Source organism: Syngnathus typhle, linkage group LG8, assembly GCF_033458585.1.
Source record: "Syngnathus typhle isolate RoL2023-S1 ecotype Sweden linkage group LG8, RoL_Styp_1.0, whole genome shotgun sequence".
NCBI classification, from domain to species: domain Eukaryota; kingdom Metazoa; phylum Chordata; class Actinopteri; order Syngnathiformes; family Syngnathidae; genus Syngnathus; species Syngnathus typhle.
This window is the reverse complement of record NC_083745.1, coordinates 12,430,054-12,555,332: the sequence shown is the minus strand read 5'-3', so window position 1 is coordinate 12,555,332 and position 125,279 is coordinate 12,430,054. Positions and strand designations below refer to the sequence as shown.

The 125,279-nt window shown below is 43.1% G+C and overlaps 4 protein-coding genes and 1 long non-coding RNA gene across 10 annotated transcripts; 2 read left to right on the top strand and 3 right to left on the bottom strand.

Moving 5' to 3' along the window:
* The first annotated feature begins 23,369 nt into the window (after positions 1-23,369).
* LOC133158301 (uncharacterized) lies at positions 23,370-54,985 on the top strand. Of its 4 annotated transcripts, none has more exons than XM_061285405.1 (3): positions 23,370-23,511; positions 27,907-27,936; positions 51,777-54,985. In XM_061285405.1, exon 3 carries the CDS (start codon positions 52,777-52,779, stop codon positions 53,947-53,949), a length of 1,173 nt encoding a protein of 390 aa, XP_061141389.1. In that variant the 5' UTR covers positions 23,370-23,511; positions 27,907-27,936; positions 51,777-52,776; the 3' UTR covers positions 53,950-54,985. The 4 variants fall into 4 exon arrangements, 3 of the variants coding, with proteins under 3 accessions (XP_061141389.1, XP_061141390.1, XP_061141388.1); XM_061285404.1 differs by lacking the exon at positions 23,370-23,511 and adding an exon at positions 23,572-23,700; XM_061285406.1 differs by lacking the exon at positions 27,907-27,936 and having other exon boundaries at positions 23,384-23,511.
* Positions 37,752-38,306, bottom strand: LOC133158416 (DNA (cytosine-5)-methyltransferase 3C-like). The gene is given in 2 exon segments (XM_061285642.1): positions 37,752-37,830; positions 37,832-38,306. Coding segments are annotated over 2 exon segments (375 nt in total). The 5' UTR covers positions 38,128-38,306.
* A 2,052-nt stretch (positions 54,986-57,037) lies between the features above and the next one.
* LOC133158303 (uncharacterized) lies at positions 57,038-58,107 on the bottom strand. The gene is made up of 3 exons (XM_061285410.1): positions 58,050-58,107; positions 57,363-57,904; positions 57,038-57,300 (listed from the first exon to the last, which is right to left on the bottom strand). Exons 2-3 carry the CDS (start codon positions 57,738-57,740, stop codon positions 57,073-57,075), a joined length of 606 nt encoding a protein of 201 aa, XP_061141394.1. The 5' UTR covers positions 57,741-57,904; positions 58,050-58,107; the 3' UTR covers positions 57,038-57,072.
* A 10,133-nt stretch (positions 58,108-68,240) lies between these two features.
* On the bottom strand, positions 68,241-74,994 carry LOC133158302 (uncharacterized). Of its 3 annotated transcripts, none has more exons than XM_061285407.1 (7): positions 74,860-74,994; positions 72,201-72,609; positions 71,425-71,496; positions 71,213-71,359; positions 70,481-70,661; positions 69,239-69,345; positions 68,241-69,122 (listed from the first exon to the last, which is right to left on the bottom strand). In XM_061285407.1, exons 2-6 carry the CDS (start codon positions 72,606-72,608, stop codon positions 69,275-69,277), a joined length of 879 nt encoding a protein of 292 aa, XP_061141391.1. In that variant the 5' UTR covers position 72,609; positions 74,860-74,994; the 3' UTR covers positions 68,241-69,122; positions 69,239-69,274. The 3 variants fall into 3 exon arrangements, with proteins under 3 accessions (XP_061141391.1, XP_061141392.1, XP_061141393.1); XM_061285408.1 differs by having other exon boundaries at positions 74,767-74,953; XM_061285409.1 differs by lacking the exons at positions 72,201-72,609; positions 74,860-74,994 and adding an exon at positions 71,832-72,171.
* Positions 74,995-82,835: 7,841 nt separating this feature from the next.
* On the top strand, positions 82,836-84,057 carry LOC133158306 (uncharacterized). The gene is made up of 2 exons (XR_009715192.1): positions 82,836-83,098; positions 83,718-84,057. It is a non-coding gene; the product is annotated as an uncharacterized LOC133158306 (long non-coding RNA).
* Positions 84,058-125,279: the final 41,222 nt, after the last annotated feature.

The window sequence follows — 125,279 nt, the reverse complement described above, 5'->3', positions numbered from 1 at the left end:
CCATTCTTGTTTGATGAACCGCTTCAGTTGTTCAACAGTCTGGGGTCTTCCCTGTCGTATCTTACGCTTCACATTTTCAATGGGAGACAGGTCTGGACTGCAAGCGGGCCAGGGGAGAACCTGGACTCTTTTACTTCGAAACCACGCTGTTGTAACACGTGCAGATTGCGGCTTCGCATTATCTTTCTGAAATAAGCAGCGGCATCCATGAAGAAAGATGTCGCTTGGACGGCAGCATATGTTGCTCCAAAATCTGTATGTACTTTTCAGCATTTATGTTGCCTTCACAGAAATGTAAGTCACCTATGCCATGGGAACTAATGCACCCCCACACCATCACAGATGTTGGCTTTTGAACTTTGCGTTGATAACAGTCCGGATGGTCCGCGTCCTCTTTGGTCCAGAGCACACAACGTCCAGTGTTTCCAAAAACAATTTGAAAAGTGGACTCAGACCACAAAACACTTTTTCATTGTTCATCAGTCCATTTTAGATGAGCTCGGGCCCAGAGAACCCGGCGGCCTTTCTGGATGTTGTGCATAACCGCCTTTTGCTTTCCATGGTAGAGTTTTAACCCGCACTTACTGATGTAGAGATGAACTGCATTTATTAACAGTGGTTTTCTTAAGTTTTCCTGAGCTTATTTGGTGATATCCTTTACGCACTCATGTCGGTTTTTAAGGCAGTGCAGTCTGAGAGATCGAAGGGCACGGTCATTCAGTCTTGGTTTCCGGCCGTGGCGCCTATGTGCATTTTAAATCATTGTATTTTCGTTTTATTTACATTTGACACAATTTCTCAACTTCAACCGAATCCGGTTTGTACAAACGAGGAGCTGAGAACGGGCCTGATGTAACATTAACAGGTATTCAAATAACTATAACATAAATACTACGTTTATCAAACCATCTGTGTCACTTCAAATCATTGAATCCGATCAAATTCGTCGTCCTTTATGTAAAGTACGCTGCGTGTGCGGCGTGCCTCTGACATTGGACTCTGCGTCAGTTGCAGTTCAAATTATTCCACAGGCCCATATAACAATATATAAACTATATATCAAATAACAATAATATATTTCACAAAACAATAACTCATCCTATGTAATTTAACATAAGTCGCTCCTGAGTATAAGACTGGACACAGAAAGCTTTTTTAAAGTTTTAATACCGTACCTTAACATTTCTTTCCAAACATTGCCTGTGACGCGGCAGTAATACCGCAGCAACACAGCACTAATATAGTTTGATTAAATAAATAAAAAATTATGTTTATGTGTATTGAATCAGTAAAACATTTGATGTCTTGATGGTTTATTGTGGAGTCGGAAAAAAGTGAATTGACTTTGTTTCCTACTTTTGGATTTTATTCACATTGCTGTGATTGTTTACGGCAATGGGTCCCATTTTATTCGTGTTTGGTATGACCTGGCTGGGTTTTGATCTCACAACTTTCCAGTTTCAGGGTGGACACTACCACTAGGCCACTGAGCTGGAGCTTTTGTGTTGTTTCTAGTTCATATAAACTTTTAGCTTTTTATATTTTAACCTATTTTAGCAGATGCACTGATCGTTTGGCATTTTTAATTTTGTTGTACATGTGACAATGACAATAAAGATCTATTTACCCATCTGTGTAACCAATAAAGTTGTGACGCTATGCCCAAACAGCTTTTTTTTTTACTCCACCACGCATAAAAGCGAGTGGAGACGCCAAGCTGCCCTTGTTACAGCAAACCTGAAGACAGAGGTAAGTGGTTTCTCAGGTATCTAAGATAAGATAAGAGGAACTTTATTAATCTCACGTGTGAGAAACTGCATGTAACAACAGCCCGATTTACAGGAAGGTACAAGTAGGGGGAAAAGGTGCAAAAAAGAGACTTCTGGACCGTAGTCCTCCGGCACAAAAAAAATAGAATACAATATAAAAGAAAAATATGGAAAAATAACAACAATTGTAGTAAAACTAAAAATATAAGCTATGAATATTTACAAAAAGAGGATAAAAATGTAGTGGTAAAGTGTCGTAAAGTGTATGAAGTGTATGAGTTAAGTAATGCTAATAAAAGAAATAAAATAAATAGTGCACTCCAACTCCCCTCCAACTTCAAATTTATAATAATAATAATAAATTATTATACTGATAAATTATTCAAGCGACCACCTGCCAGTGTTTGCAGTGATCCAGGACTGTACAAAGAAAAAAAAGGATGCTATAACTTTTAAAATGTGTAGAATGAACTCTGGTAATTCATTTAACTCATTCAAAAATGACCTTTTAACTGACTTTTTGACTGGTAAAAGGTATGTGGGTGATGTAAATGAAGCCTACAACACATTCATGGCCATTATATCCGAACTTTATGACAAAAATTGTCCTCTTGTAAAGAAAGCAGTTAAACTAAATTCAGTGGAAAAACCATGGCTGACAAAGGGAATCTTAAGTGCTTGCAAGAAGAAAAACTTATTATACAAAGATTTATTAAAGATAAGAACAAAGGAAGCTGAATTAAAATATAAGATCTATAAAATCAAATTGATTAAAATAATGAGAATCAGTAAAAGGGACTACTATAGCAAGATACTGGAGGAAAACAAGGAGTAATACAATAATATAATGGAAAGTGTTAAATGAGGTTATTAAAAACAGAACTGGAAAGCCAGGATATCCTTCTTACTACATAACTATGAATGAGCTTACTAGGATTGCAGAGGAGTTCAATGATTACTATGTTGGTATTGGGCCTACTTTGGCAGAGGAAGTAGCAAAAAAAGGGAGTGCAAGTGACCTACTTAAGGATGTACCCATAGCCGAACGTATGGTTCTAATGGGAACGAATGAGAAGGAAATAATAGAAATTGTTAGAGAATTAAGGTAAAAAGTCAACCGACTGTAACGGGATAGATGTCACTTGTTAAAAGTATCATTGAATGTGTAGTGAAACCCCTTACACATATCTGCAACCAATCTGTGACAAATGGTGTTTTTCCAAGTGAAATGAAAAACTGCTAAAATTAACCCGATATATAAAGCTGGGTACAAATTATAGGCCAATATCTCTACTCCCACAATTCTCTAAAATATTAGAAAAAATATTTTATAAAAGGCTTGATGATTTTATTACAAAACAAAATATTCTGTGTGACCAACAGTATGGATTTCGGAAAAATAGGACCACCACACTAGCTTTGTTAGATTTTGTAGCTTAAATAACAACAGCTATTGAAAATAGACTATGTTGTAGGCGTTTTCTTGGAGCTTAAGAAAGCTTTTGATACTGTAAATTATTAAATACTGTTAACAAAACTTGAAAGATATGGGATACAAGGTATGTCACTCACTTGGTTAAACAGTTATTTATCAAACAGGACTCAATATGTGCAATTTATGGACTGTAAATCAAAACTAAAACAGGTAAAGTGTGGTGTTTCTCAGGGCTCGATATTAGACCCCTTGTTATTTATTTTGTATGTCAATGATATATGCAAGGTCTCCAGGTTACTCAAGGCTGTACTTTTTGCAGATGACACAAACCTGCTTTGCAGTGGGGAGGACCTGGATCAACTATTGGATACTGTGGGTATTGAAATGGAAAAATTACAGAGTTGGTTTGACACAGAAACTAACACTAAATTTAAGCAAAAAAAGTATTATATTTGGAAACCGTCCGACCAACAGACAAAATTCTTACAATAAAAAATATAGAAATAGAAAGAGTAAATGAAGTAAAATTTCTTGGAGTGCTTATAGATAATAAATTAAGTTGGAAACCACGTATAATGTATATCAAATCAAACATTTCAAAATCACTAGCAGTATTATATATATATATATATATATATATATATATATATATATATATATATATATATATATATATATATATATATATATATATATATATATATATATATATATATATATATATATATATATATATATATATATATATATATATATATATATAAGCTAGTGTGGTGGTCCTATATATATATATATATATATATATATATATATATATATATATATATATATATATATATATCATCTGCTGAGTGTCGCTGAGGCGCGACATTCGGGCCAGAGCGTGGAAGTCGACCTGTGAAATGGATGGGCATTATGAAAACGTAACTGTTGCCCTCTGTGATGGTAAGACCCCTTTAAAGATGACTCTTTTCAGTCATCTGGCTAGCCGAGTCACGGAGGGCAACAGTTACGTTTTCGCCCATTTCATGGCGGAGGCAATAAAATCCCAACATGCTGCTATGTCAAAAGAGCAGCAGAATATACGTGGGGGCGGTGGTGCAGTGCAGCGATGCCTTGAGGGCTGAGGCACTCCACCTCATTGTGCCCCCCCCGTCGTTGCCAATGTCCCTCAGCGAGGTGATCAGAAACCCTCCTGAGGGGCTGGTTAACGTTGAGGGACAGGTTTAATTCACGCGCACATGCATGTTAAATTTCTATTTAGAACTACTAAAAATACAAACATTTGTTTTCTTGCATTAAACATTGCAGGATAACGCAATGGTATGTCTGTTTGTTCCAAATTAGAAACAGCCAAGCAGAATAGTGTCTGTGCGCGGGGCTCGGTTGGTGCCAGTGAGCATCGTGTTCCTAAAACAAGTAACCTGTCGCTTTACTGTTATTGCACTTCACGCATGCATACTGAAGTAATATTTGGTTTTAAACTATTGCAGAACGAAGCGGTCCTAAGAGTGGCCGTGTGGAGGGAGGCGACCTTGACCCCGATCAAGGTTGGGGCCTTCTACACGTTCTCGCACCTTAGTGCCGTGACAAATGATTTCGGCTTGTCCTTCAATACGACCCAGTATTCAAAGATATCGGTGAGTAAAGAAAAGGCTGTAAAACGGAAAAGGAATGTCATCAGTTTAGGTTGTTTTGAATGAACGCGTAGAATACTACAAATGCCGGCTTTCCATACAATCTCGTTCAAATTTTACAACTTTACAACAAAGGCTGTTGAATTGTGACCAGCGTGTCTACAAACAACCCCCCCTGGTGGGGACAAAACGGTACAGATAATGGAAGGATTTTATGAATTAGTAATTACATGTGATGTGACTGTGATGAATTGACCTTTAACTTTATGGAATTATTTGTGACCTTTGAGTTATATAATTGTTCTCAATTTTCACCTGAGTAAACCTAATTGTGTTTTTATTCCCTAGGGCTACAATACAACTGTAAGCTTGGTGGCTATTGGGCTAATGATTGAGGAGGAGGAGGTCAAGTTGGTGGATGGGGAGGTGGTCGAAACCACAATTGCCTTGAGTGTATCGACCAAGACTTTTGTTGAGCCACCAAAATTACCAGAAGATGGACTCCAATTGAAACTTTTATGAATTAGTAATTGAGTAAACCCAATTTTGTTTTTATTCCCTAGGGCTACAATACAACTGTAAGCTTGGTGGCTATTGGGCTAATGATTGAGGAGGAGGAGGTCAAGTTGGTGGATGGGGAGGGGGTCGAAACCACAATTGACTTGAGTGTATGGACCAAGACTTTTGTTGAGCCACCAAAATTACCAGAAGATGGACTCCAATTGAAACTTTTATGAATTAGTAATTGCATGTGATGTGACTGATGAATTGACCTTTAACTTTATGGAATTATTTGTGACTTTTGAGTTATATAATTGTTCTCAGTTTTCACCTGAGTAAACCTAATTTTGTTTTTATTCCCTAGGGCTACAATACAACTGTAAGCTTGGTGGCTATTGGGCTAATGACTGAGGAGGAGGAGGTCAAGTTGGTGGATGGGGAGGGGGTCGAAACCACAATTGCCTTGAGTGTATGGACCAAGACTTTTGTTGAGCCACCAAAATTACCAGAAGATGGACTCCAATTGAAACTCATTTATTCGGAGGGTGAAGTGGTGGAAATTTGCAAATAAAATGTTATTTTACCAATGCTGTCCATTTGCCTACATTGTTTTCTGTCACAGTTAGGGGTTCGATGTGGTGCAGGTGTAACCCGAGCCAGTTTCCTGTAGTGGGTTTGATTCCCACATTGGGCGTCGTAAATGATTTTACGCTTTATTCTTCCCACTTATCATTTGTAACTTTTGTCATTTGCATTCAACATTCGTTACATTAAGCAATTTCCACCACTTTGCTTACGCATTCGCATTCAACAAACACATTCATTACATTAACCAAATTCAACCACCTTGAAGGAAGGAACATGATTAGCTCAGTCGGTCGGGAGCACAAGCGTTTCAGCACACGAGCCGTGTATCAAAACCCGCATGGGTTCTTCATGAGACAAATTCATGTCATTTATTTCCTTTATTTCTGACGCTTATCAATTTTTAACGCTTATCATTTGTAACTTTTTTGTAACATTTCATTTTTAACGCTTATCATTTGTAACTTTTTTGTAACATTTTCCCATTTATTTCACAATAATTTATTTCCCTTTTTATTCTTCCCGCTTATCATTTTTAACGCTTAGCATTTGTAACTTTTTTGTAACATGTATTCGTAACATTTCATTTTTAACGCTTATCATTTGTAACTTTTTTGTAACATGTATTTGTAACATTGTCCTATTTATTTCACAATTATTTATTTCCCTTTTTATTCGTCCCGCTTATCATTTTTAACGCTTAGCATTTGTGACTTTTGTAACATGTACTTGTAACATTTTCCCATTTATTTCACAATAATTTATTTCCCTTTTTATTCTTCCCGCTTATCATTTGTAACATTTCATTTTTAACGCTTAGCATTTGTAACTTTTTTGTAACATGTATTTGTAACATTTCATTTTTAACGCTTATAATTTGTAACTTTTTTGTAACATGTATTTGTAACATTTTCCCATTTATTTCACAATAATTTATTTCCCTTTTTATTCTTTCCGCTTATCATTTTTAACGCTCAGCATTTGTGACTTTTTTGTAACATGTATTTGCAACATTTTCCCATTTATTTCACAATAATTTATTTCCCTTTTTATTCTTCCCGCTTATCATTTTTAACGCTTAGCATTTGTGACTTTTTTGTAACATGTATTTGTAACATTTTCCCATTTATTTCACAATAATTTATTTCCCTTTTTATTCTTCCCGCTTATCATTTGTAACTTTTTTGTAACATGTATTTGTAACATTTTCCCATTTATTTCACAATAATTTATTTCCCTTTTTATCCTTCCCGCTTATCATTTGTAACTTTTTTAACATCTAATTGTAACATTTCATTTTTAACGCTTATCATTTGTAACTTTTTTGTAACATGTATTTGTAACATTTTCCCATTTATTTCACAATATTTTTTTCCCTTTTTGTATTCTTCCCGCTTATCATTTTTAACGCTTAACATTTGTAACTTAACATTAGCCTTCGCCTTCACACGCAATTTCTCCAGAAATTGCAATTCTAGTTAGTGTGAAGGTGCAGACCTTCACACTATTGTTATTCTTGTTAGTGTGACATTGTTATACTTGTCCTTTATTATTAGTGTGAAGGTCGTCACCTTCTTAAATTAAATTAAAACTAGTGTACTCACAGGGTGAAGTGGTTGACATATGTAAGTAAACATTTTATTTTGCCAATACTGTCCATTTGCCGACATTGATTTCTGCCAGAGTTTGGGGTTGGATGGGGTGCAGTTGCACTTTTCATTGGGAAGAGTTTAATTTTTTTGTTTGAAAGCATAGCTCTTCGTGCCACTTAAATATTTGACTGCATTATTTTGTCAGAAGTATCAACAATGCAATAAAGCCCAACTTTTAGGACAAATTTGCGGCAATGTGTAAAATGAATCTCTGGAAGGTCCAATTCAGAATAATGAGGTAGGTAGTATATGCTGAATGAGCGATGCAAAGGGTGAATTAGATTCTTTGAGAGGCTCTCATTGCCTGTGATAAACAATGTATATATGTAATCATTCAAGGAATTATCTATATGCATGATAAGGTCATTCAATTTACCTGAGGACATAGTTTCAATATTCCCACAGCAATATATGTATATTTTCACCAGCATAATTCACATTTTGACAGAATCCAAATGAATTCCCCACTCATATGCAAGTTTGGGTTCGGGATGTGACGTGTTTTTATGATCTATTTTTTTCTAAATTTCTATCAAGATCAATGACATCAGAAAAAACTCAAATGAAGGAACAATACTGTCATGAAATTTTGCCAATAATGTTAAGACTAAAGGAACTTATGACATTGTAAAGGCTTCCAAAAGCAGACAAAAAGGCTGGTCAATTGGCCATTGTTAAAATGGAATGGCCTGTAACTGAGTTGCCTGTGTGAATGCGTGTGCGGCTCTTTACGGAGAAGTAAGAGCAAAGAGAAGCATTTATATTCTAGATGAGCATAGGGAACCACTGTCTGCCATAAAAGCAATCGCTGCAGCACGTCCGCCGTTAACCTGTTCTTTTTTCTACTATTGAAGATTTCCACACAATTGCTGGAAATAGGTGTCCCTAATGAGCATACGACATCTCAAGACATGAATCACAACTTCTTTACACATTTTTCTGAAATGCTTCAGGTCTTAAAATTCATTTTGGCACCATTAGGCTTGAATGCTTTATTGTGTTAAGAAAGTGTTCCCTGACACAAAGTACTACATACTGACACAAAGTACTACATACGAACACCAGCACAAACACACCCAAACAAATATGGTGACCGATTGACTCTGCAACACAATTCGCATGACACAAACAGCCAGCCTGAATGCAGAGTCCTTTCTAAATAGGAGGTTCAATTAGTGCACCTGGTGGCACATCTGAAACCAATCACTGATGAAGCCACTCCCCCCTGCACTGATGAGCTGGCTGGGTATGAGGGGCACCAATCAGGGATCACCACCAATCAGATCATACACTGCCTCAAAATATGGTCGTAACAGAGGATAGGTTTACAAAATATTGTACTGTAACAACTTTGTGTTGTACTACTTTGTGCAAAAAAAAAAAAGCTCTTGGCAAACAACCCAAAACAGTAGGATACAAACAATTCTATTAAAGAATTCAAGTTTCAACATGGAAATTAAAGTGCAAACATTGTTTGCTCAATAGGTAAGAAATCTGCAGATAAAACAGCATTCAAAACACCTCAGTGGGACAGATTTGCATGATCACTGGCAGCTAGGGTCTTAAATAAGACACACTGCCCTCGTAGAACTCAAAATAACTCATAATAATCTCTTTTCAAAGCCGTTTTGTTCATCTAAAGAAATACGATGTAACAGACAGATGACGAAAAACACAAGATATTATGTACACCAGCTTAACTACGGAAATTAATTAATATAGCCACAGTATTTGAACACTTAAACAGCGACATGAAGACAGAGAGCAGTTCAGTCTAACTGCATAGCATATCAACATAGGCATTCGTGTGATTACCCAATCCTCAGAGGAGGCTAGACAGGACGTTGGCTCCTCCGAGCAAATCGTCTTTGGTTTTAAAATAACTGTTGGAATAATTTAAGTAAAGCCTTGTCATTTATGAGTTTATGGCTTTCCTTTCATCTAGGTTCTTTCTCTTTAGTGACAGGGAAGTCTTTTGATCTCTGTCAGCCATATGTGTCCTTCCTGTCCTTATGTTATCTGTGTGTTTTTGTTCCTGTAAGAGGTAAACACAGTTTGAAGTGGTTGCGTACAAGTTATCCCATATTTACTCAAGTCTTGTTCAAGGGTTTCGGACAAGTCACTCATTGTTATTGAGTGTTAATTTACTAAGTAGATAAAGTCTAGCCAAGGTTTAGTTGCATTGTTCCACAGGAAAAGCGGCAATTCAAGTTATCTGACCACACTCGCGGACGACTCGGCCAACAACTGGAGAACAGATGGACAAACCCTGCGCGGGTCACGGGCCGACAATGAAGTGCTAATTCACACCACACTACATTCCTTAGCTAATCAGCATTGCTACAGACACAATCTCCCCTCCCTTTAGTGTAGCAACGCCTCTGTAACCAGGGTAACCAAAACATTAAATAGAGGAGCACGTGGAGGGAGAACTCAGAATTGATGGAGATTGTAACCGAGTTTCCTCTCTCTATCGTTCTCCTCGCGAGAAAAGACTTAATATTCTGTTTCACTTGTGGTTTGTTTGCTGTTGCTCTTCTCTTAATAGTTATTCAGTCATTGAAATAAACCTGACAGAAATTGGGGGCTCGTCCGGGATCTCGACACGCCTTGAACGGTTCCAGCGGGCTCTTCGACGCAGGTGACAATCCTCGGCCGAGGTAAACAAAAACCCTTTGACGGGACTGTCTCGATCAGTCCGGCTGGACACCGGGAGGGTTGACGAGATCTTCCAAGGAAGAGAATCAGCAGACCGTGAGTAGGAATATTAGTTCTACTAAATAGAAACAGTTAAATTCCGCAGGGGCGGATGTGGAGCCCCCTAGCTTTCAAGCTAGTTAAATTCTGCAGCAGGAGGGGCGGACTCCTCTGTTATTAAAAAAACAAAACAAAAAAACCTTGAGAATTCTAGACCCAACAAGTACAACTAGAAACAGTTAAATTCTGCAGGGGCGGATGTGGAGCCCCCTAACGTTTTATGTTAGTTAAATTCCGCAGCAGGAGGGGCAGACTCCTCTGTTCTTAAAAAAAAAAAACGCGCGTGATATGCTTGTGAACGGTTTGACTGAGAGTGATCTCATTTGAGCGCTCCTCTTAAATAGTAAGCGAAAGTCCCTACCCCGACATGAACTAAAATGCAAAGATTGGAAAATAATTGAAAGGCAGGATCCCAACCGATTAAAAAAAAATATTTCGATAAATGGGTTAAAAAATATAAATTTGAGGGACAACCAAATTATTAGGACTTAGAGGTGCCATAAACGAAACAACATAAATAAATCTTAAAGAAATTAAAGAAGGCATCTGATGATGTAGTGTTTTGGAAGAGAGAAAGAGAGAGAGAAAGAGAGAGAGAGAAAGAGAGAGGGAAAGAGAGAGCTCAGAAAGCACTGTATTGCAGGTAGGAAGATGATGAGACTGGGCCTAACAGTAGGCAGGCAAGAGAAAAACAAAATTTACAGAGTTAGAGAAGAAGGGAGAAGTCTAGAGAAAGTAGAGAAAACACATGCTACAAATTCAAAACTAAAGATCATAGCGGGAGGAATACATAAATCATGCCCTCCATGCGGAAAAAGTAGTAATAGACAAACAAAAACGAAAACAAATGAAAGCTTCAAAACACACTTTTCTGGTAGACCAGGATAGTGACACTTTTTACCAAAATGCAGGCAGAGGACAGAAAGGCCAGAGAGGGCGAGCTATGTCTAAAGGAGGCTTTAGAGGCCGAGGAAGAGGAGTTGTGCAACCTCCAATAAAATGCTGGAATTGCGGAGAAAACGGTCACATGGCACGTGACTGCACAAATTAACAGAAACACTATGACTAGGCCAAAATCAAATCAGATCAGGTTTCCATGTAATAGTTTAGTTTAGTTTAGTTTTTAGTTTATTGTTTAGCACATATTATTATATCAATAACTGTGCAAGGAGGGAGACGAAGCCTAGGGCTTGTAAAGAGCTCCACTCCTTCTAACCCCCAATTCCAACCCTTAATGCTGAGTGCCAAGCAGGGAGGTAATGGGTCCCATTTTTACAGTCTTTGATATGACCCGGCCAGGGTTTGAACCCACAACCTTCCAGTCTCAGGGCGGACACTCTTACCACTTGGCCACTGAGCTGGTAATGAAGTGGGAACCTGGCTGCCAAAATTAAGGAGAAAATTAGCTTAAATAAAGCGATATTTATGTTAAAAGGATAAAGTAAGATAAAGAAACATTGAAGTTAAAATTTGCTAAATAAATAGAAAAGAATTACACATAGTTTCTAAAAGTGAAATAGAGAATAAATCAGACAAGTAATACGAGCAAAAAGATGTTCTTAGTGCTTCTATGTGTTCTTATATGTTGTGCGTCATCCTTTTGTGCTGGTGTGTGTGTGCGTGTGCGCGCGGAGGATCCTCATGAATGGGTGTGTGTATGAGTGCGAGTGAGATGTGTGTTCTATGGAAGAAATCAGTAATGGAGAATGTTCTGGAGGCTGTTGAGCAATAATAGGGAAATTGAGAAGTGGACGATGATGTGTTTAAGTTTGTTGGAGAAACTAAGATGAGCAGTGTGTGGCAGTAGAGAAAATAAGACGTGTGTGGCAGACAGTGACTAGAATGGTGGCTTGATAGGACGAGAATGAGACAGCAAATGTTGTGTAGAAGACTGAAAGATGTTGAAGGTGAACATGATAGGGGAGGGCAACAGCAGAGTTGGCCTGCCCTTTGAGAAGGTGAAACTGATAAGCGTGCCTGCGCTCGCGCGTGGTCGCGGGGCGGGGCTGTTTGCGTGGGCCTTTGCTATGCTCGTGTGGGCGGTGGGCCGGCATCATGGTTGTTGCAGGAAATGGCCAGCCTGTGACCAATCAACATTGATGCTGCGCCCCCCCCCCCCTCGCACGAGGGGTGCTGTGGCTGCAGGCGAAGCAGGGACAGTGTGATTTTCTCAGAGAGTGATGCCTAAGGAAGATGTGACAATATTTGCATGAAGGATAAAAGGCACTGATGAGAAAACCAAAACGTCAAAACAGAGGATGACGTTTGCGCAGCGTTGTTTGTTTGTATTGTTTGTGAGCTGTGTCTCTGCTGTAAGTTTTTGTGTTGTCTGTGTGCTGTCAGTGTTATGTGTTAAAATTGGCTAATGTAGGTGCACAAAAGAATTTGCTAGATTGTAGTCTGCACCGCAAAACAAAAGCAATTTTGTGAAAATAAGAAGAAAGGAAAGGCAAGCAATTTTTTGTGGGCAGGAACTGGTCCACACTGCATTAATGCCTATCCCTGATGAAACCAAATTTGAGAGATGGAAAGAACTTGCTTTCTGGAATTGGATGAAGCAAAATTATTAAATAACATTACAAAGCTAAATTTAGAAGAAATAGTCGATTGGTTGTGTCAAGACTACACAAGTTTTTACATTTGGGAATAAGAGAGTGATTGAGTTAGTTAAAGTTAAGAAACAACAACAATTGTCTATTATATTAATTTACTGGTGGTTATTTTGTTAGTTTTTATCTTTATCTTGATTGGTTTGACACCTGGGGGGAGGAAAGATTAGGATGTGGAACACGGGTTGAGACAACCAGTTACACACGCAAAGCATGTGTGCACCGGGACACTGAGAAGCATTTTGAAAGGTGTGTCAAAATTAAATGAAGATGAAATCATATGTAGTAATACAACGCTTTACTACATATGGATTCTCTAAATCGTACAATTGAGTAAAATAAAACATACTTTTTGACTTTTGTTCAAATTACTAAGATTCTTGTGATAAACGATGAGAAACTGATTGAAAAGAAACTACAAGAAACTACAACTAAGCTAGTTGTGGAAGCAGTCCAATTGCCACGACAAATAGCTATGTGCACGTGTGCAGGGCACGCACGAGACTGATAAGGTGTCAAGAGGTAACAAGCTTGCAGACGGAACCGCATAGCTGCAGTGCAAAAGACGCTTTAAATTTTATACACACAAGAAGCGGATTGAATTACTGAAACATTTTTAAAGGTGTGCAGCGACAAAGTCCATAGATTGAAATTCAATCGTGGACAAAGAGAGGGGCAAGAGTAGAGAATGGCATCTATAAATGACTAGAAGACTGACCTATCCTCCAAAAAACCTATACAAGCGGGCAGCAATATTGAGCCATGGTTGTGTGTCGCATGGCTCAAGAGGAGGGATAATGGGGCAGTTCAGTCAGCTTTATACATCATGTGAATTTGATTCATATTCAAAACAGTTAAACAGTTATAAAAAAAAAATTTTTGAAGAGCTTGTTTAACGTGCTTAACGCAATCCACAGGGTTATAATGCCTGGTCATAATAGATGCATTCTCAAAATTGATTGAATTGGCTTCAAAATAAACACTGAATGCCTTAACAGTGGCAAAAACGTTATGTAAAGAAATAATAGTTTGTCAACAACTGCTGTAGATGTTAAAGAATGGAATCAATATCTCGAAAATGAATGTGGATAGTTTGTTTACTGATTGTGAAATGTGCGACAGAGTGTTCTATATAATATCCGTTGAATGGAAGAAAAAGAAAAGAAACCATTGCTTTTAGAGAATGTAGTCAACCAAAATTGTATATGTACCGACGTGCCAAGATCTGGGAAAAAGCTGGAAAAAACAAAAACATAATGTCTTTAAATTTGAGAGGCGACGATGATCTGACTGAAATTGATGCAATTAGAGTCCCCAGAGGAGTTCCTGATTAATAAGAATTAATTGACCAAATTGAAGCGGGATGGGAGTCCTCCATTTGCTACTGGTGGACGATGAACAAGAACGTTGACAGGATAAATTACATCCATTGCAACATGCAGAAATTGGGTAAACGGACACAAGCGGGACTTGAGGCAGTGCACGAACAGCTAGCCATGCCTTCCCTAATGTCAATCCAGAACCGCAATGCTCTTGTTATGTTGTTGTCTGGGAAAGGAAGGATCTGCGCAATGTTCAGGGAACAATGCTGCACCTTCATCCAGAATGACACCGCCCCTGATGGGAGCCTGACGAAGATGATTGCAAACTTGCAATCCCTCAACACGAGGATGAAAGAGCACAACAAGTGGATGACTGCTTTTGGGAAGTATAAAGCCCTTGTGTCCTCAATTACTGCTATACTCACCTTGTGTGGATGTTGTTGTATTCCATGTCTCCGTGCTCTGTTTAATCGGCTTATCACTACAGCAATCTCGCCCATGGACGACGAGGTGGCCCGGGTATGCCTAATGTCTGAACGGCAGCATGTTGATGATAACGGTGATGATGATGCAGTTTTTGCACTTGAGTTTACAGACTTCTTCCCAGATCTGTGTGTTTCCGAATGATAGTATCGCAACATTTGTCCTTTTTTGGTGTAAACTTATTTGTGCTCATACTTGTGATCCGACAACCGAAAATCGAGAGAAGTGGTTGTTTTTGGTGATGTAAATATTGAGCAAATATGTGATAAACAGGAGGGAAATGTTGGAATAGTTTAAGTAAAGCCTTGTCATTTATGAGTTTATGGCTTTCCTTTCATCTAGGTTCTTTCTCTTTAGTGACAGGGAAGTCTTTTGATCTCTGTCAGCCATATGTGTCCTTCCTGTCCTTATGTTATCTGTGTGTTTTTGTTCCTGTAAGAGGTAAACACAGTTTGAAGTGGTTGCGTACAAGTTATCCCATATTTACTCAAGTCTTGTTCAAGGGTTTCGGACAAGTCACTCATTGTTATTGAGTGTTAATTTACTAAGTAGATAAAGTCTAGCCAAGGTTTAGTTGCATTGTTCCACAGGAAAAGCGGCAATTCAAGTTATCTGATCACACTCGCGGACGACTCGGCCAACAACTGGAAAACAGATGGACAAACCCTGCGCGGGTCACGGGCCGACAATGAAGTGCTAATTCACACCACACTACATTCCTTAGCTAATCAGCGTTGCTACAGACACAATCTCCCCTCCCTTTAGTGTAGCAACGCCTCTGTAACCAGGGCAACCAAAACATTAAATAGAGGAGCACGTGGAGGGAGAACTCAGAATTGATGGAGATTGTAACCGAGTTTCCTCTCTCTATCGTTCTCCTCGCGAGAAAAGACTTAATATTCTGTCTCACTTGTGGTTTGTTTGCTGTTGCTCTTCTCTTAATAGTTATTCAGTCATTGAAATAAACCTGACAATAACTATAGAAATTTAGCGATGTTGGTTAAAAATTAAACAAAACTATTGAAATTAAAAGGAAAATGACTATAAGAAGAACAATTGAATTTGTTTTTTCCCTTTTCATGATGCCAGGGGAGGCATAGCCTCCCTTGCCACCTCTGACCGCACGTCCCTGGTCCACACATCTTAAAAGACACGATTTTCAAATATCCCAATTTTCAACCCATGTTCTATAACTTTAAATTAAACATAAAGGGAACAATACCCCTTAAAACCTGAGCAGAAAGCAGTGAAATTTAGCTAAATGACTTCAAATCGGGTAGCACATTGGTCAACTGGTTAGCACATCCGCCTCACAGTGCAGAGCTTGCAGATTCAATTCCGGCTCTGGCATTCACATTTCTTTAAGATAGTGTTGGATTTTTGGTCCACAATTTGGGAAGCGGGCCATCCGCGCCTCACGGCAAAAGCCATAGCCAATCACCTGTTATCCAATTTACTCACTGTGTGCTCGTTTTATTTCTTCAGTTTTAGGAAAAGGCTAAGACACCGAAACAAAATTTAGACTGACACAGGTTGGTTGAGTTCAATCACAATTCTTGTTAAGAAAGCTCTGTTTTCAGGAAAGTACAATACAGCGCTGGACCTTTCGTGCGACCATGCTCAAGAGCAGAAAGTCTCCATTAAGGAAAGGCAACGTTCAAGGTTTTTTCTTTGCTCAGCTTATATTCAGTCACATATGCCAGTGTGGGCCGAGTTTGATGGGTGATGAGTCAGGGGTGTGGCAAGTTCGCAGGAGAGTTTGACTCCATGGGAGTAGGTGCTGATTTGGTGAGAGCTGGTCCCGTGGGGTTGGGTGCTGATTATGGGCGATTCGATGTGTATGGGGGCCTTTCCGTCTTTCAGCCTTGACGATCATCTTTGGCCGGGTTCTTGGCTGTCTCCCTCTGGCACCTCTACCGTTTTTTATCTCCAAGTGTCCTTCCTGTAAACCATTCCTGCACATACATCCACTGCCGTACACCGCCCATTCATCATTCTATCAATTTTGTCATTTTGTACGTAATTACGTGAGCTTTTGGCTGTGAGATAATCAATTTACTAATGTTCCCTGACTATGTTTGTTTGTTATTTTGATACTCCATGTACTTGCTTACATCATCATATTCTTAGTTTAATCATGCTTCCAACCATATCTTTTCTTTGTTAGGCAAAATATTTCCCTCTGTCCAGAGCGTTCAGTAGTAATCGAAAACTGGCATTAGTCAAAACATAAGATATAATCAAGTACTGAACATTTTTAGACGACTTTGGCAGTGTCCGTGATTTAGAAAATCATCAGGCATGCATATATACAGTTCCTTAAGGGTCATTTAAGCTATTCAGGCAATATATCAAAAAACATTTGTTATTTCAAAGTGCTCAGAAATACATGTCAAAGTCAGCTTTATTGTCAATCTCTTCACATGTCAAGACACACAAAGAAACCGAAATTACGTTTTCTCTATCCCACGGTGACGAGACATATTACACGATAGACATACAAGTAAACGACACAATATAAAAACAAGAAGGCACAAACAATAAATAATAAGAATGATGAATAAATAATAAATAAAAAGATAACACAATAGGCGGCTCGGTGGCGCACTTGGGTAGCACGTCCGCCTCACAGTTAGGAGGGTGCGGGTTCGATTCCACCTCCGGCCCTCCCTGTGTGGAGTTTGCATGTTCTCCCCGGGCCCGCGTGGGTTTTCTCCGGGCACTCCGGTTTCCTCCCACATCCCAAAAACATGCTTGGTAGGCCGATTGAACACTCCAAATTGTCCCTAGGTGTGAGTGCGAGTGCGAGTGCAAATGGTTGTTCGTCTCTGTGTGCCCTGCGATCGGCTGGCAACCGGTTCAGGGTGTCCCCCGCCTACTGCCCGATGACGGCTGGGATAGGCTCCGGCACGCCCGCGACCCCAGTGGGGACTAAGCGGTACAGAAAATGGATGGATGGAAGATAACACAATAAATAAGAGGAGCAAAACGGACCCAGTGTGCATACAGCAGACAGTAAGCGTAGCGCCAAAGTACAGGACGCTACGCAGAAAGGGGAAGCGAGTTCAGGATCCTAACACCCTGGAGTATGAAGCTGTTGTTGAGTCTGGTGGTGCGGGAGCGCAGGCTCCTATACCTCTTCCCAGAGGGCAGAAGCTCAAACAAACTCACATCACTCACAATCGTGGTCGCCTTGCGGGTGAGATGGGAGATGTAAATGTCTTTCAAGGAGGGGAGTGAAGCACCAATAATCTTACCAGCCGTGTTCACTATGCGCAGATCATAAAGTTATAAAAACCTTTGTCATTACCCCCTATAAAAAATGTCTAGTTATGTCTTCTTTATTGATTTGGTGTGTAGGTATAATTACATGCGTAAAATGTTTATTTTATTGATTTAATATGTGAATATACTTGTCTGCTTATGTACTTTATTCAATGAGGTTTGGGGGTCATGAATGGAGCGTCCACGTCGCGGCCCCGGGAGTATTGACGAGATCAACTAGATCGACTAGATACTGCTAATCGTTTCACCACTACAAGCAAAAGTTACAAGCTACAACGCAGCTACAAGCTACGCTACAAGCTACGCCGAAAACTGCAAGCTACAAGCCACAAAGCTACAGAAATGAAAACCTGCCTGGAGTTAGACACAAAGGTCGACCTTGGAAACGAGGAACCTCCTCACGACCAGCATTGACTGTCCTATCTGTGAACATCGAAGGGTTCTCCTCTGCAAAACGAACACTCTTAGCCAATCTATGCAGCAGACAACACTGTGACGTGCTCTGCTTGCAAGAGACGCACAGAGGGAGTGAAAATAATCACCCCAACATACCAGGAATGGTTCTGGCCATTGAACGACCTCACAGGCAGTACGGCAGTGCCATATTTGTAAAAACAGGTTTAGCTATAGAAGACACAGACATGTCAGATGACCATGATATCGAAGTCCTATCTGTCAAGCTAAGCAGTGCTGTAGTAACATCTTGTCATGCTGTCGTGTTTTGTGGGTCGCCGAGCCTGAGCTCTGTGTTTTTGTTTAGTTAGTTTTTTTGCCATAGTATTTCCTTCATTTTGAGGCGCCTTTTTGTTTGCTGTCTCCAGCCTTTTTCCCTCGTTTTGAGGCGCTTTTGGTTTTTGCCTTTTGTCCGTCATCTTGAGGCGCTTTTGTTTTTTGTGCTGTCTTCCGCTTGAGAGGATAGAACACCTTTTGTTGGACCTCTGCATTCGAGTCCTCTCCCTGCTCCAAGCCTGACACATCTGTCTATAAACCACCACCTGTAGACTTCATATTCCCCCAGCCAATCCCCAAAATACACAATAAACCACAGATCATTATTGGTGATTTCAACAGCCACAGTATCCAGTGTGGCTACCCTGAAATGAACAAGGATGGAGAAGCGGTTGAAGAATGGATAGAGGCCAACAAACTAAGTCTTATCCATGACCCCAAGCTACCACACTCGTTCCTTAGTGCTCGCTGGAAACGGGGCTATAATCCAGATCTCACCATGATCACAAATAACATCGCTGGACTGTGTAAAAAGACTGTGCTGGACCCTATTCCATCAAGCCAACACCGTCCCATCGCGGCTGTAGTCCCAACCATCGTGCCCTTCAAAAGGCGCTACAACTACAAGAAAGCAGACTGGGAAGGATTCACCAATGAGCTGGAAGAGAAGATCAAGAATATAATACCGGTTAGCACAAATTATGACCATTTTGCTAACCTGGTGCTGACAACTGCTCGGAAACTTATCCCCCGTGGCTGTAGAGTTGCATACGTCTCTCAAAGTACTGTGCAGGACTCTATGACAATTATATCAGCGTGTTTGAATTAGATCCCCTCTCAGAGGAGACAACTGCCCAAGGTGAGAAGGTGATGAAAAGCAATGCCCAAGAGTGAAGCAAGACTTGGAATGCTCTTATTGAGTTCACAGACATGTCAAAAAACAGCAAGAAAGCATGGACACTTATTCAGAAGCTACGGGGTGACACTAAAGCAGCTCCTCAGCGCCCAAAAGTCACTGCCAACCAAGTTGCCAACCAATTGCTTGAAAATGGAAAGAGCGCGAAAAAGATCAAACTGAACCACAAGAAATACATCGAGGACCCTGCATTTGCAAGACAGCTCACCGTGGAAGAGCTGGAAGGGGGAATCACTACCCTCAAACCAGGAAAAGCCATTGGACTGGATAACATCGCAACCGAACAGATCAAGCATTTCGGTTTCCAGGCCAAGACATGGCTTCTACAACTCTACAATGAGTGCCTGACAACACACAAGCTCCCTAACATCTGGAAGAAGGCCCACATTATAGCACTGCTGAAACCTGGGAAAGACCCATCCATCCGCTCCCAAGAACTTTAGAGCAATCTCACTTCTGAGTCACACCTACAAGCTCTCCGAACGTCTAATCCTCAACAGAATTGGCTCCTTTGTTGACAAACACCTCATCCCTGAACAAGCATGTTTCCGCCCTGGCAAGTTGACAACTAGCCAAGTACTCAACCTCACCCAGTACATCGAAGATGGTTATGAGGAAGGGATGGTAACTGGTGTGGTGTTTGTTGACCTCTCAGCTGCCTATGATACAGTCAACCACAGACGTCTCCTCAGCAAGATCCTGGAGACCACAAGAGACATCCGTCTGACAGAGCTGATTGAAAGCATGCTTGAAAACAGGCGGTTTTTTGTTGAACTTGGAGGAATGAAAAGCAGGTGGCGAAGACTCAAGAATGGCATCCCACAGGGAAGTGTGCTTGCACCACTTCTCTTCAACATCTACATCAACTACCAACCAAAAAGTGCAGACACATGTCACTTCATATATGCAGACAATCTTGGCATAGGTGCACAAGCCACTGATTTCAAAATCGTGGAAGACAGACTCTCCAATGCTCTGACAGAGCTAACACCCTACTATGAAGAAAACCACTTACGTGCAAACCCATCTAAGACAAGGATGTGTGCCTTCCACCTGCGCAATCGTGAAGCTAAGCGCCAACTGAAGGTCAGCTGGTCAAGAACCCCCGTTGAACACTGTGAGCACCCAGTCTACCTAGGGGTAACCCTGGATAGATGCCTCTCCTTTAAGACCCACATTGAGAAGACTACCGTTTTTTTCCATGTATAATGCGCCCCCATGTATAATACGCACCCTAAAAATGGCATGTTGATGCTGGAAAAAAGCCTGTACCCATGTATAATACGCACCCAATTTTTTTTTTTTTTTTAAGTCCCAATGATCGTCACACACGCATCTGGGTGTGGTGAAATTTGTCCTCTGCATTTGACCCATCCCTGTGTGATTTTGATCCATCCCCTGGGGGAGAGGGGAGCAGTGAGTAGCAGCGGCGCCGCGCTCGGAAATAATTTGGTGATCTAACCCCCCAATTCCAATCCTTAATGCTGAGTGCCAAAGGCACCACCGCGATCAGTTTAAAATGAAAAGAGAGGAAAGTGACGTGCGGACATGTGAAAAAGACGGCTCTGTATGGGAGAGCAGTTGAAGAGGAATAAAAACACCCTTAGAAACCAAAAACTTGCCCCTCGTCGTGACTCGGAGCCGCAACAAATGTTTCGGATTTGTGTAGGGTACATCGTGACAAAAAACGAGCAGGTGATCGAGCAAGCGTCTGATACGAGAGCATTGCGTTCGTATGGAGCGTGTTTGAAGTGAACAGCAGAGACGAAAGGAACAAGGCAAAGTGTTGTGAGACAAAATATTACCTGTAATACGCATTTTGTTATTTGCTGATTGTATTAAATAGTTGACGTGTCTTGCCCATCCGTTCTGCGCATCGGATCCATAGTGCGCATGCGCAGTGATACTGCCTCCGTCCAGTCCGCGATGGAAATTAAAAACCAAACAATATTTGACAATAACACAGGTTTCTGTTCCTGTCTTTGGTAATGTCACCCTCTCTTTTTGTTCCACATCTTTGTCGGTCAGTCCTGTTGTTGGTTTTGTTAGAGAGTTATGTTAGTTTACCAAGTCTGTGTTTTGAGTTCCTCCAATGAACCCTGGTCCAAGATGCACTTAGTCGCCCTGCTCCTTTCCACACTCCATCCGTGACAAGATTTCCTTCAAAAATTGTTGTACCATGATTTTCTTTAAAATGAAAAAATAAAAAAATATATATATATATTTTTAAATTGTACCCATGTATAATGCGCACCCCAGATTTTAGGACAATAAATTAGTTACCGTATTTTCCGCCCTATAAGGCGCACCTAAAAACCTAAATTTTTATCAAAAGTCAACAGTGCGCCTTATAGGCCGGTGCGCCTTTTATATGGATCAATACAGTAAGCAGCCGCTGGCCGATTTCATTTTCCCCCGTAGAAGAAGAAGCGCGCGGTAGAAGAAGAAGCGCGCGGTAGAAGAAGAAGCGCGGTAGAAGAAGAAGCGCGCGGTAGATTCAAATTCCATTTGTTTACGTGCAGACCCCAAAATGGCTCCTACTAAGAGACACGCCTACGACGCAGAATTCAAACTCAAGGCGATCAGTCACGCAGTAGAACATGGGAATAGAGTAGCAGCCAGGGAATTTAACATTAATGAATCAATGGTGCGGAAGTGGAGGAAGCAAGAAGACGACCTGCGCCAAGTAAAGAAAACTAATCTGAGTTTCCGAGGGTGCAAGGCGAGATGGCTAACGTTGGAGGACAAACTCGAACAGTGGGTTGTTGAACAGAGAGCAGCAAGTAGAAGTGTCAGTACAATCACTATTCGAATGAAGGCAACAGCGCTAGCAAGCGAACTTAACATTAACAATTTTAAAGGCGGTCTTTCTTGGTGCTTTCGTTTCATGAAAAGACGTAATCTCTCCATCCGCGCACGGACTACTGTTTCACAGCAACTGCCGAAAGACTACCAAGAAAAGCTGGCCACTTTCCGCGCATATTGCAAAAACAACATTACTGGAAAAAAAACATCCGGCCAGAGCACATAACCAACATGGACGAGGTTCCACTCACCTTCGATATTCCTGTGAACCGCACTGTGGATAAAACGGGAGCACGCACGGTAAACGTTCGCACCACAGGGAATGAGAAGTCCTCCTTCACTGTGGTTCTCGCTTGCCAGGCTAATGGCATAAAACTTCCACCCATGGTCATTTTCAAGAGGAAGACCTTGCCAAAAGAAAACTTTCCAGCCGGCGTCGTCATCAAAGCTAACTCGAAGGGATGGATGGATGAAGAAAAGATGAGCAAATGGTTAAAAGAAATTTACGTGAAGAGGCCGGGTGGCTTTTTTCACACAGCTCCGTCCCTATTGGTCTACGACTCCATGCGCTCCCACGTCACAGTTGGTGTCAAAAAACAAGTGAAGCACACCAATTCGATACTCGCCGTCATTCCGGGTGGATTGACAAAAGAACTCCAGCCGCTAGATATTGGTGTCAACAGGGCATTCAAAGCTAGACTGCGAACTGCGTGGGAACAGTGGATGACAGAAGGCGAACACACGTTCACCAAGACAGGGAGACAGCGCCGGACGACATACGCCAATATGTGCCAGTGGATTGTAAATGCCTGGGCTGATATATCAGTCTCAACTGTGGTCCGAGCTTTCAGGAAGGCAGGAATATTCACTGAACTGCTAGACAACAGCAGCGACAGTGACTCGATTAGTGACGACGCCGACGAGACGGAGCAGGGCATATTGGATCCCGTAATCGCCCCACTGTTTCATTCGGACACCGAAGATGAAGAATTCGAGGGATTCACGGATGTGGAATAACTTTATAAAGTGAGCTTTACACGTTTATTTTGCGTGCTGTGTTGTGTGACGTTTGACGTTAACGTTTGAACAACGTTGAGTTATTTATATATTGTTATTGCGTTGCACTATTTCGAGTGTTACTATATTGTCATAGCGCTAACGTTTGATTTACCTTAACAATTTGAGGGATTCCTGGATGAGGAATAACTTTATAAAGTGAGTTTTACACGTTTATTTTGTGTGCTGTGTTGTGTGAAGTTTGACGTTAACGTTTGAACAAAGTTGAGTTATTTATATATTGTTATTGCTTTGCACTGTTTCGAGTGTTACTATATTGTGATAGCGCTAACGTTTGATTTACCTTAAGAATTCGAGGGATTCACGGATGAGGAATAACTTTATAAAGTGAGCTTTATACGTTTATTTTGTGTGCTGTGTTGTGTGACGTTTGACGTTAACGTTTGAACAACGTTGTTATTTATATATTGTTATTGCTTTGCACTATTTCGTGTTACTATATTGTAATAGCGCTAAGGTTTGATTCACCTTAACAGTATCAGACTGTTTCTTACGTGTTTATTAAATCCAAGAAAAGTTCCCCTCCATTATGTGATATAAATGTTGCACTACATGTTATACCCTGCTGTTGTTAATCTATAAATAAAGTTTAACTGACCTATCTGCCTGTTTTGTTGACATTCCCTGTAGCGTAGCTCCTTCTAATGAATGCATAACGTAACCCCAGCCTCTACTGTAGCCTCTATTTTATGCGCCTTATAGGCCGGTGCGCCTTATATATGGATGAAGTTTTAAAATTAGCCATTCATTGAAGGTGTGCCTTATACCCCGGTGCGCCTTATAGGGCGGAAAATACGGTAAATTTTGCGCATTATACATGGAAAAAAACGGTAAGTGCAAAGTAGCTGCGAGGAACAACATTGTCCGCAAGCTCACTGGCACAACATAATAATAATAATAATAATTGATTAGATTTGTATAGCGCTTTTCAAGAACCCAAAGACGCTTACAGGGAACAATGCAAAGACATACATGAGGGGGGGGGGGGGGGGTGGGGGGGCGGAGGAAACAATCGGATAAACTTAAGAGGAGGAAACCAGTTATGGGTAGGGGAGGTCATAAGCTTGGGAGAAGAGGTACGTTTTTAGACGGGACTTAAATATGGGGAGTGTGGGTGAGTCACAGACAGACTGGGGGAGAGAGTTCCAGAGTCGGGGTGATGTGCAGGAGAAGGCTCTGTCACCGAAGGATTTGAGTTTGTATTTTGGGACTGTCGGACGTGAAGTATTGGAGGATCGGAGGGGACGGTTGGGGCAGTAGGGGACAAGAAGGTCGGATAGGTAAGTGGGAGCCAGGTGGTGAAGGGCTTTGAAGGTGAGGAGGAGTATCTTGAAGATGATACGCTCCTTCATGGGGAGCCAGTGAAGAGAGTGGAGAACAGGAGTGATGTGTTCACGGGACCGGGTGTGGGTAAGGAGGCGGGCAGCAGAGTTTTGGACTAGTCGAAGTCTATGGAGTGAGTGAGCAGTGATTCCAGTGAGAAGGGAGTTGCAGTAGTCAAGCCGGGATGAGATGAAGGCGTGGATGAGAGATTCAGCGGCAGGGAGAGAAAGGCAGTGCCGGATTTTAGCGATGCGTCGGAGGTGGAAGTAGGAGGTCTTGACAACTGAGCTAACATGAGGTTGAAAGGACAGTGTGGGGTCAAAAATAACGCCAAGATTGCATGCCAGAGGGGAAGGAGTGATGTTTGAGGAGTCAATGGTGAGTGTGATGGATCCAGTTTTATTAAGGGAGGATTTAGTGCCTATGAGGAGTTGCTCTGTTTTGTCACTGTTGAGTTTGAGAAAGTTGTGGGTCAGCCATGATTTTATTGTAGAGATGCAGGATTCAAAATGGGTGAGGGAAGGGTTACGGGTTGGTGTCGTACGTAAATAGATCTGGGTGTCATCAGCGTAGCAGTGGAAGTCCCGATTGAGTTTGCGGATGACAGTACCAAGGGGAAAGAGGTAACAGATGAATAGGAGGGGGCCAAGAACTGAGCCTTGGGGGACCCCTTGTGTAACTGGGGAGAGGATGGATGTGTGACCGGAGAGAGAGATGAACTGGTTTCTGTTGGTGAGGTAGGAGGTGAGCCAGTCGAGTGCAGTGCCCTCAACACCTAGTTGGCGCAGCCTTTGGAGGAGGATGGAATGGTTCACAGTGTCAAAGGCTGCGCTAAGGTCAAGTAGTAGTAGGATGTTGAGGGCACCAGTCTGCAGAAATGAGGAGATCGTTGGTGACTTTAACTAGAGCTGTTTCAGTGCTGTGAAGTGGGCGGAATCCGGACTGGAAGGGTTCATAGAGGTTGTTGGACTGGATATGGGTGTGGAGTTGGGCGGAGACAATGCGTTCAAGGGTTTTGGAAAGGAATGAGAGGTTGGAGATGGGAGTGGGTCCAAGGTGGGCTTTTTGAGAATGAGAATACGACCGGCGAGCTCGCAGCGAGCGGGTGCTCCCCTCGAGGACGCCGGCCAAGTGGCCAGCAAGTTGGGTTGGAGCCGCTTGCCGAGCCAAGAGCAAGCAGCTACAGGATCAGAGCCGGGAGGTAGGAGGGTCCGGTGGTGGGTTGGCTAGCTGGCTAGCGTAGCTCGTAGTCAGAGGGAGCGGGATCGGAGAGGTGCGAGCAGAGCTCCAGAGATACGCGGTGGGCAGGAGAGAAGGCGAGAAAAATAAAAGAAAACAAGAAATGGGCACACTTAAAATGGGAAAACACAAAACAGACGGGGGACAAACAGATAGCGGACACGGTTTTACAAAACCTTAACATGGGATGCTAATCCACGGACTCTCAAAACAACTGCACTTGCTCTCTGCTACTCAGCTGCGGAGTAGGCTTGCCCAGTATGGGAGCGAGCTGCCCATGCCAAGAAGCTGGACCCCGCCCTAAATGCTACCTGCCGTCTTATCACTGGCTGTCTAAAACCAACGCCTACAGAGCGCCTCTACATCCTGGCAGGAATAGCCCCACCAGAGATATGTAGACAAGCAGCAAACAAGGAAGAGCGGCAACAACAGTCCACTGACCAAAGACATCCTCTCTTCAGCCATGTACCAGCCAAAAGCCGCCTTAAGTCCAGGAAAAGTTTTCTGAAAAGTGTCCCACCCCTCAGAACACCGAGCATAGGCAGTGAAAGAGTCACTCGGTGGGAAGAAAGACTTGACAATCTTCCACCAGAAACTACAATGGAGCTTAAGGCAAGCGAGGCAATGCCCCAGGAGCAGCCACCAACTATGCAACGTGGAAATGCCTAAATAGACTAAGATCTGGTGTTGGACGTGCAAAAGTCACTCTCGCCAAATGGGGACATCTGGATGATTGGAACACTGAGTGTGACTGTGGCACTGAACCACAGACCATGCAACACCTCCTCATATGCCCCCTACTGGAACATCCCTGCACAGCATCAGATTTAGCAGAGTTTAACGAGAAGGGACAGAAATGTGTTCAGCTGTGGCTGAACCACATCTAGCCAAGCCTGTAACTAACTGCCTTGTAGCCACGATAAGAAGAAGAATGAGGTTTGAGCATATCTGTTTTTGTAGCTAGGCAGGACCTTTTGTATTTCAACCCCATTCCTTCACTAGCTAGCTCACATGCCCTTTTGTGGTCCACATTAGCTATGTGTACTTCATGTAAACTTTTGGGTTGAAGTAACTCACATATGCTGTGCTGTCAACAAAAAAGTCTTTCCAATTTTGTCTCATCTCAAGTCTTTGGGATCATTGGATCTGCGTAGTTATTGGAAAGTTCCACCAACATTTTAATAACAGTCTTTCATGGTCTGCCTGGGTGTCCTGGCTGAAGATCCTAGGGAAAAGACTCTAAACAAGCAACTGCATATTGGCCATAATATAGCATTGAGGCAGCTGCAACCCCGTTAGACCAAGACAAATTTACATACACACAAGCCAGGGTTCAAAGAACCAATCAGATGGTCCGAATCCATTCACGGTGGATGACAGCCGTGATATTTGAAAAGTGAAATGAAGTTTATAGGATTTGCAGACAGTGTGCAATCATTATTTAAACAAAAGTAGGCAGGTGCATATATTTGGGGACACCAAACGAATAGTGACATGAATATTTAGTAGATCCTCCGTTTGCAGAAATAACCGCCTCTAGACCAGTGGTTCTTCACCTGCGTTCGGTCGAACCCGAGGGGTTCGGTTAGTCGGTCTCAGGGGTTCGGCAGAGCTTCCGCTGCGGAGGTCAAAAGCCACACCCTTTCGTTGTCATCATATCTGTCACCTGCTCCCTCTTGTTATCTGATGTATTTAAACCCTGACCGTGTGTTTCTCTGTGTCGGTGTCTGCCGTTGTCTCCCGTCTGTGGCCGCGCCTCGTGTTCCTGTCCTGCTCGTCCAGCTGCACCTCGGTCTTGTCTGGAGGCTCACGGTCAGAATCTGTTCCATATCCGACTGGACTTCTGTATATCTGTTCGCTGGCCGAGAGTCTCTATCTCGTCTGTGTCTTCGTTTCCCCACCTACCTCCCTCCAACTCCCTTTCCCTTCAATAAACCCTGGTTCAAGCTGCATTTGGTCGCCCGGCTCCAATCATTCCTGACAGCATGCAGTCGTTCACGATGCATACAGTTTTTTTCCGTGTATAATGCGCCCCCATGTATAATACGCACCCTAAAAATGGCATGCTGATGCTGGAAAAAAGCCTGTACCCATGTATAATACGCACCCAATTTTTATGATTTTTTTATTTTTTTATTTTTTTAAGTCCCAATGATCGTCACACACGCAGGGAGGCAATGGGTCCCATTTTTATAGTCTTTGGTATGGTCTTAAATAGGCGTGATGTATTTTTTTTGTTGGCGTTGATTTCTCCGACTGCCCATAAACGCACCACCGCGCCCCGTGCGCGCATGTGAAAAAGGCGTGCGGACGTGAAAAAGGCGGCTCTGTATGGGAGAGACGTATAAGAGGAATAAAAACACCCTTGGAAACCAAAACTTGCCCCTCGTCGTGACTCGGAGCCGTAACAAATGTTTCGGATTTGTGTAGGGTACATTGTGACAGACAGCAAACGAGCAGGTGATCGAGCAAGCGTCTGACACGAGAGCATTGCGGTCGTGTGGAGCGTGTTTGAAGTGAACAGCAGAGACGAAAGGAACAAGGCAAAGTGTTGTGAAATAAAATATTCCATGTAATACACATTTTGTTATTTGCTGATTGAAACTGCTAATTAAACTGTGAATTGAAACTAATAGGAAGAAAACAACTCTCGCTCTTTATATAGCTGACGTGTCTTGCGCATCCGTTCTGCGCATCTGTAATGGCGGCCTCCGTATGACGTCCGGTCCGCGATGGAGATTAAAAAACAAACAATATTTGACAATAACACACCATCAAGGATTGCACCATCGCATCAAACGATGTGTCGTCAATTATGAATTTTACTAAGTGTGTTGGGCAGGATGGCTGAATGCGATGCGCAATTGACAACAAACAAGAAGAAAGGTGATTTCAAGTTTTATTTCGGGGGAGATTTGTCATGTCTCGTCCCCAGTTTTGCTATGTGCCATAGTTTCTGTTCGCGTCGCCCCTCTCTTCCTGTGTCACCTCAATCGATGTAACGTGTTTTGTATTTATGTCCTGCCTGCCCCTCGCTCACCGTCGGATCATTGCATGTGTTACTGTCTTGATGTGGTTTCTGTTCCTGTCTTTGGTAATGTCACCCTGTCTTTTTGTTCCACGACTTTGTCGGTCAGTCCTGTTGTTGGTTTTGTTGTACCATGACTTTCTTTAAAAAAAAAATAAAAAAAAAAACAATTAAAAAATGTTTGTACCCATGTATAATGCGCACCCCAGATTTTAGGCCAATAAATTAGTTAGATTTTGCGCACTATACACGGGAAAAACGGTATGTTTTTTTCACAAATTTTTGCTTGATCATTAACGCATCACTCACTTACAGGTATAGTTGACCATTTCACATGTTATTTTTAGTATAGTTGATCACTTCACATGCTTTGATATCTTTATCTTGAACATATTCAAAACATGAAAAATAGAGAGAAAAAATCAAATAAAGTAATTAACACTTTAAAGTGCCATATCCTCTGGACATGTCCTCTGTCACCAGGATGACATAAAGGAGGAGAAATTTGATCGATGGATTTAAGGATTTGGAGTGACACGAATGGTTTGATAATATTGTTGTTTATGTGATAGTTATTTAAAATATAGTTTATATATCGTTGTATGGGCCTGTGGAATAATTTGAACTGCGGCGCGGCACACGGCATTGTTGACAAAGGACGATCGATAAAAGACGAGAAATTTGATCGATAGATTTAATGATTTGGAGTGACACAAATGGTTTGATAATATTGTTTTTTATGTGATAGTTATTTAAAATATAGTTTATATATCGTTGTATGGGCCTGTGGAATAATAATAATTCATTCAATTTATATATATATATAATTCATATTATAAAAATGTATAATTTTTTCAATGACCCAAAGACGGTTTACAGGGAATAAAAAAGGGGGGGGAGGAGAGACAATAGGTTATAGTTAACAATATCGGTCAGCAGTGCGAAGGAAATGGATGGAGGAGCAGGAGGGGCGGGAGCGGAGGTTGTTGAAGTTGCCAGTACGGGAGGTGGGGGTGACGGGGGGTTGGTAGTCCAAAAAGAGGAGATGGGTGAGCCATCGGGGAAATGCCAGTCCAAATGTAGCGGCGACGGCGAAGGATCCCAGCCTCATGTGGAAGCAGCAGTGGACCAGGTGGTGATGCCGGTCAACCTCGACTGCACCAGCTCGAACGGCAGGCCCCAACGCACCACGGTGGCCGCCACAGGCTCCGAGTCGGGAAGCAGGAGGGTCTGGTGGTGGTTTTGGCTAGTTGGCTGTTGGCTAGCTGGCTAACGTAGCTGGTAGTCCGAGGGAGAGGAAACAGACAGGTGAGAGCGGAGCTGCGGGGATGCAAGGTGGACGGAAGACAACACGAGAAAAATAAAAGAAGAGACGGGTGCACTGAAAACGGGAAAACGAAAAACCAGTAACGGACACGGTCCGGGACAGAAGCTGCAGTCAACCAATCTGACGCCAGCGTGCTCGAACCTGGAAGACAACAGACGGTGGGGTAGGAGGTTTGAATTGCGGCGCGGCACACGGCATTGTTGACAAAGGACGATCGATGGATTTAATGAATTGGAGTGACACAGATGGTTTTATAAACGTGTTATTTATGTAATAGTTTTTTTTAAATAACTGAATGTTACGTCAGGCCCGTTCTCAGCTCCTCGTTTTTGTTTGTCACGTTAGCATATCGTTTAGCCTGCTGTTGCTCGTTCATGTCTGTTCTTGGTGTTGGATTTTGTCGAATAAATTGCCCCCCAAAATGCGACTTATACATGTTTTTTTCACATTTCTGGGCATTTTAAGGCTGGTGCGATTTATACTCCGGAGCGACTTATACTCCGAAAATTACGGAATTCAAAAATTAATGTTGATTTTCACTTGCATTTATTCATTGATGACTTACTTGGCTATCACGAAAGTAATTGAAAATATAATATTGTCATGTCCTGACTCACCTTGGACTGCCTGCACTGTCAAACTGAATATAAAAAAAATGAAATTTGAACTTGTAATTCCTCCTTTTACCAAAGGGTGGCAGCACCACCCCTCGCCGCTCATTCCTCCCATGGCGACTGCAAAGAAAACGAGGACAGTTGACATCGAGGAACGTCGCTTTCAAGAGAAATGGGAATTACAATAATTCTTCGCTGAAAATCAAGGCCTAAAATCAAAACTATTGGCCCCCGGGCCCCTTCACTTTATTAAATCTGGCCCCAGGAATTTTAACCGTCTGGGAGCTAAGTGATCGGGTGTCTCCTTTCGCAACAATGTTCAATCGTATCTGTGTTTTCGCCACAATCACACAGCTAAAATTTCTATCCTCCATTGGACCAGGCCATTGTACAAGGGGGGAAATCTCGTGGAGGTAGAATTTGCGTCTACATCCGTGACGAATGGTGCCGGGACTCTGTAGTGGTATGCAACCACTGCTCGCCACTGGCGGAGTTCGTGATCATTAAGTGCCGTCCTTTTTACCTGCCAAGGGAATTTACCGCGATCCTGCTCGTCGCGGTTTACATCCCGCCTTCCAACATCGAAGGCGACAGGATCGCGGCTATTAGTGAACTGTACCAGGCTGTCAGTGAACAAGAGACAGCGCACCCTGACGGTTTCACCATCTTCGCTGAGGATTTTAATCATGCTAACCTGAAGTCTGGTTTTCCGAGGCTTCACGAGCATGTTAATTTTCCTACGCGTGGCGACAGCTTCCTGGACCTGGTCTACTCTTCGCATAAAGGAGCTTTAAAAGCCGCCCCCCTCCCCCATCTTGGACTTTCTGACCATATCACTGTTATGCTTTTGCCCGCATACAGACAAATGGTGAGAGCGTCCAGGCCAGTTCGCAAGCAGGTACGGGTGTGGCCTGAGGGTGCCTCTGATGCACTGCGTGACTGCTTTGGCTCTACTGACTGGGACATGTTTAAGAGGGCTGCCACTTGCGACGATCGGACAGACATTGAGGAGTATACTGACTCTGTTTCCTTCTACATCAGGAAGTGCATTGATGATGTGACTCACTCAAAATCCATCGTCACTCGGGCTAATCGGAAGCCATGGCTGACGGGGGCTGTCTTCAGGCTGCTGAGGGCCAGGGACAAAGCCTTTAGAGCGGGGGATGAGGCTGGCTTGAGGACTGCGAGGGCTGACCTGTCCCGGGGCATCAAAGATGCAAAGAGGGCGTTCTCGTGCAAAATTACCGCCCACTTCAAGCACAGCAGGGACGCACGGAGCCTTTGGCAGGGCATTCAGACCATCACGGATTACAAGTCCGTCTGCTCAATGACCTCAACCGCTTCTTTGCTCGCTTCGATGCTCAGAACAGCACTTGCCCGCTGAAGGCCACTCCCCCTTCACACGAGCTGCCCCTGTGCCTCTCCGCCGACAGCGTGAGGAGGGCACTTGCCGCTATCAACATCCACAAGGCGGCGGGCCCTGACAACATCCCGGGTCGTGCGCTGAAGGACTGCGCTGGTGAGCTGACGGATGTCTTCACAGACATCTTTAACACTTCCCTGCAGCAGGCCATCGTCCCGTCATGTTTCAAAGCTGCCACCATCGTACCTGTGCCGAAGAAACCCGCTCCGTCCTGCTTCAATGACTACCGCCCCGTGGCACTTAAGCCCATCATCATGCTTTGAGCGGCTTGTCATGGAGCACATCCGATCCGTTCTCCCCCCCACCATTGACCCTTTCCAGTTTGCGTACCGAGCCAAACGGAACTCTGAGGATGCCATCTGCTCTGCCCTCCACTCGGCCCTCACCCACCTGGAGAGAAGGGACTCGTATGTGAGATTGCTGTTTGTGGACTTCAGTTCTGCCTTCAACACCATTGTGCCACAACGCCTCATCAGCAAACTTGACACGCTGGGCCTCAGTACCTACCTCTGCAACTGGCTACTGGACTTCCTCTGTCAGAGGCCACAGGTAGTACGTGTTGGCGACAAAATCTCCGCCAGCATCACGCTGAGCACGGGGGCCCCCCAAGGCTGTGTGCTCAGTCCGCTGCTCTTCACCCTCCTGACGCATGACTGCACTGCAACCTACAGCGACAACCGTATAGTGAAGTTTGCTGACGACATGACTCTGGTGGGTCTGATCACCAAGGGAGACGAGACTCAATACAGGCTGGAGGTTGCCCTTCTGACCACGTAGTGCAGGGACAACAACCTCCTGCTGAACGTCGACAAGACCAAGGAGATTGTTGTGGACTTCCGGAAGGGTCACACCCAACACCTGCCGCTGACCATCGACGGTGCTGTGGTGGAGAGAGTGAGCAGCGCCAAGTTCCTGGGGGTGCACATCAGTGAGGATGTCTCTTGGTCCACCAACACCGCATCACTGACAAAGAAAGCCCAGCGCCGCCTGTACTTCCTGCGGAAACTCAGGCGAGCGAGCGCCCCTCCGGCCGTTATGACTACATTTTACCGCGGCACCATTGAGAGCGTCCTCTCCAGCTGTATTGCTGTTTTGGGTGGCTGCTGCACTGACTACAACTTGAAGGCCCTGCAGCGCATAGTGAACACGGCTGGTAAGAGGGAGGCTACCCTCTCGTTCACCGGGGTGAACCCCAATGTGCAGGCGCCCAGCCGGGGGGCAATAAGTATACCCACACCTGCTCGACGCCTCTCACCGTGGGCAACTCCAGAGTGGAAGAGAGTCCAGCCCCTCTCGAGAGGGCTTGAACCGGAACCCAAACTGTGCGTGGAGGCAAGTCCGACTATATCTAGTCTGAACTTTTCTGCCTCGCACACCAGCTCGGGCTCCTTTCCAGCCAGAGAGGTGACATTCCATGTCCCTAGAGCCAGCTTCTGCAGCCGGGGATCAGACCGCCAAGGTCCCTGCCTTTGGCCGCCGCCCAGCTCGCACTGCACCCGACCCCCTTGGCCCCTCCCACAGGTGGTGAGCCCATGGGAAGGGCCTGAGTGACTTATATTTGGTTATTTTGTCATATGAAAAATAAAGACAATTGTGACAATGAAATTTGTTTTAAAACAGTGTGTATTTGCATGACATTTTTGTAGTTAAAAAATGTCCGAAAAAACTATTGGCCCCCGGGCCCCTTCACTTGATCAAATCTGGCCCTCCTTGCAAAAAGTTTGGACACCCCTGTTCTAAATTGAGGCATTGTGGCACGAAAGTTGGTCACACCAGAATACGGCAGGAGTGCCAACACTATTGCAGTACATACACTTGTACCTTTTTATAAAAAAAAAGGTTGTGATAATAATAAGAGTTCTATAAACATTGTACCTTGTTATAAAAATTGTTATGATAATAAAATTGTTCTAAAACATATTTACAGTATGTACACTTGTACCTTGTTATAAAAAGTTGTTATTATAATAAAAGAGTTCTAAAACACATTTATACTATGTATACTTTAGCTACATCTACACATGTTACGCACAAAAACGGCAGTGGCTCTACACACACACAGGGCTTTCCAATACACATCGAAACCAAATGGTCAGGTGACGCTTTCTTGCCTTTTCCGGAGAGTATAAAACATTCATTCCTGGAGATGGGGGATGCTGTTACATCTGCTATGGTGCCATGTGTACTGGCCGCCATTAAAGAAACCAATAAAGAACTAACTGTTACTCCACATCTTAGTTTTCCTGACCCAACAACAGACATCATCAACAACACGCAACAGCCTTAACCTCTTGGCCACCTCATCTTGTGTTGAAATGTCCTGTTATGTACGTTGTGCCAAAATACTTTGGATGTGAAGATAATGAAAATTTGACGAGGTTGTGATATGTAATGATGAGTGGACACTTCAAACACGCTCCATGCGACCGCAATGCTCTCGTATCAGACAAGGCTTGCTCGATCACCTGCTCGTTTGCTGTCTCACAATGTACCCTACACAAATCCGAAACATTTGTTGCGGCTCCGAGTCACGACGAGGGGCAAGTTTTGGTTTCCAAGGGTGTTTTTATTCCTCTTCAACGTCTCTCCCATACAGAGCCGCCTCTTTCCCGTGCGCGGTGGTGCGTTTACGGGCAGTCGGAGAAATCAACGCCAACAAAAAAAATTACATCCAGCCTAGTTAAGACCATACCAAAGACTATAAAAATGGGACCCATTGCCTCCCTGCGTGTGTGACGATCATTGGGACTTAAAAAAAAAAAAAAAAAAAAAAAAAATTTTTTTTTAAAAATTAAAAAAAAAATTTGTACCCATGTATAATGTGCACCCCAGATTTTAGGACAATAAATTAGTTAAATTTTGCGCACTATACACGGAAAAAAACGGTAGTCAGCTTTATTGTCAATCTCTCCACATGTCACAACACACAAAGAGACCGAAATTACGTTTTTCTCTATCCCACGGTGACGAGACACATAACACGATAGACATACAAGTACGCGACACAATATAAAAACAAGAAGGCAAAAATTCAAACAATCAATAGTAAGAGTGATGAATAAATAATAAATAAACAGATAACACAATAAATAAGAGGAGCAAAACGGAGCCAGCAAGCATAGCGCAAAAGTAAAAAACATCAAAAACAAAAAGGCACAAACAATAAATAATAAGAGTAATTATAAATAATAAATAAACAGATAACACAACAAATAAGAGCCAGTGTGCATACAGACAGTACAGACAGTAAAAGTACAGGACGCTACGCAGAACGGGGGAGCGAGTTCAGGATCCTAACAGCCTGTGAATTATGCTGGTGAAAACATACATATATTGCTGTGGGAATATTGAAACTATGTCCCTAGGTAAATTTGAAGGACCTCATCATGCATACAGATCATTCCTTGAATGATTACATATACATTGTTCATCACAGGCAATGAGAGCCTCTCAAAGAATCTAATTCACCCTTTGCATCGATCATTCAGCATATACTACCTACCTCTTTATTCTGAATTGGACCTTCTAGAGATTCACTTTACACAGTGCCGCAAATTTGTCCTAAAAGTTGGGCTTTATTGCATTGTTGATACTTCTGACAAAATAATGCAGTCAAATGTTTAAGTGGCACGAAGAGCTATGCTTTCAAACCGAAAATTTAAACTCTTCCCAATGAAAAGTGCAACTGCACCCCATCCAACCCCAAACTCTGGCAGAAATCAATGTGCAAATGGACAGCATTGGCAAAATAAAATGTTTATTTACATATGTCAACCACTTCACCCTGTGAATACACTAGTTTTAATTTGAGTCCATCACGTGGTATAGTTGGCGGCTCAGCGAAGGTCTTGCTCCACACACACACTCAACTGAATACTTTTTTTCTTCCCCCTCCCCATCTGCCAACTTGACCTCCTCTTCTTTGATCATCAGTCCAATCGCCAGCAATTTTAGCGTTGACTCGCAGACCTAGTTAATAAAAACACAATTAAGTTTGCTGAGGTGAAAACTGAGAACAACCATATAACTCAAAAGGTCACAAATAAGTCTATAAAGTTAAAGGTCAATTCATCACAGTCACACCACATTGAATTACTAATTCACAGGGTGTCCATTCAGTCCTTTCATTATCTGTACCGTTTTGTCCCCACCAGGGGGGGTTGTTCGCAGACGCGCTGGTCACAATTCAACAGCCTTTCTCGTGAAGTTGTAAAATTTTAACGAGATTGTATGGAAAGCCGCCATTCATTGTATTATACTCATTCATTTAAAACAACTTAAGTGATGACATTCCTTTTCCGTTTTACAGCCTTTTCTTTACTCACCGATACGTTTTGAATATTGGGTCATGTTGAGAGACAGGCAAAATTCATTGGTCACGGCATTAAGGTGAGTGAAGGTGTAGAATGCCCCAACCTTGGGTCAAGTTCGCCTCCCTCCACACCGCCACTCTTACGACGGCTTCGTTCTGCAATAGTTTAAAATCAAATATTACTTCAGTATGCATGCGTGAAGCGCAATAACAGAAAGTCGACAGGTTGCTTACTTGTTTTATGTATACGATGCTCAATGGCACCAACCGAGACCCACGTACCGACACCATTCTGCTTGGCTGTTTCTAAGTTGGAACAAACAGACATACGATTGTGTTATCCTGCAATGTTTAATGCAACAAAACACATTTGTATTTTTAGTAGTTCTAAATAGATATTTAACATGCATGTGCAAGTGAAGTAAACTTACATTTTTGACGTGTCCCTCAATGTTTACCAGCCGCTCAGGAGGTTTTTTTTTTAAATCACCTCGCTGAGAGACATTTGCAACGACAGGGGGAAAATGAGGTTGAGTGCCTTAGCCCTTAAGGCATCGCTGCAGTCCACCTCCGCCCCCATGTAGATTTTGCTGCTGTTCTGACACCGGAGCAGGTTGGGGTTTCCCGCCTCCGCCATGAAATGGGCGAAAACGTAAATGTTGCCCTCTGTGACTTGGCTAGACAGATTACTGAAAAGAGTCATCTTGAAAGAGGTCGTACCATCACAGAGGGCAACAGTTACATTCTCATAGCATACATTTCACAGCTCGAAGCACCCGACTTCCACCCTTTGGCCCGAATGTCTCTCCGCATCCCCACCACTTGCGCTTTAATAACTTTTCTGTTCATTCTGAAAGAGAAAGTGCCAAATGATAATGATCAGGAATTTTTCAAATAATTTTTTTTGTATACACATTTCCATTTCATTCCAAAATGTGGTGGAATTCAAGGAAGAACCTTCCGGTGCAATCAAACAAACCTTTCCGTATGGGATTGACCATGAAGGTCGTTGCAAGGACTTCCTCCAATCAGCAGGTCAAAAGGGCCCCATTCAGCGAGGTGTTTCCTTGTGATGGTGCAGACGTCGCTGACGTATTCAATCTTGCCAGCGTGCTTGATCATACCCACCGCGATGGAATCCTCACAAATCTCTGACGGAATGTAGCGTTCCACCTTGAAGCCAAGGTCCTTGAGCCCCAGGTATCCTGTTGTAATACCGTCAAAGAGCGACAGAACCTTCAAGGGCTTGTGTCTATCTGCAGCAATGGCCGGGTAATCTGTAAGAGGCTCAAACTCCATGGCGCTGTCATTGGCAAAGTCTTGGACCTTGACGCTCCAGTCTGGCCTGAGTTTTCAGCTTACCCTCGCACTGTGTTGGCTGGTAAATGTAGCAGCTCAATATCTTTCACATTGGTAACACCTGGATTTTATTAAGAACATTTGTCAAACAGAAATAGTAAAAGCAGTACTTCCTGTGTAGCATCCTTCAAAATAAAACGTATGTATAAAACATATACATTGTTCATCACAGGCAATGAGAGCCTCTCAAAGAATCTAATTCACCCTTTGCATCGATCATTCAGCATATACTACCTACCTCATTATAGTGAATTGGACCTTCTAGAGATTCACTTTACACTGTGCCGCAAATTTGTCCTAAAAGTTGGGCTTTATTGCATTGTTGACACTTCTGACAAAAGCTCACAAAAGGTTACCGTCGCCGCTACATCCACCGTAGCTCCGGACTATCTTTTAAACGACATTTCCCTGATGGCTCACCCATCCCCTCTTTCTGGACTAACTCTCGCCCCCCCGTCACCCCCACCTTCCGTACTGTGAACTTCAACAATCTCCGCTCCCCCACCCCCGCTCCTTCATCCATCTCCCTTGCACTGCTGAACTGTCGCTCCCTCTCCAACAAATCACTAGTTATTTTCGAACTAATATTGGACAATAATTTGGATCTGCTCCTTCTCTGTGAAACATGGCAACAGCCTCTGGACTATTTTTCTCTCAACCAAGCCACTCCGTCTAACTACAGCTACATCGCCAAACCCCGCCTCTCTGGGCGAGGAGGTGGTATCGCTGTCTTCCATAAGCGGTCCCTATCAATCACTGAATTGGACCTCAACCTCCCATCTATTTCATCCTTTGAATATCTCGCTTTTTCCCTCCCCAACTCTACTACTGCCGTTCTTATCTACCGCCCCCCCAAGTCACATCCGTCTTTTCTCTCTGAACTCTCTGAACTTCTCACCATCGTATCCTCAGTCTCCTACCGCCTCCTACTAATCGGTGATTTCAACATCCACATCGACCAGCCAACTGCTCCACTGACATCTGACTTCATCTCCGTTCTGGAATGCTTTCATCTCACCCAGCACATCACCTTCCCCACCCACACCAAAGGGCACACCCTGGATATAGTATGCTCCTCCTTTCCACTCACATCCAGCCCCCGTCCTCTCACCTTTCCACTGTCAGATCATATCTGCATCCTCTTCTCCGCCCCTCTACCCTCGCCTCATAAATCCACAAAGCGCACCATCTCCTACCGCAACATCAAGACTGTAAACCCAATCACGCTTTGCCAGCTCTTATCCTCTGCTCTTCCCTCCGACCCCACTTCTTCCTCCCCTGATGACCTTGCCACCACGCTCAACAACATCCTTTCTGACTCCCTTGATTCCCTAGCCCCCTGGAAAACTTCCTCTGTTACATTCACTAACTCTGCCCCTTGGTACACACCGGAACTCCGCACCATGAAACAAACTGGCCGTCAACTGGAACGCCTCTACAAAAAAACCCGCCTCACCGTCCATGCCGAAACCTTTGAACAACACATCTCCTCCTACCGTGACGCTCTTCTTGCTGCCAAATCTGCTTACTTCTCATCTCTCATTAATAACACCAACCGAAACCCCCGCATACTCTTCTCCACCATCAACAAATTGCTCCAGCCACCGGTCACCAAGCCACCCTCCTCACCCGCCCTCTGTAACTCCTTCCTTGTCAACTTCAACAACAAAATCGCCCAAATCAACAGTTCTCTCACCGACATCATCAATAACTCCTCCTCCCCTGCCGTCCTGCCCCCACTTCCTGACCGCCCGCCCTTTCCCTCTCTCACTGCCTTCTCCCTTGTTGACTCCTCCACTATCCTAGACATCATTACCTCATCCAAGACAACCACCTGCTCTCTTGACCCTCTTCCAACGACCTTAACTAAGGCCTGCCTCCCTGTCCTCCTCCCCCACCTCACCACCCTTTTTAATCAGTCTTTATCCCTTGGTCACTTTCCCGCTGTCTATAAACTTGCAGCCATCACCCCCATTCTCAAAAAGCCCACCTTGGACCCACTCAACCTCTCCAACTACCGTCCCATCTCCAACCTTCCATTCCTTTCCAAAACCCTTGAACGCATTGTCTCCGCCCAACTCCACACCCATCTCCAGTCCAACAACCTCTATGAACCCTTCCAGTCCGGATTCCGCCCACTTCACAGCACTGAAACAGCTCTAGTTAAAGTCACCAACGATCTCCTCATTTCTGCAGACTCTGGTGCCCTCAACATCCTACTACTACTTGACCTTAGCGCAGCCTTTGACACGGTGAACCATTCCATCCTCCTCCAAAGGCTGCGCCAACTAGGTGTTGAGGGCACTGCACTCGACTGGCTCACCTCCTACCTCACCAACAGAAACCATTTCATCTCTCTCTCCGGTCACACATCCATCCTCTCCCCAGTTACACAAGGGGTCCCCCAAGGCTCAGTTCTTGGCCCCCTCCTATTCATCTGCTACCTCTTTCCCCTTGGTACCGTCATCCGCAAACTCAATCTGGACTTCCACTGCTACGCTGATGACACCCAGATCTATATACGTACGACACCAACCCGTAACCCTTCCCTCACTCATTTTGAAACCTGCATCTCTACAATAAAAGCATGGCTGACCCACAACTTTCTCAAACTCAACAGTGACAAAACAGAGCTCCTCCTCATAGGCACTAAATCCTCCCTTAATAAAACTGGATCCATCACACTCACCATTGACTCCTCAAACATCACTCCTTCCCCTCTGGCACGCAATCTTGGCATTATTTTTGACCCCACACTGTCCTTTCAACCTCATGTTAGCTCAGTTGTCAAGACCTCCTACTTCCACCTCCGACGCATCGCTAAAATCCGGCACTGCCTTTCTCTCCCTGCCGCTGAATCTCTCATCCACGCCTTCATCTCATCCCGGCTTGACTACTGCAACTCCCTTCTCACTGGAATCACTGCTCACTCACTCCATAGACTTCAACTAGTCCAAAACTCTGCTGCCCGCCTCCTTACCCACACCCGGTCCCGTGAACACATCACTCCTGTTCTCCACTCTCTTCACTGGCTCCCCATGAAGGAGCGTATCATCTTCAAGATACTCCTCCTCACCTTCAAAGCCCTTCACCACCTGGCTCCCACTTACCTATCCGACCTCCTTGTCCCCTACTGCCCCAACCGTCCCCTCCGATCCTCCAATACTTCACGTTTGACAGTCCCAAAATCCAAACTCAAATCCTTCGGTGACAGAGCCTTCTCCTGCACATCACCCCGACTCTGGAACTCTCTCCCCCAGTCTGTCTGTGACTCACCCACACTTCCCATATTTAAGTCCCGTCTAAAAACATACCTCTTCTCCCAAGCTTATGACCTCCCCTACCCATAACTGCTTTCCTCCTCTTAAGTTTATCCGATTGTTTCCTCCTCCCCCCCCCCCCCCCATGTATGTCTTTGCATTGTTCCCTGTAAGCGTCTTTGGGTTCTTGAAAAGCGCTATACAAATATAATGAATTATTATTATTATTATTATTATTATTACCTCTCCCACTAGGATCTCCACGCACTCCTTACAGAAACATGACCTCTGACTCGCCACAGCACACGGTGCAGTACGACTGGTAGCCATCTTCATCGTAGCGATGCAGTGTTTCTGTGAAGTCTTTCTTGCATTAGAAACAATGACCACCTTCAAAGAATGGGTGCTGCAACAACCAACCACATCAGGCCAAACAACAATCTTCGATTTTTGTGCCTTTGTCTCGAAGCCTCTCAATTAAAGTGTCTTTTGTGTAAGTGTAGTTGCAGGAGCTTGCTCAACTCTTAAAAGCATGTTTTCTTTTCACAGGCGGCTGGTAGTCAGTGTTAGCAGAGTTATTTAAATAAAATGAGTCATACTGTGGAGACAGAGAAAACGACGACTCACTTTGGTTTGCCAGTGCCCAATTAACACATTGGTAACACCTGGATTTTATTAAGAACATTTGTCAAACAGAAATAGTAAAAGCAGTACTTCCTGTGTAGCATCCTTCAAAATAAAACTCTCAAAATACAGAGGACATAGTAACACCCCCACTTGCTCTTAGTATATTGGTAAATACATGCAAACTAGAAATACAATGATTTTTCTCAAGGTAATGCATACACATTTCATAAACATGTAAATACCACCAAATTCATCATATGATAGAAACACATTCCATAAACAAATTTCTACTCTCCAAACATAAATGCCACAAAATTCATCAACTTAGACTTTGTTGGAGGTTTTATCATGAGATCAACCACCATATATTCTGTTGGACGGTAGTCCAGCATTAGTTTGCCATCGTTAACAGTTGATCTTACAAGGTGGTACTTTCTGTCAACATGTTTACATTGTTGACTTTGTCCAGGATTTTTAGCTAAGGCTATGGCTCCTTGATTCTCTTCATAAACCTTTGGCTGCTTGTAATGATACCCATCAACACCATCTAACAGTTGTACTAAATACAGACATTCTTGTACAGTTGAAGCCAAGGCCATGTATTCAGCTTCACACGTTGAAAGAGCTACTGTTGCTTGTCTTTTGGTTTTCCATGAAATTAAGGGACCAAATTGGCTCAAGCTAACACAATAACCTGACGTACTACGTCTGTCAGTATCATGTTCAGCCCAGTTTGCATTACTGAATGCTTCCAACCCAAGTGGTTCGCCATCACTCTTTTTGTAACACAACATCTTTTCCTTTGTGCCCTCAGTACATGTTTTATTGTAGCCCATTGTTCTATAGTTGGTTTGGAAAGGTATTGGGAAGGTTTGCTCACTACAAAGCTTAGATCTGGTTGATAAATAGATTAAGCTGCCAACAGCCTCTCTATATTTCTTCAGATCACTCAGGGTTTCTGTGTTTTCAGAATAGTTAAGCTTAGGTTCACGTGGTGTTGCTCATGGCTTACAATCTTGCATATCAAATCTGTCAAGTATTTTGTCAACATATCTTTTCTGTGACATTGTTATACAGTGATCAGTTTGATGAAAATCAATACCCAGAAAGTTGTTCACTTTACCCAAGTCTGAATTTAGCTGTGAGCATTTCTTTTACATTCTTTATCAAATTGTCATCACTGGCAACAATAATCAGGTCATCCACCCATATCACAATGACCATCTTTTTGATTTTCTGTTTCTTTAGTGTACACACAATGATCAGCTGGATTCTGAATAAACAGATTGTCACACAAGAAATCATGTAATATTTTGTTCCAGTTTCTACCTTTTTGTTTTAAGACATAGTGATTTTCCCAGCTTACACACCACCATTTCACCTTTGTCAGATGTGACTTCATAACCTTCTCCTTGTGTCATATAAATCTCAAACTCAATTGGAGCATGAAGGTAAGCGGTTTTGACATCCATCTGATGTAAAATCAGGTTTTCTTGTGCCGCTTCTTGCATTAACACTCGTACACTTGTCAGATTGGCGGTGAGTGAAAAAGTCTCATAATAATCTTTACCCTGCTTTTGACTGTATCCTTTGGCTACATAACGTGCCTTAAATTTGCTGGACCCATCTGCATTGGTTTAAACCCATCTACCCCCCACTGCTTTCTTACACTCTGGCAATGTAGTCAAGGTAAATGTGTTGTTGTCATTAAGTGATTCCATTTCTTCACTCATGGCACGAGACCATTCTTTTAAATAAGGTGACGTTACAGATTCACTAAATGAGAAAGGTACATTAGACACCAATCGGTAGCAGTAATCTACTGTCAACATGCCTCAGTTACACGGTCACCAAAGTAGTCTGAACTCTAGAACAGGGGTCTCAAACTCCAGTCCTCGGGGGCCGCATTTCTACATGTTTTCCAAGTTTCCCTCGTTAAACACACTTGATTCAATTATCAGGCTCCTGCAGAACGTGAGGATGAACTGATCATTTGAATCAGGCGTGTTTAACAAGGGAAACTTGGAAAACATGTAGGAATGGGGCCCCCGAGGACTGGTGTTTGAGACCCCTGCTCTAGAAGGGTAACGTCTCAAGATTCAAGAGTTTTTATTCGCCATGTTTGAGCGTGCCAAACAAGGAATTTGACTTCGGTAAAAACACACCCTCTATTCAACATTTAGGTGACTAACAACATTCAGGACATGTGAATAATGGCAAAAACAGTGTAGACAAATTCAAAAAGCCAGCTCAGTGGACTAGTCGTAGAGTGTCCGCCCTGAGACTGGAAGGTTGTGGGTTCAAACCCCGGCCGGGTCATACCAAAGACTATAAAAATGGGACCCATTGCCTCCCTGCTTGGCACTCAGCATTAAGGGTTGGAATTGGGGGGTTAGATCACCAACTGATTCCCGAGTGCGGCACCGCTGCTGCTCACTGCTCCCGTCTCCCCCAGGGGATGGATTAAAATCACACGGGGATGAGTTAAATGCAGAGGACAAATTTCACCACACCCAGATGTGTGTGTGACGATCATTGGGACTTTAACTTTAACTTTAAAAAGGTGTGAAGAGCAGGATGTTATTTTACAGTAATGTCTCTGAGACTCTATGAGTGGTGTGAGTTCATCAGAGCAACAGCCTGGGGGAAGAAGCTGGTTCTGTGTCTGCTGGTTTTGGCGTACCGAGCTCTATAACGCCGTCCGGAGGGGAGTAGTTCAAACAGACTGCAACCTGGGTGAGAAGGGTCTGTAGAGATGTTCCTTGCCCTCTACCTGGTCCTGGACAGGTACAAGTCTTGGATAGATGGGAGGTTGATTCCAATGATCTTTTCTGCAGTTCTGATTGTTCGTTGTAGTCTGTGCTTGTCTTGTTTGGAGGCCGATCCAAACCAGACAGTGATGGAGGTGCAGAGGACAGACTGGATGATGTCAGTGTAGAAGGTCTTCAGAAGCTCTCGCGGCAGGTTGAACTTCTTGAGCTGTCTCAAGAAGTATAGCCTCTGCTGGGCCTTCTTCCGGATAGAGTCTATGTGGCCGGTCCATTTCAGGTCCCGAGAGATTGTGGTTCCCAGGAACTTGAAGGTGTCTGTGGAGAGAATAGTATTACTGCGGATAGTGAGGGGTAAAAGTGGTGAAGGGTCTCGCCTGAAATCCACTGTCATCTCCACGGTCTTGAGCGGGTTCAGCTCCAGATGGTTTTGACTGCACCAGTGGACCAGCCGCTCCACTTCCTGTCTGTACGCAGTCTTATCACCGTCCTGGATCAGTCCGATGAGTGGTGTCGTCTGCATACTTCAGGAGCTTCACAGGAGAGTCACCTGAGGAGAAATCATTGGTGTAGAGAGAGAAGAGCAGTGGGGACAGGATGCACCCCTGAGGGGCTCCAGTGTTGGTGGTCCGGGTGTCAGATGTGATGCCCCCCAGCCTCACACGCTGTCTCCTGTTGGTCAGGAAGCTGGTGATCCACTGACAGGTGGAGGCAGGCACCGCAAGCTGGATGAGCTTCTGTTGGAGGATGTCAGGGGCGATGGTGTTGAACGCCGAGCTGAAGTCCACGAACAGGATCCTGGCGTACGTTCCTGGGGTGTCCAGTAGTAGTAGTAGATGTAGTGCAGTCCCATGTTGACCGCATCATCCACTGACCTGTTTGCCCGGTAGGCAAACGGGATCATGTCCTGAACGGCTTCCGGCGGGACTTCTCGACGCAGGAAAAATCCTTGGCCAAGGTAAACAAAAGCCCTTTGACGGGACTGTCTCGAGCGGTCCGGCTGGACACCGGGAAGGCTGCCGAGATCACCCGAGGAAAAGAAACAGCGGACTGTGAGTAGGAATATTGATTCTACTAAAAGGAATGAATGAGCGGTGACAAGAGGTCACTTTAAGTGAACAAGTGACGAGAGGTCACTAAAACCTTGGGAATTCTAGACCCTGTCAAGTAAAATAGGAACAGTTAAATTCCGCGTGGCGGTGTGGAGCCCCCTAACTAATTGTTAGTTTAAACTTAGTGATTAATTGTTAGTTAAATTCCGCAAGGAGGTGCGGACTCCTCTGTTATTCCTAAAAGTGGTGAAAAGCGCGCGTGGTGTGTTTGTGTACGGTTTGACTGAGAGTGATCTCATTTGAGCTCTCCTCTATATAAAAACACAGTGGCTTTGTGTGGGTCCAGAGGCCAAGAATTCTCCGCTCCCCCCCAGGGGAGGTGAAAGGAGACTTACCACACATCGAATATTTAACCACTGTCCTGTGAATAAAGTTGGCTTTAGGACACTGTAGGTGCCATTCGAACCGCCAACTCCGAAATTTAGAAAATAATAAACCATGGGAAATTTAAACGGCAAACAAAACTCTTTACCCCGATATAAATTAAAATGCAAAGATTGGAAATTAATGGAATGGGTCGACCCTAAAAATGTGAAATATCTCGATAAATGGATAACAAATTACAACTTTGATGGTCAATTGAGCGCAAAATCATTAAACGATCTCAAACAATCGATTACTGCCAAACATGGTGCGAATAAAAAGAATAAAGACGGGTATCATTTAATAGTGAAATGGGAATTGGAAGCAGAAAAAAGAAAATGTGGACAAATAAAAGAAAAATTGAAGAACAAAGGGAGCGAAGAAAAATCCGTCTCCAAAGAGAGCCTGCTGTTGCACAGACAGGAAGATGATGAAACCTCAGCGGCGCGGCCTCGCTTGAGAGCCGTGGCTGAGGAGGGGGTGGATTCAGATGAAAAAGATGAACAAATTGTTAGGAGAGGTGTTGTGGAGCGCAAAGCCTTGTACCCACAGTTGCCAAACGCAGATGATCCTCCAAAATATAGTGATTCTGCTCATGTCATGGTCACGCGGAGCCGCGTAAAAACGGAAGCTCCCTCTCCTTCGGCTCCCGCGGTAGGCTGCAGCCCGAGTTACATGGGCGCAGGAATAACCGACGCCTACCCAATGATTCAAGTGGCAAACCCTCATGATGACGGGGGGCCCACTATTTTAGTTTACAGAACGTGGACACAAGCTGATGTAAAATCAGCCACTGAGGGAATAGCATTACCTTCTGAAGATGTTGAGCAATATTGCACCGACATGATACAACTCATTGCTTCTTATAACTTAAGAGGAGATGAGGTGCAACAAGTTTTTATGGCAACCTTGACCAAAGATTGGGCCAGTGTCAAGGGCGATTGGAATCCTTTTGATTTAAATGGCCGTCCATTGGCATATAATGGACTGGCATTAAAAGATCAGATTGACCAACTTTTGGGTAGAATAAAAACAAAATTTCAACGTAGGACAAATTATACAGATATTGGCCGAACCAAACAAAAAGAGGATGAGTTGTTTGAAGATTATAGACACAGATTGGAAAAAGTGTTCAAAGCCAATAGCGGCTTGGATCCTGGAACTGAAGTTTACACATGATCACTTTCCCAACTTCCACACTGCCACAATTTATTGACCATGCTATGCATGCTGAGAAAGTTGTCAATTTAGAAAAGGGAAAAGAAAAGGGGAAGGTTGCCACCATCTTTTTTGCGAATAACGAATCACATGATGCATTTTATCAAAACAAAACTTTTGAACCTTACCAGATGAGACGCGGTCGTGGAAACTTCCGTGGCAAAGGCAGAGGAGGCTATCGGCATGGTGCTCTCGGTCATGGCCCAAACGGCCTGCCCGGCCTTGGCCAACCAAAACAATCTAGCACTCAACCTCCTATCTGCTGGGCGTGTGGCAAAGAGGGCCACATAGCAAAATACTGTCCGGACCCCCATAAGGGCCGGGCTGACCCTCCCTTGTGACTAACCGACAGTCAGCAGAAGACTGAAGGAGCTGTTTTGACGACAGCTCCCCCTGTTGATGTAGATTTGAACATTCAGGACTTGTTGATGAACAATGTAGAGAAACCTGTAATAACTCTGTTTGTGAATGGAACTCCCATAACCTTTTTGTGCGACTCAGGAGCGTGCGTTACTACCTGTCGCGACATTCCTGCGGATGTGCGGGAAGGTGGGAGATCCTTCTGGGTGAGAGCAGCAAATGGAATGACAACCCCAGTTCCTCAGTCTCATCCAGTCTGGATACGGGACCCTGAAGGAGGAAGTTGTTGCATTCCCGTTTTGCTGATGCCAAATTGCCCTGTTAATTTACTTGGAAGAGATGCTCTCACTGCTCTTGGTCTTTCCCTAGTATCTCTTGATGACAAAATCGTTGTCAAAAGGCGTCACCAATTACAAGTTTTTGGTCAATTTCATTGTTACTATTTTTATTCATTGGATTTAATTGACGCTGAGGTGAAACAATTTGGATCCCCTCTTTTGACGCGGGCTAAAGGCCTTTTGCGATGCCCTGAACGGGCAATGGAACCAACCAACCTGCATGTGACCATGTGGCATAAGGACACGCCCGGTCCTGACCACAACTACGAAACCATGCTTGAGGCTGTTAAGCCTGCCTCTTTGAGGACAGCTTTCCTCCTGCATGATGGTGAAAGCCGCGCTTGTGTAGTCATACAGCCGGCTCCCTCTGAGATTCAAAAATTACACAGGACAACCACCCCGCTCCATGTCTTCTTGTTCCGACCTTTCTCATCCACATGGCAAAGCTTGGGATTCATGGCCAAAGACGCATTGGCTGCCTTTGACTGGACTCAAGTCGGTCCTGATTCTTCTTACAGTCCTTCTACCAAGCTTTTCAAATGCGACATGAACCAAATCCTTTCTTTTGCTTGTGGAATGCACGTCAGATCTTGTTCTGAGAAAGCACCCTCGGCTTGACATTTTGTGTTGTCATCAGATGATGAGCGGGTCCTCGCTGAGGTCCCAAATGAACTTTGGTCAACAGGGCCCTCTGACGTTGGGTTAGTGAAAGGTGCACTGCCTGTTGTCATTAGACCTAAGACTGAGTACCGTCCTTGCGTGCGGCAGTACCCATTGAAACCCTATGCCCTGCAAGGCACCACACCTGTTATTTCAGATTTATTAAAAGCTGGTGTCATCATTCTTTGTCCTGATTCTCCTTGTAATACTCCGATTTTCCCTGTAAAAAAGGCACCTCCTTCTGTCGGGTGGAGAATGGTGCAAGATTTGCAAGCAGTAAACAGTGCTGTCATTCAGAGGGCACCTTGTGTCCCTGACCCACACACCTTGTTGAATTCATTAACGCCTGATGCAAAAATATTCTCGGTAATTGATATTAGCAACGCTTTCTTCTCTGTTCCTATTGCTGAAGAAAGCCAGTTTTGGTTTGCGTTTACTTATGCTGGGTTGAGATACACCTTTACCAGACTGCCCCAAGGGTACTGCGAAAGCCCAACTATTTATTCGCAGGTAATGGCAGCCAGCATGGCAAAATTTGTCCCACCAAAGGGAAGTCAGATTTTGCTCTATGTCGATGACATTTTGATTGCTTCTCCTGATTTTGATTCTTGTCAGACGGACACACTTGCATTGTTGCATCACTTGGCAAAAGAAGGCCACAAGGTCAGCAAAAACAAGCTCCAACTGTGGTCCGAGGAAATTAAATACTTAGGCCACAATCTCAGTTCCCAGGGTCGTACTATAATTGATAGTAGGAAAGTTTCCATTTTGAAGGCCCCTAAACCACTCACTAAAAAACAAATGATGTCTTTTTTGGGACTCGCTGGTTATTGCAGGAGCTGGGTGCCTGATTATGCTCAAATTGTTGCTCCTCTGTCTAAATTGATGTATGTTGAAGACATCTCAATGTCCACTCCGTTGAAATGGACTCCTGAAGCAGAGGATGCATTTGTGCTGATCAAACAGGCATTGGTCTCTAGCTCCACTCTAGCTTTGCCCAATTATGACAAGCCGTTTGTCCAAACTGTTGATTGTAAAGGTCATTATATGACCTCTGTCTTGATGCAATCACATGGCTCAAAACTTCGCCCTATTGCCTTTTATTCTTCTAAATTGGATAGTGTTGCTTGCGCTCTCCCACCATGCGTGAGGGCCGTGGTGGCGGCCTCCATGGCTGTGGAAAGCAGCGCCAGCGTTGTGTTGTTTCATTCTTTGACGCTGAAAGTTCCGCATGCAGTGTCGGCTCTTTTGCTACAAACGAACATGACCTTTTTGTCGCCTGCACGTCACCTGTCGTGCATGGCTACTTTGCTTTCCCAACCGCATCTGACCGTTGAGAGATGCACAACACTCAATCCTGCTACTCTCATTCCTCTTCCGGACGACGGTGAATTCTATGATTGTGTCGATGCGGCTCAACAAGTGGCAAAGGCTCGGCCCGATCTGGAAGACACACCCCTGTCTGACGGTCATGTGGTTTTCGTTGATGGATCTTCGAAGAAAAATGATCTTGGCGTGACCCTCTCTGGTTACGCTGTTGTCACGGCTGATGAGGTTTTGAAGGCTGTAAAACTGCCTTCCCATATGTCGGCGCAGGCCGCTGAGCTCATTGCTCTCACAGAAGCTTGCATTCTTTTGGCGAACAAACCCGTCACCATTTGGACTGACAGTCGGTATGCTTTCGCCACAGTGCACGTTTTTGCTCAACAATGGAGCAAACGTGGCATGGTAACATCTACGGGCAAGCCCGTCACCCATTCGACATTGCTACCTCAACTTTTGGACGCTGTCCAATTACCCTCCAGGGTGGCGGTCTGCAAATGTGCTGCTCACACTACAAGGACTGATCCTGTTTCTTTGGGTAATGCCTTCGCTGATAGGTCTGCCAAGGCTGCTGCTGAAGGCGTGCTCCATGTCCTCTCTTCTTGCATTGATTACAGTTCGATGTCACACATTTCCCCTGACGTGTTGCTTGACATGCAATCTCAGAGCCCCTCCCAGGAGCGACTCTCTTGGAAGAGGCGTGGCGCCGTAAAAAACAACAATGGCCTTTTTGTGTGACCTCTGGTCAAGCCTGTCTTGCCTCGGAACTTGTATAAGTGGGCTGCTATTTCGAGTCATGGGGTCACCCATGTCTCGACGGGGGGTATGGTGAAACAGATTGAGTCTATTTATACAGCATACGGGTTTGCGGGTTTTTCGCAACAATTCTGCAGAGCATGTTTGATTTGTGCTAAACACAATCCACAAGGTAACTTACTGCCTCAGAGAGGGACATTTCCAACTCCATTGTATCCATTTCACACAATACATATGGATTACATCCAATTAAATAAAAGTGAAGGGAAAGAATATTGTTTGGTCATCATCGATGCGTTTTCTAAATGGATAGAAGTTTTTCCCACCAGACATGCGGACGCACTAACAGTAGCAAAAGCTTTGTGCAAGGATATCATTCCAAGATATGGTATTCCAGAAAAAAATTATAGTGACAATGGTCAACATTTTGTTAATCAAGTGGTGCAAAACATTAGGAAAATGTTCCACATAAATTTAAGGAACCATTGTTCTTACCATCCGCAGTCCGCAGGCCTGGTTGAGAGGTTTAATGGAACTATAAAAAATAGGCTAAAAAAATGCATGGAAGAAACCAAACGACCATGGACTCAGTGTCTAGATTTGGTAAAAATGTACATAAATGTTACGAGTACGACTGGGTTGACTCCCTATGAAACCATTTTTGGAAGACCGTATAGGCTTCCTCAGTTCAAAAACGCTTGGGACGTTCCAGAAGAAGCCACTTTGGCCGACTACATGAGAAAAATGTTAGAACATGTAAAAAATCAAACCAGTAACACTGATGACCAACCCATCTCTCCGCAGGAAGACCCCAAAGTGGTACCGGGAGACTGGGTCTTAATCAAGAGTATCAAGAAGAAGAATTGGCACTCACCCAAGTGGGAAGGTCCCTTTTTGGTATTACTCACGACACCTAACGCTTTAAAAATAGCTGAACGCAACACGTGGATTAATTTGTCTCACTGTAAAAAAGTGATCTCCGCAGACCCAACCTAAGTAAGGAAGGTGAGCAAAGTCTGGTAATAGTGCCTGATTCTGGTGCCAAGATCCAGGGTTGACACGAAAGCTAGCGGAAGAATTCCAAGACACCAACCCAAAGCTCAGGGTGTTGACTCTGAGGAGATCTCAAACTAAGCGTTAAAATGCCGTTGAAAAGATGTTTTGCGAAGACGCGAACTTGCGACTATTGGGACTTATACGTTTGGATATTTGTCATCCTTGGTACTGCTATAGTTTGGACAGTGTGCTATGCGCACATCATCCCTTTTTATTTTAGACACGGGACTCACTAAAGCTACCACTGTTCCTGATTACGTTTTTTACGAGTATTGTTCGAGGGATAACAGAGCTACACATAGACGCGATAATTTCGCTGATTACCAATATTGTTCATGGAACGGTAATGCCTTACGTAGACATAGACGTGAAATCTCATCCTTTCCTGTGAATGTCATTTGCACGCCTGCTATCATTCATGCGGGTACCCCTTGCGTACCATGGCTCTTGGCCTGGACGTACAAAAATTCATTGACATTCACCGTGGCCCCAGACACGTCTTCCACTATCACTTTGCCCATGAAGAGTTTGAAAGGCTTTCGACAAGGCCGGCCCACTACGGGTGACAAATGGCTCAGATATTGGTGGTATTTGACTGGCCACCCAATTAGCACTGCTTGGGACACCCTTGTAACACAGGAACCAGGTTATTGGCCTCCTGGTTCCAGCAAAGAGGCTGCATTCTTTGCTAAGCGTGTAACTTTAAAAAACCAGGGCTCAAGCCTTCTTTTGACCTTTACACTGCCTGATGGCCAAATTCGGCCTCCAAACACTACTTTGTTCAACACTTCCTGTTGGGGTTTTCAGTTGTGGGCTTGGTCCTCTGGTTCGGATCCTCATTTTCCCTTTTGTAATTTGCGTTAACAAAACAATGTCGGGTGACGATAGCCCCATGTTAAATAATTATACCAAAACAGCTGGAGCGATGATCACGAGTGTGGTCCTCACCGATATAGATAGTCACTTTGTGGCCTCCACAAGTATAAGTGGCCAAACTAACAACTGGCTCCTCATGGCCGAGCAAGCCGTAAATATGACTAACACCAGTTGCGTTGTATGTATGGGCCCAAGGCCCCTTTTGAAAATCATTCCTGCTAGTGTTGTTCCTGAGTGTGCAATAGTTTTGATGTTGAACCCTTCCATTCCATCTACTCATGCTTGTTCCATATGGGACAAAGTCTATCCTGTTTCCTCTTTGACGAAGTTCAAACCCCTTTTTTCTACTGATGTTGCTAAGGGTAATTTCACGTGCATCAAATTACCTGGTACCGGCGTAAAGCTTGGTGCTTTAACTGCACCAATGTGTGCTTCTTTTATAAATGTTGCCGCCCCTTTCTCACCAATTGCTCGTAGTGATATTTGGTTTTGGTGCAATACTAACAAACTTTATGATAGTCTGCCTTCTAATAGCTCCGGAATTTGCGCTTTGGTAACCCTTTTGCTTCCCGTTTTATTGATGCCCATGACTCCTCATGAGCTGGGATCTTTTATTGATTCTATTGTGCCCAAATTCTGGTTGAGAGCTAAGCGAAGTGCCGAATGGCAGGGCACGGCGGATCCGACCTACATAGATGCCATTGGCGTTCCCAGAGGAGTACCGGATGAGTATAAGCTGGTGAACCAGATAGCAGCTGGTTTTGAATCCACCCTGTGTTGGTGGTGTACTCTTAACAAAAATGTTGACAGAATCAATTACATCCACTACAACGTGCAGAGGCTTGGAAATTGGACCGAGTCGGGCTTCAAGGCGGTCCACTCCCAGCTGGCCGCTACTTCCCTCATGCTTTCCAGAACCGGATGGCCCTTGACATGCTACTCTCATAGGGCGGTGTCTGCGCCATGTTCGGTGAGCAATGCTGCACTTTCATCCCAAATAACACTGCAGCTGACGGGAGCCTGTCCCAGGCCCTTGAGGGCTTGAGGACCTTGAATGGGAAGATGAAGGAGCACAGTGGAGTGAACACGGAGGTTTGGAACAACTGGCTGAATGTGTTCGGCAAGTACCGCACCCTGGTTTCCTCGGCCCTTGTCTCCCTCGCCGTCTTTTCTGCTGTTTTGACCTTGTGTGGATGTTGCTGTATTCCGTGTCTCCGGTCTCTAATTAACAGATTAATTACAACTGCTATCTCTCCAGCGGCTGAGGCTTTTCCGTTGCTCCCGGGGGACGTCTTTGAGTTTGACAAAAATTGCCACCTTAGCGTTGGCTCCATCTTTGAGGCCCCTGCTGTGGACCTGTCCAATTTCTTTCCTGAGACTGACATTGACTGATTGGCTTCAATCCCCTCCCGGGTGTAAATTTGTTCTTATGACGTGTGATCCTGCGGCTGAAAATCTTTTGAAGTGGCCGCCTTTAGGTGATATGAGTGTCTCTGAGAACTTATGATAAACAGGGGGGAATTGTTGGAAAAATGTATATATATGTTATCATGCGTTGTCTTTTTGTTTCTTTATTACTATATTACGATAAATGTTTTACCGCTATATTAGTACGAATATATGCTTGTTGTTCTGCTTTGCTGTTCTTATGTTCACCACAGAAAAGGTGTGAGGTTATATCTGGGTCGGCGGGATGCAGCTGCAGAGAACACAATGCCCTGCAACGGCATTGTGTCTATCAATCATCTTTCTTGGTCGAGTGGCTGTCACCGCACCTCTCACTCTCAAGGAATGGAGCGCTAGGAGCGCCCCTGGTTACCTGCCCAAGTGGTTGCTTGAACTTACTGAACTTGCTGAACTCTTTGTGCTTCTTCCTATATCGCCATATAAGTATATCACCTGCCGTTTTTTACGTTTACCAAGCAGAAACCTTCGCGCTTCCCCTCTCCCTTAGCGGTTTCTGCTACACTTGTGGGTAGGGCAAACCCCAAATAAAAAGAGCGAGGATGCAGACAGACCTTAGTGTAGTTCGGTCATTGTAAGCTGTCTGTACTGCACTCCTTGCGCAAGCTGCGACTCAATATTCTGCCTCACTTGTGGTCTGTCTGCTGATGCTTTTCTCTTAACATTTATTCAGTCGGTGAATAATAGGGGTGTAAATCGCGGGTTTTGTCACGATACGATATAATATCGATATAAAGAACTACGATACGATATTTGTCGATATCTTAAAGCCTGCTGCGATTCATTCACGATATATCGCGATATAGTGCTCTACGATCGATTTTTTTTTTTTTTAATAAAAAATATAGAACAATATCCTGATTTATAACAATTCATACGCAAAATCAACAAGGTACTGCAAACTCTTTATTTAGGAAATTACAAGAGTATTGTAGTATACAAATTCCTTACTTTAACACTGAACTTTGATGTCTTGTTTTTTCTTTAAATGTGCGGCGAGATTTGTGCTCCCTGAATATTTGATCACCGCATGGCAGGATTTACAAACTGCACGTGTCTTGTCCGTTGAGCCATCTTTTCTTTGGAATCCAAAGTGCTTCCAAACGAATGACTTGAAGCCTAAAGGGGAGCAAATTTTCTTGTCTTTTTGGACACTAGCCATAGCAGCAGCCCAGGAGCCGCGTACTAGTTGTCCCCTCCCCTTTCACGTGCGTGATCTGCTCACAACACAACAACGCCGGGCGCACTGCTCCCGAAAAGAGGAAGCAAGCAACAATGAACTGGATTTCAAAATAAAGTCGCGTCTAATGTCCGAGGTCAAACACGGCGATATAAATCGATGTTTACCTTTAGCATCGATGCCAATAAATCGCAGAGCATTATATCGATTAATCGATGTGTATCGATGTATCGTTACACCCCTAGTGAATAACAACCTGACAGCCGGGATCAGATGAACTAGACCAGGGGTGGGCAAACTTTTTGACTCGCGGGCCGAACTGGGTTCTAAATTTGGACCGGAGGGCCGGACCAGGGGCAGATGGACGTAGGCGTTGTGTGAAGTCATATAAGCGACCTGTAAAGGTCATTGCATAAAAGATCTTGGCCTTTAGTAGGTAGTAAAGCATGGATATTCCAAACAAGTTTTTTGAAAACAAATGAATTTATTAACAGCATTAAAAAATAAATAATTCACTAAAAAACTGCTATCAGTGATTCTCGTAAAATACGACACTGTTATTATGAATAACAATCTCCATCACTTCAGTGCCTGCAGGTCAGATTAATGAAAGATGTTTATCTTATGAGATCACATCAAACGGCAAACATTGTGAGCAAATATATCATCTTGAAGAATCGGTGAAAGCATACACCCAAATAAAATAATCAAAACGGCAACACGGTGAGGGGTATCTGAAAATCAGAGCAGAGTTTTAATTCGCAAATACCTGGTAACAGAGGTGAGGAAACGGGAAACACTTCCTTAAAGTAAGCCTTAAGAACTTTACAGGTTAAGATTAGTCGCAAATAGGTGGTGCATCAATGTCCTTGAGCATCCTGCATTGTTCGAAAATGAGAATGGTCGCTAGTTTCAATCCCTGCTATGTGTACAAATCATATTCAAAATGCATTTTTTTACAATAAACTTGAGAGCCTCCCGTTCATTTTCAGTGGGAACAGTGTTTTTGGTCTCCCTTTTTTGCTAGTGCGTCATAGTCTGGAGTAAAATTTGTTGTGGCAATTCTTAGGCGAGATCCGAGGTGTTGGTCCGTTTACCTTGATCTGTGACGGGTTGATGTTGATGTGGCTGAACGTCACGTCGCGTACGTCGAGCCAAATTGGCCACTCTTTTTTAACATTCGGCACTCACTTCTTTTTTTCGGGCCACTCATTTTAATGGAAGGATTCCAGGGGAAGGTTTGTGGGTGGCTTTAGCGCAAAACTGCATCTGAAAGCTCAGCGCACGAATTATAAGAATGCTGTCGTCAAAGCCCACGCTCTAAATTCGGGACTGATACGAATAGAGCGAGAGTGCGCCAAGTCCGTACTACTGAGTACGTACACGCACTTGTGAGTATGCACCGAGCTTTCTGACACGGCTTCCGGTAGTAAATGCGCAGGCGAGCGCTTCGCCATCTACTGGGAAGACGCAGTCATTGCAGGCAAAATGACCAAAAAAAAAAAGTTTAATAATACAATTTGTTCAGGGTTGGCGGGCCGGATTAAACGGTCCCGTGGGCCGGATGTGGCCCGCGGGCCGTAGTTTGCCCACCCCTGAACTAGACAGTGGTCCGAGAGTCCTAAAGCTGCACGAGCCGCAGAGTGGTATGCATCCTTGATCACGGTGTAGCAGTGGTCCAGAGTCAGTGCCCCCCTGGTGGGACACGTTACGTGCTGTCTGTATCTGGGGAGTTCGTGTGCGAGGTTCGCCCTGTTAAGATCACCCAGAACAATGATTAGTGAGTTTGGTAGAAGTTTCTCCATGTCTGTTACCTGGTCAGCTAGCATCTGCGTGGCTTCACTCGCACGTGCGTGTGGTGGGATGTAAACAGCCGCCATGACGATAGAGGACAACTCCCGTGGTGAATAGAACGGCCGGCAGTTTATGAAAAGTGTTTCTAGGAGAGGGCTGCAAAACTCTTTCAACACCGTGACATCAGTACACCAACGTTCATTAATGTAGAAACAGAGACCACCTCCCTTTGATTTTCCGGAGAGCTCTGTGCTGCGATCTGCTCGCATTAGCCTGAACCCGGCTAGCTCCACGGCGTGGTGGGGGATTCGTTCGCTAAGCCACGTTTCCACAAAGCACAGCGCGGCGGATCTGCTGAAGTCCGTGTTCCTTGAAGTGAGGAGCAGCAGTTCATCCATCTTGTTCGCCAGGGAGCGGACATTCGCCAGATGAATTGACGGTAGGGCAGAACGAAACCCTTTCTGCCTCAGCCTTACGAGTGCTCCGGCTCGCTTTCCGCGCCGCCGTCGTCGCGCTAGCTTGTACAGCACCGCCGCTCCGGCTAGAATCTCCGACAAACAGTCTGAATCGGAGAGAACAGGAGAGAAAATACCAGAAGAAGTCTGTCCGATGTTTAACAGAGCTTCTCTGGTAAAAGTGATCCGGGATGGACAGCAGAGGACACAGAAAACACACAAAATAAGACAAATAAACAGAGAGCGACTCACCGTGGCTGCCATCCGCGGCGCCATCATATGACGTCCTGTGTGACTGGTTTTGCCTGGTTTTCCTGTGGCTCAACTATAGGAACCGGATTCTGTTCCTGTGTTTGTGTCCGTCCTGTTGGAAGGGAGAGTTTCTCTTTACCACTGCTAGGATAATACACCAAATATGCTGGACTATTTTTGTCATACCCAACAAAAATATCTTTTGTCACATCTTGGGCCTAGTTTTCTTTTGTCCTGTCTGTAGGCATAACACATTGATCCAAATGTATGCATTTTTGCCAAGTTTGGTTGCTGTCCTGTTAACATGAAATAAGGGGTTGGATTGGTACGGTTGTTAAAACATCTATTCCATACCATGAATGCGGTCTGCACTGCATAGGTCCAGAGCTCTTTAGGTAACTGGCCTTCAATTATCATGCAGCTTGCCATGTCAAATAAGGTGTGCCAGTTTTGCTCTGCCGTACCATTCTGATGTGGTGAGTATGGAGCAGACTTTTTGTGTTTGATGCCATTTTTTCTGAGCAATGTCTAATAATTTTTACCCATAAATTGTGAAGCATTGTCAGACCTGATTTGTTTTACCTTCCCATAATGGGATGTATCAGCAAGAAATTTCTCAGTAGCTTGCACAACATTGCTCTTTTGCTTTAGAAAATAAACAAAAACAGCACCAGTATAGTCATCAGTGAAAGACACAGCATATTTGTGACCATCTATAGAAATTGGATCTATTGGCCCTGCAAGATCAGTATGACCCAATTCAAAAACTGATCTGGCTCTAGCATCTGGCTCCCTGTTCCTAGTTTGAACAAATTTACCTTCTGTACATACCGTTTTTTTCCATGTATAATGCGCCCCCATGTATAATACGCAGCCTAAAAATGGCATGTTGATGCTGGAAAAAAGCCTGTACCCATGTATAATACGCACCCAATTTTTATGATTTTTTTTTTTTTTCCCAATGCCTCAAAGTCCCAATGATCGTCACACACGCAGGGAGGCAATGGGTCCCATTTTTCTAGTCTTTGGTATGGTCTTAACTAGGCTGGATGTAATTTTTTTTGTTGGCGTTGATTTCTCCGACTGCCCGTAAAGGCACCAACGCAATCCATGCGGACATGTGAAAAAGGCGTGCGGACGTGAAAAAGGTGGCTCTGTATGGGAGAGACGTTGAAGAGGAATAAAAACACCCTTGGAAACCAAAACTTGCCCCTCGTCGTGACTCGGAGCCGCAACAAATGTTTCGGATTTGTGTAGGGTACATTGCGACAGAAAACGAGCAGGTGATCGAGCAAGCGTCTGATACGAGAGCATTGCGGTCGTATGGAGCGTGTTTGAAGTGAACAGCAGAGATGAAAGGAACAAGGCAAAGTGTTGTGAAATAAAATATTACCTGTAATACGCATTTTGTTATTTGCTGATTGAAACTGCTAATTAAACTGTGAATTGAAACTAATAGGTAGAGAACTGAACTCTCGCTCTTTATATAGCTGACGTGTCTTGCGCATCCGTTCTGCGCATCTGTAATGGCGGCCTCCGTATGATATCCGGTTTGCGATGGAGATTAAAAAACAAACAATATTTGACAATAACACACCATCAAGGATTGCACCATCGCATCAAACGATGTGTCGTCAATTATGAATTTTACTGACTAAGTGTGTTGGGCAGGATGGCTGAATGCGATGCGCGATTGACAACAAACAAGACAACAAGATTTTAGGATAATAAATTAGTTAAATTTCGCGCATTATACACGGAAAAAAACGGTATGTCACATTGCAAGACAAACTTGTCAGTTTTCCCTTTGATTTTTGTTAGAGTGGTGCTCACTAATTTATTTTGCAAGAACCACACGGGAGACGGTATGCCTTTTGAACACTTGCAAGTGGAGAGCTCGTTCGTCGCTGTGCATACGATGATCGAACGAAGTCTGACTTTGGATTCTTGCAAGAGACTTTTTATTGAGAGAAAGCAGGGTGGGGGTGAGAGTGGAAAGGATAGAGTTGAAGCCCCTGGCTTCTGGTCAAAGCATAGCAGGGGGTCTTTTACGACGTTGGTGGAAACAGAACAACTTAGATTGCTTCCTCTGCAGCAGGTCAATCAGTTCAAAGGATCTTAGCACTTTGTTCTACTACTTTGTCAAGACAGGACAAGTTTGGTTAATTATAATTATAAGATGTCCTGTGGATAGGTGGGGATGTACAACAGGGTAGCTTTACAGCATTGCCCCCTGCTGTCAACCAGCACCACATCCGCATCTCCCCTGCGCTCTGCAACACCACTGCGTTTAGTCCCATCAGCCAGCTCCATGAAGTGAGTCTCTGACCGGAATCCATCGTCGAACTTCTTAAACCGCGTAATGTCGGTGATGATGTGGGAAGTCTCCCCCGTGTCGACCATCAGCCCCATCTGCTTGACATGGGGTCGTTGCTTAACCGCTGCATCACAATCGGTCACCCCGAATGTAAACTCGCTGCTGCCGTGCGCCGCCGAAACCTGTCCGCGCGTCATCCTGACGTTGCGGTCTTCTTCTGCAGGTCATAAAGCCGTGGGATGAACTTTGACAGTGGTTGCACCACTGGTTACGGTGACACCCTGGCAACGTGCCCTTTCACGCCACATCGGAAATACACCACATCCGTGGTACCATCTCCCCGTCGGTCACCAACACCTGCTGGAGTACGCTTCCCTGGCAGCCGCACTTGTGCCCTCATGACGTTGTCCTCTGTCACTGCCCCACGCATCTTTTTAGTGTCCACAAAACTTCAGAGTTTGCCTTTAAAGTCTGCAAAACTCACTGGGTCATCACTCTGTGAGATGTGAACTGTGAATGGTTTGAATGTTTCAGGAAATCCTTTTAAAACCATCGCCACCAACAGGCCGTCACTCTGTGTCTCTCCAGCATTTCTCAAAGCTGTGATCGCTGTTTCTGCACGGATGACATAGTCACGCTTACTCGACTGGACTTCTGTAAAGTTGTCAGCTCGGTATACAGGCAAATAATCCGAGGCTTACCTCTGCTTGCATAATAGTCTCTCAACATTTTAAGCGCTTTGCGACCATTATCAGCTGCTTCTCGCATGATGAGTGACAAACATTTGTAGTCCAGGAACTGGATTAGCTCCGCATAAGCCTTGGCGTTCTTAGTTTTGTCGTCTTCTTCCTCCTTCAAATCGCCCGCACCCCAGTCGGGTCTTTGAGGATGGTATCTTTCAGACCTTGCAACAACATGTGCTCCAAAAACTCCCACGGTTCAGAATTTTTCTCGTCACCGTTGAAAACCAGCCGAGTCCAGTGGCGGCTTGACTCAGCTTGCGTGGTCACAATGTTGGACGTCAACACTCACACGCGTTGCCTCCCTACAAAGTTATCACATAGACGGCCACTTCATATCCTGGGCCCATAACCTGTTAGCAGACTTATTTAAATAAAATAAGTCATACTGTGGAGACAGGGAAAATGACGACGGTCACACACCTGCGTGAAGCTGGCCCCCCACCCCACGCAAAATTTAAGGAAAATAGTCTCTTTCGTTTGTGCTTCGTTTGTGCTGGTTTGTGCTGTAAAAATTTTCGTATGTGCAGTAACGGATTTCTAGTTGACAAAGATTATTTTATAGGTCATCCAGAGTTCACCCTGACCCCCATCTGCTCCAAATGAACCCAAAATTGTACCATTCATTTGTGGTTCGTTTGAGCTGGTTTGTGCTGCAAAATCTTTGTTTGCGCTGCTACGGTTTCGTAGATATTATACATTTAATTTTTAGCGATGACGTCACTCAGCCCCCATTTAACTCCAAATGGACCCAAAATAGTACCGATTGTTTGTGCCGCAAAAAATTTAGTTTGCGCTCAGTGAATCATTCAATGTGTCATTTATTTAATATTGATTTATTTTCTAGAGATGTCAAACTAATCGTTCAATGACCCTCCCCCTACACACACACACACACACACACACACGATGATACGGCTTTTTTTTTTATCCAGTGGAAACAACCCATACACAAACAATACAACTACCCCCCCCCTTATAATATTATAATTATATTATAATATACCGTTTTTTTCCGTGTATAATGCGCGAAATTTAACTAATTTATTGTCCTAAAATCTGGGGTGGGTGGTGTTTAAGTTTTTTTTTTTTAGTTTTTTTTTTTTAATTTTTTTTTTTTTTTAAGAAAATCATGGTACAACAAAACCAACAACAGGACTGACCGACAAAGACGTGGAACAAAGAGACAGGGTGACATTACCAAAGACAGGAACAGAAACCAAACAGACATCATGACAGTAACACATGCAATGATCCGACGGTGAGCGAGGGGCAGACAGGACTTAAATACAAAACACGTTACATCAGTGCTTCTCAATTATTTTCTGTTACGCCCCCCCCTAGCAAGAAGAAATCTATTCGCACCCCCCCTCCCCACCGTGACTATCCTAACTTGTCTTGTAAGTCGTAAAATGTTGCACTGTCGCAAACGTGACAGAAGTAACAATGAGAGCGCCACTGCCCCCTGCTGTAGTAAACCCGCAATTACACTTTATTTTAGTACTGCCAAAAAAAAAGCCTGTTCCCCATGCTCACACGCGCCCCCCCACTATTTGAGAAGCACTGCGTTACATTGATTGAGGTGACACAGGAAGGGAGGGGCGACGCGAACAGAAACTATGGCAACCTAGACACATAGCAAAACTGGGGACGAGACATGACAAATCTCCCTCGAAATAAAACTTGAAATCACCTTTCTTCTTGTTTGTTGTCAATCGCGCATCGCATTCAGCCATCCTGCCCAACACACTTAGTCAGTAAAATTCATAATTGACGACACATCGTTTGATGCGAAGGTGCAATCCTTGATGGTGTGTTATTGTCAAATATTGTTTGTTTTTTAATCTCCATCGCGGACCGGACGTCATACGGAGGCAGTATCACTCCGCATGCGCACTATGGATCCGATGCGCAGAACGGATGCGCAAGACACGTCAGCTATATAAAGAGCGAGAGTTCAGTTTTCTTCCTATCAGTTTCAATTCACAGTTTACTGATCGCGGTGGTGCCTTTACGGGCAGTCGGAGAAATCAACGCCAACAAAAGAAAATACATCCAGCCTAGTCAAGACCATACCAAAGACTATAAAAATGGGACCCATTGCCTCCCTGCGTGTGTGACGATCATTGGGACTTAAAAAAAAAATAAAAAAAAATAAAAAAAATTAAAAATTGGGTGCGTATTCTACATGGGTACAGGCTTTTTTCCAGCATCAACATGCCGTTTTTAGGGTGCGTATTATACATGGGGGCGCATTATACACAGAAAAAAACGGTAATACATATATATAAATATTATATTAATATATATTTTGACAAAATATAAGTATAATAAAGTATATTATAATAATAATAATAATAATAATTGGCTCGGGGTATTTAACACATTTCTTTCTATAATACAACACTTACACACTGATCCGTTGGCAACAGTCTCTCACCCGGTTGTGAACGGGAAGTTGCGTCACTGACTCGTTCGTGAACGGGAAATTATGTCACTGACTCGTAAAGTCCCTCCTCCATCTAACGCTCGCTGGCGCTGATGGTCGTTCGTGAAGATTCACGAGTGAGTGACAGACAGCATTGCCTCTATGCCATTGCAAACCGACACACATTGATGTTTTAATTTTGTATTTGTTGGATAGTAGTTGATGGTGTTATTATATTGAATGTGTTTGTGTTTGAATAAAAGGTTTTTTAAAAAAACGTTATGCCGACATTTACATAGTTCACGCCAGGAGACGCAACATATTCACTGACTGATCCGTTGATGCACAGGAAGGCAGTTCACTCATTGACTCGTTCGCGAACGGGAAAGCCACTGATACGTTCTCTTGGTGAACTGGAAATCCGAATCACTCAGTGAGTGGTTCGTTCACTCACAGATTCGTTCGTTGGTAAACGGGAAATGCAATTCACAACTCGTTTGTGAACGGAAAGTTATGTCACTGACTCGTAAAGTCCCTCCATCTAACGTTCGCCGGCGCTGCTGATTGGTCTTCACGAGTGAGTGAGTGAGTGAGTGAGTGAGTGAGTGAGTGAGTGAGTGAGTGAGTGAGTGAGTGAGTGAGTGACAGCATTGCTGTTATGCCATTGCCACCTGACACACGTTATGCCCCCATTGATGTTTTAATTTTGTATTTGTTGGCTTGTAGTTGATAGTGTTATTATACCGAATGTGTTTGTGTTTGAATAAAAGGTTGAAAAAAACGTTATGCCGACATTTGTTATTTTGGGGGACATCAACTCATATAACAACGTAAAACACATATACATATTGTCATATAAAGCAGTTAACCAAATGTCTGATTTTTATGTTTTGATTGGCGAATATAAATACAAGGAATAAAACACCAGACATGTTATAACATAAATGTTTATTAAAATAATAATAATGATAGTGATAATAATAATAATAAAAGTACATCTCAAACCAGCAATGTGAAACTGCAGTCGATATATTGAATAACAACATTTAGGCATATATATGCATACACGTTATTTAAAACCTACTATAAGTAAATCGTAAATCGTAAATCTACATTCTGGCTTACATAGTAGGGATGGGCGATACCAATCATTTTGGATTCGATCCGATACCAAGTATTTCCTGCCCAAAAATACCCGATATCGATACCGGAAGTGTAATTTCCGGCCAAAATTTTTTTTCATGCAGTGGCATGCTGCATCAATATTTTGTGCCTTACATGTGACTATTGACCTGCACATTTGTATACTACAGCAGGTGTTTCACTGCAAATGATACGGACACACAAGATTAAAAGGCAGTAGCAGCCCCCATCTCCCAAGTGTTACTTACTTAGGTGATATCTTCAGAGACGTATCATCGCAATCAACACCACTGAACTTTGATTCTGCCCCTGTGTTCGAGCGCTGTCTTCTAAATCAAAGTGTTCACTTCCAAAAGCCGCGTGGCTAAAGACGCCGTGTTCTTCTGTGTGTCCAGCCGGCTCCGGTCTCACATTGCTGGGCAGAGTGCCGCATAAGTCCCCTTCACCTGGAGCACCTCCAGAACTGAAGTCAGCGGTTACTCCAAACAAGCTCCAGGCTAAAAAAGTTTCCATGAAGGAGATGGCAAACCTGTCTGCTTACAAATACGTAAGTGTCCTGCTTACGCCTATGTGCCACTGTTTCTCACCAAAAACAAAAACTTTATCGCTAGCTTGGCCATTGCCGCTCCCGCTGTTCCTCTGTGACTGACAGCACATAAAGTGGCTCCAGCCAATCAGATGGGTCTACGTCATGGCAGCACTGCGAAAATGACGAGTTTTTTATGATTAAAATATGATTTTAAAAACTGTAGCATGTCACCGCCCTCTAGTGATAAATTAAATGAACAACACCAGCTGTAAAGGTCATTGCATAAAAGATTTTGGTAGGGAGTAAAGCATGGATATTCCAAACGTTTTTTGAAAACAAATGCAGTTATTAACAGCATTAAAAAAATAATAATAATAATTCACTAAAAAACTGCTATCAGTGATTCTCATAAAATCCGACACTGTTATTATGAATAACAGTCTCCATCACTTCAGTGCCTGCGGGTCAGATTAATGAAAGATGTTTACCTTATGAGATCACATCAAACGGCAAACATTCTGACCAAATATATCATCTTGAAGAATCGGTGAAAGCATACACCCAAATAAAGTAATCAAAACGGCAACACGGTGAGGGGTATCTGAAAATCAGACCAGAGTTTTAACTCGCAAACACCTGGTAACAGGTGAGGAAACGGGAAACACTTCCTTAAAGTAAGCCTTAAGAATAATAAGAATAATAATAATACATTCAATTTATATAGCGCTTTTCAATAACCCAAAGACGCTTTACATGGAATAAAAAAAAAGAGTGGAGGGGGGGGGAGGGGAGAGACAGTAGGTTATAGTTAACAGGACATCGGTCAGCAGTGCAAAGGGGATGGATGGAGGAGCAGGAGGGGCGGGAGCGGAGGTTGTTGAGGTTGCCAGTACGGGAGGTGGGGGTGACGGGGGGTTGGTAGTCCAAAAAGAGGAGATGGGTGAGCCATCGGGGAAATGCCGGACAGATGTAGCGGCGACGGTTCCCAGCCTCGTGTGGAAGGTGCAGTGGACCAGGTGGTGATGCCAGTCGACCTCGACTGCACCCGCTCGAACGGCAGGCCCCAACGCACCACGGCGGCACACAGCAGAGCCACGGTTGGCGAGCCCGCAGGGAGTGGAGCCCGTCCCCCGCGGACGCCGTACGGAAGGCCAGAGAGCTGGGCCAGAGCTGCCGTCGAGTCCGCAGCAGGCGGCCACAAGCTCCGAGTCGGGAGGCAGGAGGGTCCGGTGGTGGTTTTGTCCAGTTGGCTGTTGGCTAGCTGGCTAACGTAGTTGGTAGAGGAGACAGATAGGTGAGAGCGGAGCTGCGGGGAAGCGAGGTGGACGGAAGACAACACGAGAAAAAATAAAAGAAGAGACAGGTGGACTGAAAACGGGAAAACAAGTAACGGACACGGTCCGGGACAGAAGCGGCAGTCAAGTCAAGTCAAGTTTATTTGTATAGCCCCAAATCACAAGCAGTCTCAAAGGGCTTCACATAGACAGAAATGGACAATTATTCTCAAAGCATCCCCTGATCTTAAGCTCCCAAAAGGGCAAGGAAAAACTTAAAAACCCCTAGCAGGGGAAAATGAGAAACCTTGAGAAGGGACCACAGATGGAAGGATCCCCCTTTCAGGATCACCAGGTTGAAATGGATGCAGAGAGGGCACAAATGATACAACATGAAAATCAATTAAATAAAAAGTGGATGTCCATGTCACAGCAGAGGGCTGCCGAAGGAGCCCTCAATTGTCCTGGCAGTGCTCTTCGAGGAGGTTGAGCTGCAGTTCCCCTTTCCTGAATTGGCCCACGAGAATCCAGATAGCCGCTGTCAGCATGGGTGCCACCTAACCACCTCCCCGGCCGGGGAGGGGGGAGGGAGGGGGTGGAGAGGGAGAGAAAACAAACTCCAGCCGAATCGGCCACTACAAGTTAGTTAAAGGCCATGTCATAGAAATGTGTCTTTAAACGTGTCTTAAATGTTTCTACTGAGGTAGCAGTCCTAATATCCATTGGTAGGGCATTCCAAAGCTCTGGAGCCCGAATAGAAAATGCTCTAGAGCCTGCAGACATTTTCTTAGCCCTCGGTGTCGCTAAAAGGGTAGCGTTTTGCGAACGAAGGTTACGAGACGGAACATAAGGAACAACTAGGTCGACGAGATATGCAGGCGCTAAGCCATGCAGCGATTTATAGGTTAATAGAAGAACCTTGAAGTCACATCTTAAATGGACCGGGAGCCAATGTAAGTTGGCTAGTATTGGGGTAATGTGATCAAATTTTCTTGAGTCAACAAATCTGACGCCAGCGTGCTCTAACCCGGAAGACAACAGACGGTGGGGGAGGGTCGCACAGCGATGAACTTTACAGGTTAAGATTAGTCGCAAACAGGTGGTGCATCAATGTCCTTGAGCATCCTGCATTGTTTGAAAATGAAAATGGTCGCTAGTTTTAATCCCTGCTATGTGTACAACTCATATTCAAAATGCATTTTTTTACAACAAACTTGAGAGCCTCCCCTTCATTTTCAGTGGGAACAGTGTTGTTAGTCTCCCATTTTTGCTAGTGCGTCATAGTCTGGACTAAAATTTGTTGTGGCAATTCTTAGGCGAGATCCGAGGTGTTGGTCCGTTTACCTCGATCTTTGACGGGTTGATGTTGACGTTCATGTGGCTGAACGTCACGTTGCGTACGTCGAGCCAAATTGGCCACTCTCTTTTAAACGCTCGGCACTGTGTCCACCTTACTTTTACTTGGGCGACTCATTTTAATGGAAGGATTCCAGGGGAAGGTTTGTGGGTGGCTTTAGCGCAAAACTGCATCTGAAAGCTCAGCGCGCGAATTACAAGAATGCTGTCATCACAGCCCACGCTCTAAATTCGGGACTGATACAAATAGAGTGCGAGTGCGCCATGTCCGTACTACTGAGTACGTACACGCACTTGTGAGTGTTCACCGAGCTTTCTGACACGGCTTCCAGTAGTAAATGCGCAGGCGAGCGCTTCCCCATCTACTGGGGAAACGCAGGCATTGCAGGCAAAATGACCAAAAAAAAAAAAAAAAGTTTAATAATACAATTTGTTCAGGATTGGCGGGCCGGATTAAACGGTCCCGTGGGCCGGATGTGGCCCGCGGGCCGTAGTTTGCCCACCCCTGTATTAGACAGACTTGAGATACATATACAAAAGATAATGTAAACATGGTTTGAGGCAAAGAAATGTATGAAGTCCAACAATTGTGCAAATCAAAATGATTACGACTTCAGAGTTCAAAGCATTGCTGAAAAAGTAACCAAATAAATGTATGATTAAACAATAAATAAGCAATCAAACAAATAAATAAAGGTGAACAGAAAACAGACTGTACGTATTTGAGACTTAAAAGAGTAAAACCAGAGGGGCAAGTTTCCAACAGTCAAAGGCCAGGCAATACCCAAGAAGATACAATAAAAACATGGAGGTGAGGAAAACCAGCAAAACTAAAAAGGGCTTCCTGACAATTTTCCATAGAAGTCAAGTAAAATATATTTACATAGCCCTAAATCACAAGCAGTCTCAAAGGGCTTTACATAGACAAATTGGCAATTATTCTCAAAGCATCCCCTGATCTTAAGCTCCCAAAAGGGCAAGGAAAAACTAAAACAAAAAACACCAGGGGAAAAATGAGAATCCTTGAGAAGGGACCACAGATGGGAGGATCCCCCTTTCAGAATCACCAGGCTGCAATGGATGCAGAGAGGGCACATAAAAGACAGCATGTTAAAAATAAAAGAGGTAGATGTCAAAGTCAAAGCGAAGAGCTGCCAGAGGTGCCCTTGATTGTTCCGTAGAAGAATCAGCAGAAGTCACAATTGCCACGCTGGTTTGGGAGTTTGCGTTCCATGATGCTGGCCTCCATCGTACGAGTCCTTTTGAAAGACTTGGCTGTCGCTGTGCTACAATATAATATCATTATGAACTCATTTTTGAAAATCACATTACAATACTTCAAAAACATGTACAACTGGCATCCGTGTACTAAAGAGTGAATGACGTGAACACATTCACAAACCTGTGTCATTTCTCTGGCAAGACAGGCCAAATCCCATCAAGGTTCAGTACCGCAGGGGCCAAACTCCTGTCTTGACAAAGGGAACATGTGGAGGAAACACGGAAAAACTGAAACAACAAACATTGAGTTGGTGAGGATACGAGTTGAAAAACATTTAAAACTAGAATTTGCAATTCCTGAAGAAATTGCGTGTGAAGGTGAAGTTGAATAAATATTTAAGGAATGCTGCAGAATGATGTTGAAACGAGTTGAATCGGTTGAATAATGTAGAAATGAGAAGGGAAAAAGGAAATATTGGAGAATTGGGTGTGAATTTCAAAATAGAAGTGAAGTTTTTGGTAAGTTGTGGAATAGGTAGAAAAATGATGAACAGTTGAAAGTTGGAATGGGTTGAATCGGTTGAAAAATGTAGAAATGAGAAGGGAAAAAGGAATTGGGTGTGAATTTCAAAATAAAAGCTGTGAAGTTTTTGGTAAGTGGGAAATTGTGGAATAGGTAGAAAAATGATGAACAGTTGAAAGTTGGAATGGGTTGAATCGGTTGAAAAATGTAGAAATGAGAAGGGAAAAAGGAATTGGGAGTGAATTTCAAAATAAAAGATGTGAAATATTTGGTAAGTTGTGGAATAGGTAGAAAAATGATACACAGTTGAAAGTTGGAATGGGTTGAATCGGTTGAAAAATGTAGAAATGAGAAGGGAAAAAAGAATTGGGTGTGAATTTCAAAATAAAAGATGTAAAGTTTTTGGTAAGTGGGAAGTTGTGGAATAGGTAGAAGAATGATGAACAGATGAAAGTTGGAATGGGTTGAATCGGTTGAAAAATGTAGAAATGAGAAGGGAAAAAGGAACTGGGTGTGACTTTCAAAATAAAAGATGTGAAGTGTTTGGTAAGTGGGAAGTTGCGGAATAGGTAGAAAAATGATGAACAGTTGGAATGGGTTGAAAAATGTAGAAAAGAGAAAGGAAAAAGGAAATATTGGAGAATTGGGTGTGAATTTCAAAATAAAAGATGTGAAGTTTTTGGGAAGTTGTGGAATAGGTAGAAAAATGATGAACAGTTGAAAGTTGGAATGGGTCGAATCAGTTGAAAAATGTAGAAATTACGTTGAAAAACAAAATTTGGAGAATTTGGTTGAATTTTAATTTGAACAATTATGCATCGACATTCATTCCTTCATGCATTCATTCATTCACGCATTCATCCATGCATTCATTCACGCATTCAATTTTTATCACGTCACCCTGCACATGTGTGACAGTGATGGCCAGCCCATCTTGTGGTATCTTCGGGGGCTGGCTGAAAGTTTTCTGCCAGATCTCAAGCTTGATGCTTGTCACTTCGCCCGAATCGGACACAACCTCCACCACCTCTTCCCCATAGAGGATACCACAGACATTTAGGATGAGGCTGGAGTTGCAGGCCTGTTGAATAAAATAAAAATCTAATTAGTTTTTATGAATGGAAAACAAAGTTTACTAAAGGCTAATCATGCCTCTAAATAAAGCAAGTGGGAGCAGTAAAGCAATCCTAAAACACAGACGTTCTTAAAGCAATGCGACAGTGAGCGCCCGGCGCGCTGCGGGCGGTTGCGCGATGGGACCAAATTAAGCCCCCTGCGCACTGAGGTACACTTCAATTTTGGAAAGTACATTAGGACGTTACAAATATTTTGTAAATTTCAGCGACGGTCACAATAATGCGACCAGCGCGGAGCAGTTGCGCGGTCGGCAGCGCGCTAAGGTTGCACGCTGGGCGTAACGCTGCAATTGCGCGATGGGACAAAAATGAAGAAATGAAAAAAAAAAAATGAAAAAAGGGATTTATTTAGTCTTGGAACGGATTAATTTTTTTTCCATTGTTTGTAATGGGAAAAATAGATTGGGAACCTTAACCCAGTTGATCTTGGAAAAGGGAATAATCAGCAAAAAGCAAGCACCATTTAAATTCCACTGCTATGAAGCCATTTACTAACCTTTATTTCTGTGAAAGTCGTAGAGTGGAGCATTACTCCCGAATCGTTCACCCGGGCACTCAGGTGGGTGAAAACGAAGGAACCCCCTACTTTTAATTCAACGAGATTAGCCTCCCGCCAAAGGCCAATTTTGACAGCGGCTTCATCCTGCGGTAGTTTAAAAAAAGTGTGTGCAAAGTGGTACAACAGGGGAAGTACAAATGCCTACTTACTTTTTTGAGTGTCAAAGCCCGAAATGGCGCAAGGTTGTTCCCTCTCTGGCGCACCATGCGGATTGGACGCATCTAAAGTGGAGCAAATTGAGATGACCAAAAAAAAAAAAAAATTTTGGTACCTTAGTACTAAACAGAGGATTTCAATGATATTGTGTGTGTGTGTGTGTGTGTGTGCGCGCGTGTGTGCGTGTCGGTGTGTGTCGGTGTTGGCGTGTGTCGGTGTTGGCGTGTGTCGGTGTTGGCGTGTGTGTGTGTCGGTGTTGGCGTGTGTCGGTGTTGGCGTGTGTGTGTGTCGGTGTTGGCTTTGCATGCGCATGCATGTACATTATTGCACATGCATCATGTCTTCACAGGTGAACACAAAGACGTGTGTATATGTGCATTTGCGGCTGCAGGTAACTTACATCGGTTATTACGCCCTCCAGTGACACCATCTCCTCAGGTAGTTTATTCACTACCTCCTGAGGAGATGATGCCACTGACTTGGGGTAGACCAGGGCCCTGGCCTCTTCTTCCAGCTGTGGGCTGGTTTGGACTTCCGCCGCCATGAAAATTTTTGAGCCGGCTTTGGTGAGGAGCCCTTGGCCACGTTCGTCCACACCAAAGTTTAAAAAAATGTAACTGCTGCCATCTGTGACGAGGGCTGCCAAGTGTTCAAAGAGAACTACTTTATAGGCTCTCGTCGTCACAGAGGGCAACAGTTACATTATTGTAAATTTTGTATTTTTAGTACTTCTAAATAAATATTTAACATGTAGGTGAATTAAACTTACACTTTCGACCTGTCCCTCAACGTTTACCAGCCCCTCAAGAGGGTTTCTGATCACCTCGCTGAGGGGCATTGCCAACGACGGGGGGAAAATTAGTGCGCGTGCCTCAGCCCTTAAGGCATCGCTGCACTTCACCTCCGCCCTGACGTATATTTTGCTGCTCTTTTGACAGAGCAGCACATTTGGCTTGTTGGTCTCCGCCATGAAATGGGCGAAAACGTAACTGTTGCCCTCTGTGACTCGGCGAGCCAGATGACTGAAAAGAGTCATCTTAAAAGCGGTCTTACCATCACAGAGGGCAACAGTTACGTTTTCATAATGCCCATCTTTTTCACAGGTTGACTTCCACGCTCTGGCCCGAATGTTGCGCCGCATCCCCACCACTTGGGCTTTGATGACTTTTCTGTTCATTCTGAAAGAGAAAGTGCCAAACGATAATAATCAGGAATTTTTCGGATCTTTTTTTTGTATACACATTTCCATTTCATTCCAAGTCTGTGAAAAAAAATTCAAAAAATGTGTAAAGTTCTTGTCAATCTGGCGAACGCATGTCCCACTGCAGCATTTAGCGACAAGGCGAAGCACTTTGCCTTCACTCGGACAAATTGCAAAACGGATGACCGAAAGCGGCCAAAGACACTTGAAATGTTGCTTGTATTTGTAGCATGTGATTTTACTAATCTTCCTTTCTTTGTTTGTGTATCCACTTTGACTTTAAACCAGCAATGTCTTCAATTGCAAGCACATGGGGATGGCGGTGGACATTTTGTCCCATTGTGCACACATGGACGGCCAATTTTCCTCGTGCAAAAGCCTTGCGCGCAGACTTTGAACAGCCTTCCAATGATACAGCATTAATTTTCACGGGTAAAACAATATAGCAGATTTAAAAGTGCCGCCTATGCTTGTTTTACAACTTATTTTCATTTTCATGCATCTAATGGAGTAAATTCATTTCAAATTCTTCAGAATGTACCTCAGAAAAAGACCATTGCAACAACAGGACAATATTTTAACCGAGTATAGTAAATGAAATGGCAGAATCTTAGAGTATTCTATTAACCGCTACCCAGTTTGGAAATGATAATTTGCACACAAACACATCAGTCCAGGTTAAAAACAAAAACAAAAAAAAACTAGGCACATGCGTCAGTGTTTATTGAAGATGTTTATCCAAAATCAAATTTGAAGTTGGAGGGGAGATACTTGAGAAATCACTTACCGTTTTTTTCCGTGTATAGTGCGCAAAATTTAACTAATTTATTGTCCTAAAATCCGGGGTGCGCATTATACATAGGTACAAAAAAAAATTTTATTTTTTTTTTTTTTATTTATTTTTTTTTTTTTTTAAGTCCCAATGATCGTCACACACGCAGGGAGGCAATGGGTCCCATTTTTATAGTCTTTGGTATGGTCTTAACTAGGCTGGATGTAATTTTTTTTGTTGGCGTTGATTTCTCCGACTGCCCGTAAACGCACCACCGCGCACGGGAAAGAAGCGGCTCTGTATGGGAGAGACGTTGAAGAGGAATAAAAACACCCTTGGAAACCAAAACTTGCCCCTCGTCGTGACTCGGAGCCGCAACAAATGTTTCGGATTTGTGTAGGGTACATTGTGAGACAGCAAACGATCAGGTGATCGAGCAAGCCTTGTCTGATACGAGAGCATTGCGGTCGCATGGAGCGTGTTTGAAGTGAACAGCAGAGAAGAAAGTCCTGATGTACTTTCTAAAATTTAAGTGGACCTCAGTGCGCACTGCGCAGGGAGCTTAATTTGGTGCAGCGCGCCGGGCGCTCACTGTCGCATTGCTTAAAGAGCGCCTTTGTGTTTTAGGATGAACAGCAGAGACCAAAGGAACAAGGCAAAGTGTTGTGAAATAAAATATTACCTGTAATACGCATTTTGTTATTTGCTGATTGAAACTGCTAATTAAACTGTGAATTGAAACTAATAGGAAGAAAACAACTCTCGCTCTTTATATAGCCGACGTGTCTTGCGCATCCGTTCTGTGCATTTTATTTCACAACACTTTGCCTTGTTCCTTTCTTCTCTGCTGTTCACTTCAAACACGCTCCATGCGACCGCAATGCTCTCGTATCAGACAAGGCTTGCTCGATCACCTGCTCGTTTGCTGTCTCACAATGTACCCTACACAAATCCGAAACATTTGTTGCGGCTCCGAGTCACAACGAGGGGCAAGTTTTGGTTTCCAAGGGTGTTTTTATTCCTCTTCAACGTCTCTCCCATACAGAGCCGCCTCTTTCCCGTGCGCGGTGGTGCGTTTATGGGCAGTCGGAGAAATCAACGCCAACAAAAAAAATTACATCCAGCCTAGTTAAGACCATATCAAAGACTATAAAAATGGGACCCATTGCCTCCCTGCGTGTGTGACGATCATTGGGACTTAAAAAAAAAAAAAAAAAATAAAAAAAATAATAATAATAAAAAAATTCATAAAAATTGGGTGCGTATTATACATGGGTACAAGCTTTTTTCCAGCATCAGCATGCCATTTTTAGGGGTGCGTACTATACATGGGGGCGCACTATACACGGAAAAAAACGGTACCTCTGTCTTCAGGTTTGCTGTAACGAGGGCAGCTTGGATCCAGGCTGCTCATTTTTGAGTATCGATCTCCCTAGCTAAAATGTGGATACTTACAATTATTTAATTATATCTTTCCTCATTTTTTTCTGCTCCAATTTGACGACTTGCACTCATGCTAGCACTACTTTTCCTTCCGCCTGCTGCACCGGCGTGTCCTGCTCTGCTCTGCTCCCGCCCCCTTTTCTCACAAGCCAAGCCCTCCTCCTCCGCCCCCCGTTCCAATCCAAACAAACACAAACAAGCATGGCCACGGCGGCGACCCAGTCCGAGCGCAAAAGAAGTTTGGTTTGGGGATATTATAGTTTACTTAACAACAACGAGGCAAATTGCGAAATTTGTCACAAAACAATTAAATATTGTGGCAACACCACAAACCTGACTAAACATTTAAGCAAAATTCACTCCGAGGTTCATAAAGAGCTGCAGTTGAAACGTGCCGCAGCGACGGAAAACCCTGCAGCCACACCGACTCCGAGGCCAAGGTACCAAAGTACCTTAGAAGCAGCGTTTCAGAAAGGCAAGACATATCCAGGTAACAGGTGCTAACCAAAAATCGTAAGCATTTGTGGTTGATGTGCTATTTGAAGCAATAATTACTGCGCTTTAGTCAGTCATTTATAAATAAAGTTTTCCCCTTTTCAATTTGTGGTCGAACGCCATACGTTTTATTTGTAACTCCACTTTCTATAAACAACACTAAAGTATAACAATATTAAAAGTAAGTATCCAGTGGCTTTACAAATTGATAGTTTTGCTGCTCATAACGATTAAGCCCTGCATCTCTGTTGGTACCATGTCTCTTTTTACATTATACTAAAAGACAAAACCTTTTCCTAACAACAGAGAGAGAGAGAGAGAGAGAGAGAGAGAGAGAGAGAGAGAGAGAGAGAGAGAGAGAGAGAGAGAAAACTAAATAGCTCCTTTTAATTAAAGTTATACTATTAATATGCATCTTTCATTAATGTTTTTCTAAAAAGGTTAATAATTCATGTACATGACGTAATACTTTTTTCTACAAAATTCAATAGATGACTCTCCAAGAGCAGGAAACATCACAGACCTGATTGCCAAGATGATTTGCCTGGACCTCCAGCCCATATCAATAGTGGAGGACAGGGGATTTAATGCCCTTATGAAGTACGTTGACCCAAGTTTTAAAATGCCTAGCCGCAAAAAGATCAAAGAAGAAACTATAACGCACATGTACACAGCCTTCTGCAATGAGGTGAAGAGAACTTTAGAAAATGCTGAGAGTGTGGTTTTAACAACAGATATGTGGACATCAAGAAGCACCCAGTCCTACTTGACAGTGACCTGTCACTTTGTGCACGACTGGCAGATGGTAGAATATGTCCTAGAAGCTAATTGCTTTACTGAACAGCACACTGCCGCTAACATTAGTTTAGCGCTGAAAAGAATTACAGATCATTGGGGCATTACTCAGAAAGTGGCAGCAGTCATCACAGACAATGGTGCCAATGTTGTGGCTGCAGTTCACCAGGCTGGTTGGACCCACTACCCGTGCTTTGCCCACACGTTAAACTTGGTGGTGAAAGATGCCAGTCTCGCCCAAGTCATCTCGCCCCAGTGACTTCAACCACTACCGGCCGGTGGCCCTGACATCCCACCTGGCGAAGACCCTGGAGAGGCTGGTCCTCCACCACCTGCGCCCCCTGGTGAGCTCCTCCGCCGACCCCCTGCAGTTCGCCTACCGGCCGAGCATCGGGGTTGAGGACGCCATCATCTTCCTCATGCAGAGGTCCCTGGCTCACCTGGAGCGGGCTGGAAGCACTGTGAGGATCATGTTTTATGATTTCTCCAGTGCCTTCAACACCATCCAGCCAGAACTGCTGGGGAACAAACTGCACCATGCTGGAGCCTGCCAGCAGCTGACATCATGGGTCCTGGACTTCCTCACAAACAGACCGCAGTTTGTGAGGACAGGAGGCCGTGTGTCTGACACGGTGGTCTGCAGCACAGGAGCTCCACAGGGGACCGTCCTGGCCCCCCTCCTCTTCACCATCTACACAGCTGACTTCACCCACCACACATCAACCTGCCACCTCCAGAAGTTCTCGGATGACTCCGCCATCGTTGGTCTCATTAACAACGGAGACGAGATGGAGTACCGAGAACTGAATCACAGATTCGGGGACTGGTGCCGGCGGAACCGCCTCCAGATTAACCCTGGGAAAACGAAAGAGCTGGTGGTGGACTTCCGCCGGCGCAAAGTCCCCCCCTCGCCGGTGAACATCCAGGGAACGGACATAGAGATTGTGGACTCTTACAAGTTCCTGGGTGTTCACCTGAACAATAAACTGGACTGGACCGTTAACACTCAGGCCCTATACAAGAAGGGCCAAAGCAGACTCCACCTGCTGCGCAGACTGAGGTCCTTCGGAGTGAGGGACGGCCTCCTGAGGACCTTCTATGACTCTGTGGTGGCGTCCGCCATTTTTTATGGGGTGGTCTGCTGGAGCAGCGGCATCACTGCAGCGGAGAGGAAGAGGCTGGACAAGGTGGTGAAGAAAGCCGGCGCTGTCCTGGGCTGCAGTCTGGACCGGGTGGAGGTGGTGGGGGAGAGGAGGATGGTGGCTAAGCTGTCCTCCATCATGGACAATGTCTTCCACCCCCTTCATGAGACTGTCAGAGCCCTGGAGAGCTCCATCAGTGACCGGCTTCGTCACCCACGATGCACCACCGAGAGGCATCGCAGGTCCTTCCTCCCTGCTGCCATCAGACTGTACAACCAGGCCGACCATCGTAGCTAACGGACAAAATAACATGCAATAACGTGCAATAACCATATGTGCAATCACACTATGTGCAATATCTGTCTACCTCACACTCTTTTACCTGCTTTCTTTGCACTTTTTTTGGACTATTTTTTTATCTAATATTTTTTTTATCTCCACTGTATATTGTGTATTGTGTATTTTGTATACACTGTCCATATTTTTTTAATTATATATACCTTCTACTTAAATCTTTTACCCCCTTCCCCGCATGCGTGTGTGTGTGTATATGTTACGTGTACTGCTGCTAACATAGGAGTTTCCCCATTGAGGGAATAATAAAGGATTATCTTATCTTATCTTATCTTATGCCATTAAAGCTGTCCCGGAAATTGTTAATCTCTTGCACAAATGTAGCGCTATTGTTACATTTTTCCACCACAGCTCCAAAGCCACAGAGAAGCTTTCAAACTTGCAGAAGCAACTGGACATGCCTGAGCATAAACTCATACAGTCTGTTGAAATGAGATGGAATTCTGCATTTTACATGTTGGACAGGTTTTTTGAACAGAGGGAAGCAGTCACCACTACTCTTTGCATTCTTGGAAGGAATGACCTGTGTCTGAGCAGTGAAGAAATGAACTTGATCCAACCTACCATTGAAGCGTTGAGACTGTATGAACAGGCAACGCAAGAGATCTCTTCCTCAAAGCAAGTGTCCATGTCAAAGGTGATTCATCTTGTTTCAGTCCTTCTAAAAGCTACGGCTGCTACAGAGAATCAAGAGAACATACTTTCCGGGCAGCTGATACGCCAGTGCCAACGCAGATTTCATGCTATTGAAACGTTTTACTCTATGGCTGCATGCACATTCCTGGACATTCGCTTTCGAAACATTGCTTTTCGCAGCAAAGACAATGTAGAAAATGTTAAAAGGCAAATGCTTGCAGAAATGAAGAAAAATCAAAATTTGCCTAAAACAGCGTCACCTCGTTCTCAAGCAGCTTCACCTGTACCTCAAGCAGCTTCACCTGTACCTCAAGCACCTTCACCTGTACCTCAAGCAGCGTCACTGGTAGCTCTAGCGGTGTCACCTGTTCTTCAAGCAGTTTCATCTGTACCTCAAGCAGCGTCACCTGTGCCTCCAACCCCTGCATCAAGCCCTCCCATATCAACAGCAAGAGGGTTATGGTCTGATTTTGACACACATGCACAGCTGTCACAACAGCACCGCACTGCAGCCACTGATACACACATTGAGATGCGCCGTTACTTGGAAGAGAGACTAATCCCTAGAGACCATGACCCATTACAATGGTGGAAAGATCACGAACAAGCGTACCCATACCTCAGCCATCTTGTATCAAAATATCTGGGCATTGTAGCGTCCTCAGTTCCCTCAGAAAGGGTGTTCTCGAAAACAGGAGAGCTCATAAACCAAAGAAGAAGCCGCCTAAAAGGAAAAAATGTTATAAGGCTCTTCTTCCTCAACAAAAATCTTAGTTCCTAAAATGATTAACTTTGACCAGCTGTATGTTCTTGTCATTTCTGTTCTTGTTAAAACTCTTCAAACAGGTTACTTAAACTAAAGTGTTAACTGAATGAGTATTTTGAATGTTAAAATGTTCTACAGTGAATTTCAACTGTCTCAACTTGAAATAGGACCTATTCGATTATGTATTGCAGTGTTACTTTTGTCAACTTAAGGCGAGACGCTGCAGGCGAATAGGGAAAAAATAGATACCGTTTTTTTCCGTGTATAGTGCGCCCCCATGTATAATATGCACCCTAAAAATGGCATGCTGATGCTGGAAAAAAGCCTGTACCCATGTATAATACGCACCCAATTTTTATGAATTTTTAAAGAATTTTTTTTTTTTTTTTAAGTCCCAATGACCGTCACACACGCAGGGAGGCAATGGGTCCCATTTTTATAGTCTTTGGTATGGTCTTAACTAGGCTGGATGTAATTTTTTTTGTTGGCGTTGATTTCTCCGACTGCCCGTAAACGCACCACCGCGCTCCGTGCGCGCACGGGAAAGAGGCGGCTCTGTATGGGAGAGACGTTGAAGAGGAATAAAAACACCCTTGGAAACCAAAACTTGCCCCTCGTCGTGACTCGGAGCCGCAACAAATGTTTCGGAATTGTGTAGGGTACATTGTGACAGACAGCAAACGAGCAGGTGATCGAGCAAGCCTTGTCTGATACGAGAGCATTGCGGTCGCATGGAGCGTGTTTGAAGTGAACAGCAGAGAAGAAAGGAACAAGGCAAAGTGTTGTGAAATAAAATGCACAGAACGGATGCGCAAGACACGTCAGCTATATAAAGAGCGAGAGTTGTTTTCTTCCTATTAGTTTCAATTCACAGTTTAATTAGCAGTTTCAATCAGCAAATAACAAAATGCGTATTACAGGTAATATTTTATTTCACAACACTTTGCCTTGTTCCTTTGGTCTCTGCTGTTCATCCTAAAACACAAAGGCGCTCTTTAAGCAATGCGACAGTGAGCGCCCGGCGCGCTGCACCAAATTAAGCTCCCTGCGCAGTGCGCACTGAGGTCCACTTAAATTTTAGAAAGTACATCAGGACTTTAAAAATATCTTCTAAATTTCAGCGACGGCTCTGTCACAATAAGTTGGGCGGTCGGCGGCGCGCTACGGTTGAGCGTTCTCTCTCGCGCTCTCTCTCACGCTTGCTCTCGCACACACGCAAACCGGATATCATACGGAGGCCGCCATTACAGATGCGCAGAACGGATGCGCAAGACACGTCAGCTATATAAAGAGCGAGAGTTCAGTTCTCTACCTAAATCCGTATTACAGGTAATATTTTATTTCACAACACTTTGCCTTGTTCCTTTCTTCTCTGCTGTTCACTTCAAACACGCTCCATGCGACCGCAATGCTCTCGTATCAGACAAGGCTTGCTCGATCACCTGCTCGTTTGCTGTCTGTCACAATGTACCCTACACAAATCCGAAACATTTGTTGCGGCTCCGAGTCACGACAAGGGGCAAGTTTTGGTTTCCAAGGGTGTTTTTATTCCTCTTCAACGTCTCTCCCATGCAGAGCCGCCTCTTTCCCGTGCGCGCACGGAGCGCGGTGGTGCGTTTACGGGCAGTCGGAGAAATCAACGCCAACAAAAACAATTACATCCAGCCTAGTTAAGACCATACCAAAGACTATAAAAATGGGACCCATTGCCTCCCTGCGTGTGTGACGATCATTGGGACTTAAAAAAAAATAAAAATAAAAAAATAAAAAATAAATAAAAAATTCTGTACCCATGTATAATGCGCACCCCAGATTTTAGGACAATAAATAAGTTAAATTTTGCGCACTATACACGGAAAAAAACGGTATTTAAATCAAATCCAGTGTATCCATTTTATTCTTTTTTTTTTTTTCATGTTTATTGAATCAGTAAAAATTTGATGTCTTGACGGTTTATAGTGGTGTCTGGAAGAGAAAAAAAAGTGAATTGACTTTGTTTCTTACTTCCGGATTTTATTCACATTGCTGTGATTGTTTGCAGCAATGGATCCTAATTTATTAGTCTTTGGTATGACCTGGCTGGGTTTTGAACTCATAACCTTCCGGTTCCAGGGTGGACATTCTACCACTAAGCCATTGAGCTGGAGCTTTTGTGTAGTTTTTAGTTTATATAAACTTTTAGCTTTTTTTTTTTTTTTTTTTTTAAATTTATTTTTTTCTAAATATTTTAGCAGATGCACTGATCGTTTGGCATTTTTAATTTTGTTGTACATGTGACAATGACAATAAAGAGCTATCTATTTATCTATCTGTGTAACTAATAAAGTTGTGACAATATGCTCAAACAGCTTTTTTTTTTACTCCGCCACGCATAAAAGCGGGTGGGGTCACTAAGGTGCCCTCGTTACAGCAAACATGAAGACAGAGGTAAGTGGTTTCTCAGGTATCTCCCCTCCAACTTCAAATTTGATTTTGGATGAACATCTTTGATAAACACTGACGCATGTGCCTACTTCATTTATTAATTATTTTGTTTTAACCTGGACTGATGTGTTGGTGTGCAAATTACAATTTCCAAACAGGGTAGAGGTTAATCGAATATTCTAAGATTCTGCCGTTTCATTTACTATACTCGGAAAAATGATTGTCCTGTTGTTGCAATGGTCTTTTTCTGAGGTACATTCTGATGAATTTGGAATGAATTAACTCCATCAGATGCATGAAAGTGAAAATAAGTTGTAAAACAAGCATAGGTGGCACTTTTAAATCTGCTATATTGTTTTACCTGTGAAAATTAATGCTGTATCATAAGAAGGCTGTTCAAAGTCTGCGCGCAAGGCTTTTGCACGAACAAAATTGGCCGTCCATGTGTGCACAATGGGACAAAATGTCCACCGCCATACCCGTGTGCTTGCAATTGAAGACATTGCTTGTTTAAAGTCAAAGTGGATACACAAACAAAGAAAGGAAGATTAGTAAAATCACGTGCTACAAAAACAAGCAACATTTCAAGTTGCTTTGGCCGCTTTCAGTCATCCGTTTTGCAATTTGTCCGAGTGAAGGCGAAGTGCTTCGCCTTGTCGCTAAATGCTGCAGTGGTACATGCGTTCGCCAGATAAACAAGAACTTTGCACATTTTTTTTGAAAATTTTCTTCACAGACTTGGAATGAAATGGGAATGTGTATACAAAAGACAGATCAGAAAAATTCCTGATTATTATCGTTTGGCACTTTCTCTTTCAGAATGAACCAAAAAGTCATAAAAGCCCAGGTGGTGGCGACGCGCGTGACATTCGGGCCAGAGCCTGGAAATCCACCTGCGAGATGAATGGGCATTATGAAAACGTAACTGTTGCCCTCTGTGATGGTAAGACCGCTTTTAAGATGACTCTTTTCAGTCATCTGGCTAGCCGAGTCAGAGGGCAACAGTTACGTTTTCGCCCATTTCATGGCGGAGGCCGACAAGCCAAATGTGCTGCTCTGTCAAAAGAGCAGCAAAATATACATCGGGGCGGAGGTGAAGTGCAGCGATGCCTTAAAGGCTGAGGCACGCACACTCATTTTCCCTCCGTCGTTGGCAATGCCCCTCAGCGAGGTGATCAACAACCCTCCTGAGGGGCTGGTAAACGTCGAGGGACAGGTCAAAAGTGTAAGTTTAATTCACGTGCATGTTAAATATCTTTTTAGAACTACTAAAAATACAAAATTTTGTTTTCTTGCATTAAACATTGCAGAATAACGCAATGGTATGTCTGTTTGTTCCAAATTAGACAAAGCCAACCAGAGTAGTGTCTGTGCGCGGGGCACGGTTGGTGCCCTTGAGCGTCGTGTACCTAAAACAAGTAACCTGTCGCTTTACTGTTATTGCGCTTCACGCATGCATACTGAAGTAATATTTGGTTTTAAACTATTGCAGGACAAAGCGGTCGTAAGAGTGGCCGTGTGGAGGGAGGCCACCTTGACCCCGATCAAGGTCGGGGCCTTCTACACATTCACGCACCTCAGTGCCGTGAGAAATGATTTCGGCCTGTCCCTCAACACGACTCAGTATTCCAAGATATCGGTGAGTAAAGAAAAGGCTATAAAACGGAAAAGGAATGTCATCAGTTTAGGTTGTTTTGAATGAACGAGTAGAATACTACAAATGCCGGCTTTCCATACAATCTCATTCAAATTTTACAACTTTACAACAAAGGCTGTTGAATTGTGACCAGCGTGTCTACAAACCCCGCCCCCCCGGTGGGGACAAAATGGTACAGATAATCGAAGGACTGAATGGACACCCTGTGAATTAGTAATTGCATGTGATGTGACTGTGATGAATTGACCTTTAACTTTATGGAGTTATTCTTGACATTTGAGTTATATAATTGTTCTCAGTTTTCACCTGAGTAAACCTAATTGTGGTTTTATTCCCTTGGGCTACAATACAACAGTAAACGTGGTGGCTATTGGTCTAATGATGGAGGAGGAGGAGGTCAAGTTGGTGGATGGGGAGGGGGTCGAAACCACAATTCCGAGGAGCGTCTGGACCAAGACTTTTATTGAGCCACCAACTTTACCAGCAGATAGACTCGAATTAAAACTTATTTATTCGGATGGTGATGTCGTGGAAATCTGCAAATACATTTTATTTGCAGATTTCCACAACTGTCCTTTGCCTGCATTGTTTTCCGTCACAGTTAGGGGGTTCTACGAACCGAACAGTGCGCAACTGCTGTGCATCTGGAGCGGCTAGCGTGCTATCAGGCGGACCGGGCCATTGTACGAGGGGGAACATTGTGAGGAGGTGGAATGGGCGTCCACATCCGTGACTAATGGTGCCGGGACTCTGAAGTGGGATGCAAGCACTGCTCGCCTCTGCCGAAGTTTGTGATCTCCAGGCTGTTGGGGTCCTGAACTCTCTCCCCTGTTGTTTACTTGTATGTAACTGTCTCGTCACCGTGGGATGGAGGAAATGTAAATTCGATTTCTTTGTGTCTTGGCATAAAGGAATTGACAATAAAGCTGACTCTGACTCTGGATGGGTGCAGTTGTGCTTTTCATTGGGAAGCGTTTAAATTTTCTGATTCATCCCATTCAAACGTTCCAAAAATTCATGTCACGCTTGCTACCATTTTTCTCGGTCATAATATTTAGCGTTTTTATGTCTTAAAATCCCCCATTCATTCTTAATGGCAATATCAACCCGAGCCAGTTTACTGTAGTGGTTCGATTCCCACATTGGACGTCATAAATTATTTTACTCTTTATTCTTCCCGCTTATCATTTGTAACTTTTTTCATTCGCATTCAACATTCGTTACATTAAGCAATTTCCACTTCTTTGATTACGCATTCGCCTTCAACAAACACATTCATTACATTAACCAAATTCAACCACCATGAAGGAAGGAACCTGATTAGCTCAGTGGGAAACAAGCGTTCCAGAAGACGAACCGCTTTCGCGTGTGGTATAGAAACCCGTGTGGGTTTTTCATGACACTAATTTATGTCATTTATTTCCTTTAATATTTTTGCCGCTTTTCATTTGTACTTTTTTTGTACCATGTATTTGTAACATTTCATTTGTGACGCCTATCATTTGTACCTTTTTTGTAACATTTCATTTTTAACGCTTATTATTTGTACTTTTTGTAATATTTCATTTTTAACGCTTATCATTTGTACCTTTTTTGTAACATTTCATTTTTAACGCTTAACATTTGTACCTGTTTTGTAACATTTGTAACATTTTCCCATTTATTTCACAATTATTTATTTCCGTTTTCATTCTTCCCGCTTCTCATTGGCCTTCGCCTTCACACGAAATTTCTCCAGAAATTGCAATTCTAGTTGTGAAGGTGAAGACCTTCACACTAATGTTTTTAGTGTGAAGGTGAAGATCTTCACACTATTGTTATTCCTGTCCTTTATTATTAGTGTGAAGGTGAAGACCTTCACACTATTGTTATTCCTGTCCTTTATTATTATTATTAGTGTGAAGGTGAAAACCTTCACACTATTGTTATTCTACAACATTTTATGGCATGGGTGCTTACATTTTTTTCGTTCCAAAAATTTTCCGTTTTCGCAAAATTCACAAATTTACGGCAAATTTTGCCCCATTCATTCTTAATGGCAGATTCAACATTTCACATTTACGTTGTTCCAGTTTGAAATTCACATAATTCAACACGTTCAAATCACATTGGGGACATTCCCAAACTTGCCAAATTCAAAATTTTCACGTTTTCATCTTTTATTTTGAAGTTCACACCTAATTCACCAATATTTCCTTTTTCCCTTCTCATTTCTACATTTTTCAACCGATTCAACCCATTCCAACTTTCAACTGTTCATTATTTTTCTACCTATTCCACAACTTCCCAAAAACTTCACATCTTTTATTTTGAAATTCACACCCAATTCCTTTTTCCCTTCTCATTTCTACATTTTTCAACCGATTCAACCCATTCCAACTTTCAACTTTTCATCATTTTTCTACCTATTCCACAACTTCCCACGTACCAAAAACTTCACATCTTTTATTTTGAAATTCACACCCAATTCTCCAATATTTCCTTTTTCCCTTATTTCTACATTTTTCAACCGATTCAACTTGTTTCAACATCATTCTGCAGCATTCCTTCAATATTTATTCAACCTCGTCACCTCAAATTCTAGTTCTACAACTTACTCCGCTAACTTTTTGGCGCTTAACTAGTTCCACATACTTCAACCGATTCACTCCGTTCCACTTTTCACTTATTCCAAATATTCATGACATGGGTGCTTCCATTTTTTTCGTTCCAAAAAATTTCCGTTTTCGCAAAATTCACAAATTTCCGGCAATTCTTTCCCCATTCATTCTTTATGGCAGATTTAACATTTCACATTTAGGTTGTTCCAGTTTGCAATTCACATAATTGAACACATTCAAATCACATTGGGAACATTCCCAAACTTGCCACATTCAAAAATTTCACGTTTTCACTTTTAAAATTTGCACAAAATTTTGCAAAATTTCGTTTTTCACTTCTAATTTCTACATTTTTCCACCGATTCAACTCGTTTCAACTTTCCACTGTTCATCTTTTTCCTACCTATTCCACACCTTCCCACTTCCTAAAATTTCCGATTTTTCAATTTTGAAATTCCCACCAAATTTTCCAAACATTTAGTTTTTCCCTTCTAATTTCTACATTTTTCAACCGATTCAACCCATTCCAACTTTCAACTGTGCATCCTTTGGCTACCTATTCCGCAACTTCCCACTTACAAAAAATTCCAAATTTTCACATTTGAAATTCAACCAAAATTCTCTAAAATTTGTTTTTTCTACTCTAATTTCTACATTTTTCAACCGATTCAACTCATTCCAACTTTCAACTGTTCATCTTTTGCCTACCTATTCCACAACTTCCCACTTACCAAAAATTCCAAACTTTCAAATTTGAAATTCAACCAAATTCTCAAATTTCGTTTTTCTACTCTAATTTAAGTTAAGTTAAAGTTAAAGTCCCAATGATCGTCACACACACATCTGGGTGTGGTGAAATGTGTCCTCTGCATTTAACCCAGTGCTTCTCAATTATTTTCTGTTACGCCCCCCCCTAGCAAGAAGAAATCTATTCGCGCCCCCCCTCCCCACCGTGACTATCCTAACTTGTCTTGTAAGTCGTAAAATTTTGCACTGTCGCAAACGTGACAGGTGTAACAATGAGAGCGCCACTGCCCCCTGCTGTAGCAAACGCGCAATTACACTTTATTCTAGTACTGCCAAAAAAAAAGCCTGTTCCCCAGGGTCACACGCGCCCCCCCAGGAATAGCACCGCGCCCCCCACTATTTGAGAAGCACTGATTTAACCCATCCCCGTGTGATTTTAATCCATCCCTTGGGGGAGAGGGGAGCAGTGAGCAGCAGCGGTGCCGCGCTCGGGAATCATTTGGTGATATTTTAAACATTTTGACCGATTCAACCCATTCCAAATTTATTCACTTTATTCACCTTATGCTTCCCACATTCACTCCCATTCACCCCCACTTCCACTATGCTTACACAATTCCAGTGTGGCGGCCATCTTGGAATGACCCTGTAGTGCCCCCAATGAACCCAGAATGAACCGGAAGTGTCCCCAGATAGACCGGAAGTGACCTCAAATCAAACCAGAAGTGACCCCAGCTAAACCGGAAGTGACCCCAGCTAAACCGGAAGTGACCTCAGCTAAACCGGAAATGACTCAAATCTGACCGGAATTTCAACACTAAGTGCCACAACTAGCTACATTTCCGTTAACTTTTTCAATTTTTGTCCGATTAAACCCGTTTCAACATTTTAACCCCGAAAGTGAACCTCCTGAAGCAGTTTCGTTTCGTTCTAAAAAAATTAAAAAAAAATAAGACGCAATTTTTTTTTCCATTCCCATTCATTCTCTATGGAGATTCAACATTTGCTTTAACTTCTACATTTTTTAACTGATTCAACCCGTTCCAACTTTCAACTGTTCATCTTTTGCCTACCTATTTCACAACTTCCCACTTACCAAAAATTCCAAATTTGAAATTCAACCAAATTCTCTACAATTATGTTTTTCTAATCTAATTTCTACATTTTTCAAATCGATTCAACCCATTCCAACTTTCAACTGCTCATCACTTGCCTACCTATTCCGCAACTTTCCATTTACCAAAAATTCCAAATTTGAAATTCAACCAAATTCTCCAAAATTTAGTTTTTCTATTCTAATTTCTACATTTTTCAAGCGATTCAACCCATTCCAAATCTCAACTGTTCATTGTTTGCCTACCCATTCCACAACTTCCCACTTACCAAATATTTCAAACTTTCAATTTTCCCACATTCTCCAAGTTTTCTACATTTCTCAACTCGTTTCAGCATCATTCGGCAGCATTCCCCGAAGAAGTTATTCATTCATTTCGCCTTCACACGCAATTTCTCCAGAAATCGCATTCTCTAGTTAATAATTGTTATTATTTTAATAAACATTTATGTTATAACTTGTCTGACAACACAAATAGAGCATGCACTTATCCTTTGATGTTATTGTTATGCAAATGAAGTGCAGGTGTTTTGGGGGGAGGGGCTGTAAGTGTCATGGGGGAAGGGGGGTGCAGGTGTTTTAGGGGGGAGGGGCAGCAAGTGTTGTGGGGGAGGTGCTGCAGTGTCACTAAGATAACACTAGAGGGCGGCATTCGCATAGGAAAAAAAATTGAGATGGAGAGGTGCAGTGTCACTAAGATAACACTAGAGGGCGGCATTCGCATAGGGAGGAAATAAAAATAATAATTGAGATGGAGAGGTGCAGTGTCACTAAGATAACACTAGAGGGTAGTATTTGTAAGGGGGAGAAATGGGTGGGAGGCTTAGGTGTGGTTTTTTTTTTGGAGACAGAATGTCTGAAGAAAGGTGTTATGTTGGGGCATGTTTGAAATTAGTATCTTATTTAACTTCTTTATCTTATTTCACATTTATATAGAAATATCACTTTTTATTTAGTTGAAATAACGTAATTTCGTTTTTGTGTGCAGCATGTGTTTACAAAATGACAATAAAGTCTGTCTAAGATTTAAGTTGAAGTAAAGGGGAGACATTTAGATTTAAGTTGAACTATTTACAAAGGCAGCGACTCTGAACTTGCAGATTATAGGGGTTTTTTTTGGAAACAAAATGTCTGAAGAAAGGTGTTATGTTGGGACATGTTTGAAATTAGTATTTTAAGATTTGAAGCATTTACAAAAGGGGAGAAAAACTGTAAGAAATGTAGCTTTTTTAGAGAGAGATGTCAAGACAATGGAAGAAAACTTGGGTCAACGACTCTGAAGAATGCGGGCAGCTGTAAGTTTTTAGAGAGATGTTACGACAAAGGAAGAAAAATTAGGGCCAACGACTCTGAAACATTCCGACAGGTGTGGGTGTCAGGACAATGGAAGAAGAATTTGGGGTAACGACTCTGTACGATTCTGAACTATTCACAAAGGCAACGACTCTGAACTGACTAGAATATACCAGTTTTTACTGGACTCAACTGTGCTGTGCTGTGTCAGAGGTCATTTCTGAGAAAACAGTTGAAGGCCTCTGAAAGCTTTATATTTTAGTATATTTGCTGTACTTTTAACATATTACATTCTGATTAGATAGTTTTAGGAGTAGTCTAACATGTTTGAGTAAAACACGTGACAAAGGTGTGGTTTTAAGGAGACGGGGGGTGGACCTACGCAAGTATATTTAAGGTCAGGGTTGGAGAGCGCTGAGTTTAAAGCGACGGTGCTAAACTTGAAGCTTAAATCATGATCGCTGAAACGCCTGTTACTATTCATTTATCTCATAAAGGTGACGACAGATTGTTAAATGCTCCTAGGAAAAAACATATGTACCTCAAGCGTATGCAGCAGCCTTCTACAGAGAAACTTGAACAGAACTGGGACCTGACAACAGAGACTCGATGGGGGTTTAAATTTTTTTATGAAGTCGGGGAGCTATTTTTCTTCATGAAAAGCCGAGGAGATTCTAACTGTAACAATACATTTGGTTTATTTTCTTCGAACGACTGGGGTGTGCTAAATCAGCTCCTGCCCCGGGTTTTGACTGATTTTTTAAACGATTACGGTGTACAAGGTGTACTGAACATGACTTGGGTTTCAAGAATTACGGCGAGCGGAAAATGTTTTTTGCGGGTTAAAGTTTATCCACAAACTATTGAGGGCCAAGAAGATGGCGAGGTAGTCGATTTACTTTATTTAACATTAGAAGCGTTCAATAACGAATGTTACTTAACTACATTACTTAATGTGCCTTTAACTGAATGGCAATGTGCCTTTAACTGAATGGCAAGAAAAGATGCAAGCCTCTAGTGATAGTATTTCAAGGCTCTTTGTTGCAAGTCGTGTCTGGACAAATATCGTTGGAGCGAAACGTAAATTGACTTTAGATTAGCCTTACTAAAAAATAACTTTTAAACTCCTCAACTCCTTACACCACACACACACACCACACACACCACACACACACACGCGCGCACATGCACGCTGTTAGGATACGGATTTTAGCTATTGATCTGACTCCAAATTGTGATCAACACTTAACACAAGAATTGCTATGTTCTAATCCACACACTGGCGCACCTAACAATTTTGCGAGTTCGTTCTGTCAAAGAGAAGACCAGTAGATCAATCAGACCGAATTTACCAATTGTTTAATCTTGACAAAGCAAGCTAATACAGGCGCCTGGGTCTTTGGGTCCTTAACACAAAAACTCGTGTGCCTTCGTGGCCAGAAAGACGACACATTCTTCCGGGTTGCCCAGTTTTAAAGAAACACAATATGAATATTCAAACATGCAAAAGGTTGTGTGGTGATTGGTCGATGGTCTGTGGTCATCTCCTCCTCGTTTGGGTTTTCCCCTGCTCAGCACAGGTGTCTGGACCACAAAGACGAGTTGTTTTTCGCGTTCCCATCGGCCTTGAGATATGCTCCCTTTCCGGACCTCCTGTTCCACAATACTTTGAAGAAAACAAATTCATGTAGCCTGCACATTCCTTTCCACTTATTAAGCAACCACACTACTACTAGAAATTATATTGATATGGTTATATGTGTCTAACGGAGCCTTAATCAAATGTGTTTGCAAACTGCCGAAAGTACATTTCCCTTTATTCCCTCTCATGACCTCATTTATGAGGTCATCACCCGTTACTCTAGCAAGCAGCGACCAGCATGCTGTCGGTCCTTTCTTCCCGCCTGGGTCAGTCGGCCCCTTGGCGCTGTGTTGTTGGGGATGAAAGTACAACATGCATCACCAAACATTCCGCACACACCATGTTCCTTAGCCAATAGCATGTCCAACGCAATTCTATTTTGGAACGACATCAATGCCAATTGTTCATGGACCGCTGTAAATGATACATTTTTATTGGGGGTGATCCATAGGAAAATGCTTTTGAATCCCGAGGACACTTGATTAACGAGTTCATACTTATCTGGCACACCTATGGCGTCAATATATGTTGGATCGTTGTCGCTCAACCATGGGGGCAAAACGTCTCTTTTGGCTCACTTCAGGAGCCCCGCCAGTGGGGACTCCATGTTCCAATTGAGATTCTGTGTTTCAATGGGGACAACCACTACAGGCATTATCAAAGACACGAGGGCACAGATACCCTATGCATCCTTTGGCAAGTGATGGTATAATTTGTTGTCACCACACCACAACCAGTTGTCACTGGTCTTCCTCTGCTCCTTCCATCACTGCTAGTTGAATTCTGGCATGTCCTGTTAAAGCTTAAAAACAAGTGGATTTGGAAAAAAAAAACTTTGGATATCAAAATTACAAATTGAAACCGACTCACCCATTTGTATTTTACAACCTACTCACCCAATTCTATCTTACCACATACTCACCCATTTCTATTTTACCACTCCCCCTTTTGACACATTCACCCAATGTGTCATTATGTATCAAAAGGAACCTGCTAAGCATCCCCTCTCATCACCACACTCATTGTAGCCAGGCCTGCGGAACCTCTAGCTCAGGGGTGGGCAAACTTTTTGGCTCGCGGGCCACATTGGGTTCTAAAATTTGACTGGGGGGGCCGGGCCAGGAGCATTTGGATGGAGTGTTTGGGCCGGATATACTAAAGCATTACATGTAGTGTATGCAAACCTCATAGCACAGTAAGAACACTACAACCCAATTTATTAACTATCTTTCAAATATTAAAATAGCCCTTATCAGTTAATAAGTTTGTCTCAAGCAATATGCAAGACATAGCGTTTACATACTATTTTGCATGATACTGGGAGGAGAAAATGTAAATAGATTAAAATAGCATACGCACTGTGATTTATCAAGATTGCATCTGTTTTTAATAAGTTTCAATCGAAGGTGCAAAGTTAAATAAATCAACATTTATTGAAAAAAAGAATCACTTTCAACATTCAAAACATATTATTACACAACGATATACTCAAGCTCAATAAAATCTACTTGTGTTAAACTCCGCAAAATCAAACTCTGCAAACTCGTTTTTCATAACACAGCAGAAAAACTCACCAATTTCAGTGGGAACAGTGCTGTTGGTTTCCATTTTTTGCCAGTGCATCAAAGTCTGGAGTTAGTTTTGTTGTGGCAATTCTCAGGACAGATCTGAGGTGTTGGTCTGTTAACTTGGATCTGTGATGAGCTTTGTTGATTTTCATGACGCTAAACGTCTGCTCACACACGTAGGTCGAGCCAAACAACACCAGCATCTTCTGTGCAGTCTTTCGAAGGTTTGGAAACATGGTCTCGTTAAGTGAAGCATAAAAGTCATTCAGTTTAAGAGACTTGAACTTCTCCTTTGAGACGGAGTCAGACTGAAGATCAATCAGTTCCAATTGCAGCTCCTGCGGTGCTGATTCGGGGTCTTGTGACAGGGGACAGGACACCAGTTGAAGTGACTTGTCAATTTTTTCAAAATCACAGAACCGACGGCAAAATTCTCTGTGCAGGTCGTCCAGTGATTTGCAGTATTTCTTCGCATTGCGGGCGGCCTCTTTCTGCACGGCTAGTGTGGGGAAATGTGCGAAAGATTTGTTTGACATTTGCCTGGAGAATAACCCCAGCTTGGATTTGAAGGCTCTCACATTTGTGTACATGTCGTGCACAAACTGATCTTTCCCCTGTAGCTTCACGTTCAGCTCATTCATGTGTGAAAATATGTCCACAGCAAATGCAAAGTCACAAAGCCAGTTTGTGTCGCTCAGCTCGGGGAATTCGTCGGGTTTTCCCATTAACAACAAAAATGAGTGAATCTCCTCTTTGAGCTCCCAGATTCGTTGAAACACTTTCCCCAAACTTAACCAGCGGACGCGAGAGTGGTAAAGTAGGTCCTGGTGATCCGCATCAGTTTCTTCCAGGAACGTAATGAACTGACGATGATTAAGTCCCCTTGCTCGTATAAAGTTAACAAGTTTTACAACTGGATCCACGACGTGATTAAGCTGCAATACAGACTTACACAGAGACTCCTGATGAATGATGCAGTGAAGAAAAATAACATCCTGGTCAGGGTTTTCTTCTTTCACTTTATCCTGGATTCTTTTCAGCAGCCCGACGTTTTTTCCAGTTAAATTTGGCGATCCATCCGTAGTGACATTAGCAAGTTTACTCCAAGGTAGCTTCATTCTCTCGATGACAGCTGACACCTGTTCATATAAGTCCTCTCCTCGCGTTTTCCCTTTCAGTGATTCCATGCTCAAAAGCTCCTCCGTTATCTCAAAACTGTCGTTAATCCCTCGTATAAAAATTAGGAGCTGAGCAGTGTCTTTTATGTCGTTACTATCATCCAGTGCTAGTGAATATAACTTAAAGGACTCTGCCTTTTTGTTTAACTCGCTCATTATATCTGCGTCAATCAGTTCCACGAGGCGAGTCACTGTCCTGCGTGCTAAACTGATTTTTTCAAACTTGGCTTTGCTTTCCGGACACAAGAGACCTGCTGTCTCTACCATGCACTCTTTCAAAAACTCGCCTTCGGAGAAAGGCTTGCTAGCCTTTGCTAATTTGAATGCCAGCAAATAACTAGCCTTGGTACTTGACTCTTGAATTGTAGTTTTCCTGTGAAAAAAGTTCTGTTGACTATGTAAATTAGCTGCCAACCTTTGAGCAGTAGCCGCCCGTTCTTGTGTTGACTGCTTGCTAGCATAGTTTGTATGCTTCGTGGCAAAGTGACGGCTGATATTGTACTCTTTGAAAACCGCAACAGCTTCTCGGCATATCAGACATACAGCCGTTGATCGGACTTCGGTGAAGAAGTATTTTGTTGTCCACTCCTTATTAAAAACTCGGCATTCACTGTCCACTTTCCTTCTCTTTGGTCCACTCATTTTCACAGAAGGGCTCAAATGGTGACATGAAACGAAGTGAAAATTAAAGTGAAATAAAGAGAAACACGCGACACTCCAACAACGGTCAATGTGTTTTAAGTGCGCCATCTTTTGGGGAACGTGGGTATTGCAGGGAAAGGGGAAAATTAAGGAGGTTTTTACTATAATTTGGACAAGTTCGGCGGGCCGGATTAAAAAGCCCAACGGGCCGTATGTGGCCCGCGGGCCGTAGTTTGCCCACCCCTGCTCTAGCTCGTCCACCACACGCTCGGCAACACAAACAAAAACCATCGCACTCCTATCAGTGAGCTTATAGCCCTGCTGACAGCGGACATTTGTACAAAAATAGACATCAAGTATCAAAATAAAAACAGTCATAAAATGAATCCTGGCGCCCGCGGATCATGTCCTGAAAACCATGTCATCAACAAGTTCATCATAAAAACCAAAAGGGCAAAGGTTAACATATTCTTGTAAATTCAATACAAATTTTCCACGAACGCAATTGACAACCTGCAAGAACGAAAACAAGTTACGCAAGCAGCGCGCAATCCGCTCCTTGGCTGGTGGCTGTTGCTGCTGCAAAAAATTAAGTCACACAGAATAACAAAGCAGAGCGTGCACTTTTCGCAAGCAAGCTCAAGCGTCAAACATTTGGTCACTGTCCACCTAGTCCGTCACCCCGTCGGGTGAGCTCAAAGTCGTCACACGTCAAATCGTCCAAAGTCTTAATGTTCGATACTAATTCTGTCTTGTCTAACCATATTACTGAAATGGGCCTTCTCCATCACACTGTTTTGTTGTCGATGGTGCCCCTGAGTAATCCTAAACCCATATTTAGTCCAAAATTAGTCCTGATCAATCGTGCTTTTTCAAATCTGTAGTATCTTTATATTTTTCAGGTGAGAGGAATGTTATCCCCTGCTGTGATCACATCACCCCAACTTTGAATCATGTCAACCATTCACAATACACAAACACCACACCACAAGCACAGACTTGACATTCATACACCATTACAGACAAACTGTCATTCCACAACACACACATAAAAACATACAATATTAAATTGTAAAAAACAACCGTCCCTACGCAAAATTTTCTCCTCAATTAAAATTTCCCTTTTTTATTTTAAATCCAAAGTTAATATCTAATTGTCTGGTGTCCTGTCCTCTCATCGTTTGCCAATATGCATAATGCTGGAACATGATTTAACTCCCCATTTAGTTTGCTCACATCTCACACTTAAACTATTTGACACTTTGTGACGAGCTGTAACTTCAATATTTCCACATTCCCATATTTCTTCCACTAAACAGTTCCATTTGGCTTTCAGTTTAAATTCATCCCTCCAAATAACTACCTCTGGCAAAGAACCAACAATTTATAGAGCACTCCCTTTTTTACTGTTACCTTGTTCCCTCAGTCATCTTCTCACAAGCATAACTGACCCTCCTAAAAAATAATGATACCAAAAATAATGTTTAAAAACAATATACACAGCTTCCTCCTGCCACTTACGCTATCACCTTGAAGATTATCGTTCTCATTTTTGTTGATGCCAATTCTTAAAATTAAATGCTTACTTTTGATAATGGAGTCACGCTATATCACAAAGTTTGAAAACCTTCCACGCTCCCCCTTTCTACCTATCAAAACCAATTAGGAATATCTTTGCAGTCATGATCATCATTGTGGCCCTCACACTTATTGTTCCTGTACTTTAAATTGTCAATTTTTGTACATTTGAAGCCCTTTGAGACTTGCTTGTGGGCTATATAAATAAACTTGCCTTGCCTTTACTTTATCATTATTCAACTTCTTCTGCATTCTTCTGCCTCTTTTTTATTTATTCCTTTTTTAACTTAACTACTTCTACGAATTCATCTGATTCACCTCATTCCACTTTTAACACATTCCAAATATTCATACCAAATATTCTAAATATTTACGATTTTTGAGAAATTTACAAATTTTAACCCAATATATCACCACTCATTCTTCATGGCACATTCAATATTTCTCATTTTGTTCCACATAATTCCTCCAATTAACCTTCTTTCACTTTCCAATTCACCTTCTCTCACTTTCTAGCTTAAAATTTCACATTTTCACTTTCAACATTGCGGTAACATTTTGCAAAATTTCCTTTTTCCCTTCTAATTTCTAATTATTTTTTCACTGACTCAACCCTTTTCAATTTTTTTAACTATTCATCTTATGCCTACCTATTCCAAAACTTCCCACTTGTGAAAAATTTCAAATTTTCAACTTTAAAATTCACGCCCAATTTTACAAAATTCTTTCGGTATTTTCATCGATTTTCTGACCAATTCAACACATTCTAATTTTAAACATAATCTTGTAGCATTCCCCGAATTTGTATTCAGCCTCTTCGCCTTCACACACAATTTCTCGAGAAATTACAAATTCTAATTATTATTGTGAATCCTCCGTGACCCTCGTAAGGACAAGCCGCACCAGTAATGGATGGATGGATGGATGGATGGATTGTTAACCCTAACCATAAATGCCTATCATAAAGTGTCATTTAAATCAATTGTCGCAATTGATGTATAATTAAATTCTGTCGTTTTGATAAATTTAATTTCTATCGATCAATATCCACTTTGCAAAGTTTCTGATCACGCTGTCGTATGATTTATTATTATTAGTGCATCTTCACTGTCCATATCTATGTATTTTGTTGTTATCCCCGTTTCAGTGTCAATAAGCAGCCTTATTATTCCTCATTTATCAAAACTCCTCAGATATGTCCGCCCCAGCACCCAAACACAATTCCATCCCTTTTGTCCCACACTCCACCAACTTTGTAATGCTTCAGCAGTCTTTAGCAATGTGTCCAGTTTGACTTCATGTGACTCATGCAAGTCTTTAGCAGCCTCTCCTCTTAGATTCTCATGATGATGATTCAGGGCTGGATCGTCCGCCACTCTCAAATGCGTCCATCTTGTCTTTGTTCTTTCAGTCCATTTTCTTTTCTGATCTGCAACTGTGTGTATTCCACCAACTGTATGGTTCTTGTCCTGTGAAAAGCTGTGCTTGCCCCCTTCAAGCATGATAGCAGTTTCTGTTGTTGTCCCAAAGGTCAAAGGTGTCTCATGACCAGGGACAGTCCTCTGTTGATTTTGAGACAGCCAGTGGAGTAAGAGGACTCAGTTCAGGAATCGTGCCACGCGCTAGGGAAGAACACACTGGGACACAAATTTAACAAAACTATCTTTGTGTTATCAGTCTTCCTGTGTAGTATTTGTTCCTTACACCCCAAATCTTCCTATTAACATTTTGTATCCTATCAGTTGCGCACACTCATCATCTTACTATCAAGCTGCCCTTATCAAATGCTTTTTTCTTCTGAGCAATCCATCCACCCTACCCATTAACACGGCTAAAATCCTCGTTCCAGTGTCTATCATCAAATAAAGTTCCGAAATCTTTTGTAATAAACTGTAATATAATTTAACAATCTACCAACATATGCGATGAATGTTATTGTTCAATCTATAGGTCATACAGCGCCTGTGACACTCCTCCTTGATTTACCATCTCATAAGTTATTGTTGTCAGCAGCGCTAAATGACAGTGCTCGAAAGTGAATGTCTTATCGCCCAATTTAAAACACATGCCACATTTGAGCTAGTATTTATTCATTTATTTATTTGCCATCCTCATATTAGCTGGCATATGTCAGAATTAAAATGTAATTTTGCTTTTAATTTTGCCTTACTACACCGAAATAAACTGTTAAATATATCTTTAAGACGACCAAAAACAATCTATGTTCCTGCACAGACTCTTAAAAGTGGCACCCAAATGCCAGACTACAAATACTCCTTCACTCTCACATTGTCTACTTAGCTAAACACTGTCATCACCTACTAAATTAATGGCCTGCAAGTACAATGTTGTTGCTGTGGTCCCTCAAAACATGTGACTAAAATTTGGATAATTATTAACCCCCATCAATTGAACAATTATCTCATCACTATTTACAAGTTAGCCCCCCTCTCTTCTCTCACTTCTCCTCAACATTGTATCAATGTTGACGTCACAATCTGGCCAGGCCCGCACGTCCTGCTGGCCCCCACCCTTGCCGGTATGAGCCGAATCTTTTACAGAGATTACGCACATACACAGAACACACAGACAAAGGGATTCGAATCCATCTCTCATGTAGCTCACGATTTGCGCTTCCACATCCGCATACATTCCTCTCATATCACTCCATTCATTCTTCTCATCACACACACACTCCCCCCAATTTGGTTGCACATTTTGGATATTTTAGCGGTCTGGTCTCTCACAGGAGGAACTGTTACCACCGGATACTTTTTGAGGAGGCCTCACTTCTCCTCGGGGATCTCACAAGCACCCCAGCTATTTGAATGCGATCGTCACCGCACCCTTGTCCGCCACGACGAAGCACTAGGTCCCTGACCTATCCTTAGTACGCGCAAGTCCCTGACTTTACCGTACACGTTACACACGTAAGTTCTAAACTTATTCACCGTATATGTAACTTAATACACACGTAAGTTCCAAACTTATTTACCGTATGTGTAACTTAACTTCTTGCACACCTTATTTGATCTGAACAACAGTCTCCTCTTAAATTTCCTCTTTCAATTTGCAGAATTTCGACATATAGTAACAGGTATCCTGCTTACCTTATCATTGATGAGCTCAGGGTTTAGGAGACGTCGTACCAGCTCAACGTTGTGCGCTTATTCCTTATTCCCAAACGGTACGCCGACCGGGAGACAGCTGTCCCAGACTAACTGTCCGATGACTTGGACACAGACCACGAGTTTGTCAATTACCCTTCTCTTGACATCACGTACGGGGTCACCAAGAAACTGTTAGGATACGGATTTTAGCTATTGATCTGACTCCAAATTGTGATCAACACTTAACACAAGAATTGCTATGTTCTAATCCACACACTGGCGCACCTAACAATTTTGCGAGTTCGTTCTGTCAAAGAGAAGACCAGTAGATCAATCAGACCGAATTTACCAATTGTTTAATCTTGACAAAGCAAGCTAATACAGGCGCCTGGGTCTTTGGGTCCTTAACACAAAAACTCGTGTGCCTTCGTGGCCAGAAAGACGACACATTCTTCCGGGTTGCCCAGTTTTAAAGAAACACAATATGAATATTCAAACATGCAAAAGGTTGTGTGGTGATTGGTCGATGGTCTGTGGTCATCTCCTCCTCGTTTGGGTTTTCCCCTGCTCAGCACAGGTGTCTGGACCACAAAGACGAGTTGTTTTTCGCGTTCCCATCGGCCTTGAGATATGCTCCCTTTCCGGACCTCCTGTTCCACAATACTTTGAAGAAAACAAATTCATGTAGCCTGCACATTCCTTTCCACTTATTAAGCAACCACACTACTACTAGAAATTATATTGATATGGTTATATGTGTCTAACGGAGCCTTAATCAAATGTGTTTGCAAACTGCCGAAAGTACATTTCCCTTTAATGCGCACACTTACACGCACGCGCACACTTACATGCACACGCACACGCACACCTACCTGCACGTACACATGTAAACATTAGCATAACTTTAGACATGGGGGGTGTTTACGCCCCTAGACTTTCTGTATAAGTACCGAGCCCATCTCTTCAGTCGGCCTCTCAGACTTGAAACCAACTCGTACCTGAATCCAGACAAGAGATCAACAAGATGACCCAAAGATCTGCCCGACGTCTTCTACCTAGTTTTCCACTTGTGGAGAACGGACCGGGAGAGAAACTTTCCAGAGGTGTTCAGACTGTTCCAGATTGTCTGCTCACTCTCTGGTCCAGCCCTGAGAGAAACATCAGCAGATTTCCACAAACAAACGCGACGGCTGAGGTAGCGGTTCAAACGCCATCAAAGAACTTTGAATTCCTTCTTCCGTATGGGACGGAGCCACAGCCGGCAGATGTATGGTCTGTCTTCAAAGATTCTACTCCCCCGACAAACTACGCAGACATCGCCTTCCTCTCAACGCCGCAACTCCCCTCACCGCCTAGCTACAGACAGCAATTCGATCGCCTCTTCGGACCCCCGTTAATCTTCGAGGTAACGCCATCTACCGGTTCGGAGAATGAAGAAACCTTCGAGCTGGTAGAGAGTCTACCATCGACATCTGCGGGTCCATCAGCGCCATCTGCGGGCCCGGCGGGGGGTGAGACCTACCTGCCAGAAGAGGCGGAGCGTCAGCCCCTGCGTCTGCTCGACGACACTAGTGCGAGTCTCGACTTGCCCTTCTTATCAAACTCTGACATTGCCCACATTCTCGCTCCTGAATCGCTAGCTATGGCTGATGAAAGCTATGCCGATTTCCCGATGCTGGACAACACTATTGTGGCAGACTTTCCTCTCGACGAAGCTGACATCCCGCCGCTGACATCCACACCTGTACAAGTCGATGTTCATCAGGACATTTACACTATGAACATTGAACCATTTACATCTTTGACGGTTGAGGATTACGTAAAGGTGAAACTAATGATATCTTATATGTTGTATGACGCGTTATTACAACATGCTAAGATGATATGTGACGGATGTGCGCTCGATGACTTCAGCCAGCTTCATCACACGTGTTTGACTATTGAGGATCGCTGCTTTTATTTCTACGTGAACTACGAGAGTGTGATGGCAGAGCTATGTAATGATAATTTCCTCCGTACGTTATCGACTATGCTTTTTTTTTTTCAACACATCGGTTCCTCTTAAAACCTTGCGCGACACAGCTACAGCCATTTTGCACGACTTCGCGCACGAGAACAGGATCTTTGCTAGGTTGCGCTCCGTAAAACAAGAATCTAGCAGTGTTGCGGTGTTGGGCAAGAGCGTGATCGGCTTATTATTCAGAACTTTCGGGAAGACAGAATGGGAGATTCTGTAAGAAACACATGGGCCCAGCTGGCTGCCGATCTCGCGTTGTTTCTGGATTATTTTAAAACTCATTTGCTTGCTGATATTATTACCTGGTTAAGAGGTCTTAAAACATTGATTGAAACAAAATTGCCAATGCCTATGCTATTATCATTTATACGCTGTGGTCAAACTTAGAAAAAACGTTTTTTTTTTATCTTCATTTTTTATTATGTTTTACTGTGTGCTTTATTCTGAATTTTTTTTGTAATAAACTGTGACCAACAAAAGTGATTGTTTTCTGTGTGTTTTCTATTAAAATATCATACTTGTATACTTTATTACCTGTGCCACACTCTGTTTTGCTTCAATCTGCATTTCACAATGGCTCGTAACAGTTCTCTGAAAAAAATCTACTATAACGCAGTAAACCCGGCTAGTTTTGGAGGAGAAGCACGTTTGCACAAAGGAGCTACTGGTCACTGTAAAAACACTAGTATTAAAAAAGTGAAAGCGTTCCTAGCAGACCAAGACACGTATACTTTACATAAACCAGCCAGAATAACTTTTCCTAGAAATAAAGTTTTTGTTCGAGGTCCTATGAAGCAGTTTCAGGCAGACTTATGTGACTTACAGTCACTGTCACGCTACAATGACGGATTCAAATATTTACTAACTGTAATTGATGTGTTTTCGAAACGCGCATTTGTACGAGTTCTGAAGACCAAATCAGCTCCGCATGTCTCTCGGGCGTTTGAAGAAGTGCTAACAGTTAGCGGGGTACCGTCAAGATTGCAGACAGATAAAGGGAAAGAATTTTTTTCTTTTTTTTTTCTTTTTTTTTTCAATTTTTTTCACACCACACACACCACACACACCACACACACCACACACACACTTACACGCGCGCACACATGCACGCGCACACTTACACGCACGCGCACACTTACACGCACGCGCACACTTACATGCACACGCACACCTACCTGCACGTACACATGTAAACATTAGCATAACTTTAGACATGGGGGGTGTTTACGCCCCTAGACTTTCTGTATAAGTACCGAGCCCATCTCTTCAGTCGGCCTCTCTCAGACTTGAAACCAACTCGTACCTGAATCCAGACAAGAGATCAACAACAAGATGACCCAAAGATCTGCCCGACGTCTTCTACCTAGTTTTCCACTTGTGGAGAACGGACCGGGATAGAAACTTTCCAGAGGTGTTCAGACTGTTCCAGATTGTCTGCTCACTCTCTGGTCCAGCCCTGAGAGAAACATCAGCAGATTTCCACAAACAAACGCGACGGCTGAGGTAGCGGTTCAAACGCCATCAAAGAACTTTGAATTCCTTCTTCCGTATGGGACGGAGCCACAGCCGGCAGATGTATGGTCTGTCTTCAAAGATTCTACTCCCCCGACAAACTACGCAGACATGGCCTTCCTCTCAACGCCGCAACTCCCCTCACCGCCTAGCTACAGACAGCAATTCGATCGCCTCTTCGGACCCCCGTTAATCTTCGAGGTAACGCCATCTACCGGTTCGGAGAATGAAGAAACCTTCGAGCTGGTAGAGAATCTACCATCGACATCTGCGGGTCCATCAGCGCCATCTGCGGGCCCGGCGGGGGGTGAGACCTACCTGCCAGAAGAGGCGGAGCGTCAGCCCCTGCGTCTGCTCGACGACACTAGTGCGAGTCTCGACTTGCCCTTCTTATCAAACTCTGACATTGCCCACATTCTCGCTCCTGAATCGCTAGCTATGGCTGATGAAAGCTATGCCGATTTCCCGATGCTGGACAACACTATTGTGGCAGACTTTCCTCTCGACGAAGCTGACATCCCGCCGCTGACATCCACACCTGTACAAGTCGATGTTCATCAGGACATTTACACTATGAACATTGAACCATTTACATCTTTGACGGTTGAGGATTACGTAAAGGTGAAACTAATGATATCTTATATGTTGTATGACGCGTTATTACAACATGCTAAGATGATATGTGACGGACGTGCGCTCGATGACTTCAGCCAGCTTCATCACACGTGTTTGACTATTGAGGATCGCTGCTTTTATTTCTACGTGAACTACGAGAGTGTGATGGCAGAGCTATGTAATGATAATTTCCTCCGTACGTTATCGACTATGCTTTTTTTTTTCAACACATCGGTTCCTCTTAAAACCTTGCGCGACACAGCTACAGCCATTTTGCACGACTTCGCGCACGAGAACAGGATCTTTGCTAGGTTGCGCTCCGTAAAACAAGAATCTAGCAGTGTTGCGGTGTTGGGCAAGAGCGTGATCGGCTTATTATTCAGAACTTTCGGGAAGACAGAATGGGAGATTCTGTAAGAAACACATGGGCCCAGCTGGCTGCCGATCTCGCGTTGTTTCTGGATTATTTTAAAACTCATTTGCTTGCTGATATTATTACCTGGTTAAGAGGTCTTAAAACATTGATTGAAACAAAATTGCCAATGCCTATGCTATTTTCATTTATACGCTGTGGTCAAACTTAGAAAAAACTTTTTTTTTTATCTTCATTTTTTATTATGTTTTACTGTGTGCTTTATTCTGAATTTTTTTTGTAATAAACTGTGACCAACAAAAGTGATTGTTTTCTGTGTGTTTTCTATTAAAATATCATACTTGTATACTTTATTACCTGTGCCACACTCTGTTTTGCTTCAATCTGCATTTCACAATGGCTCGTAACAGTTCTCTGAAAAAAATCTACTATAACGCAGTAAACCCGGCTAGTTTTGGAGGAGAAGCACGTTTGCACAAAGGAGCTACTGGTCACTGTAAAAACACTAGTATTAAAAAAGTGAAAGCGTTCCTAGCAGACCAAGACACATATACTTTACATAAACCAGCCAGAATAACTTTTCCTAGAAATAAAGTTTTTGTTCGAGGTCCTATGAAGCAGTTTCAGGCAGACTTATGTGACTTACAGTCACTGTCACGCTACAATGACGGATTCAAATATTTACTGACTGTAATTGATGTGTTTTCGAAACGCGCATTTGTACGAGTTCTGAAGACCAAATCAGCTCCGCATGTCTCTCGGGCGTTTGAAGAAGTGCTAACAGTTAGCGGGGTACCGTCAAGATTGCAGACAGATAAAGGGAAAGAATTTTTTAACAAACATTTCCAGAAATTAATGAGACAGAATAATATTTTACATTTCGCCACGTCTTCCGATAAAAAAGCGCAAACGGTTGAACGCTTTAACAAAACATTGAAATCAAGAATGTGGCGTTATTTCACCGCAAAAAACACACAACGATACGTAGACGTAATTCAGGAATTTATCACCAGCTATAATGACAGTGTTCATAGCAGTATAAAAATGACACCTAATGCTGTCAATGAGGAAAATCGCAACGTTGTTTTTACTAACTTGTATGGCAAAAACCCCTTCCGACAAGGAATCAAGTTCCGGTTCGCTCCGGGGGACACGGTCCGCCTCTCCAAACTCAGAGGCACCTTTGAGAAAGGTTACTTGCAGAGTTTCACGGATGAAATATTCAAGATAACACAACGACTCCACCGTGTCCCGCCTGTCTACAAAATATCAGACTTGGACGGTGTGCTTATAGAAGGCACTTTTTACGAAGCTGAATTACAAAAAGTAAAAATAAAAAAAAATAAGATTTTCCGGATACAGAAAATTCTTAAATCACGCACTGTGTCAGGCAAGAAGGAGCTACTCGTCCACTGGGTCGGCTGGCCAACCAATTTTGACAGCTGGGTGCCTGCAAATAGCGTTAAAGACATTTAAAAACTGATAGGATAGTCATTCTGTTAAAATCTCGAGATGGGTGATGTACAAAAAGAATTCTACGTAACATTAGCCTCAAATGCTAGCATGCACATCTTTCCTGACAACACGCTTTCAGAATTTAAAGTGGAATTAGCGCAACATATCGATTTAAAAGGATCATGGGAGGTTGGCTTATGTGAGATTTCATACATCAACTCAATTTTTGACATTCCTGAGAAAAAACGGGATTTCTATTTTAAACAGTCGAAACCTCTTAGTAAAGTTGAATCTTTACAAGGTGATTCTGAAATTAAGCATATGGTAAAAAATCGGGAAGGTGGTCGGAATATCTATCACAAACAGCCGAAACCCTTTATCTCGCGAGATGAGAGTTTACAAGGTTATTCCGAGGTTCAACATACGCTGAAAATTCAAGGGGGTGTTTACAACAATCATGACTCGTTAGCTTCTGAAATTCAAACTCTATTAACTAAAGCTAGTATGAAAAAGGTTGCTATTCAGTTTGATCACCATATACGAAGATATTTGTTTGCAGGCGAAGAAAATTCAAAAATTATGTTCAAGAGCCCCCTAGCGTATATCGTTGGAATGAATCCGGAACATTGGCTCCAGCTCAAACCGGAAGGCGTCTATGGACAACATCCGGCTGATAAAAAAGCCGGTTTATATTTTCTATTTGTTTACACAGACATTGTTCAACATCAGACCGTCTGTGACGCTTACGCGCCGATGCTGCGAGCTCTCCCCATAGAGGGAAATTTTGATACTGTTATAAATAAGACCTTTAATCCTGTGTACTATTTAAACGTGTGCAGATCTCATATCGAGACCATTTCAGTTAGTCTTCGAACAGATCAAAACACACCTGTCAGCTTTGAATACGGGAAAGTTATCCTCATTTTGCATTTTAGATCGAGATAATAAAAACAATGGTGTCATCAACCACACATCCCGATTTGTATCGATTTGTCGATTATTACGAAACGCAAGTGGGAGGATCAATTCAAGGTTTCCAAGGAGCCCCAGTCCAATATGGGCGTGGCCTGGGTTCAGTTTTCGCTAAACTGTTTCGCTTTGTCATGCCTATGTTCAAAAGCGGCTTTAACTTGGCTAAGCCACATCTTCAGACTGCTGCTAAAAACATAGCAACGGATGTCGCTGGACGTGTTAGAGAGAATTCACCGCAAAACGGCGACCACTCAAGAAGGTTCCGGACTTGCAGTTTTATCACGCCGAGGGTTGCAACCTGGTGGGCGGAGAAAAAAGACTGTTAAAAGAAAAAAACGCTCTGCCGATTTCAGATCAGCTAAGAAAAGGCGAAGGAGACAGAGGGCAGATATCTTCTCTTAAAAATGGCCCTTCTACATTTTAAATCGCAAGAATGTGTTTTGTCAAGTCTCGATTTGTTTTCATGTCCTTTAACACAACTATCCATCGAAGACAGCTCCTACGTAGAATTCTTACCGTTATCGGCCATTGTGGACCAGGGGCCAATTGAATTTTTTATACCCGGGGATGGCTCGAAATATTTAGATTTATCTGATACGTTACTACACCTGCGTTTAAAAATAACTCGTAGAGATGGGAGCAATTTACCACCGCAAGAGCAAGTCGGCATTGTGAATTTCCCTATAAACACAATTTTTAGTCAATTAGATATCTCACTGGGCGGGAGATTAATATCACAATCTAGTGGAACGCACGCATATAGATCCATCATTGAGTTATTGTTAAACTTTTCAAACGATTCTTTGGAATCCCAATTCACAGCAGGGATGTTCGCAAAAGACACTAGAGGTCGTATGGACTCTATTATATTTGAAGGTCCTGCTGCCAACGAGGGGCTGGTTCGTCGTGCTCAGCTGATGGGTGGGTCACGCGAGTTTCATGTTACAGGACCGCTACACGGTGATATTTTCTTTTCCGAGCGCCATCTATTGAATAATGTGGATCTACGCCTAAAGTTAACTAGAGCTCCTGATGATTTTTGCCTCATGAGCGCTCTAGACAGCGATTCGTGTCTGAAGATATTAGGCGCTTCACTTTATGTGAAAAAAGTATCAGTTTCACCAGCTGTTTCAATAGGCCATGAAGCAGCTTTACATAAAGGTAACGCGTTGTACCCTCTCAGTAGAGTCAACATAAAGACTTTTTCTATCCCTCAAAACTCACGGATTTGTCACCAAGATAACCTCTTCCTCGGCCATATCCCTAAACAAATTGTACTAGCTATGGTGAATCATAACAGTTTTATGGGACGACGAGATTTAAACCCGTTTAATTTTTTTACATCACAACATTGAGTATCTGGCTCTTAGCCATGAAGGTCGCCAAATACCGGCTAAAGCTTTTCAACCTAATTTCGACGCTGGATTATATACACGTGAATTTCATAATCTATACACAGCTACGGGGCGTTTTTTAAAAGATTTACCTCTCTGTATCGATCAACAAGATTTTAGTCAAGGCTATTCACTTTTTGTCTTTAATTTAAGTCAAGCAGATGATTCTGGGGCTTTATCGCCCGTGAATAATGGTGTTTTAAGATTAGATTTGCGATTTCGTGTGCCTCTCCCACATACAGCCACGCTTATTATTTACGCAGTTTATGATTCCCTTATTGAGATTAATGCCAAAAGGGAAGTGTTGATGGACTATTATTAAAAAATATGAACGGTCGCGAATTGGATTTGATTATGACCCGGATGCAAAGGGCGTTGTTTGGTGGGGTTTACGCGTCAGACGAGCTAGCTGACGTCAAAGACAAGCCCCCCAGATATTATATTGTTAACACCCATCCACGCCACATGCCGGGCGAACATTGGCTCGCTTTGACTTTAGAATCTGATGGTTCGGCCACATTCTTTGATCCTTTTGGTCTGCCACTAGACAGTCCTTATTACCCATCAAGTATATACAGATTTCTAAAGAAGTATTCTAATCGTTTGGAATACCATAACGGACAACTCCAACATGAATTGAATGACACCTGTGGTCAACATTGTGTGTACTACTTGTCGCAACGGGGTTGGGGGCTGACCTACAATGACGTCATGAAGCATTATCATCCCGACCCTCTGGATAATGACTCGATGGTTATCGATTTTGTCAAGAAATGTCGAAGACCGGATCGGCTGTGTGGCGGGCAAATATCATGTTCATTACACAAATTTAAAGAATGTCATTGTCTGAAACCGTGTTAATGTTTTATAAAATCTCTTTTATTCAATAAACATTGTTAAAGAGAGTTACAGAGTCATTTGTTTTTTTTCCAGTAACAGCATTAGCGTATCTAACGTTTTAATAACTAACCCACTTTACTACCGGTGATCTGTTTTTCCTTTTTCTCTCTTTTACGCTTACATGTTTTGCGTGAGAAACATCATCATCTTCATCCCTAGCGTATTTCAGACGTTTGAAATCAGCACGAGCAGAGGGGTTGGAAATGCTTGATTCAGGCAGGTTTAGCTGTGCTAATGTACGCAGAAATTCTGTCCAGCCAGCCGGTTGAGCGGCTAGTTTCTTACCGGCTACAATTAAATGTTTTATCAAATCGCTCATGTGTGAGCCCTTGACAGTTTTCCCTCTAAAAATAAATTCGCTTAGCGGCGTCCATCTTACATCTTCGGCCGATAATTTCTTTAGCACATAGGAGGCGCTGCGACGATAACGCGGCCCCATGGTGTCCAAAATATCAGCCCAATCTTCATCTGTCACTTTTGGGGGCGCTTTCCCTCCCTCTTCAACGACCCTCTCTTCATTACGAATCGGAACAGGAATCTGCTCAGAATCTCTTTGTTTGATCAAACCCATATAACGCTGCATCAGGGATTGATAAATTTTGATCTTTTCATATTGATTTAAATTTTTATTATCCAAAACCTGTTTCATCTCCTCATCCAGAGAATACTCGGCGGTGTCCCGAATAGTAGGGGCTGGCTTATTGAGCCTCTCGAGCTGGTAAGGGGAGATCAGGAACATTTTCTGCGCCGTTTTCAAACTCATTTTATTATTTGTTCATAAAACCAGTAATAACGCTCCCCAGAACAGGTGCGAATGCTGCTAATAAAGGCAATATGAAAGCTCGAAGGTTTCTTCATTCTCCGAACCGGTAGATGGCGTTACCTCGAAGATTAACGGGGGTCCGAAGAGGCGATCGAATTGCTGTCTGTAGCTAGGCGGTGAGGGGAGTTGCGGCGTTGAGAGGAAGGCGATGTCTGCGTAGTTTGTCGGGGGAGTAGAATCTTTGAAGACAGACCATACATCTGCCGGCTGTGGCTCCGTCCCATACGGAAGAAGGAATTCAAAGCTCTTTGATGGCGTTTGAACCGCTACCTCAGCCGTCGCGTTTGTTTGTGGAAATCTGCTGATGTTTCTCTCAGGGCTGGACCAGAGAGTGAGCAGACAATCTGGAACAGTCTGAACACCTCTGGAAAGTTTCTCTCCCGGTCCGTTCTCCACAAGTGGAAAACTAGGTAGAAGACGTCGGGCAGATCTTTGGGTCATCTTGTTGTTGATCTCTTGTCTGGATTCAGGTACGAGTTGGTTTCAAGTCTGAGAGAGGCCGACTGAAGAGATGGGCTCGGTACTTATACAGAAAGTCTAGGGGCGTAAACACCCCCCATGTCTAAAGTTATGCTAATGTTTACATGTGTACGTGCAGGTAGGTGTGCGTGTGCATGTAAGTGTGCGTGTGCGTGTAAGTGTGCGTGTGCGTGTAAGTGTGCGCGTGCGTGTAAGTGTGCGCGTGCGTGTAAGTGTGTGCGTGCATGTGTGTGTGTGCATGTGTGGTGTGTGTGGTGTGTGTGGTGTGTGTGGTGTGTGTGGTGTGAAAAAAATTGAAAAAAAAAGAAAAAAAAAAGAAAAAAATTCTTTCCCTTTATCTGTCTGCAATCTTGACGGTACCCCGCTAACTGTTAGCACTTCTTCAAACGCCCGAGAGACATGCGGAGCTGATTTGGTCTTCAGAACTCGTACAAATGCGCGTTTCGAAAACACATCAATTACAGTCAGTAAATATTTGAATCCGTCATTGTAGCGTGACAGTGACTGTAAGTCACATAAGTCTGCCTGAAACTGCTTCATAGGACCTCGAACAAAAACTTTATTTCTAGGAAAAGTTATTCTGGCTGGTTTATGTAAAGTATATGTGTCTTGGTCTGCTAGGAACGCTTTCACTTTTTTAATACTAGTGTTTTTACAGTGACCAGTAGCTCCTTTGTGCAAACGTGCTTCTCCTCCAAAACTAGCCGGGTTTACTGCGTTATAGTAGATTTTTTTCAGAGAACTGTTACGAGCCATTGTGAAATGCAGATTGAAGCAAAACAGAGTGTGGCACAGGTAATAAAGTATACAAGTATGATATTTTAATAGAAAACACACAGAAAACAATCACTTTTGTTGGTCACAGTTTATTACAAAAAAAATTCAGAATAAAGCACACAGTAAAACATAATAAAAAATGAAGATAAAAAAAAAACGTTTTTTCTAAGTTTGACCACAGCGTATAAATGAAAATAGCATAGGCATTGGCAATTTTGTTTCAATCAATGTTTTAAGACCTCTTAACCAGGTAATAATATCAGCAAGCAAATGAGTTTTAAAATAATCCAGAAACAACGCGAGATCGGCAGCCAGCTGGGCCCATGTGTTTCTTACAGAATCTCCCATTCTGTCTTCCCGAAAGTTCTGAATAATAAGCCGATCACGCTCTTGCCCAACACCGCAACACTGCTAGATTCTTGTTTTACGGAGCGCAACCTAGCAAAGATCCTGTTCTCGTGCGCGAAGTCGTGCAAAATGGCTGTAGCTGTGTCGCGCAAGGTTTTAAGAGGAACCGATGTGTTGAAAAAAAAAAGCATAGTCGATAACGTACGGAGGAAATTATCATTACATAGCTCTGCCATCACGCTCTCGTAGTTCACGTAGAAATAAAAGCAGCGATCCTCAATAGTCAAACACGTGTGATGAAGCTGGCTGAAGTCATCGAGCGCACGTCCGTCACATATCATCTTAGCATGTTGTAATAACGCGTCATACAACATATAAGATATCATTAGTTTCACCTTTACGTAATCCTCAACCGTCAAAGATGTAAATGGTTCAATGTTCATAGTGTAAATGTCCTGATGAACATCGACTTGTACAGGTGTGGATGTCAGCGGCGGGATGTCAGCTTCGTCGAGAGGAAAGTCTGCCACAATAGTGTTGTCCAGCATCGGGAAATCGGCATAGCTTTCATCAGCCATAGCTAGCGATTCAGGAGCGAGAATGTGGGCAATGTCAGAGTTTGATAAGAAGGGCAAGTCGAGACTCGCACTAGTGTCGTCGAGCAGACGCAGGGGCTGACGCTCCGCCTCTTCTGGCAGGTAGGTCTCACCCCCCGCCGGGCCCGCAGATGGCGCTGATGGACCCGCAGATGTCGATGGTAGATTCTCTACCAGCTCGAAGGTTTCTTCATTCTCCGAACCGGTAGATGGCGTTACCTCGAAGATTAACGGGGGTCCGAAGAGGCGATCGAATTGCTGTCTGTAGCTAGGCGGTGAGGGGAGTTGCGGCGTTGAGAGGAAGGCCATGTCTGCGTAGTTTGTCGGGGGAGTAGAATCTTTGAAGACAGACCATACATCTGCCGGCTGTGGCTCCGTCCCATACGGAAGAAGGAATTCAAAGTTCTTTGATGGCGTTTGAACCGCTACCTCAGCCGTCGCGTTTGTTTGTGGAAATCTGCTGATGTTTCTCTCAGGGCTGGACCAGAGAGTGAGCAGACAATCTGGAACAGTCTGAACACCTCTGGAAAGTTTCTCTCCCGGTCCGTTCTCCACAAGTGGAAAACTAGGTAGAAGACGTCGGGCAGATCTTTGGGTCATCTTGTTGTTGATCTCTTGTCTGGATTCAGGTACGAGTTGGTTTCAAGTCTGAGAGAGGCCGACTGAAGAGATGGGCTCGGTACTTATACAGAAAGTCTAGGGGCGTAAACACCCCCCATGTCTAAAGTTATGCTAATGTTTACATGTGTACGTGCAGGTAGGTGTGCGTGTGCATGTAAGTGTGCGCGTGCGTGTAAGTGTGCGCGTGCGTGTAAGTGTGCGCGTGCATGTGTGCGCGTGCATGTGTGCGCGTGCGTGTGTGCGTGGTGTAAGGAGTTGAGGAGTTTAAAAGTTATTTTTTAGTAAGGCTAATCTAAAGTCAATTTACGTTTCGCTCCAACGATATTTGTCCAGACACGACTTGCAACAAAGAGCCTTGAAATACTATCACTAGAGGCTTGCATCTTTTCTTGCCATTCAGTTAAAGGCACATTAAGTAATGTTTGAAAAACCCCACATTCGTTATTGAACGCTTCTAATGTTAAATAAAGTAAATAGACTACCTCGCCATCTTCTTGGCCCTCAATAGTTTGTGGATAAACTTTAACCCGCAAAAAACATTTTCCGCTCGCCGTAATTCTTGAAACCCAAGTCATGTTCAGTACACCTTGTACACCGTAATCGTTTAAAAAATCAGTCAAAACCCGGGGCAGGAGCTGATTTAGCACACCCCAGTCGTTCGAAGAAAATAAACCAAATGTATTGTTACAGTTAGAATCTCCTCGGCTTTTCATGAAGAAAAATAGCTCCCCGACTTCATAAAAAAATTTAAACCCCCATTGAGTCTCTGTTGTCAGGTCCCAGCTCTGTTCAAGTTTCTCTGTAGAAGGCTGCTGCATACGCTTGAGGTACATATGTTTTTTCCTAGGAGCATTTAACGATCCGTCGTCACCTTTATGAGATAAATGAATAGTAACAGGCGTTTCAGCGATCATGATTTAAGCTTCAAGTTTAGCACCGTCGCTTTAAACTCAGCGCTCTCCAACCCTGACCTTAAATATACTTGCGTAGGTCCACCCCCCGTCTCCTTAAAACCACACCTTTGTCACGTGTTTTACTCAAACATGTTAGACTACTCCTAAAACTATCTAAACAGAATGTAATATGTTAAAAGTACAGCAAATATACCAAAATATAAAGCTTTCAGAGGCCTTCAACTGTTTTCTCAGAAATGACCTCTGACACAGCACAGCACAGTTGAGTCCAGTAAAAACTGGTATATTCTAGTCAGTTCAGAGTCGTTGCCTTGGTGAATAGTTCAGAATCGTACAGAGTCGTTACCCCAAATTCTTCTTCCATTGTCCTGACACCCACACCTGTCGGAATGTTTCAGAGTCGTTGGCCCTAATTTTTCTTCCTTTGTCGTAACATCTCTCTAAAAACTTACAGCTGCCCGCATTCTTCAGAGTCGTTGACCCAAGTTTTCTTCCATTGTCTTGACATCTCTCTCTAAAAAAGCTACATTTCTTACAGTTTTTCTCCCCTTTTGTAAATGCTTCAAATCTTAAAATACTAATTTCAAACATGTCCCAACATAACACCTTTCTTCAGACATTTTGTTTCCAAAAAAAACCCCTATAATCTGCAAGTTCAGAGTCGCTGCCTTTGTAAATAGTTCAACTTAAATCTAAATGTCTCCCCTTTACTTCAACTTAAATCTTAGACAGACTTTGTCATTTTGTAAACACACGCTGCACACAAAAACGAAATTACGTTATTTCAACTAAATAAAAAGTGATAATTCTATATAAATGTGAAATAAGATAAAGTTAAATAAGATACTAATTTCAAACATGCCCCAACATAACACCTTTCTTCAGACATTCTGTCTCCAAAAAAAAAACCACACCTAAGCCTCCCACCCATTTCTCCCCCTTAAAAATACTACCCTCTAGTGTTATCTTAGTGACACTGCACCTCTCCATCTCAATTATTTTTTTTTCCTCCCTATGCGAATGCCGCCCTCTAGTGTTATCTTAGTGACACTGCAGCTCTCCATCTCAATTTTTTTTTCCTATGCGAATGCCGCCCTCTAGTGTTATCTTAGTGACACTGCAGCACCTCCCCCACAACACTTGCTGCCCCTCCCCCCTAAAACACCTGCACCCCCTTCCCCCATGACACTTACAGCCCCTCCCCCCAAAACACCTGCACTTCATTTGCATAACAATAACAAAGGATAATTGCATGCTCTATTTGTGTGTTGTCTGGTGTTTTATTCCTTGTTTTTATATTCGCCAATCAAAACATACACCTTCTACACTGCCATCATCCAGTCTGTCCTCTGCACCTCCATCACTGTCTGGTTTGGATCGGCCTCCAAACAAGACAAGCACAGACTACAACGGAAAATCAGAACTGCAGAAAAGATCATTGGAATCAATCTCCCATCTATCCAAGACTTGTACCTGTCCAGGACCAGGAATCGGGCAAGGAACATCTCTACAGACCCTTCTCACCCGGGTTGCAGTCTGTTTGAACTACTCCCCTCCGGACGGCGTTATAGAGCTCGGTACGCCAAAACCAGCAGACACAGAGACAGCTTCTTCCCCCAGGCTGTTGCTCTGATGAACTCACACCACTCAGAGTCTCAGAGACATTACTGTGCAATAACATCCTGCTCCTCACACCTTCTTGAATTTGTCTACACTGTTTTTGCATTATTCACATGTCCTGAATGTTGTTAGTCACCTAAATGTTGAACAGAGGGTGTGTTTCTACCGAAGTCAAATTCCTTGTTTGGCACGCTCAAACATGGCGAATAAAAAACTCTTGAATCTTGAATAAAAATCTGACATTTGGTTAACTGCTTTATATGACAATATGTATGTGTTTTACTTTGTTATGAGTTGATGTCCCCCAAAATTACAACAGTCGGCATTACGTTTTTTTCAACCTTTTATTCAAACACAAACACATTTGGTATACCGTAATTTCCGGACTATAAGTCGCGTTTTTTTCCATAGTTTGGGTGGGGGGGGGGGGGGCGACTTATACTCCGGAGCGACTTATATGGGGGGATTCAAACATTTTCAAAAAAAAAAAAAGTGAAACCGCAATGTAGCAAGGGATTACTGTAATTTGAATTTCAAGTGACGACAGCAGCGCGACGTCGCGTCAGCAGCACCTTGTCGAGTCAATCTTTGTCCTTTATGTAAACAGCCGCGCTGCCGACGCAGCGTCGCGCTGCCTCGTCGTTATTCCACAGATCTACTATATAATTATAGTGTAGCGTTAACAAAGTTCAAGGAAAGACGTGGGTTTGGTAAACGGCTCTTTATTTAACAAAACAAACTTACAGGTTTGTGGCGGCGTGGACTTCCAGCCACGGAAGTGGAAGAGAGCTCCATAGAATAAGACCTGGCGTGCGTAAACGCCATGACCGAGCCCCATCCACCGTCCTCGGACAGCCACCCGGCTGAGCGCCGGCCCTCGACTTCCATCCACGGAGGTGAAAGACAGCTCGGTAGACTAGGACCGGGCGTGCGTAAAAGCCTTGTCCGAGCCCCATCCACCGTCCCTGGACAGCCACCCGGCCGAACGCCGGCCCCCGACTTCAATCCACGGAAGTGAAAGAGAGCTCCGTCGAGTCGATCGTTGTCCTTCATGTAAACAAATGTCGCGCTGCTGACGTTGCGCGTCACTCGACGGAGCTCTCTTTCACTTCCGTGGATTGAAGTCGGGCGCCGGCACTCTGCCGGGTGGCTGTCCAGGGACGGTGGATGGGGCTCGGACAATGCTTTTACACACGCCCGGTCCTACTCTTCCGAGATGTCTTTCACCTCCGTGGATTCAATGATTTAGAGTGCACAGATGGTTTGATAACATTATTGCTTATATAATAGTTATTTGATACATAATTTATATAGTTATATGGGCCTGTGGAATATTTTGAAATGCAAAAGCCGTCGGCGGCCCGCACGCATTGTTGACAAAGGACGATTGATGGATGTAATGAATTGGAGTGACGCAGATGGTTTTATTAACGTGTTATTTATGTAATAGTTTTTTGAATAACTGAATTTTACGTCAGGGCCGTTCTCAGCTCTTAGTTTGTGTTTGTCACGTTAGCATACCAAATCGTTTAGCCTGTTGTTGCTCGTTCATGACTGTTCTTGGTGTTGGATTTTGTCGAATAAATCGCCCCCCAAAATGCGACTTGTATGTTTTTTTTTTCACTTTTTTGGGCATTTTATGGCTGGTGCGATTTATACTCCGGTGCGACTTATAGTCCGGAAATTACGGTAATAACACTATCAACTACAAGCCAACAAATACAAAATTAAAATATCTATGGCGGCATAACGTGTGTCGGGTGGCAATGTCATAGCAGCAATGCTGTCACTCACTCACTCACTCACTCGTGAAGACCAATCAGCAGCGCCAGCGAGCGTTAGATGGAGGGACTTTACAAGTCACGAACGAGTCGTGAATTGCATTTCCCGTTCACCAACGAACGAATCTGTGAGTGAACGAATCACTCACAGTGATTCACATTTCCAGTTCACCACAAGAACGTATCAGTGGCTTTCCCGTCAATGAGTGAACTGCCTTCCTGTGCTGATCAACGGATCAGTCAGTGAATATGTTGTGTCTCCTGGCGTGAACTATGTAAATGTCAGCATAACGTGTGTTTTTTTTTTAAACCTTGTATTCAAACACAAACACATTCAATATAATTACACCAACTACAATCCGACAAATACAAAATTAAAACATCAATGTTGGCATAAAGTGTGTTGGTTTGCAATGGCATAGAGGCAATGCTTTCTGTCACTCACTCGTGAATCTTTTGAGTGAACTGATTCTAAAGATTCAGTTCACCTAAAAACTGGAATGCACATCACTACAGCAGAGGTCACTTTTCATGGTAATTAATTGGATAATACATGTGTAAGAATTGAGGCATTATCATGATGTCAAGTGAAAGATTGTTAGAACAAAATACATGACATGGGGTTACTGAAGATGCATGATTTTAATAATGAAAAATTACATTGGCACAAACAAATCGTTAACGATCGATGGAGCAAGGCTTTAACATCTCTAGAAAAGAAATCAATATTAAATAAATGACAAATTGAATATTCACTGAGCGCAAACTAAATTTTTTGCGGCACAAACAATCTGTACTATTTTGGGTCCATTTGGAGTTAAATGGGGGCTGAGTGACATCCTCGCTATAAATTAAATGTATAATATCTACGAAACCGTAGCAGCGCAAACGAAGATTTTGCAGCACAAACGAAGCACAAATGAACGGTACCATTTTGGGTTCATTTGGAGCAGATGGGGGGCAGGGTGAACTCTGGATGACCTATAAAATAATCTTTTATAACTAGAAATCCGTTATTGCACGAACGAAAAATTTTACAACACAAACCAGCACAAACGAAGCACAAACGAAACTGACTATTTTCCTTACATTTTGCGTGGGGTGGGAGGCCAGTTTCACGCAGGTGTGACCGTCGTCATTTTCCCTGTCTCCACAGTATGACTTATTTTATTTAAATAAGTCTGCCAACAGGTTATGGGCCCAGGATACTAAGTGGCCATCTATGTGATAACTTTATAGAGGCAACGCGTGTGAGTGTTGACGTGCAACATTATGACCACGCAAGCTGAGTCAAGCCGCCGATAGACCCGGCTGGTTTTCAACGGTAACGAGAAGAATTTTGAACTGTGGGAGACAAAGCTCTTGAAGCACATGTTGCAAGGACTGAAAGATACCGCCCGCAAAGACCCGACTGGAGTACGGGCGATTTGAAGGAGGAAGAAGACGACGAGACTAAGAACGCCAAGGCTTGTGCGGAGCTAATCCAGTTCCTGGACTACAAAGGTTTGTCACTCGTCATATGAGAAGCAGCTGATAATGGTCGCAAAGCGCTTAAAATGTTGAGACTATTATGCAAGCAGAGGTAAGCCTCGGATCATTTGCCTGTATACCGAGCTGACAACTTTACAGAAGGCCAGTGGAGAAAGCGTGACTGAGTATGTCATCCGTGCAGAAACAGCGATCACAGCTTTTAGAAATGCTGGAGAGACACCGCGTGACGGTCTGTTGGTGGCGAACGTTTTAAAAGGATTTCCTGAAACATTCAAACCATTCACAGTTCACATCTCACAGAGTGATGACCCAGTGAGTTTTGCAGGCTTTAAAGGCAAACTCAGAAGAAGACTGCAACGTCGGGATGACGCACGGACAGTTTCGGCGGCGCACGGCAGCAGCGAGTTCACGTTCGGGGTGACCGATTGTGATGCAGCGGTTCAGCAACGACCCCATTTCAAGCAGATGGGCCTGACGGTCGACACAGGGTAGACTTCCCACTGCATCACGGACATTACGCGGTTTAAGAAGTTCGACGATGGATTCCGGTCAGAGACTCACTTCATGGAGCTGGCTGATGGGACTAAACGCAGTGGTGTTGCAGAGCGCAGAGGAGATGCGGAAGTGGTGCTGGTTCACAGCAGGGGGCAATGCTGTAAAGCTACCCTGTCACTGGCGTTGTACTTCCCCACCTATCCACAGGACATCTTATAATTAAAAATAAATAATTGTTCTACTACTTTGTCAAGACAGGACAAGTGCTAAGATCCTTTGAACTGATTGACCTGCTGCAGAGGAAGCAATCTAAGTGTTTCTGTTTCCACCAACGTCGTAAAAGACCCCCTGCTATGCTTTGACCAGAAGCCAGGGGCTTCAACTCCATCCTTTCCACTCTCACCCCCACCCTGCTTTCTCTCAATAAAAACTCTTGCAAGAATCCAAAGTCAGACTTCGTTCGATCATCGTTGTATGCACAGCGACGAACGAGCTCTCCACTTGCAAGTGTTCAAACATAGCGTCTCCCGTGTGGTTCTTGCAAAATAAGTTAGTGAGCACCACTAACAAAAATCAAAGGGAAAACTGACAAGTCTGTCTTGCAATGTGACACATGTACAGAAGGCAAATTTGTTCAAACTAGGAACAGGGAGCCAGATGCTAGAGCCAGATCAGTTTTTGAATTTCTTCATACTGATCTTGCAGGGCCAATAGATCCAATTTTTATAGATGGTCACAAATATGCTGTGTCTTTCACTGAAGACTATACTGGTGCTGTTTTTGTTTATTTTCTAAAGCAAAAGAGCAATGTTGTGCAAGCTACTGAGACATTTCTTGCTGATACATCCCATTATGGGAAGGTAAAACAAGTCAGGTCTGACAATGCTTCAGAATTTATCGGTAAAAATAATCAGACATTGCTCAGAAAAAATGGCATCAAACACAGTCTGCTCCATACTCACCGTATCAGAATGGTACGGCAGAGCGAAACTGGCGCGCGCACCTTATTTGACATGGCAAGGTGCATGATAATTGAAGGCCAGTTTGAGTTTGAGTTTATTCACGCGATATCCAAGACATACAACATGGAACAACAAACAGTAATTCCGGATGCGTGAAAGGTCACCCCAAGCAAGCTATTTAAAGCTTTTAATAGGGGGCCTGGTTTCCCATAAGTATCAGATATTGGCCAGATATCCTTACATTTTGGACAACATACAGATATATAATAGACAACAATAATAAACACACAACAAAGTACAGCACACAACAACCATACGACAAGCAATAGACAACCTCAGTATTCTGGTTACTCTGGATTCGATGTAAAGTACATTTGCAATTTATAAATTAACAACTAATATATTAACAACAGGACACAGGTGTTCATGCAGTTTATAACCAGCACATTAAATATACATTGATAGGAGTTGATTTTTTAGATTTGCCTTAAAGATGGATATGGATTGCAACATTTTTAGTGTTTCATCAAGCTCATTCCAAATCTGTGGCCCTCTGCACACAATACTAAAGCTTGTAGATTTTAGTTTCCGTTTTTTCCCAATGATTAGATTTCTATTCCTGGTGGTGTGGGTGTGGCTGGGAGTACAGATTGGGATGAGTTGACAGAGTTTGTGATTTCGTTTATGGACAGTCTGATACATGACGCAAGCATTCTGGAAATAGTTATATTCAACAAGCCTCAGAAGATTGTGTTGGTGAAAGATTGTTTTAGTGGGGGCGTTAAACTCAGACCATGTTATGGCGCGTATGACCTTTTTCTGAAGTATCTCCAGCTTTTTTAGATGGGTTGGAAATGTGTTACACCATATAATATTGCAGTATTTTAAATGAGGTTCAAATAAGGATTTGTACAGAATAAGAAGTGCAGTGAGTGGGAGATAATGTCTCAATTTGAAGAATAAACCCACATATTTAGACAGTTTGATTGTGAGATCATCAATATGTTTTTTAAAGTTCAAGAATTCGTCAATGTGGATCCCCAGGAATTTAGTAGAGCTGACTCTTTCAATGTTTTGTCCGTTAATTTCTATGCAAATTTGGTCAATGTCCTTTTTTTTATGGGACCGGAATACAATGTAGTATGTTTTATTGACATTTAGGGAGAGTTTATTGCATTTAAACCATGTATTTATTTTCGCTAACTCACTATTTATAATTTGTTCAAGTGTATTTGGATTTTTGTGGGAAAGAAACAAGTTTGTATCGTCAGCAAATAATACTTTATGTAGTATGGGTGAAGTATTAACAATGTCATTTATGTACAGGATGAACAGGAGCGGCCCTAAGATGGACCCTTGAGGAACTCCATAATTGATGGGCTTGTATGAAGATTTATGGTTGTTAATGGAGACATATTGATGTCTTCCAAACAGATAGCTGCGGAACCAGTCTAACGCCAGGCCTCTAATACCATAGTGTTGTAATTTATTTATAAGAATATCAATCGTAATGGTGTCAAAAGCTTTAGACAAGTCCAGAAAAATCCCAATACCATATTCGCCTTTATCGATTGCCCCGTAGATTTTATCAGTCAAGTCAAGTACTGCCATATATGTAGTGTTTTCCTTTCTGAAACCATACTGGGATGGGGCAATGATGTTTAGTTTGTTTAGATAGTTGTCAAGTTTATTGTAAACTACTCTTTCCAAAACCTTGGAAAGAGTAGGCAAGATTGATATTGGTCTGTAGTTGCTAAGATTGTTTTTATCTCCTGATTTAAAGACCGGTGTGATACGTGCTATTTTTGCTATTTGTGGCACTACTCCAGAGAGTATAGACAGATTGATGCAATATGTAAGAGGTGCAGTTATTATATTGGAGATGCTTTTCAGAATTTTACTTGAGATACCATCTATTCCAGCTGAGTTTGAATTCTTCATATTCATGATTATTTCATACACTTCATTGCAGTTAGTTGGATTCAGAAAGAAAGAGCCCAGGTAATTACCTGATAGATAGTCTTTAAACGAGGCATCCTGAGGCTGACTGATTTTACTGGATATGTTTCTACCGATAGAGACAAAGTAGTTATTGAAATCGTTGGCAAGACCATTATTTCTGATGATGTTGCCCATATTATGATCGTGGTCAGGGAATACAGGAGTTTTTTGGCTTCTGTTCAAGACCCCGTTCAGTACATTCCAAGATTTCTTGGAATCACCCTGTGATTCATTTATCAAGTCGGCAAAATGCTTACTCTTCCGCTTTCTGATAATATGTGTAAGTTTATTTCTATAATTAATATATGCATTTTTATTTTTATGGTTAGGTTCATTTATGTATCTTTTATATAATTTATTTTTATGCTTAATAGACTTTAATATGCCCTTAGTGATCCATGGATTTTGAGTAGTTTTTTTACATATGATTACTTTCTCAGGAATGGTTCTTTGAATAGAGTCGGATATTTCTTTGGTTAGAGTTTCAAATGCAGTATCAACATCACTACAGTCATATATTCCCGACCATGTCTTGGTCTGCAGGTCCTCACCTAGACGTCGTATGGTTTCTTCATTAAGTATTTTTAATCTTATTGAATGACGAGTAGGTGGGGGCTTAGCAGGGAGGTCAATGAATAATACAATAGGGAAATGATCAGAAATCTCAGAGAGTACAGTCCCAGAAGTAAGTGTGGCGTTTGTAAGATTTGTGATGAAATTATCAATAACTGATTCAGTTACCTAAAGAGCTCTGGACCTATGCAGTGCAGACCACATTCATGGTGAGGAATAGATGTTTTAACAACCGTACCAAGCAAACTCCTTGTTTCATGTTAACAGGACAGCAACCAAACTTGGCAAAAAATGCATAAAATTTGGATCAATGTGTTATGCCTACAGACAGAACATAAGAAAACTACGCCCAAGATGTGGCAAAGGTATTTTTGTTGGGTATGACAAAAATAGTCCAGCCTATTTGGTGTATTATCCTTGCAGTGGTAAAGTGCAAAAACATAGGCGGGTTGATAGGACAAGAGAAACTCTTCCTTCCAACAGGACAGAGACAAACACAGGAACAGAAGCCGGTTCCTATCGTTGAGCCACAGGAAAACCAGGCCAAACCAGTCACACAGGAGTTTAGACGTTACCCTTCTAGAGCAGGGGTCTCAAACACCAGTCCTCGAGGGCCGCATTCCTACATGTTTTCCAAGTTTCCCTTGTTAAACACACCTGATTCAAATGATCAGTTCATCCTCACGTCCTGCAGGAGCCTTATAATTGAAGCAGGTGTGTTTAACGAGGGAAACTTGAAAAACATGTAGAAATGCGGCCCCCGAGGACTGGAGTTTGAGACCCCTGTTCTAGAGTTCAGACTACTTTGGTGATCGTGTAACTGAGGCATGTTGACAGATTACTGCTACCGATTGGTGTCTAATGTACCTTTCTCATTTAGTGAATCTGTAATGTCACCTTATTTAAAAGAATGGTCTCGTGCCACGAGTGAAGAAATGGAATCACTTAATGACAACACATTTACCTTGACTGCATTGCGAGAGGGGAAGAAAGCAGTGGGGGGATAGATGGGTTTATGCTCTTAAAACCAATGCAGATGTGTCCAGCAAATTTAAGGCACTATGTGTAGCCAAAGGATATAGTCAAAAGCAGGGTGTAGATTATTATGAGACTTTTTCACTCACCGCCAATCTGACAAGTGTACCAGTGTTAATTCTAAAAGCGGCACAAGAGAACCTGATTTTAAATCAGATGGATGTCAAAACCGCTTACCTTCATGCTCCAATTGATTGAGATTTATATGACACAAGGAGAAGGTTATCAAGTCACATCTGACAAAGGTGAAATGTTGGTGTGTAAACTGGGAAAATCACTATGGCTTAAAACAATAGGTAGAAACTGGAACAAAATGTTACATGATTTCTTGTGTGATAATCTGTTTATTCAGAATCCAGCTGATCATTGTGTGTACACTAAAGAAACAGACAATCAAAAAGTGGTCATTGTGATATGGGTGGATGACCTGATTATTGTTGCCTGATTAGGTTGTGGAGACACCACCAACCGTTTCATGGAAGTATCCAATTTCATCAAAGGAAGCCATAACCTCAAGACAATTCGAAATAAATCAACCAAAAGTACGACGGTCCTTGCCGGAGTGCCTGGGAAAGCGGAGGCTTCGTGGCAGTTTGTCTACCGTCGATCATCGGACACAAAGTATGGCTGCGGATCAAGAGGTTTGTTAGGATTTGAGCACCAATTGCACCCTTGTCTTAGAGAGGTTGTCCCTGCTAGAGGGACGTGTCCGCCAGTTAGAGCAGAATTGCGCGATAACAGTAGAAGTGGCGGATGCGGACTGTAGTCAGCCCGCTAGCCCAGTTAGCATTAGCCCCAAGCGGCTTGCTAATCGCGATGAGCCAGGTAAGACTCATAGCCGTCCAAAGTCATCTCTGTCTACTGGCCCTCGCACTTTGGTCATAGGTGACTCCATTACCCGAAATATTACGCTTAAAAATCCAGCCACGGTAATGTGTATTCCTGGGGGCAGAGCACCCGACATAGAAGCTAATCTTAGGGAGCTGACTCACAATAGGTCTAGTCAACAGCGTAGTTCCATCAACACTAGTTACTCGGACATAGTGATACACGTCGGCTCCAATGATGTTAGGATGAGGCAATCAGAGATCACAAAGAGAAACATAGCGAGGACTTGTGATCTCGCCAGAAAGATGAGTCGGCATCGAGTATTTGTCTCTGGCCCCCTGCCTGGGAGAGGCACTGATGAGAGGTTTAGTAGATTAGTCTCCTTTAATCGGTGGATGGCTGGGTTCTGTATTTTATAGATAACTGGCCCTCCTTCTGGGGCCGCCCCGACCTGCTGAGGAAGGACGGCTTTCACCCTAACCGTGAAGGCGCCTTCACTCTTTCTAGGAATATAGATTACTGTTTGAGCCACACATGACAGGTCACTTTAGAGCAGGCCAGGGCACAGGTGATTAGGCCACCTGTCAGGATGGGTTTGGAGTCTGTTAAGCTAAAGTTAACTAGCGCTAGGCTAGACTTCCAGCATGCACATTGCTCCTCGTGTAGACTAGAGCGTGACAGTTTGAATAGTGCTACAGTACACATAAAAACACTTTCTACTGGGGTAGTAGACAAATCCAATCGCTCCACCCTGACCGGTTCTGCTGATGAAACGGTGCCCGTTTCAGCTAATTTTACACGTGTAACAAATATTTACTATCAGATTCCCACGCCCGTATTGTCGCACCGCGCTAACAAACATTTGAGAGGTGATGTCAGGCCTAGAGAACACAATCTAATTCGCATCTCGTTTGAATATCCTTCGATAGATACACACCCTGATCGACCGACTACACTTAAACTCGGTTTTATGAATGTTAGATAGCTTCATACGAAAGCAGTTCTTGTTAATGACCTCATCACGGAACATAATCTAAACGTTTTTGGTCTCTGCGAGACCTGGTTAAAACCTAATGAACTGCTGCCGCTTAACGAGGCCTCGCCTCCAAATTTTGTAAGCTCGCATGTGGCGCGTCCTCGAAAAAATGGTGGGGGTGTCGCCCTCATCTCGAATTCCGAGCTTAGATTTAGGCCTCGTTCGATCAACGTATTTAAAACATTTGAGGTTCTCATTGTCCGATCCACCGCTTTACCGTCATTTTATCTTGCTGTTATTTACCGTCCACCCGGGGCTTACTCTGGCTTCCTGGATGAATTTTCAGAATTCGTGGCTGATCTATTAACCAATGCGGATAATATAATTATCATGGGCGATTTCAACATCCACATGAATTTACCGTCAGAGCCACTTACTTCGGCGTTTCAGACTTTAACTGATACGTTTGGTTTTACGCAAGCCGTACAGGCAGCAACGCATAAGAATTGAAGGTTCTGTCGCTCTTTGACGGTATTGCAACAGGATACCTGGGGCTCAAGGACCTTGGCTTCAAGGTAGAACGCTACATTGCGTCAGAGATTTGTGAGAATTCCATTGCAGTGGGTATGACCAAGCACGCTGGCAAGATTGAATACGTCAGCGTTGTCTGCACCATCACAAGTAAACACCTCGCTGAATGGGGCCCTTTTGACCTGCTGATTGGAGGAAGTCCCTGCAACGACCTCTTCATGGTCAATCCCCTACGGAAAGGATTGTTTGATGGCACTTCCTTGAATTCTACCACATTTTGACGCCGCTGAAGTCGGAGGGGGACGACCGGCCTTTCTTCTGGCTCTTTGAAAATGTGGTGTTCATGTCGAGCAGAGACAATACGGACATCTGCAGATTCCTGAAGTGCAATCCTGTTTGTGACTGTCAATCCTGTGTGACTGTCAGCCCCGCACAGGCTCTTCCTTGAATTCTACCACATTTTGGAATGAAATGGAAATGTGTATACAAAAAAAATAATCTGAAAAATTTCTGATCATTATCGTTTGGCACTTTCTCTTTCAGAATGAACAGAAAAGTTATTAAAGCGCAAGTGGTGAGGATGCGGAGAGACATTCGGGCC

What these genes read in the sequence shown, in the direction of transcription:
- LOC133158301 (XM_061285405.1), top strand. Translation starts at nt 52,777, where the DNA reads ATGGCCAAATTCGGCCTCCAAACACTACTTTGTTCAACACTTCCTGTT.
- LOC133158303 (XM_061285410.1), bottom strand. Translation starts at nt 57,740, where the DNA reads ATGGATGAACTGCTGCTCCTCACTTCAAGGAACACGGACTTCAGCAGA. An exon ending in CGCAGATGCTAGCTGACCAG is followed by an intron (nt 57,301 to 57,362) that starts GTAACAGACATG and finishes TGATCTTAACAG; the next exon opens with GGCGAACCTCGCACACGAAC.
- LOC133158302 (XM_061285407.1), bottom strand. Translation starts at nt 72,608, where the DNA reads ATGAACAGAAAAGTCATCAAAGCCCAAGTGGTGGGGATGCGGCGCAAC. An exon ending in TTGAGGGACAGGTCGAAAGT is followed by an intron (nt 71,497 to 72,200) that starts GTAAGTTTAATT and finishes GCTCCACTTTAG; the next exon opens with ATGCGTCCAATCCGCATGGT. An exon ending in GGGCTTTGACACTCAAAAAA is followed by an intron (nt 71,360 to 71,424) that starts GTAAGTAGGCAT and finishes AAACTACCGCAG; the next exon opens with GATGAAGCCGCTGTCAAAAT.